This window comes from Sander lucioperca, chromosome 19 (assembly GCF_008315115.2).
Source record: "Sander lucioperca isolate FBNREF2018 chromosome 19, SLUC_FBN_1.2, whole genome shotgun sequence".
In the NCBI taxonomy this organism is placed as follows: Eukaryota; Metazoa; Chordata; class Actinopteri; order Perciformes; family Percidae; genus Sander; species Sander lucioperca.
The window spans coordinates 17,899,713-18,021,608 of NC_050191.1; the positions used below are offsets into that span (position 1 = coordinate 17,899,713).

The 121,896-nt window shown below is 40.0% G+C and overlaps 4 protein-coding genes and 2 long non-coding RNA genes across 8 annotated transcripts; 3 read left to right on the forward strand and 3 right to left on the reverse strand.

Annotated features, from left to right (window-relative positions):
* Positions 1-450: 450 nt before the first annotated feature.
* bmf2 (BCL2 modifying factor 2) lies at positions 451-12,149 on the reverse strand. The gene is made up of 4 exons (XM_031322057.2): positions 11,965-12,149; positions 8,939-9,184; positions 7,252-7,469; positions 451-4,355 (listed from the first exon to the last, which is right to left on the reverse strand). Exons 2-4 carry the CDS (start codon positions 9,159-9,161, stop codon positions 4,239-4,241), a joined length of 558 nt encoding a protein of 185 aa, XP_031177917.1. The 5' UTR covers positions 9,162-9,184; positions 11,965-12,149; the 3' UTR covers positions 451-4,238.
* Positions 12,150-43,673: 31,524 nt separating this feature from the next.
* ptk2bb (protein tyrosine kinase 2 beta, b) lies at positions 43,674-63,641 on the forward strand. 3 transcript variants are annotated; one of them, XM_031321858.2, is made up of 32 exons: positions 43,676-43,898; positions 45,919-46,013; positions 49,946-50,181; positions 50,753-50,931; positions 51,037-51,124; positions 52,211-52,290; positions 52,563-52,625; positions 52,886-52,940; positions 53,074-53,214; positions 53,334-53,408; positions 53,918-54,019; positions 54,187-54,304; positions 54,423-54,462; positions 54,692-54,723; positions 54,869-54,913; positions 55,005-55,102; positions 55,655-55,736; positions 55,825-55,925; positions 56,113-56,228; positions 56,663-56,763; positions 56,970-57,059; positions 57,886-58,090; positions 58,564-58,672; positions 58,780-58,839; positions 58,976-59,098; positions 59,289-59,441; positions 59,662-59,697; positions 60,373-60,397; positions 60,526-60,560; positions 60,812-60,946; positions 61,098-61,178; positions 62,101-63,641. In XM_031321858.2, the coding sequence occupies exons 3-32, from the start codon at positions 49,984-49,986 to the stop codon at positions 62,314-62,316; spliced, it is 2,982 nt and encodes a 993-aa protein (XP_031177718.1). In that variant the 5' UTR covers positions 43,676-43,898; positions 45,919-46,013; positions 49,946-49,983; the 3' UTR covers positions 62,317-63,641. The 3 variants fall into 3 exon arrangements, with proteins under 3 accessions (XP_031177717.1, XP_031177718.1, XP_031177720.1); XM_031321857.2 differs by lacking the exon at positions 45,919-46,013 and having other exon boundaries at positions 43,674-43,898; positions 62,101-62,316; XM_031321860.2 differs by lacking the exons at positions 43,676-43,898; positions 45,919-46,013 and adding an exon at positions 47,599-47,768 and having other exon boundaries at positions 62,101-62,316.
* Positions 63,642-63,780: 139 nt separating this feature from the next.
* On the reverse strand, positions 63,781-73,751 carry chrna2b (cholinergic receptor, nicotinic, alpha 2b (neuronal)). Its single transcript, XM_031321863.2, has 6 exons — positions 72,958-73,751; positions 69,086-69,237; positions 68,460-68,504; positions 68,156-68,265; positions 65,828-66,992; positions 63,781-65,167 (listed from the first exon to the last, which is right to left on the reverse strand). Exons 1-6 carry the CDS (start codon positions 73,025-73,027, stop codon positions 65,042-65,044), a joined length of 1,668 nt encoding a protein of 555 aa, XP_031177723.1. The 5' UTR covers positions 73,028-73,751; the 3' UTR covers positions 63,781-65,041.
* On the forward strand, positions 72,684-121,237 carry LOC116066079. Its single transcript, XR_004108894.2, has 4 exons — positions 72,684-72,814; positions 75,983-76,171; positions 77,594-77,763; positions 121,185-121,237. It is a non-coding gene; the product is annotated as an uncharacterized LOC116066079 (long non-coding RNA).
* LOC118493838 lies at positions 74,217-74,931 on the forward strand. Its single transcript, XR_004895867.1, has 2 exons — positions 74,217-74,388; positions 74,773-74,931. It is a non-coding gene; the product is annotated as an uncharacterized LOC118493838 (long non-coding RNA).
* si:ch211-142k18.1 lies at positions 75,233-85,175 on the reverse strand. The gene is made up of 3 exons (XM_031321864.2): positions 84,985-85,175; positions 77,227-77,747; positions 75,233-76,091 (listed from the first exon to the last, which is right to left on the reverse strand). The coding sequence occupies exons 2-3, from the start codon at positions 77,739-77,741 to the stop codon at positions 75,953-75,955; spliced, it is 654 nt and encodes a 217-aa protein (XP_031177724.1). The 5' UTR covers positions 77,742-77,747; positions 84,985-85,175; the 3' UTR covers positions 75,233-75,952.
* Positions 121,238-121,896: the final 659 nt, after the last annotated feature.

The window sequence follows — 121,896 nt, forward strand, 5'->3', positions numbered from 1 at the left end:
CTTCATCAGGTCAAAGTTTCAATGATTTGTTGACTCCTATCCCTCTCAGCTGTTGTTTGTGGTTCCTAGCATGCTAACACGCTAATCTAGGTTGTTTAGCATTTAGCTCAAAGCGTATGTATAGCCCCACAGACCTGCTAGCATGTCTTGTTACAGGATGTCTATATAACTATTTAACTTAGTTTAGAACTCACAGTGAGAGCTATTGACTTTTCAATATCCTGCTTCATTGATTATGTTGACATAACCCAGTATCCCAATTTGAAGTCGCACCCGGTTTTGATCATTTGGAATATGACGTTTACATGTAACATTGAGCAACCTTGTTATTTAGCTCCCTGTATACTGTACATGACGATAACAGTATCCTGGTTTCTGATGCTGTTTTACTGCAGTCATGTCTTTTACTCTTTCACGTGGTATTTTGTTGCAGAAATGAAGCACAGGCCATTTCAAATGTTCATAAAGTTTTAATGAAAAAGAAACAGCAATGTACCCATTTAACAACAGAAGAAATTAGGAGAAATTGTAAGATTTCGAGAGCCAAGCTCTTATGTACAGCATATTGCACTAGAAAAAGAATAACATCCCCCGTCATCCTCCGTTCCCTCCATTGCCTCATGTCCTGCGCTGTTTGTTTAAACAGTGCAGTAGACACAGAGCAGTCCCAAAGATAACACAGTCAATGCTTTAACAAAAACTGCTACATCTGGACTGGGTCTCACTTCATTAGGACACATGAATGTGAAATCCTTGAGACCACTCTGAACGTCAAGAAAGAAATGTGAAGACAATACAAACTCCCCGCGCACACAGCACAGGAGTCTGAAATAAGTTCCACTGTTCAGTTCATGTATTAAAAGAGACATCATGGTTTTCACTCCATTAAATTACATTCAAACCCTTAAGATACAGATTTTTCCAGGAATGTTGGACATGCATTTTTACTCCATTTACATATATCGGAAAAAAGCCCTTGAACTGAGAGTGACACAGCAGACTTGGCAATATCAAAAATTAAAAATGCCACATTGAAAAAAAAGCAATCATAGAAAAGCAAAAAAGTTGTGTTGTTGTAGTTCTTTCTTTGTCTTCTTACAAAAAGATATGGAATTTTTTTTTTGCTAAATGGTATTATAAAGATAGCAACAATAGCTGTGTCAAATTCATGTCAAATGTATAAAAAACACCAAATCACAGCACTTGACAGTAAAGATGCACTCTTTCTTGGATATTCAAAAAACTGATCGAAGGAATTTGATATTAAAGACACTGAAGGTTGAACGAATAACAAATGTTTCACTTGAGGCTGGGTTGCAACAGTGGTTGGTAACGACAACAGATCAACGCCACACCGAATGAGTGGCTGTTCAACCCATCTCACATACAAATAATACTGGGCACCATGGTGGCTCATTCCTCCTTCAAATGTAAACCCACAGCCCTACTAGATTGTAGATAATAAAGCACAAAAACCCAGGCGAGCTAGGCCGATCCAGCATATTACAGATCTTAAAGAGTTTCTAGAGGGGAAGTTCAGCACGGGAGTAGAAAGAGAGAAAGGCGCAAAATACAGTATACAGGTAAAAAATAGTTTTGTTTTTTTACAGTGCACATTGATTGCAAACAGTCGTTACTGATATTAAATAGGTTTTGCGTCGTGAAACTCGCTGTTCGTGCTGAGAGATGTCAAAGGTTGAGCCTGTGCCTCGTGAAACTGATTTTCTTTTTTTATGAAGGCACAAGAACACGCCGTACTCTTTGTGCCAACTCTATTGTATCAGAGCATGTTGTTTTCACAAAGCCCAAGTGAAACAAGAGCTGTGACCAGTGACTTTGGGTAATTATGCCAAGTGTTGATGATGATGTGGCAGGTCTGTTACTCACAAGGCACATTTTGTACATTTGATTGTCTGTTGTTCATGTGATTTGCGAGGACTCACAACATTCGTGTGAGAACGCACGAGGCACATGGCTTTAGTCCAACCTCCCCACACACAGGCATCAAACGCACAACTGAATGCGCATCAACAATGAGAAGAAAAGGACTGTACACACTGAGATAGCATCTGTACAGTAGCACTGAGCAAATATACACAAAATAAATAAGTATAAATTATTGAAAAGAAACCAAACAAACTGAAACTTGATCTCGATGAGGACAGGGAGTAGTTAAACGTGACAGCTGACGACAGAGGGTGAAGCTTTGGACTGAGGACCAGAGAGTGTGTCACAACTATCTGAATTGGCTCAGCGTTCAATGTTTGCAGGAAACTAACTTTTGGTTCAGCTACTCATGCCGTTACAGAACAAAATAAACTGTAACAAAATCTGTAACACACTTCCATGTTGATGTTGAGTGAATGTGCTTTGGAAAACATAAAAAAAGTCTAATGACATATCTTTGCTTGTGTGCAGCGTCGTCTAAGCTGCATGGAGTCCTCACTCAAAGGCAGATTATTTGCAAACACAACTCATAAGAAGCATCAGGTAATTAACATGGTTCTTAACTACTCCCTGAAGAAAACAAAAAGGAGGAAAAAAAACCATCAGTGTCTTCAAAAGTTCATATAATGAATCTACAACAGACTGAAATAATACATCAAATGAGGAATTTTTAACATCTTCTTTAAAGTCCTTAAAGACTTTTTCTTTGATAAACCTTACATTGAGAAACAGTGGCTTTGTCATTGCAAAATGCTAACATAGCAGTTGTCACGAAAGGGTGTATAAACCTCCTATACCCAAATGTGTCTGTGTGTTAGTAAAAATGTTTTTTTTTTTAAATGTACAGAAACTGTTCTTACTAAGTTCTCAGTGAAGCTGAATATACCACTGGCAGTTTGGTGAAAGAAAGCACTTGAATGAAAGGTTGATGCATACTGTACATGTATCAGCACATCGGGATTGAATCAGTGCTCAAGACATTTACACCTGGAGTGAAACAAAATAAAAATGCATCTCTGTAACGTTAAACCAAAATGTTCCTCTAACAAAGATATTTGTAGAGAGGTGTATTTAATTGAGAACACAGCCATACTTTGGGAAACGTCAGTTTGATTACAAATGCAACAGATCCCTAAGATTTTACTTCCTTCCACTGGCTTGAATATTGCTTGCCCCTAAAAATGCCGATAAATGTCATCTCTCCCACAGGCGACCCGCACGTTGCAGCAAAGGGCAAAATTGCGATTGTCAATCCAGCCGGAGAAAGAAATACTAAAAAGCTTTAGAAAATTATGAAATTTTTCCAAAACATTTTCAGCTGTGTGATTGTTCTCCACTTCCCTGATTGTGATCCCACAAAGGAGATTCGCTTGTGCTTATTTGGTTTCAAAATGACTGCAGATTTTGGAAACAGTAAGCACGCACTCCTACATACACATGATCACAAACTCAAAGAATAATCACGATTATGTCAGGTTTTGAAGTTACTCGACTAAAATATCTTCAGTACACCTACATTCAAGCATACATGTGTTTATCCTTTAAATCTACAGGATTGGACTCTACACAGTGGGTCTTATAACGGCATGAGTGGTACTGGTGATGGAGAGGCTGATGGATGACACAGGTTGATATAATGTCCCTGCATCTACAGTGGAAGCTGGTTAAACCTCTAAACTGACCGACAGTGCAACACCAGTGTGTAGCACCTCCACAACGTCATGACAACCATTTTCAAATTAGCCAGTGTGGAACAGTAAAGGATAAGTACAGGGCTTATTGTTTAACTCATAATAAATTAGAAATGTCCCCAGAGTCCTCAAGGTTCAGTAACTTCAGCACAAAAATGTCCACGTCCACAGTTTGTTGCCAAAACAAGTGGCCTAATCTTAAAATGATTCTTTTTTTTTATGATTTCCTTGATGCAAAAGAGGTGCACTGTGGCAGGAGAGAATAAGGCATTCCCTGGACTGATGGAGGTCCTTCAAGACTTATACCAAATAAAAAGAGTAGTTTACTGTACAAAATAGGTAATCTTACAAATATTTCGAAAATATCTCTTCAAACGCAATGGCTTCTTCTTGGAGAGGCGAAAAAACAAAAACAAAAAAATTAAGAAAAATTGTAATGGGCCTCCGTCCAGCGGTGACCAGTGTTTTCCTCATCTCATCTTCGTATTCAATTAGAAAACAAAATCCAAACCCGTGTTCCATCTTACAGTGCCATCTCTTAAAAGTCTTGTCCCTGTGGGGGGAAACAAGGGCTGAGGCGAGGGCCAACAGGAAGCCCCTTCATCTCTGATCTCCTCTCAGGCGGGGGAAGAGAGCCTCTCTTGGAAACAGAAGGCCAAACAGGGCCATCGTAAGGCGCATCCAGGCAGGCAGGTTTTGTCTCTGATGTCTTACGAACTGCAAGTAGATAGAAAAAAAAATACACATTAGGTTATTAGCATCAGGGAGGGCAGGTTAAATCATAAATGCTCATCAGACTTTCGTCCTAACAAAAAATTACGCCTCAGATTTCCTCGTAACAGGCTTTTGAGGTAAAGCCTTGTGAACTGTGGTAAACCCTGTGAGCTCAAACCATATGACGAGTAGACTGGATGTTTCCACAACATTAGCTTGTGTCTAGCAAACATGTCTGTCACACGCACATCCTGTGGAATATACAGTATCAGGTGCAGTGTCTCTCTGATTTCTAGAGACTCTCATTCCTAGACAGAAGTTAATCGTAATACTTCATTTAGTTGTTTGATGAAAGTAAAAGATTAAAATGACCAGGCGAACAACTGTAAAACAACCCTGAGGAGCTGTCACTCATCATCATAATATCACACTATCCTCTTCCCTCAGGTTTGAGACAGTGCCTCTTATAAAATGTTGCACTGTTGACTTCAAAATGAGAACCTCAAAGTGAAATGCTTTCAGAGAATGCGCTGCCTATTTCATCACAGCTCTCTTGTAATAGCGAAGTTAGCTGAATAATTATCAAAACAAAGCCAAAGGAAAATGAAACTGCCCCCCCGCTATGGAGCTGCCTTCTCCCAGCTCTGTCATTTGTGGCTGTGTGCAGCCCGCGTGGACTGCAGACAGATGAAGGGGTTCCTGCTGCAGCCTGCAATCTCCTCTCTCCCCCTTCTCATCTCTGATCCTGCACAGCTTCCACTGGCTTTCTGAACAGCCGCGCTCAGATATTGCAGCCTGTTGCATAAGCATTCTTGTTACGATCTCTCTCTCTGCTCTCTCTATCAAGGTCTCTACCAGCCTAGGAATCAGAGTCTGCCACAGGCTATTTAATGCAAAACTAGCAGACTGAACTGAATTGAACCAGCACCGCTAAATGTAACCCTAATTGTCCTTAATTGCCTTAATTCTACACTGCTGAGCTTATTTAAACAGTACCCTGGTTTGTTCCACGTGAGGCTCCTCTTTCTGCTGTCATTTGCGTAAGTAGTGGAGAATGGGGTGTATTTTGTTTGCCATTTTTAAGTGAATGCACCCCAAACGATTAAAAAAGACGTGCATGTTTGCACTTAATGTTAGAATGGATTTACCTTTTCCCTGAAATTTCCCTGACAGTATTAGCTTTTTTTGGCCACAAAAGTTGTCAAAACTAGTGTTTAAGACTCAAACCACAAATACAATCTACTTCACATAAAAAAAAAAAAAACACACATTAGCCCACACCGGTAACTTCTGCTTGGATAGGAAAAAGTCTAACAATAGCAGCAGACAGACACAATAGAGAAGAAGTGATTGGATATCATAAATAATCGTTTGTGATTATTCTCCCTTTGGAATATTCCTACAACAGCAGTATCAGATGCGGCCAAGGAGGACAGCAGACAAAAAAGACAGTTTTCTTTCTTATCTCTCTGTCAGAGTTTCACACGCAAACCAAAACACACACAAAGATGCACACACTGAGACAGTCAGCGGGACAACTGAGGTATTGTGGGTAGCCATGAGTCAGGTTCTATTTTTAGACGCCATACAAACAGTCACCCAAGTCTACCCAGACACAGACATGCTACTTACTCCTGTTCGTGACAGTCACATAGATCTCACCTGCTCTGCAAGAAATGCGATACCACTCCCTGTATATTTGTACTTATTAACTACGTTTAAAGTCATTTGACTTATGTGGACGCTTAATCAGAGCAGTAACTGCTAACACAAGTAACCCCCTGGACCTGTTATCAAACACACAGTGATACCAAACATTACCAAAGGAGAACAGAAAAGTGGGAGTGCAGATTAGAGGTGGAACATGTTGACATTGTGACAAGATTGTGACACAATTCCTGCCATGTTTCCATGTGGATTTTATTTCTTGACATGCACAATTAACTACATGTCACAAACTACACAAGGTATGTGTGCTGAACTATTTCCTCGGTAGCTTTGCAAACCGTGAGTCTCCACGCTCAGTTACCTTCATTAACTCTAGTCCCAAATTGTTTCACGCGTGATATGTGATATGTTCAGTATAAAGAAGTCCACTTTCTGGTCAAGGACACACGTATCTTTTAAATTACAGAGCGGAGACAAAGGGATAAAGGATATTGGTCAGAAGTGGGAGGGTGTCATTTAATCTGCTCTTTTTAAGAAAGCATTTAACAGATGGGGGGAATGGATTTCACTTATTTCTTTTATTTTATTTTGTCTTTGTAGACAAGGGAACATACATTCCCTGTCACAATGTATTCCTAGTAGCCAGTGACACGGACTGAATACATATCCGTTTTGTAGGTTTAATATCCAATATGAAGTTACTAAATCGTGCCTTATTAGTGATTTAGGTTTTTTCCCTTAGTGTGGCCAAGAAAGTGGTTAAATCACTGCTCAGGCTATTTTTATCCAGTGTGGGTTGTGGCCAATCCAGCTGGCAAAATGTTCTGCCCTTTTCTTACCAAGAGTGAGCCACAAATTGGCACACGGTAGCCTTGACTTGTGTCTCTAATCAAGTAAAAGCTGACACGCATAAATAGTTCACACGTTACATGCACTTTTTGTCTCAAGTCAACAAAATATAGCCTAGTTTAAATCCTAGCGACCCTTAAGACCCACTGTCACATGCTGCTGAATTGTCTCGGTGATATGCACAAGCAGCTGTTCAACGGGCAAATAGAACATTTAGTTATATAATATCCATTTCTTCTTTGAGGCAATGTTAGTCCACCTGTGTTCATATTGTTTACACTTTGACACTTTGTGCTTAAAAAGGCATACAGGCTCTGCAGCTGGTTGTTTTAAGTGGGAGGTCATTTAATGATCCACTTCACTGCTTGGGAGTGAGGCTTACCAGTTCAACGTGATCCTGGTGGAACTTGTCTCCGATCTCCCGAAGTTTACGACCAATTTGTGCCTCGACGCTCACCCCTGCCTGCTCCTCGGGCCTCTCTTCCATCCTGTCATCTTCCTCCCCTCTGCCCTCTTCCTCCTCCTCTTCAATCTGCCTCTCTCCCCGGTCCTCCATGGGCTCAAACTGAGCAGGGAAATGTGAGCGTAATCCAGCGTTGCCTAAAAGGAAAACATGCAAGCTTCTTAAAACTTGATGTTGTTGTTGGATCTTAAATACCAAGAGGCTGTTGTCAGTGTCAATGGTGCCAAGATGATTATAAGACTAAGAGATATAACTGATATCAGTTTAGTAAAACTTCTTATGTTTTACTTTTTAATTTTAGACTAGACAGTGAAAAACTTTACAAAACACTCTGCAGACAGTCTTAAAATAAGCCCAAGTATCTTGATTACTATTAAAGGCATCAAACACAGCTGTGTCTGACCTGCTAAGCAAATTAAACAGTATCTACTTTACACTGCTGCTACATTGCTTTCTGAAACACAAACAGGTTTTATTAGATCTTCTCAGATGGACAAATTACAAGGTATGCACTCAAAGTCAAACTGCAGAGTCCACAAACAAGAAAGAGGGAGAGTGTTGGTAGGTGGAAAACTCAAACACCTTATTAAATCAAAAACAGCCTCAGTGAACTGCTACCTTTCAGTTGTGTCACTGAGTTTACTCATTGTCTCAGGCATGCGCTTCTGCAGTCATGCCACTTTTTTATGTTATCATGTGTGCATAATGTCCTGCTATCCTGCCTCACAGAGGACCATAATACCTCTAAGAAACTGAGCACCCTGGACTTTGTTTGGGAGAAGACATGGCACCAGGCCAAGTGCATGACATCCATTACTGGGTAGATTACAATGAACGACAAGGTAATAACAGTGAGTGGTGTTTATGTATTGATGACTTTAAACCCAGAACAATATATACCTCTCACACTGACATTGAGTCAACAAACTCAACAAACATTCTACTTCAACATTTTTTCAATTCAATTAGGGTCATGTCACACTGATTTGATTAGAGATGGGAATACAATATTGGATTAAAAGCAGTGGACATATTAGTGTGGGTATGTGCCTTTATTTATGTGTGAAATTAGTGTGGTCTGTTTATATATTTTTTTTCAATAAATGTTAATTTTAAAAAAAATCCCCCAAATAACAAACTGGCTGGAATGTGATCATCATTTATCAGAGTTAGGTTCATAGTATATGTATGTATAGATTATTAGTATTAGTTAAGATGAATACAAATTTACACAGTAAACAAACCATTTCTTAGAATGGCATGTTTCTCATGTTCTCAGCATGTGTATAATAGGACATGGGGATCTCCCAGCTACAAGAGAAATGAATTACTAAGCTTGTTTGTTTTGCAGTAATATATCAAAATGGAATCTAGTACGTCTAATAGCCTGAAAACAAAGAAAGTACCAGCCCCCCGCTCTCATCCTATCTAATAATTCTCAAATCTAATTGACAGTTGTAATCAGTTGGGTCTTTGAGGACAGTTCCCAATGAGTAACCTGCTAGATGAAAGGAGTTACTAATAGAGAGGTTGCACTCGATGTAGTTTCTAAAACCATAAGCCCACATCACTTTCAGTAGGCTCACATGATCTCGCCCCTCCTTACCGTGAAAGGGTATGCGAGGCTGCCAGTGCAAGCTGCAGGGCAGCGTGTTAATGCCGATGCTGTTGTTGTTGTGGCTCTGCAACGTGGGCACGGCAGCAGTGACTGCAGCGAGGGCCTGTCCAGCCGCAATATGTGTGGCGCGGTCTTCGTATTTGACGTCCCTAAAGGGCGTTCCCCAGAGCTGCGAGATGGGCCGTGACATGTCCTCCTCCTCATCGTCCATCCGACGCCTCAGCGGTAAACTCCCTGGAGAGAAATAGGGGGCACAAGATGGAAACTTTAGAATGACATAACAAGTATGTGTGTTTGACAGTGTTTTGGTAGTGTAAATACCAATACCAATTTGTGGGACTGTGTTAGACTCATGCCTATGAGTTCATGATCTTTAGCTTGCAGGTCATTTGGGCATGATGTGTTTCAAGACCAAACAAAAAATGCCAAATATCATTCTGTTATCAGTGGAAACTTTGCCCTCTGACAGATAGAAAATGATCTCACCAGGTCTACATTAAATGAAAATAAATCATTAGTCATAATGCCCAGTAAGAGGTTCATGTTGTGTGAGGTAATATTGAAAACAAACAAGCAGGGATGGATAGTTTCAGAGGCACAGATATATCTGCCAATGTCAACATACATGATGTAGCTAAAGCGACAAGCTCTTATAATATAGTGATGACAAGTAGTAACAGGAGCCAAATGTATGGAAACACCTTGTGTAGGGGGAACCAGTGGGCAGCTAAAAATGCAGCAGATTTTGCCAAGCTGTTCCTGCCAAATTGTAATTAAGTGCCAAAAGATCCTCCAGAGAGGCTTTTTTTTCTCTTTTATCTGGATCTGTGTGCCACAAAGCAGTCACAGTCAGGAGATTAGCTTCCTCCTGCACAATTCTACAGCTCAACATTATTACCTATGCTTGTTGTTCCCTCTGTCTTTCTCAACCACACAATTGCTGGAAAGCTGCCTGTCTACACTGTAAATGCACGCACACAGCAGCGGATGGTGTGTGAGTAAACCTCAGTGAAACCAGAGACCTGGCTAGACGGTCATGTGCTGCGTGCAGCAGCCGTTTCATGAGGGAGATAACAAGTTTCACTCCATCCTCAACTGTGCCTGCTGAACGCAAACACTCTCTTCCTCCTTGGCCACATTCCACAATCTGAACTAGTGTTTCATCTTTTTGTCAAGCGTGTATGTCTTTTCCTTTTGTTGTATGAGTGGAGACAAATAGGTTGACTGGCAAATGCAGAAGTTGAAACTGGATGTACTGGAATTGTGTTTACTGAGCAAGGAGGCCCAGTCGCACATCTCTTTGTAAAAGTGTCCGTTTGCATGATGTCATATCATATAGTGTCAAAGGAGGAAACTACATTTTGATCTAGATCTTGGTCTAATTGTCCAGGCCTTATTATTATAGTGTATTGGGACTGTCATTTTTGTGTGTAAACAAAAATAGTACATTGTTCCATGGGCATTTAATAGTGAAATCAATTTTGTCACACGTTTAGTTGGGTATTACAATTTTCAAAACAGCCCTAATCACCCTAAAGTAGTACATTATTTATTGCTATGCAAGCAGTAAGAGCTTCTCTGCAACTTTACCACAAGTCTTACTGAGATCAAATGTGCACATGTGTTGTGTGTCAATGGCAATGCGAGCCCTGTCTTCAGTTTCCACTGCCAGTCAACAGAGGACTGGCAAGATTACCATAGTGTCAGACACATAAAAAAAAAACATAGACAGGAAGACACACAGAAAGATATTACACACAACACACACACACACACACACACACACAGATACACACACTGCCTGGGGCAGCAGGGAGGCCTGGAAGCCACCACAGTGCTGGTCAGAGGCTCAAAGCTGCAGCAGAGAGTGGCTCCCTCTGCTGCACCATCTGTGCACCGGGCTCTCCTCCATGAACTACTCTGGGTGGGGGTGCACTCAAGGTGAGCTCTGCTACTATTTATCCTACTACTGCCTTCATACAAATAGGAATACATATCCATTGTGTTAGTGACAGGCGCCAATAAAGTCATGGACACTAACGTTATTAATTCACTGGAAAAGGGCAAGAGCCAGTTAAATAATCTAATTAAATCCAGAAAGCTAAATGTTTTGTATTTGTATGGTGAATAATATTTTGTCGATGTAAGTTACCACTGCGATGCAAAAGTATTATCCACACAGCTAGAAAAAGTTACTTAATGCAATTTTTATTAAGGCGTTTCAAGTCGTCAATAAACAGGCTCCGGAGGACCACGGGTAATGTGCTGCATCTGTATCCGTGAAGAAACTGCCGAAACAGGATGCTGACACATGGTGCTAACCACAGCCGAAATTATGGATTCAAACTTGTTTTTTTTTTCTCGCTTAAAAAAAGCAGATACAACTTTAGCTAGTCTGTGAGTTGGTTAATTATTTACTCGTGACAGCGACAACAAACTATTTAAAAACATGTGCTATAACAGTGTTACTCGCATGGCTCCCATTATCCTCCGTAACACGCTCTCTTCCACTTCGCCTGACAACTCTTCTCCAGAACAAACAGCTCTGAGATAACAGAGTTCAGATAGCTTCACTCACTAAAAGCAGATAGTATGCGTGAAATATAAACAGGACACGTAATTTCACTGTGTGTAGTGTTTAACTAACCGTAATAGTGTGTAATGATAAAAAAAAAAAAACAGACGACTGTGTCTCAAAGACCGGGCAACAGCCGGGACGTTGAGAATCCACGCGCGAGAGGTGATGGATAGTTCCAGTCACTTCGTCATGTATTCACTTCGTTGAAACAAGAGAAGAAAGCCTCACTGATGTGAAGAACAGGACAGAGATGCATATATAAATGCTCTCTGTCTGCCATATGCCAACGCTCCGGTAAGTCCACTCACCCCGTCTCTGCCCGGGCATGCCCCAGCTGCCCGCACATTTGTTGACAAACTCCCACAAACAACGATGCACGCGACGGTGAAATGGCGATTTATCCCTTTAAATGTGAATACACGACAATTACACTCACCGCCAGCAAATGCTCTTTCCGTTGTGATTGGTGGTATCTTGACAACTCGCCGTTACCTTGTTTCCTACAGACTGTGTTGATGCGACTTGTATCCCTCTTCGCATTACAGCCACTCATACATGTTTGCTGACTAGAGCGGGGTTGTTTTTTTCCCTGTGTAAAAGCGGTCCGCCCCGATGACTGGGAACCGCCCCTTCTTAATAACGTGAAAGGAACAATCAGCGACACCGTGTTATGCAAATACAGCACAATCAAAGCATATAATGCAGTTATTGCTTTAAAAATCTATATCATTTAACAATTTATTTTTTTAGCAAATGGTCAGTGGTGAAGGAAGTATTCAGTTTGCTAAAGTAACAGTGATACCACACATTGTAAAAAATACTTGCATTGATAAATACCAAAAGTAACAGCACTCAGTGTATAAAATATGACCCCTGTGAGTCTCTTACATTGTGTAAGTAACATTTTACTGTTAAGGTGGTACTAATTTTAAGTATTGTATATACTGTTGGGTAAAATAACCAATATTTAACGCTGCTACATATGTTAATTGGTCTCTGCAGAACATTGAGCTCATGCTGTCTTGTTTTTGAGAGGTGATCAAATATTGTGTCTGGCCCTTTAAGAGAACAGTCCTTCTCGCGAACATAAGCTGGTGACACGCAGTGGACCAATCAGGTGGTTTGTTTTGGTCCCGCCTTCTGCTCCAAGTATCTTGACACGTGGAGGGGGAAAAACACAAACCCAGATAAGACATGTGACTGCTTTCAGCGCTCTGCTCAGCTGATTGGGAGCCGCTGCGAGATAGAGCGATTGTACCCACCCAATTACTGGTGTCTGTGTGATGATGAGTTGTGTACTGTCAAGGCAACGAATAGATTCACAAATTTCATTGTCACACATGCATGTCAGTGTTCCATTATGAAGCATGATATAGGCTACTATGTTTTTATGTCCATGCAAACATTACATCAAAAGACCTAACATAACATAACCAGTGGTTAAATGTAATAAAATGTAATTGCCCAACATCTTATAACATATATGTAGGCTACTATTTATAGTTAAAATGATCTCCACTTTTATCAACTATAAAATGCAAATGCTGTATTACAATTGTATCACTATGACATAACACTCTGGACCGGGGCTTCTGCATACTGAGTGCTTTTACTTTTGATACATTAATACATTTTGCAGATAGTACGGCTCTACTTTTATTCATCTCTTGTTTAAATGCAGGACCATTACTAGTAATGGAGTATTTTTACATTGTGGTGTTGCTATTTGTATTTAATTAAATAATCAGAATACTTGTCATTTCCCTTCAGCATAACATAACATATCAAACGTCCTTAAATGCAGCCTAGCTTGATAATGGCTTGACAACAAGGCATTGACCAGTCACTGGTATTGACATAAGCATAGAGCCATTTTCAGTTCAGCCCCTGAGGGCATCTATTGTTGAATATGGTGTCTGATGGATGCACTGTGACAGAGGAATAAACAGCAGCCGTGGCTGGTGACCCTCATTGCAGGGTGGGGGCATGCCATGGCAAAAGAGGAAGAAAAAAAGTACAGTGAAATCAAGCCTGCAAAAAGGGGTTACTGAGTGCAAAACAGCCAAGCAAGAAGAGTGAGACTATTTGATCCATCGTGTGAGTCACATTTTCCCCAGGAGACAATTTGTGGATGAAAGATGCTGTTGCCTTTGCGTGGCGCGTTGGTCAGCCCATGCAGGATGTTACATTTTCCCATGTCCCACTCCTTTATTGTACAGTTGGTAATGTGTGAAGTGTGATTTTCTCAACTTTTGACAACATTCCCATGCACAGTTTACTAGCAGACCAGCAAACAACCCCTGCTCAGTCTTGTTTAAGCTGCCGCTTGACGGCTCCCAACCCCCCATCCACACCAACCCCCCTCAAACTCCAATCCTGCAGCGAGAGGGACCCCACCCAAAATGTAGTTGTTTTTGCTAATCATTCAAGCATTGCATTTATAGGAATGCTGCAACATGAAGAGTCATGGAGGTGTCAAAAGAAAATATGTGCCAAATAATTTAGATAAACCCACGTTTTATGTTGCCAACAAATACTATACTATTTTATGTGTTTAGTATGATTTGAAGGATACGCCATGCTATGTGAATAATTGCTAATAAATACCTAATCATTGAAGCACCTTTTAAAGAATAAAAAGCTAAATAAAAAAAACAAAAAAAACACTGAAATGAAAACGTTTAAAACATAAATTTTGAATGTAGTATTCAGACATTTAAAGCTACTTTTCAAGGGCGGAACATTTCAAAAATGAATTAGTCCACTGTGTGCTGCATTTGAAAAACAAAGAAATGAAAAAAAATCTAATTGCCTATAAGCATTTTATCACCCCCTTTATCAATAACTAATTCATGTTCCCAAACAATAAGTTTCAATCACAGTCAGTTTTCCCATTGTCAATGGACTCTGGGGTATACACTAGTTTTTCATCAGTTAAACTGTGGTTTGGTGAAGTCTTGTTATCTCTTAATGCCCAGAGCTGTTAACCAAATTTGTGTTGCAAATCAGATTTTTTTCTCTCTGTTTTGGCAGAGAACATAACATGATGCGCTGTCAATGCAAGAGCTACAGAAACACAAACGTCATGCATTGTGCAATCTCATCCACTGTTTTAAGTCATTTGTATTCTTTTACTTTCAAGCGTGCTGCTTCAACCCCTTTGAAGAGGGAAAACAGCCTTTGTGTTGGCGCTGAACTCAGAACTTGTCATCTAAACTGAAACTTCCAGTACCTCTAATGTGTCAGGTGCAGTGGCAGACAATGTGTCCCAGCCCATTTTTATTCAAGCAAATTTCCCCAGTGAGGCAGTCAGAATGTATCCTCAGTGAGTTATTTCTGACTACGTGCTGCCAGCACAGGTGATAAGGCTATGGATGTTGACATATTTCAAAGTGCAGTGCATAATGATACAATTTGCTTTGTGACTTTTTCTGTAATGGTGCCTGACGTCCAGACGCTTTGTCTTGAATCTTCAATTCGTTCCGCACCCAAACAACTCCATCAGTGTTTGTGCTGTACTCAATGCACTTTCGCATCACAATTTTATGGTTTTGATCACCTTGCCTTTTAATTATCTACCTAAATCCCTGTTTTTAGGAAGCTGTTCTTCACATAAATTGATTGTGAAATTCCGTGACAGAGATGCCAAGTTTTCACAGGTTATTGGTAACGTCTGTCCGCCTCCACTCCCTCCTCCTCCTGTCTATTCTGTCAACAGCTCTTGATTTTAACCACAGGTACAGCAGGGGCTCAGCCAATGAACGTGACTCCCTTAGAGTTCATCCAAAGGTAACACATTTGAAGCACAGAACCACCCGGGGGAAACCCTTCCTTAACAAATTCCGTGAATGTAACCCAATACAGAAGTCATACTGGGCATGTTTTCGGTGAAGTGTTGGAGGTGTATGGAAATAAATGTGTTGCATTGTCTTTCAGTTTTATTTTCCAGCTGGGATGGCAAGTTGAAGTAAATGAACGCTTAATGATTACTGAGCAGCAGCAGCTCGGGTGGTAAACAAACTATTTGTCAGGCAGACTGGCAGCCTGATGACACTTGTGCAACATCCAAAACACTACATCCAATTTGCAGGTGTCCTTACGCTGGCGTATAGCCATATATTATTGGTGTTACATTGTTACAGTTTGATGTCGCTAGGCTATACCTTTTATTACTTTAAATATAGTCTATATCCTTCGCGTTCCACTGGTGTTCAAGACAGATAAACACTTGTCCAACAGGCTGCAATACGTTGTCAGTCAGAACTGATTGACTCACTACTCCTAGAAATCTTGTGAATTAGATGACTCTGATTCTTCATAGAAATATTCATAATTTCTGCTCATCCAAACTGCTCTACACAAGCCTTTAGGTTGGCCTTGCAGTTAAAAAGATAACCAGAACAGACAGCTTTTTAAATTACTAGTGAGTGACAAAGTTCTCTTCAACAAAACCACCAGACTCCAAAACTGTTCCAGGAGCACCTGTGCAATGACCTGTGCATAAATGTAAAAGTATATGGGAAACTATGGGAATTTAAAGGATAATTTGTGGTTTATTAAAACTTAGATCTTAGTAGCCAGTTTGGCCGTAGTTTCCTTATGAGCTTATGATAACACTTAAGTCACCAGTGTCACCACTGTCTGAAGGGGCAAAAATCCCAAGCAACCAGACAATTAGACAGGTTGTAAACAAACCAACAGATTTATCAGATTACCAAACCACCTTTGGACGTAAAACCGAAAGTTAGAAAACTTGTTAGTAATGTATTGTTGGTAATAATTGGACAAAGAAGTTGTTTTGTAAACTGTGATCGATGTTTACAGTTTGGGTTATAATTGTTTTCTTCCTTTCTTGTATCTTAGGAGTTACGTCCATATTGGAACGTATACAATTGGACGTCCATAAATTGTAATAAACCAGATTTATAACTGTAACAAGAAGATATAGAAACACAAATCCTGGTTGACTTTGTATCTATTTTAAATAAAAGAATTAGCTCTCAAAATAAGTACTGGAGTTTGTGACTTTGAGATATAAGTGAGCATGTCATTTTTAGGTCGCTCGACCCTTTCTTGTTGTGTTTTGAGGGAGAATGAAGTGGATGCACAGTGGTTGTCTGTCCACTCACTGCTCTCCTGTTTTAATTCTTGTAACTCAGTGTGCACTCAAGTGGCAATAATGGGATTTTGGGAAGCCCATGTCAGATGTGATGAACTGCCTCCCTCTGTTAACAGAGAGTTCAAGGGGGGTGGGGGAGGTAACATGTTGGTGAAAGATATGTTTGAGTTTGTTTTTAGGGTGGGGGAGACCAAGCTATTCTGCGAAACACAGACAGTCAATCTTGTTACCTCGCTATCTTGACATGTCTTGAGCTCTCACAGAGCTCAAAGTTGAGACAGCACTGCACAAGATGTACCTCAGCATGTGCTTCTGCACTTCTTCATCTCTGCTTATATACAGTTCATCTTCAGAGATGTCACACAATTTTCTGAATACTTCATTGGCTGCTAAAGTGTTGGTAGGTAGGCGCTGTGCAGTGGATTAAAAAAAGAAAGCAACGATAAATCATTGAAGGAAGGAGACATGGATGGAAATAGAGTTGGAGTTGCTCTTGTTTCTACGGTAACTGTCGACGGGGAGGTACCATGGATGAAAGTGGAGGGAAAACAAACCTCCCCGCTCCGATGGCAACAGCACAGCAATTGGTTCTCGTTTCCTGCGAGGACAGGAAGAAAAAAAAACATAACAAGGTCCCCTAGTAGCCCAGGAGACACAGTTCGATGTTGCATCAGAAAGCAAGAGGCAGGGCAACATGAACACGCACTTGCAAACATGCACACTCAACATGCACATACACACACACGCTCGCTCTCACACACGCACATACAATCACATGCTCCACTTCACCCTGCAGCCACCCCTCCCGCTCCTGCTCTCTCACTCTCCCGCCAAAACATCTACAGCACGTGAAACCTGCCTAGAAACGGAGGGGAAACTTCCGCTTTGCTCTGATTGGCTGAGTTCCCTAGCAACCGCGTATGCCCAACCAGCCAGTCAGGCGCGTTGTGAGAGGCACACTGACCCAATGAAACTGATTATTCAGAGGCGCGGGCAGGCGCTGTGACCTGGTAACAGTCAGGAGAAGAAGTCAGGGAGACTCTGGAGAGAGAGAAGGAAAGCTTTCTGTGATTGGCTCACAGGTTTCCTCTTTGTTCTGATTGGCTTGATGCTCTCCTCTTTGCAGTCATTCATATATTTCTCTGCCTGCCTCAGCACTAGCTCCTCTGTTTCCTCCACCCTAAGCCAGTTCGTTCAACTTCCACAGTGGCCACCCTGCCCTCAAGGAAATCCACTGCCCAAGGTCAAGGCAAAGTCTGCGTTGCTGAAATGGGATTGGTTTAGACAGGCAGGAGGAGAACAAGATCATAGTAACAAGTCTACCTCATCATGTCTGCGCGGGATTAAAGCATGTGATCAACAACTTGTTAAACAACAAAGTGCTCTTGCTGTTGTTGCTGCTGCTGATGAGCTTGTTATTGTGTTGCTTGTAATGGACACGGGTCAGTGAAAGGTGTAATTAGCTTTTCATTAAATAGTGCAGCATTTGACAGGCTTTCTCCAGGCAGGTTGCAAGACACAAATTAGAAAATGGTTAGTTTGTTTTGAAAAACGTATATGTTTTGAAGTCAGCCCAGGCGAAGTGTGTGGAGTCTTTTTAAACATTCCAAACTGCTTGCTCCAGTAGTGTGGGGAATTAATGTCAATACCCTGCAGGATCAGGAGTTCACATTGAATAGTTAATGAGTTCAGGGAGAAAAGGACTCTCATAATTCTGTGAATCGAGCATGCTATGCATACTGCCTAATTTAACATAACTGCAGGCAAAAACTCACTCAGGCAGGAACATTATACTGCTATGATTAGTAAAAACAACATTACCATCCAACACAGAAATTGCTCATAGCTAACAAATTAGTTTACTTGGGTTGGAAGATAAACTGAATCTATATTAGATAATTTATTTTTGCTTTTAACAATAAATGCTGCACTGCATTGTTAATTCTGCACACAATGTTTCATTTTGAATTGTGATTTGGAGCCAAGTGTTTTCAAGCTCATTATCAATGGTACAATACTGTGTACTCTATAGCAGATGTTTTTCATGTAATGATATGAAGGATCACTGACTACATGGGATGGACAAGATATGCACGAGTCAAACAAATTGCTGTCAAAATGTTTCTCCAGTTAGAGGTGATGCAAAAGGTTGTATTGCCCTCTAATGCACTCACTTGGCAGTTTATTTGGTACATCGAGCTAAAACTACAGTCTAGCACAACAGCCCTGCAATAAAACCTGCCTTAAGACTGGAGGGAAATAACAGAAAGGACTGGGGTCCCTGGTAAGATCTGAGATCAGTCAGAGGCTGAAGACACACACACACACACACACACACACACACACACACACACACACACGTGCTGTTGTTAGCTAGCTTACAGCTATCGTCTGTACAGTTGGTAAATTGGCAGTTTGGGGGCGAATAAACACAAACTGTCCAGCGGCCGAATTTGCAAAAATGATGCAACAATTCCCTTTGCTTGAAAATATCTTTACACGGCATTGATTTTAGCTAGGTGTATGTAATAAACTAGCATCTAAGAGTAATTTGAGACTTTTAAAGGAATAGTTCCGTACATTTTGGGAAATACACTTATTTTCTTTCCTGCTGAGACTTGGATGAGAAAGATGAAGCACCTCTGTAGCTCACTAATTAACACATTATATCTAGTTTGTTTAATGGAGTCTCTGCTGGTGGCCTGGCAAACTTGCTATGACAACAAGACTTCAGCAAGTTACTGCTCCCGGCCAAGAAATAGTTTGGCATATAACCACATTGTGTCGTTTTTTTTTAGGCTGCATTCAGATGAGATCAGGTATTTGGGGGATTTGCGTTGTGGGGTGTCACTTACAGTAAATGGTCCATTTGTGTGACTTCCTGTTGTTAACTTTAACCCCAAATGTAGCCCAAGTAGACTTTATATTACACAATTATTCGTTTCCATCAGAGTGTTTATGATCTAAACATTTCCAACTGCACTTGAAGTAGTGCTGGGCGGTATGACAAAAACTTGTATTACGTTTTTTTTAAAGATAGAATAAACATTTCAATGTCATCATGTTTACTAAAAGCTTTGTTTACTAAAGGGTTTGCTTGGCTCCACAACTTTATACAATAACGTTATATGAAGGAAACAGTTACAGAATCTAAACTATTATTATTGTGCAAACTGCAAATTAGTAAAATAAACTTAAATCAAATAAATACACATACCAACCACTTTAACATTGCTTACTTTTCAAAACAAAATAGTTAGATAATTGTATAAACACTACCTTGCCCACAGGTAACGTTAGGTTGTTGTAGAAAAGTGGGCGACTGAATGTTAGCTTTGCGTTAAGTTGGCGGAAGTGTTTCCGCGAGGCAAGACATTTTAAATCCAGTGTTTTAATCATTGCTCTGAACCTGTCTTTCTCGACGGCCTGTAGCGGGACAGTAGGTGGATTGTTATTGCATTCATAATATTGCTCCGCTGCATGCTTGAGGTGACATGTCTTTAACGTTAGCCCAACCGAGTAATGTTAGCGCGATCGAGTAACGTTAGTGCGACTGGCAACAGTGGCTAAATTGTCAGACTTTAAAAAAACTTCGGAACAGCAGACGGCTCCTCTCTTGAGCACACGTTGTTCTGGTGTATCTCCGGTCTTTCTTCATCCTCTATCTTTCTTCTCTGTTCTTGAATGTGCAGTAGCGACCGGAGCCTCTCCCACCTTAACAGACTGTTACCTGGCTAGCTAGCAGCTATAATGTTACCCAGCATGTTACAAATTGTTTATGTCACAAATTGGTGTGTGTTATTGTATTATATCCTGTTAAAGAGAGTTAGTTGTGGGTAATTAATTATTTTGTTATAAAGTTACTATCATGAGTGTAAAGGGTACGCAGTTAACAGGGGTTCCGTTCTCAATTCACTTGCAGATTACTTCGGCTGTAGCCCTCTCCGTGGCAATGCACCGGTATTTAGGTCTATGAAAAATTCATATCTTGCAGGAAATTAATATCGGTATAAGCCGCTATGCTGCTAACTTGAAGGCAGCTTCATTTCACAGCAGCTAGACAGAGAAAGAAAGAACGGAGGGTCTGTGCTTTGAGCTGTTGCTTGTTGCAGTAAATTCTGAGCACAAACTCCTGGGTAATCGGTGGTAAGTGCATGTTTCGTTTTTTACCCTTATAGTTTTAGCCCCCGTCCCATGGCAGCACTAGAGGCAGGGATGTTTTCTGTAACGTTACTCTCTCACCGCCTCAATACGAACTGACAGTCTGATCGCCAGTTACATGATTGGCCACCGTAATGTCAGGTTGCAGGTTTAAAATGTAATCTGTTTTAACTTTTTCGGCACAGCCTAAACCCATTACCACCATTTAAATGAATGGGAGGACTGGGGTTTTTGCCGCTACGCCTGATCATGTTTGAACTTTGTTTTTTTTGCAAATTAAACAAACATGTTAAACTAAGATATAACATGTTAATTAGTGCACATTGGAGGTAGGTTCATTTTGTTACCTTTGGGCTGAGCAAGTCTAGCTGTTTTATCCTGATTCCAGTCTTTATATTAAGCTAAGCTAAAAAGCTGTTGGCCGTATGCGTCTTATTGAACAGACATGAGAGTAAAGAGTTTTAACAGTCCCCCGATAAGACTTTTTTGTTGTTAGCCTTGCCTCTTTGCGTTTTTGTGTGTGTGCTGGTTTGCATATTTGCATTTGAGCTAGTCAGCATGCTCTGTTGTATATAATGGAAGCTGACTTTGTTCCCCAAATGAATTGCTATTAGTCCCCTGGGTCCTTGGTAGCCTGAGGAGCCATGAGATAAGGATCACACTGCATTTAGCTGTCATCACAGGAGGATTTCTCATAGGGAAATGTACTTTTGTGAAATCTTAGATGTGAGTTTCTACCATATACTTAGTGAAGCTAAGCACTAAGCACAGTCTACATGTACAGTTGAGATAAAAGAAACCCTAGCAAGCTCTTTATCATAAAACAAATCAGACATCAGAAGGTTTGATCTTCAAAGTTAACTTGTCAGCACTTCAAGACATTTTGCAAACCTTGCTGTAACAGGGTCAGCGCTAAACTCTTTTATTTTCTGCACAGACCTTTATCTAACTTGTAAAAGGTCAGCGATCTTAGTTTCTCTCTTTGCCAAGGCCTCATTAATGTCAGAGGGGATGACTTCAAGACAAACAACCCTTGAGGGCCTTTCCAAATGGCATCTGATGACTCACCTAATTTAAAGTTGCATTTTAGGGGGCCATAAATCCTCCCTTACAATACTCCGTCTTTCACCAGTCTAGGCTTTTCTCAGAATCCAATATGTGTCATGATTTTGAAGATTTTATGTTTTGCATTACGTCATCCCTACAAGCTATAGGGATTTACATATCCTTGGGTTTCTGGGGGGGATCAGCCGTACGCTGTGCTCATCCGTGAAATGACCTATTCAACTTTTTTTCCTTTTTGTTTGGCCTGTAGAGGATCGCCTCTGCTGTCTGTGTGAAGGTAATTGGATACAGCAGAGCATCAAGCCAGGCTTCACAGCCAGGAGGAATAATTCCAGGAAATAAAGCATAAAGGTATTGTCTCCATGAAAACAGTGCACGTTCAGCATTTTAAGCACATCACTGTCACCGGAAAGGACTGGCAGAGAAAGCATAAAAAATGTAAGACAGATCTGTGAATAGACAGCAAAATCCTCTCTCTTCCTAAACACTGACACACAGTTCCGTTTAGTTTGGATTCCACAGGATGTAGTATTATCATGCAAATAATTACTTTAGCAGGAAATGCCAACAAAGGGATTAACATATGCAATATTCATTTATAAATATAAAAAAGTCAATAATGTTTAGCTATAAATCTTCCAAATACTGCTTAGCCTTGTTCTTATCATCTTGACACACTAGCTGCATGGTTGTTATTTTGGTTTAATTAAAAACTGAATGTACTTGTGGAAAGAGAATTTGAAATTATACAAATGTTGGGAACTTAGTAGCTTTAATTGCTTCTTGTTAAAAGTATTCAGCTCTGACCTACATAGCAACTTTTCCAAAAGAAAATCATTTATCAACCAAATCAATTATCCCGTCTTGGATTAGTAGACATAAAAGGCCCACTAGAATTTCACAACATCACCTCTCTGACATGGTTTAGAGATACAGCAACCAAAATCAATTGAGCAGCTGCTCCTTTCTTTGAAATCTCCTACACTTGTGCAGCTTCCTGGGCAGCCCCGGTGTATCTCAGGGGGGTCAGCAGCTCTGAAGGATCTTCACCGTGTTGCTGAAGATTGCCTGGAGGTGTGACAGCCGCCCTCTGATCTACCAGCGCCTCTGAAGATCTGAGAACAGACTTTTGCCTATTTCGTTAGTCTCAAGCGCGCGTCACATTAAAGTGGTGGCACTTGAGCGAGCCAAGCAGGCACACAGCGTGAGCCTTAACTTCCACTGTCTTCCTGGAAATAAAGAGCTAATATCTCGGGAATATCGGAGAGGAAGGCAGATACTAATACTGTAACCAAGTCAGTCCTGGGCATGTTTTGAATAATTTTAAGGTTGTCTTAATTAGAGCGCCATTATCCAGTATCTCAGTCAGTGCACACTAGAGTGGTGGTACAAAGCATGTTAACACCCACCATGCTTCACACCTCAAATGTTAGAATGCAATTTTGTCCCCTTCAGCAGCGGCTTTGCTGAATTGTCTGTTAAGAAATTATCCAGTTAACCACTGAGGAATTTTATGCTTTAAAATTCTATTTTCTGCATGACTGAGCTGCAAATTAATTTGACTGTCTTTACCGTCTCTGGCGCCCTTCCTCTTTTCCCAGGGGCTTTGCTTTTTGGGTGACTGAGCCTTACACAGCTTTCTGTCACTGCTGATATACAGCACATGGGCAGCAGATGTTAGCAGTCTGTGTGCCAGGGTGGTATTGGTTCCCTTGTACCGTTTTGACAGATGTGGCTCCATTTCAGGCAGAGAGTTTGACAAACACACCTGTGGCCAGGACCACCTGCTTTAGACGACCAGCACATTCCTGCAGCTCGCAGTCAGTGGAATTATTGGGTTGTTCTGAATTCACTGTGTGGGAGGAATGGTTATACCACACTCCAAATATTGCTTTGACAAATATTGATACATGAATACATGAAAAAGAGAGGTCTACAGCCAAGTTGGGGGCTCTGCGAGGCTGTAAGTAGGCAGCAGTATTTTGAGTAAAATGGTAATGCCTGCATGCTAACATGCTTAAAATGAAACATGCTAACATGCTAATGTTTAGTACGACTCCAGAAACAAAAAAAGTCAACCCCGGAGGGGAGAAAGAGAGTCCGGGGGAGACAGAAAGCCACTGGGGACCAGGGAACAGAGAGTCACTGGGGCACAGGGAACAGAGAGTGGGGCCACTCTGGGGAACACAGAGAGGGGCCACTCGGGACTGAGAGAGAGCTCGGCAACAGGGGGCAGAGAGGCCGCGGCAACAGAGGACTGAGAGCAGAAACCTTCAGGCGGCCTGCGACGAAGGCAGAACCCTTCTGGCCACCGGCGACAAAGGCAGAAGCCCCCTGGCGGCCGACGACGAAGACAGAACCCTTCTGGCCACCGGTGACGAAGGCAGAATCTCTCTGGTGGCCGTACTGGACGTCGAGGGCACTCAGGCGACCAGGCAGGACGTCGAGGGCAGCGCCCCTCCGGGGACCGAGCAGGTTGGCCAAGGCGGAGCCCCTTGGGAGGCTGCGTAGGTGAAGGGGCAGCTGGGCTGGAGTCAGGTGGCCAGGCAACCGGGGCAGAGGTTGACTGGGGTGCCAACAGGACATGGGGGCCAGGAGTCGGCCTGACCGCCGACAGGACACGGGGGGCAGGAGTCGGCCTGACTGCCGACAGGACACGAGGAGCAGGAGTGGGTCTGACCGAAAACAAGGGCAAAGTCACTGGGGTGGTCTCAAGGGCGGTCCCACGGACAGTCTCAGGGGCGCTGGGGACCGGCAAGGCCTTAGGCTGCACGTCAGCAGAGATTCTGGAAGGCTGCACGTCAGCGGAGATTCTGGAAGGCTGCACGTCAGCAGAGATTCTGGAAGGCTGCACGTCAGCGGAGATTCAGAGTGGCTGCTAGCAGGCCGAGGTTCTGGAGGGCTGCTAACCAGCCGGGGATCAAGGGAGCTGCTAGCCAGCCAGGGATCTGTGAGGCTGCTAGCCAGCCGGGAATCAGGGATGCTGCTAACCAGCTGGGGATCTAAGAGGCTGCTAGCCAGCCGAAGCTCAGGGCGGCTGCTAGCCAGCCGGGATTCTGGGATCAAGGACAACCTGGGGACACGAGGGAACTCAGGAACACTAGGAAGCTTGGGGAAGCTAGGAAGCTCGGGGAAGCTGGGCAGTGCTGGGACACTGGGCAGCTTGGGGACACTAGGAAGCGCGGGGAAACTGGGCAGTGCTGGGACACTGGGCAGCTTGGGGACACTAGGAAGCCTGGGGACACTAGGAAGCTCAGGAACACTAGGAAGCTTGGGGAAGCTAGGAAGCTTGGGGAAGCTGGGCAGTGCTGGGACACTGGGCAGCTTGGGGACACTAGGAAGGCTGCTAGCAAGCCTGGGATCTGGGAGAGTGCTAACTAGCCTGGACTCAGGAGGGCTGCTAGCTAGCTTGGGCCAAGGGGGCTGCTAGCCAGCCGGGGCTCAAGAAGGCAGCTAGCTAGCCTGGATTCAGAAGAGCTGCTAACTAGCCTGGGCTCAGGAAGGTTGCTAGCTAGCTTGAATTCAGGAGGGCTGCTAGCTAGCTTGGGCTCAAGGGGGCTGCTAGCTAGCCTGGATTCAGAAGAGCTGCTAACTAGCCTGGGCTCAGGAAGGCTACTAGCTAGCCGGGGCTCAGAGAGGCTGCTAGCTAGCCTTGTTTCAGGGGGGTTGCTAGCTAGCCTGAATTTAGGGGGCCTGCTAGCTAGCCTGGGCTCAGGAAGGCTACTAGCTAGCCGTGACTCAAGAAAGTTGCTAGCTAGCCTGGATTCAGGGGGTTTGCTAGCTAGCCTGGATTTAGGAAGGTTGCTAGCTAGCCGGGGCTCAGGGAGGTTGCTAGCTAGCTTGAATTCAGGAGAGCTGCACGTCAGCCCGGAGTCAGGAGAGCTACACGTCAGCCCGGAGTCAGGAGAGCTGCACGTCAGCCTGGAGTCAGGAGAGCTGCACGCCAGCTCAGGAGAGCTGCACGTCCGCCCGGGATCAGGAGAGCTGCACGTCAACCCAGGGTCAGGAGAGCTGCACGCCAGCCCGGGAACAGAAGGGTTGCACGTCAGCTCGGGAACAGAAGGGTTGCACGTCAGCTCAGGCTCAGATACACAGGTTAGCTCAGGCTCAGGTACACAGGTTAGCTCAGGCTCAGGTACACAGGTTAGCTCAGGCTCAGGTACACAGGTTAGCTCAGGCTCTGGTACACAGGTTAGCGCAGGCTCTGGTACACAGTCGGCTGAGGCTCAGGACAAAAAACAGGCAAGGAGACGGGGAGGCGAAACTCCTGTGCTGTGGCCTGCCAACGCACCTCCATAAGGTGCCTAGCGAAGGCGGGGTCCTCCTCATGAAGGGAGCGGTAAAACTCAATCAACAGTTCTCCATCCGAGTCCAGTGGGTGAATAACTGGCTTGAATGCCATAGCTGCTGGGTCCATATCGGGTCGGATCATTCTGTCATGGTTAAGTGAGGAATAGCGGACCCAAATGCAGGGAGAGGCAGGCAGGCAGGAGATGGCTTGAGTTCAGGAATTTACAATGAAAAAACGGCAGCACCGAGGCTGGAAACACTATGAAGAGCTCAGAGGAAAAACTTACAAAATAAAGCAGGGAGGAATCCAAAACAATGGTACAGGCTACGACGTGCTGACAGGACAGGAACACAACCAGACACAAAACAATGATCCGACAAAAGGCAAGGGGAAGACAAAGACTAAATACACAGGGTAACGAGGAGACAAGAGGCAGGTGACACAAGGGCTGGGAAACAGGTGGAAAACATCAGGTAATCACAAGAGCGGGAAAACATATAGTAAAACAAGACAGAGAACAGATTATCAAAATAAAACAGGAAACTAAGTAAAATACAGAACAGAAACAGACTACCAAAATAAGATACAACACCAACCCATGACATCAACAGTGTTCATAAAATCTAGATTCAACATCAAATCTCATCAAATCAGAATAATTTAAAAATCCTTCAAATCTATTATTTTAATTTTGCTTTTAACACATTTAAGCAACAAAAGCCATGAATAACTTATTATTTACATCATCTTAGTTCAGAGTGTTAGCATGCTAACATTTACTTATCAGCACTAAACTCAAAGTACAGCTGAGGCTGATAGGAATGCATTTGTTTTGCAAATGTACAAATTTAAGACAAGTGTTAAGCAATTTGACTGGCTACACTGAAAACATTCCAGGTGGGTGCCGTCTTGAATCCAAATTGTCATTTTTTAAGGAGAACACAGGATATGTGATTTACACAGCAGATATGTATTTAATTTCACTTGGACTTCAAGGGATCACCAAAGTGAATACAACTGCTCCTGAGAGGGGCATGAATAACTGTACTAAACTTCACAACAATCCATTTAATAGTTGTTCTCGCTTTGCCAGACCCTCCTCCAAAGCACGCTGAAGGAGGATCTGGCTACGCCGCATAGCATTCGGGAATGGTAGGCAAACATGCTCTGGTTTAATAGCATTTCTTTAAACCACTCAGAATCTTCATGGGTGGTGCTAAACTCCGCACAGAACCGCTGCAAAATAGTCGTGCGAGAGAAAACTCAGATTGGACAGATAGTCCAGCTAGCTGTCTGAATTTACCCTGCAGAGATCTGAGTAGCAGTCTTCATAAATATGTACATCACCTCAGGCCATCTGAGAGACACAGAGTGGAGGGATAAACATTAATAAAAAATAAAGATCAACGTAGTTAAAGGGATATTTCACCACTGAAAAGATGAATATGTATTTAAATTGGGTCATTTATGTAGTAGAAATGTGAATTTTTTTAGAAATTGGTGCCTTCTAGACCGAGAAAAGCCAGAAAATGTGTCCCAGAATGCACTTGCTTAGCTTCCCTACGAGGCCACTCCCAAGCCACGCCTACCGGTTACAGAGGACAGTCAAGTCAAGTGGGTTTTATTGTCATTTTAACCATATACACTGTATATAGTGAAATGAAACAACGTTTCACCATGGCTTTACACATTTAAAATATATAAAACCGACATTTTATAAAAACAACATTATATAAAAATGACATACGAGACATTTAGTGCACACACATTATAGAATATAGACCGATAATCGGCCGTCGGACAGTCTGGCGAGGTCAGTGACTCGAGTCTGTTCGGTGTGTTCCGTGCCGTCGTCCTTCATTTTGACCGATTTGACATGTATAATCAGCGCGCCTGACACTGCCGGCAGTCGGACTCAAATGACCCATCTGATTGGTAGAGTGCTAACCTGGAAACGGGGAGCGGAATGAGCGTGACTAGAGTATCTCAAAATCTGATGAAAATCTTTTAAACTGACCTTTGTTGATCTGAAATGAAGACAGATTCAGCAACCGCATGGCCTATTTCAGAAACATGTTTTGGTGAACTATTTTAGTACAATACGAGATCTTATTCTGAACAAGCCGCCATGACAGTCTGTCTTTGAATTTCCAGAGAAACAAGACCCACGTGACGGGTTTGTCCAATCAGCTGCCGGTTTTCATTTTTGGGCGACAATACAGATTAGCGCCGCCTGCTGTTATGGAGACGTATTAGGTCTCGTCTCTTCGGTGTGTTGTGAGGCATTTGTTTGACAAACTCGGGGAGACTGATCAGTCCAACTGCCTTTTCTGTAACGCTGTTGCTTTACAAGGAACAGACATAATTTGGCCCGTTTCCATGTAGTTACATAGTGACTAATATGATCATAACCACTACAGTGCTCAATTACCTATTTTTGAGGGGGGAATAAACTTCAAAATTTCACCACGAAAGCATGAACTATCCTCTGGAGGACATCCACCAGACCAGCGGGTGCCCGTGGATTGTTGTCGGCCGTGGCAGGCGGGGAAGGTGGGGAGGAAGTAGAAGGATGCCGGTCGGGCCTGCTAGCCCGGCTAACACAACTAATACACGGTTCGCCACTGCCGAGACTCCTATATTCACCAACGCCAGATGGATCGCACACAAAATGGATATATATGCTACATATACACAGGGAACGGCTGCTTGATGATTATTACCGAAGCCGGGCTGAACACACTCACTCATCCCAGACGGCAGCTATCAGCTAACAGGGTAGGTGAATTTAAACAATGTCTGAGTTAAAAACGCATCTTGTTGTTATGTAAGGGCCCTGTTCATGTTGCACCGACATTTTAATTGCATTTTGTGTCTGTTAAGAGGCACAAAGGCACTCTTTATGTTATGCCCCCAAAACTGCCGTTTTAGGGAGCTCCCGGCATTAGCTGCAGCAGCTCCGTGTTGCTACCACCGATTCGGCTCGTTTTTTTTTTGTTATCGACAGTACTCACATACTAGCGATCAAGATTAACGTAAAAATTGCCCGGAGTTCTCCTTTAATGCTAATCGGTGAAGTATCCCTGTTAAGTCAAGAGATGCTGCCAGTTGAAGCCTGAGCATAAAATATGATGATTTCATGAGCTGTCTTAGGATTTTCAAGAAATTGCATTAAATATTCATGAAGATGTTTCCACGGCAGATATATTTTAATTGTAAGAGATTTCTCCTCTGCCTAGTTAATAATAGAATATACCAGGTAGGCACCTAACTAGCAGTAATGGCTGGAGACCTTCTCTTGCGCCCAGAGCATTTCTGTGCGGATCAAACGATCATCATACAGGAGCTCTCACACACTCAGACAGCATTGTGACAGCTATGCCTTAAATTCAGGAGTTCACAAAGGCGAATGTGTCTCTGCCTACTAGAGAGAGGATGAGTGGATTTTGGCATAGTGGATATGAGCTGCAGCTGACTGGTCCTCCATAGCCAGCAGTCACAGACAGTCAGCCTCCTCATCTTCCCCCAGTCACCGTCCCAGGGGAAGCAGGAATTGACGTGCCATTAAAGAGGCTTTGAAGAGAGGCAACTGTCAGCATGGCTGCCTCCGCTTTTTTAGCAGTGAAGAAATGGAAGTACAGATCTGGGTGCATTAAGGACACAGTGAACAGCTTTGGAGATACATTTCACCGTATCTTGTGTGCTACAACGAGTGGGAGATAGGTAGATCTGTCACTGAAGTAAAAACTGTGATGGAGAATTTCATTTTTTTTCCACAGACAAAAGATAACAAGAAAAATATGAGTCACAAATGGAAAAATAGGTAGTTTCCTGTGATTGTTTTACAGACTTTTTGAATTAAACACGAACACACATCTGTAAATAAACTGTGTAATTATATAGTAGTTACAGGAGCATCAATAAGGCATCATATATCATAATTTAGAATATATTAAAGTAATAACATATTGAAGTGTTTTTGTCCTGTATTTCAGTTTTCCATGACCTTAGTGACATCACAAAGACCTAATTATCTCAAACACACAAACACACACACACACACATACACTGCAGGGGAGCCAAGTGTAACCAAAGCCACAATGATGTCATGTGTTCAGTAGCCGGTAAAGTGACTCGGCAGAGGAGATGACCTCATTTCCTGTGTGATTGCCATTCAAAAAAAGGAATTTTGGGGACTTTCTATGTCCCTCAAAGTTGTCATTAAGATTAAAATTACACAAAAACAACATGATGTATGGTTGCTGTTATCTCAGACACTGAGACATTGTGCAAAAGTAAAGAAACAGTGAGAGTGTGTGAACTGTTAAACGGCCTTTCTACCCATGCAAGATGAATTGTACTGTATGTTCCTATGATGACTGTATCTAAAGAAAATTGTCTGCAAAAAGGAATTTATGCATATGTCAGAGCTCTAGCCTACAGAACATAACATCATTAGATTGGATGTCATGAACACATTTTATGCATGTCACAAAAAACATACCCAAGAGCCATCTTGTCTAATAAGCAATGGTTTTTAAAATCATTATCCACACCAAGCCAGTTCATGCCACATGGCATGTGCACTGAATAAAAAATGTACATTCGCGCAGCAACCTTCATGCCTCATTTTGCATACTGTTCCGTGAAGGATTTTGTTCATTGTTTGTCTGCTGAGTCTCTCTCAAAAAGCATGTGCCCCACCCCTCCCTACAAGCGCCTCCGCCATGTCTGGTAGCACAACTGGTGTGGGATCAAAAGGAGTTGTGTAAACAACCCTTGAAAACGGTTATGTTACGGATGACACCATCACTTTATTACAGTGTCTTTTACACAAAGCCGAATCTTGCTTGTTGCCATGAAGGGATAATGCAGCCAATGGTTTCAAATGATGCCTGCTGTTACTGAGCTGCATTAAAAAAAAGTAAAACCAGTCAAATGTTTCATAGAGAATTAAACAGACATGGGTCCCCATTGTAATAAGTAGCTCATCACGAAACCTCTGACTCAATATAAGAACCTGCCATCCATTTAGCCTCCTTTGATGCCCATAAGTCCACAATTTAAGTCACAAGTATGGTTTAAATACTGAAGGGGGATTTGGAGCCGTGATGTCACACATGCATTATATTACCTTTGGCCTTGTTTGTGTGACTGCCCCCCATGGCACTGGATGAGGTCAGAAACCTTGGGCCCCATCTAGTTTCTCACAAATCTGCACAAAAACTGAACACAACAAACAACTTTTAAATTCCTAAGAGCTGTTTCTTACTCACTCATACTGACCAAACGTAAGCAAAAGCATACACCGCCATAATTTCTCTCTTTAGCAAGTCATCAGCAGATGACAGTAAATGACAAGCTATTATCTTTACATTTCCATCACACATTTTTCTGAGGAAGTGAAAAAAGTGTGTATCTACTCTTACACTTTCAGAGGTTAATTACAGTATTTGCTGTAAATGCCTCATTGAAACAGGTTATTTTTTGCCTTTATCTTTAACCAACAAGTCAGCTTTTCTTGTCGTGTTAATTAGCAACCCCCATAAATAGTTGGTCTTTTAGTCATAATCCTTCTCATTTTTTGTATATAATTTCAAAGTGATTTTGTGGTTTTATATTTAGTTTTGGTTTTATATTTTTAGTCCTACAGCTCTTACAGCCCAGCTAAATTCCCTGAAGTGAACCTCATCTGACCAGACTGTACATAAAAGATAGCCACAACATCCACAGCTGACTTCTTTTTCCTGGGAAGCCCTACAGGTTGTCAGACTGGGATTTTTTTTTGAGCAATTGCTTTGAAGGTCTCGCCCTGATTTAGCACGGGAAGTGATGTTTGCTCAGTAGAAAGTCAAGGGAGAGGCATGCGGGTGGACAGAAATAGCTGCAAAAACTTTCGCCCTTCTTTTAGGTAGGCGGATAGGACTTTGGGGCAGCAGCGGAGGCAAGCAATGACATCAGGATCACCTCCCATGCACACACACGCACACACACACACACAGTACACAGCCACGGCTCCTGTGGTGATTTAGGCGTCAACACGTCAGGATTAAGTGATGTCATCCCCTAAGCAGTTCTTCTGTGGTCTCCCTCTGGGGCCTCTGTTACCCCTCAGAAGCCACCTGCAGTTCATTACCCTTGTGCACGTATCAGGGGGGTTCACAGGAAAGGCCACAGCTCAGATGGCCATCAATGGGTGTCAGAGAAGCAAAGGGCCTAAACCAATGCACCACAGCATTCCTGTTGCGTGATGTCAACCTGATCAGGGGAAATCCACCTCAGAAATAAGTATGATGACAGCCTAGTAATATGCTGGCTGTGCAATGTTGTTAGTTTTACACTATTTTGATTAAATTGATAAACTTCATCAACACAGACTCTAATTAAATTTTAACTAAAACTAAGCCATTAATCTCTTACCAATCAGAGTATACCAGGAATGTTAAATCAAAAACAGTTACTAAAATTGAGTGTGGAAGTTCATTCTTGAACTTGGTAAAAGTAGTTTGACAAAATAGTCTCCAGTCATCTAGGTTTTGAATAGGGATGCACCGAACCCAGAGTTCGGGTTCGGGTTCGGCCGAACTTTGGGCTTTTTGACGGAGTTCGGGTACTGTTGAACTTTAGAATTTTTTTCCACCGAACCGAACGCTACCAAAGAGAAGTAACAAGAGGCGAAACTCAAGAAAAAGAGGCGAACGTTGTGTTGAGTTTCTGCTCTTGTCAAAGAGTATAGAAGTAAGAAGAGGCGGAACTCAATAGAACGTTCCATTGCAACAAACCGAGCTGCAGCTCCGCCATCTTGGGGGCTGTCAGCTGTTCACTTGGCAAATGAGTCTCCCTACAGTGGGAGCAGAGCGGAGCGGAGCGACTGCTGCTCATTAGCTAACACTAGCTTTCTAATTTCACCCACACAACATGCCTTCATCATACACTGGTTAGCGAAAATTTGCCAAACAAAATTGCCACTCAGCTGGCGATAGCAATGTGCTTTCCTATGATGTGAAAAGAACGTGTGAATTCAACATTAAGTTGTTACATTTAACTATTTTAAGGCTGTGGACGTTGCTTACTTAATTAATGTGTTTACTGTGTTAATGGACTGAGGATCAGAATCAGAATCAGAAAAGCTTTATTGCCAAGTACGTTTTTAACACATACAAGGAATTTGTTTTGGTGTTGTTGGTGCATGTCACACATTCTCTAAATAGAATATAAACAATATAAGTAAAGTATAAGTATATGTACACAGTATACAGTATGTATTAAATTAAAAAGAAAATATTAAAAATAAAATAAAAGATAAAAGATAGGAGTAGAGGATGGGAGTAGCGTTCAGTTCGGTTAACAGAATCCACCTATCAGCGCCTCGCTAATTAACACTGTTGTAAAGTTTAGTGAAGTGTTATGTGCGAGACTATTTCTTGGCCGGGATCAGTGACTTCGTGGAACCTCCGCTGGTGACGACAAAACTCCAGGAAGTTACAGCCAAGAAATAAAAATACTTTAAACCTATAAACAGCAGTCACTCTGGCAATAACGGGCCAATGGTAAATGATAAAACATAGTGTAACAGTAGCACAAGTAGAGAAGAGTCATACAGGCAACATGCTAAGCCAGTAATGTCAGTTACACAGCCAAAATTAGCTCCGCCAATTCATAAAAACAACAATTGGTGGTGTCTGGTGGTATGCTGTAACCAACCTTTTTTGCATGTCATCCCTCCTCTCTCTCCCCTCTTTTACTGTCATCTTGTCAACGCCATTATAAAAAAAGGCACAAATGCCCTTAAAACTACTTGAAAAAAAGTGTTTGGGTTGCCAGGTTATAAAAATCCATTTGGTAGATGGATATGTTCCTCGTGCACAACTAGCTTTATAAATTTAACTCTTTAATGTATCTGGCCTGCGTCCTGCATCAATGAACTGAATGTTTGACCACTTGCGGAGCTGCAAAGCAAATTCAACCTTTTACAATGTAATTATTAACATTTCATTTAATTATTGACAGTACAAAAATGTTCACTACAGGCCTGATGGCTTATTATACAGTGAGAAACTCACGACCCTTTATTACTGTAATGACCACCTTACTTTCTCATAAGCCATCAAGTCTGCAGTTAATAACGTAAACAATGTTGTGGCTTTCTCACTTTCTAATAAGTCATCAATGTGAACTAAAGGGCCAAAGGAAAAAGAGGAGGAGGAGACACCACTTACACTGTGTGTTATGAATGTCTTACTACTGATCTAAAAAACATGAGAAATTATTTAACAATCATTAATAAAGCCTACAGTTATTAGAGAGCTGTACCATTTTTTTTCTTCTGTTCACTGACTTGAATTACCTAGAAAATTTCCCCAGCAGCTCTGTACCTGAGCTACAACTTATTAACGAAGAACTAAGTACAAGAACCCTGAGAGCTTTTAGTATTGGGTACCTCAGTGACTCCTCAGGTGCGGGACAATATTTCTACATCTTAATTAGTGTTTCTTAATATTCATCCAGGGAAGGGAAACTGTGTCACAAACAGCCCAGGGGTGATAGAAACAAGCCCACTCCTGTACAGACATTGATGCGTGTCTAATGAGTCCATCAGACTGACAGTATAGCATCCTGGGGGACCCTCAGTTCATGATTACCAGTGTATCATAGATGAATGTTCCTGGATTGAGAATGCCATCTGTCATTACATCCGAGTGGATGTTTACCAAACAGGGGTGTGTGGTAATTCATGTGCAAGTGCACCTGTTTGTTGTTTTGGCAAATTAAAACAACTTCCCATCACATGGCACATCTCTTTCATTTCCTCCATATTCTCCACAAGTCAAATGTGTGTGTGTGTGTGTGTGTGTGTGTGTGTGTGTGTGTGTGTGTGTGTGTGTGTGTGTGTGTGTGTGTGTGTGTGTGTGTGTGTGTGATAGGGCCCATAAAGTGTAGGTCTGTATATATCAAAAGCCACCAAGAATGATCGATGAATGATTTACCAGCCATACCTCAAGAACACATGCAGTAGGCTATATTAAGGTTTCAATAATTGATGCTTCATTCCGTTGGTCCCCAACACAATTTTCACACATCAGGTGAGGCAGTCAAACTGAAAATGATGTATATCAAATTAACTTTGCATTGCAGGGTTGGAAAGGGTCCCCAGGGAGACACAGTGAAATGGAAGTACTCACATAATGTAAAAGGCTGCTGCATGCTACACACCAGCACGACTTCACTCATAGCTCTTCATGCTGAAAGGTTTTAAACCTCACATTCTGTCAACATTTGGAAAAAATCAACTTCCTTTCAATCAGACAAAGTAAATATTTTCACTGTGTCTTTTTTGCTATGAATCCTCAGCCTGAAGATTGAAAGCTTTTTATCAGTCGACATGACTGCAGCTAGCATGTAAACATCACATGGCATGTCATCTTTTGGTAATTTACTTACATGTACAGGTGCAACGCTCTTTATAATGCTGTGAAATCTTAAAAACCAGGTCGAATGAGATGAGAAAAATAACGCATGTATGAGAGTGGGTGTGTTTTATTTGCCAAACATGATTTAGCCAAGTACACTTGAGCTCTTTGACACCTCACATAAGCATGTATCCATTAAAAACTCTTTGATGAAAAGCTAAGATTCTCACTGAAAGGATCTCTGAAATCCTTCCACAGTACCCTACTAGTCTTTATTAATGACTTCATTATCACTCATGATGCTGATGGTTCCTGAGTGGAGCTTGGTGGTAAGGAACACAGGAACCTTTGTTTTGTTTTTTTCTGTCACCTTGCCATGTTCTGCATTTGATATACTGACTTTGCAACTCAATAAAAAGGTTTTAAAAAATTAATAAAAAGCTCTTTGGAAATAAGACTGTTCCAAAGAAAGCTAACCCTGCAGCCTTGTTACACAATCTGTCATTGGCTGAAACCCAATATCACTATATCACTGTTATGTTATGTATTATGTAATATTATATTTTGCAACACTTTTTCTTTAAAATGCATTTCTAAAGCGTCACATGCATGTTCCCAAAGATATTCCATATTAAATCAAATGTTCACTGTAACTTTAATTAAAAACTTGCTGATGTAGAATGTAGGTTACTGTATCCAGTCTCAAATCGGTACACCTACAAGGAATAATAACTACAGAATGAAAAAACATTGCTACATCCTGAATTTTCAGTCACAGTGTGTGTGTTGTAAGGAGTGAATAACAGTGTGCCATGTGTTACATTTCCGCAGTGTTTAGCTGCCATGCTGCCTCCTTGTTATTGCTCATGTTTAAATTCTGCACACATTCGTGGACAGTTGTTCTTTCGACGGTTGTACAATGTGCTCTGGTTTCTGGTTGACTTCCTCTAGGTGCGAAGGGAAGCCTTCTGTGCCTTGTGATTCAAGTGTGTGACTTATGAAAAGCAATCATATGATAAGACAGATGCGTATGGTTTCAGAAAGCTCTTTTTGCCCAGATACAGCCTGTGTGTGTGAGTGTGTGTGTGTGTGTGTGTGTGTGTGTGGCAGTGTGGGTGGGGGGTGGGAACTTGTTTACAGCTCACACACGCTGCTTTGAGTCCTCTCGACAGGGGAAGAAAGACAGCGTACCAGAACTTGGCAGAGTGAAAGTGCAGCACACTAGCGGTGAGTTTACAGGGATAAAAATACTGCCGGTGAGCAGCCTCGAGCTCAGCGGTAAGACTAGAGGTACAGCAGCCTTTGGGCTTTGAAGCATCACTATCTGTGGCAATAAGCCCAGTGTGCTGAAGTAGGTTAAACCAAATCTCCATAATATGCAAATGCCCGGTAAGTCTTTGGATTAAACTTTCTGGAAAGTAAGGTTGCCTTTATATGCTATGTAATAGTCATGTGTTTTTGTTGAAGGTGTATTATATGTTTTTTCCGAATCCTCTTCGAATAAAATGACCCCACAGCATGCACAATTTCACAGCCAGCATAAGGCTGTGAAGCGGATAAAAACATTTAAGCCTTAACCGCTGACTATAATACATAATATAATATATTTCTGGAAAGAAATAGGGTTTGTGTGAAGTCAGGGAAACCTTGAATGAGCAGATCCTCAGGGTGAGGAGCTCAGCGAGGGACTCAGTGCCAACCAGCCCTGCAGCCTGGCAGCTCTCTGCTTGATTGGTCTCAGTAGGCAACTGAGATGGAGGGCAGAAACCTAGTCTACATACACATGCATGCACATGAGCGCGCATAAAGTGATGTACAAAAATGCTTTAACAACATAAAAATGGCAGTTAAAAAACAGTGGCGAAAGAAAGCACAGCCATGCCCGAAACGCACTTACACCCACATATTAAAACACATAACACCCACATTCAGACCCATGACACCCATCACACCCACACACATTTAAGAGTCTCACACATCACAGCTATGAGCACAGCACTGGGGGGCTGGGTTCACATTGCCTGAATGTTCAGTGCCTATTCAAAAGCTAATTCTTCTGCGTTGTGATTCAAAGAGCCTGGCCAGCCACCTGCACTGAAGATGAGGAGATGGGGGAGGGAGGAAGGGGAGGTAGCAGTGGAAGAATGACATCACCTTCCCTGAAATGTCACCATTATCTCAAGCCTCGGCTTAGCTGTCTACAGAGGTGACATCATCCTCTCTTTGCCCCTCCCCCCTCTGTTCTCTGCAAGGTTGAATGTGGTGAGGGAGTGTGTTTGTTTGTGTGCATGTGCGTGCAGGCGTGAGTGAGTGTGTGCAGGAAATCATTTTTCAAAGGAAGCATGAGTGGATGTTTGTCTGCGCTGTCTTTCATGCCTTTAAACTGACATAAAGTAAAGTCTACATTAATGACACCTAAATTGTATTTGCCTCATTTATTGTGGATACAATCAGTGTTTTTTGCTGGCAGAACATTCAGTTTAATGTTGCTTTGCATGTTGATCTGCACATATAATCTTAGAATCTTTAATCCATGTATATTACATATGAAGTCACACCATGAAGTAATTAAACCAAATTTTAAAGAGTCCATTCATCCAAATTATGAAAAACATATTTTATCTCTAGCCCTTTCTTTCATATAGGACAGGAGACAATGCACATTGACATTTAAAAACATATACAGTATAACAATATAAATGTTCTATACATTTATTTTTTTTTAATCAATGTGCCAGGGTTAGCTCAACGACAATATTGCTGCATGTGTATAGTATTTAGCCATGCAGATAGTTTTGGTTTGAGATATCAGTCTCTAAGAGTGATATCTCCACCACGATAGAGGTCACTGAAGTTTTGTTTGTGCTTAAACTACTGAAAAAAAATAGATTTGGAAAATTCAGTTGAAACATCTCAGTCAATATACAGTATCACTGTTACTCTGGGTAATTCACAAGCACAGATATCCTGTAGAAACAAGGTCCCTAGTAAATTCTAATTTTTAATTTGAAAGAACTGACCTTTTAATGTAATTTTTGTGTCTGCCACACAGTGCTATGTCAACACAACCTGCCCATATTCATGCAACATGCAGTGACTGGATCAAAAACAAACATCTAAGCAAACAAACATTTTTGTTCAAATAAAATATAAAAAAAATAAATTAAAAAATTACTTTTCTGGGGTGCCCTGCTGGGATATGGGTCAGGGTGCTGACTATGAGCCAGGGATCTTGGTTAAATGTAACACCCTGTTTCTCTCTTCCCTCATTTCCTGTCATCTCTCTACTGCTGGCTATCTAATAAAGGCAAAATATATTATACTTTTCACCCTTTATGGTATGTTAAAAAGGCCATAAGAGAGTGCCTTATAATAATGTCTCACAAACCTTATTTACAAATGACGGCCATGCACAGATGCACACAAACCACCTCACAAATTTCCCCCAGCCATTAGGCCACTGCTCCTCCTCTTCATCACCATGTGTGTCTGACCTCTGTCATGTTATTACACCATCTGATGCCATCGGCAGCTGACGCTCATGAAACCCACCGATGCATGCCAGCCATGCCATCACTGCCCTTTGTACGTGTCCCAACACTCCCCGAATATACTCACACTGGACGACATCCCACAAATGCCGCATTAAGATAGTCTTAAAGGAAAATGGGGGTGACAGGTAAATGTGTCATCTCAAGTGTAATTGAAAGCAAATAGGTTGTTTCTGTGTCCCAGTATAGTTCTGTTACAGTCCAGGAACTTGAATCAGTCTACTACAAATCTGAGAGAAACCACTGACCTTGTGGTGCCACTGGAAAGTAAAATAAAGATCTGAAAAGGGTGGTGACTTTGTGTAACCAAGTTTTAAGTTACCACACCAAAAATAACTTCATATTCAGGCATTTATAACAGGTGCTTGACCTGGAATTTAAACCTCATTTGAGTGCGAGCCATCCCACAAAAATCTTAGGGTCAACAAAATCAACGCCCCATTTACATCATGTCTACAGAGCAGCGCCATGTTTTAGATCTCACTGACAGCAATGCTTAGTGTACAGTTTCTAACTTAAAGCTGCTACAATCAAAATTGTTATAATAACAATGGATCAAATGAGTGTGTGCAATGTAAAAGGTGTTGCTTGTAGTGACAAACAGACAGAGAATTATCGGCCAACTCTGCAGGTCCACTCTTCTTTTGGCTTTTCTTCTTCTTCTTCTTCTTCTTCTTCTTCTTCTTCTTCTCACTTCATTTGACTATAGTAGAAATTGTTAAAAATATTATAGTCGATGGTGCAATAAATCAAATCTCTGGAAGAGTCCCTTCAGAGTGCCTTGCCTTATATATCATCAGGCAAACAAAACAACAACAGTTGCTGACATCATGACAAGGTTGATTCCCTCAATCATTCATTTATCATCTATCTCTCAGTTGACTGTCTCTGACTTTTATCTAACAACGCACAACTTAAACACATAGTAACTCTAAACTGTGCATCTGTGTTTATTATTTTAAATGTCCCTGCATGGGACCAATAAAGTTTATCTTATGTCATTTTATCCTAATATTTATCATGAGGCTTTATGTTTTACTAAAAAATCTGATCAAGATCAGAACTTTTCTGTTTCCTTGTGTAATTTTGAAGTCAAAAAACAACTGAGACACTTTAACGTTAGCATTTCACCTATTCAACAATAGAACCAGCAATGCAAAGTCAAAAAGCCTTATCATTTAACACATTTCCACAACATTTGCAAGTCTGTGTGAAAATTTAAATAGCCTTTTGTGAAGTTATCAACCTTATCTAACCTGTGTTGTTTACCAGTCTAACCTGTCTTTAACGACCTGCTGTTTTTTGATGCTTTTACTACTATTTAACAACCCCTGTGACCTTTATTCTTTCCTCCAGGAGGCTTAATTGTATATCATTTTAAACAACGGCTCCCTATTCAAATTCCCTCTTTAAGGAGATTCTTGTGCATTTTGTCTTGTTTGTTGAGCTGTAATGTTGGGCCCCTGCTGCTTCTCACCTCTATTGTAATGCAAGCCAGGTTTATAATCCACTCCTGGCCCGGGCCACTTCACACCTCGGTGAACACTGTGGACTCCCGCTGAGTTTGGATGGGATTCAATGACCAACCCTTTTACAGGACACACACATATAAACACTAGAGACCTAACACACCTGCTACACAAACCAAATAACTCCTCCAGCGTTCTGGTGCCACATCTCTTTGTGTCGCAGGTGTACGTTCCACGAGTCAAAAGGTTAGCAAATAGAGAAGCAGGGACAAGTCATAGCTAACCATTACTCAGAGAAGGGTTGTCAACAAAGTTTTGACCTCAGAGGTCACCGCTGGAAGAATGTGGACTAATGACCATCAGGGGAAAGATAAATATTCCAGACATCATTAAACAGACAGAAGGTGGGGCAAAGATTTCTATAATGTGACGGTAGGAGGTGGGGGGAGCAGACGTATAAGATCAAAGCATGCCATGTCAACCAGGGTGTGGGCACTTATGGTCATTATTAGGGTGGGATGCTTGGACAGGGAGTCATCAGAGCTTTAATACCAGTTCATCCCTCATAAAAAGGGCAAGGGCCTCTAAAAATAAATCAAAATGATTCAACCAATATTTGCTCTTTATGGCAAAAATGTCACACTGGTAGAATATAGATATTCATTAAGGTTTTTGAACATGACATACCATATTTTATGCATCAACAGATAAGTTGTGTTATGAATCCTCTTGTGGACAGAGACAGAACTGCAGCCAGTTACAACATAAAAATGCTGCTTAATTATTTGCTTAAGTCAATGATAATTTGTGTACTTTTACTTTACTTTTTACCAGTACTTTTGCTTGTAATGCTCTTACATTATCAATATAGGATCCAAGTACTTTCTCCACCACTGCACTACATTAATACACCCATGTGTTTAGTTTAAGTTTATTGTTACTGTCATTCCAGCTATCAAAAATAAAGCTAAAATAAAGTTTCTCTCAGGACCATGGGTATAAAATCAATAAAGCATCAGTCAAAGCATAATTGCAGTTTGATATGGCTTGAATATTTTTCATTCTATCATCACATTATACACCCACGATGACAGAATGGCTAGAATATCAATAACAGTGAATCATATTATTAGCTCCTTTGCTGCCATACCATATCTCATACTTCTCCTTCAACGCCTCAGACTCCCTGGAGAAGAGACATTCTGCATGCCACAGAGCCACCTGTGTGCCCCAAGTTTATGTTTCTAAATACTGGCACAGCTCAATGCAGGGAGGTGGCACCCAGCGAGGGCACAAGTGAAGGAGGAAGGTGTGATGGTGAGGATTTTAGGAGTTTCAGGGCAGTAGGGGTCTCAAAAAGTCAGTGTTAATGATCACATCAAGCCCAGTGAACAGTGAAACCATTGTAACTGCTAAAGCGTGCCATTGCAGAACCCATGCCTGCTACTGTCTTAATGCACACAAATCCGAGCTTGACGGGCACCTGTTGTGGATTCTTGGCCTTGACACTGCCCTGGTCTGCTGGGTGTTGTTTGGTCTTGTTCTGACCCAGACTTGAACTCCCTCACAGCTGTCACCGCTCCACACAGCTATTCAAATCTGCTCTGGCATAGAAAGCAGTACTGGATGCTACGACACGGGAAAGGGAAGACTGAGTGAATAAAAGATGCCACTGAGAAGATGGCTCACTGATGACTCTTATTTAATAATACGTTTCTTCCTATATGCTGCTGAAAGCATACACGCTGCATTTTTATTCAAATATATGTTGTATTCAAAGCTACAAATAACTCTTTTGGGCCAGTTTATACCATCCATTGAACAAAGTACATTTACTCGAGTACTTGTACTTTACTTCAGTGTTTCCATTTTACGGTACTTTCTTTGTTTTAACATCTGTATCTGACAGCTGTAGTTACTCTGCAAACCAAAACATATGATCAGTTAATAAAATATGATGCATTACTACAGGTTAAACTACCCAACGGTATATAAAATGGTTAAATTAGCTCCACCTCAACCAGCTACAACATGCAATTGCTGTTGCACATGCAATCCAAAAATATGATATATGATAATATATAATATAAGTACATTTTGGTAATGATAATAATGTTACTTTTACTTTAAAACGATTTCAAATGCAAGACTTTTACTTGTAATACTTTTGCACTATTATAGGAAGGATAATTTGAAAGACTGTTATATCTATAATATACATTGTCAATCTGTATTCATACGAGAATATATTCGCAGAACAAAAACCAAACTTCACTGTATTCAACACCATCTCTTTGGAACTTAGTCCGAATTGCTTGGCCATAAAAACTGTGTATGGATGTGAAAGACTGACATCATATAAGTTTCTATTCTTCTATCTCTTTATTTAATAGGTCATTTTTTTTGCTTTAATGTATGCATTGATTGGATAGTTTATATCTTCCTTTCACTATATGCTTGCTGTAAATTCTGTTCTCTGAATAAAGTTAGTGAATATTTGTGAATATTTGTGAAACACACACACACACACACACACACACACACACACACACACACACACACACACACACACACGCACACACACACAAACACACACACACACACAAACATTCGTTATTTTTTTTATACATCCCTTCAGTTATTTATGATCTACCTGTAAAGTATAAACAAGGTTGGGCCTTTAAAGTCCGTTTACAAGTCCAGGTTTATTTATTTCATTTAGCTTGCATCGCCATCTGCTGTTCAGGCGGTGTAATTACACCAGTATAAAGCCAATAACAGACAACTGAAAACGGGAAGTAGGCATGAAAGAGCTCAATATAAACAAAAAGTACACAAAGTGTCATATTCCAGGACTTCATTTGTTTGTAAAGTTTCTATTCTGTATATTAAAGTCGTTATTTAAAAAAAAAAAATAAAATAGATTGAGCGTTTTGCAACTAGCACAAGGTTTTGAAATGTACCATAACATTTAAAAATCACTCGTGCGTCAGAAAAAGACCACAACTCTGGCATGACTCAGCAGTAACACACAAGAAACAGACATACACTTTACTTTAAAATCTTGGCGGGGAAAGTAAGAGGTAGTCCGCCATATTCCCAGTTTATGAGGAAAATTCGGGAAATAAGGAAGTCCATGGGGCCCACCTTCCAGCAGAGTCTCATATAGGTGAGGGAGTGGCCACCTGCCACCTCTTGCTCGATAACAGTGTGACAGAACTGAAGAACCTTCAGGCCGGACTCTCCGCGAGGAGTTACACTTTCTGTCAAGTTTTTACTCTGAGAGGAATTAAATCAGAATCAGGTAAGACACAAGATTAATAGATCGCGAATGTGTATTTTAGCATAGGGATTTACAACTTCTGTTGAGGTGAGTCATTACAACTGATACAAGTGCTTGCAATAGGCCCACATTTATAGAGGTTCACGAAATAAATGGATCTATTTTAAACCATTACATGAGCTTAAAAGTAAAGATTTTTTTGTTTGACTGGTAAACAATATGTTATGTTTCTCTTTAAAAGATACATTTTTTTTGGTGGGACCAAGCAAAATGTAAAACTTGGCTTTGAAGCTTGAATAATTGCATTTTCTTCGAGGTAATGATATTGATTATAATGGCACAATGTGAAGTAGCATACTAGCTGCCATTTTCTCCCAGAGTGAGAGAACTTTGTTCTTTATCAAAGCAAGTCTGTGCAGGTGAAGAAGCAGCCAACCACATTCCAGTTCTTGCCTGGGGTCATGACGGTGCAGCATGCAGACCCTCGCAGCACACCACTGTTACAGAGCTAGGCCTGGCTGAATACCTGCCTGTGTTACATGAACCTAACAGGAAAAGAGCTATAACTACGGCACTCACTCACTCACTCACTTATTAACTCAGATTTCTAATTGATACACAAGTTATACAAGCATCAGATTTTTTAAATCATAAAAACATCCTTTTCTCAAATTATCTTTAAAGAAAATCTGAAGTCTGATTAAAGGCCACTTCAGTTGGATAAATAGCCTACTGTAGCATGGGTGGGTGTATTGAGATTTCTGAGAGTTTGATGCTGACAGTTTTCCTATAATGCACCTTCTGAGGACACTTCTTGATGGAATGGATAATGCAGTCACAATTGCATGTCATGACACATTCCGGCAAAAGCAGTGTGTCTTCCATTGCACCACTGTAACCTAACTGCAGTTAGAGAGACTGCAGAGAGACAGTCATAGATTGAACCTGAAGCACGACCCATATACTGGCTTTTTGAGATATTTAAAAAGTCCAATAACTATATAGCTGCCCACAGTGTAATAAACACCACCTAAACAATCAATCTTTGGATTTAGATCCCTTAGATTTGTTTGTTTTTTGTTAAAAGATTGTGAACAATATACACACTGAGCAGACCATTTCACAGTTGAAAAGTCAACTTGACATTGTGGACAAACTATGTAAAGGTAATGGTGACACTGTCTCTAATTTACCTCAAACCTGGTTTGATTATTTTCTCGTTTAATTGTCTTTAAAATGTCAAAAAATAGTGAAAAATCTCTTACTACAGAACTATGGAATGCTTGTAATATTTTGCTTTAAAAAAATACTTAAACAATCAGTTGACTAGGAAAATAGTTGTTGATTATTTTTCTTCTGATCCACTATTATTGGACTGATCATTGCAGCTCTGGAAATATAGCCTAGCCGTGTTTTTAAACCAAGGACCCTTTAACTGAACGAGAGACGGAGCAGGGAGCCCCTACTACTAATATTTAGGGCTGCCACCTCTTAGTCGATTAGTCGACTAATCGGTCGTTTTGGTCTTAGTCGACTAAGATTTCTTTAGTTGATGAGTCATTTTTTATGCTTATTCATGCTTAATTACTCATTTCCAAGAAACTTATGAGCACATTTCTGGTAAGCACAAGATTTAAAGTGGTGCTTTTGCAGGATTAATTGTGGAGAAACTCAGTTTTACAGATGGTTCATTAACTACATTTATATTGTGCTTTTCTAGTCTTAATCACCTCTCAAAGAGCACAGCTCTGTTGATTACATCAACTAATCGATTAATCGACAAAATCATATAAGTGTTAGTCGACTAAGAATTTCTTTAGTCGAGGACAGCCCTACTAATATTGTATAAAATGAAGTAGCAAGTTAACCTGGGCCTACAATAACTTGTAGGGCAGCCTAAAGCCTTTACATACCAAAATAATTTATCGGTCTCCTCTCTCTCAAGAGCAGCCTTGTTGAAGTTTGTAGTTTCTCCGCCAGCTGCTGTGGAATTTCAATCTCATCTGTCACCCTGAATCAGTCCCTGTCTTTCTCCTCCTAGATACTGTACATTTCTAACAAAACACTGGAGTCCAGAGAGGGTAGACTGGCAGCAGTAATATGAGGGAATAACTCCTAATCTGGACAGATGTTTGGGTACTAAATAATATTGCTGCTGCTGCAGCGTTTGTTGTGTCTGAGTGTTGCAAGAGTTAGTTTACTCCACCTTGCTTTCAGTTTGTGATAAAAATCTCCCTCGGGAATAGTTGTTACCATAACAACTGATCCCGAGGGAGATTTTGCCAGCATGACAGTGTTTAAGAGAGTCAACAACACTGTGTGCCTGGAAAGTGTCGTTTTTGTTTTGTTGTTTGTTAGAAAAACGCAGAAGAAAAGACTTCATGGCTGTGAGTGATTTTAATTAGTGGCTTTTATTGTTTAGATTAGTAGTTCTCAAACTTTTTCAATAATATACCCTTTTGAAATTTTTTTTCAGCCATGTACCCCCTGACCTTTTTGGTAGAAAAAAAAAATCTTTATAAAGTACAATACAGATCTGTGCTACAGTGTCTGCGTTAATAAATAACAACGTTGTAACTGAAAAACATTTAAATACTACATTTCAAATGTTTAGAATCACTAAATTCATTCATTATGAAATCAAATCAAATGACCACATTAAAAACAGCAGAGCACTGGGCCTGGGATCATTTCAACATTTTTGCTACTTGTGCTATAATACGATATTAGTTTTGGCACAATACGAAAAACATGCCTTTCTCAATACCTTACTTTGACAAATACAAACATATTTTTTTTATATTCAGCAAAATAAGCCAAACGTGGTTAAATGTTGTCTAAAATACAAGCGGCTGTCCAAGAACTTACAAAACACAGTATAAAATTGGTAAGATTATGATTTGAATCCATAAATATCTGAAAAAAAAGAACAAGTCACCAAGACCGTGAGTCTGACTGGGCATTTGATGGCAACTTTCAATGCCATACCATGATCTGTATTTATCAGACTTCTAAGAATTACACTTAATAAAAAGAGCCAATTTAGGAGTAAAAAAGTTCTTTGCTGAGTGTGAGCAAATGTAATCTCATCAAATTCTAAACAATATGTTTTAGTTTATTCATGTGAAATCTGTAATATATCCAGTAGCAAATAACGTGAACAATCTAATATATTTATGATATAAAAATGTATACATGTGAATGTAAACTATTAACAGTCTTTCTTTATGCCCCATTGTTCTGGGTTTAAGTTTTTAAGTGTTCATCAGTGACACAGAAAACATGTCCAAAGCTTCACCACAACCAGTGCTATTTATTGTGTCATTCATCATTCAGGCTAAACTTTTTCTTAATTTCTTCCAGATTTCTTTCTTTGATTTAGTTTTTTTTTTTTGTTTTTTTTTACATAGCTGACAAATATCTTGACACATCAGATGTTGCAATTCTTTCTGAGCATTTGTTGACTCATTGTTTGTTCCATGTGAGCCAAAGAGTGTATTTGTATCCACCACAGCCCCACATACTTAAAACCCTCCGCCTCCTCAATCCCCTCTTGTTTGGCCTCCCACACCCAGGTGATGGTGCAACATGCCAGCCATGCTGCAAACTCATCTTCTCTCTCTTTCCCCTTTTCTCTTTTTTCAATGTACACACACACACACACACACACACACACACACACACACACACACTTACACATAAACACACCGCACGGCCCTGCTGGGGAATTCATGGCCTCAGGCTAACAAAACACAACCCTGTCCAACAGCGGCAGCGGAAAGCCCTGAGAGAAACTAACACAACTCAGCTCCCTCGCAGCAGGCTAACAACATGGAGCTTCATTTATGAGAAAACACATTATGACTCTTTTCTGACGGACACTCTTGAGAGGTGGGTAACTGGCTGCCATGTCTACCTCACAGCTAGGAGGTTTGTTGTTAAGGTTGTTTCAAAGTATTTACTCTGTGTGCTGAGTCAACGTGCCCTCAGTTGTTTGATTGACAGGGCAGACTATTAATGTGCGGAGTTATGGTTGGGTGCTTAAGGTGAAAGAGTATTTTCCTAATTTGTTTTATTTAATGCGTCAGTTGGTTGCTGTAACCTGAAAGTTCAAATAAAGTATGTGCAGGCTTTCAGCTTTTTCACCCAATGAAAAGATAATGGTTGACTGTTTGGAGGCGTGCAGTTGCAGTTGGCTGCGATTGTGGCTGTGTGCTAAAGTTTTTACGACCTTCAGTAACCGTCACCATGTTTGTTTAAAACTAAGTGGTTGGAGCAGGATCTGTTGCAGGGATGTATTTTTTATGAGGCATTCATTTCTTAAAGGAGTGGTTAGACATTTTGGGAAATATTTTTATACACAAGAGTTTGATGAGAAGATCGATACCACTCTCATTTCTGTACAGATAATAAGTAGCTGGAGCTAGCAGCCGGTTAGCATAGCTTAGCACAAAGACTGGAAACAAGGGGAAACAGCTAGCCTGGCTCTGTCCCAAAGTGACAAAATCCACCTACTACCCCCGCACTGCACTTAGCATAGAAATACTCTGGTACATACCCCCCTTTAAAACCGCACAAATTGTCATTTTTACTTTTCGTTTTTTTTGTACGTATTAAAGGGGTTGTACTCGATATGCAGTCTGGGATTGTCTCCACACGGCTCTCGCAGACCGTTCCCCAACTTGTCAAATACTGGCGCTTTGTCACGGCCCTCAGCATCAGATATCGACGCACAAGGCACTCACATGCTCTAAGATGCACACGCGGCTGGACCAAAACAAAGAACAGAGAAGCTTGGATTACAACACACACAGAGGGAGTGTGACTTTATTCTCTGCTAAGAACGCCATTACCCCACTATATCTTTACTTAGGTAATAGTTTTTTTTTTTAAAGATTATTTTTTGGGCATTTTTAGGCCTTTATTGACAGGACAGCTGAAGAAATGAAAGGGGAGAGAGAGGGGGAATGACATGCAGCAAAGGGCCACAGGTCGGAGTCGAACCCAGGCCCGCTGCGTTGAGGAGGAAACCTCTATATATGGGCGCCCACTCTACCAACTGAGCTATCCGGGCGCCCAGGTAATAGTTGTTTACTGCTATATTTGTGTTCTAAATATCATGTAAAGCCCCTTTAAACAAACAAGATACATCGTGCTAAATAGTGATCTTTAGAGGTGCTGGTGGGTAGATATTTTTACCCTCAGACAGAGCCAGGCTTGCAGTTTCCCCTGTTTCGGGTCCATATGCTAAGCTAAGCTAACCATCTTGTGGTCAGACTCTCTCCGTGAAAGTGGTATCAATTGTCTCATCTTACTCTTGGCAAAAAAGCGTGTGAGAGTATTTCCCAAAATGTCAAATGATTCCTTTAAAAAGGACAGAAGAGCTGCTTCCCTGCTAAATTAGGAGTTGTTTCCACCTCAGATTCTTGCATGTAGGACAAATCAACACAGGTTGCATAACAGCCCGCAGCGAAGAAGCTACTACACAAGTTACTCAATCATCACTGTAGTTTGGTTTCGGACAGATTTAGGTGTTGTTTCAGTTTACGGCATTTTGTTGTCCCTGTCAGCCAGGTAGTTTCCCCTTTAACACTGCAAATGCTATGAGATGTAAGTTATGTTTGCATTCAGTAAGAAGAACGAATTTCAAGGAGTTTTCCCTCATTGATGTCTCCACACTGTCACAATTTGACTTCCTGAATCACACATGCCCTCACTTGCAGTAACTGTTAGGAAGGAATGTAATCAGTGGCTCTCTGAATCAAATAATGAGTCACAGACACCTCATGGCACAAGATCATGAATGTGAAGCGTAGTATGACTGTAGTACTATGATGAAGCAAGTCACAGAACAGTGTGTACTCTCGTGTTAAAGACACATTGTCACTACAGTTAAATCTTTGGATTACCTGGACTTTATTATATGAAACAGGCTTTCCTCTTCCTCTTATTTCTTCTATCTAATTTGTCATCTTTAGGATTGAAGATTGCAACCAGTTTAGGACCCCCAACGCTTTACTACTCATTTTAAAATCTTAATGAATCTTTTTCCTTTTGTCTGTTGAAAGGATGACGTGGATATGATGGTGCTTAATCAGCCTTGAAAATGTATGAGGTGATGTCCGGTGACACCCTGTCCTGGAAGGTGCTGACTTCAAGCCAAAGCAGCACAGAGTCCACCCCCGAATCGCACTTTACTGGGGACGGAGGGCCTACCAAGATCCTCAAAGTGTGCTTCTGCACCAACAACACCTTGGGCAAGAACTTCAAACTGGTTAAATGTGACAGCTCTTGGCAAATTAGGGTAAGAGAAATCTAAAATAAATCTGGGGAAGGGAGGTGATGTGTCAGAAGACTGTGATTAAGAGAGTAATCTTGTTTATCTGATGGAGTAGTTTCGATTACAAATCGAAAAAAACTTGTGTGTTTTGTATTTGAGCCAGACATCTGTTTTATTTAGCCTCCTTAAAGGTGCTCTAAGCGATGTCACGCGTTTTTTAGTCTACATTTTTTGTCACATACAGCAAACATCTCCTTACTATCTGCGAGCTGCCTGTCCCTTAACACACTGTAAAAAAACGCAGTCTCTGTAAACAGCCCAGGCTCCACAAACGGCAACAAAAACAAACTGCACCTTTAACATGCAGGAAAGGCAATCAATCCTTTATCGGTGTACAGCAACAGAAATGATGAGAGGAAGCATTTTTAAAGGTTTCAGTGCTTCTTTCAGTGATTTCTTTTACAGCTAATGTGTTAGCCCTTACATGTAAATTTGAAGCAAGTATCATCCACAAAGTCCAATAAATAGAAGGGTAAATAAAAGTTCATAATATTTAAAAAAAAAAATCAAAGATTGCTCATTTTGTCTCCTTTAGGCTATCATTCGTTCGATTCTGATCAGTGGTCGATTGGGGCCGAACATTGAACACACAGGATGCTACGGCCTCCTGCTGAAGCACCTGAAGTCAGATGAACTTCACTGGCTGCATCCAGATCTGACTGTCAGCGAGGTGGAGCAACGCTACGAGAGCCATCATGTTGAAGCTGAGTGGAGGTACTGATAGATTGCAAGGACGTTTGTGTCTAATTTGAACTTGTAAAGTGAGAGTATGGCATTTGATAAACTTGCATGGTGTGTCTGTTTTCTCTCCGAATGCAGGTATGACCTTCGTGTCAGATATGTTCCTGTCGATTTCGTGGAAAAATTCAAAGATGACCGATCTACGTTAGTGTATTTTTACCAACAGGTAACAAGCTGCAGTGTATTATATTGTTAAGTTGTTTGGCTGGTATAGGATTCATTGTTTAGACAATGAATTTTTGGCAATAAAAGGCGTTGTTTTCACACCACATAAGAGAGCAGCTGTCAATGTGTTTCCTTGGCTAGTTTTGTGTTGATAAAGTTGAATTAAAATTTAGGTGGCACTCCTTTAGTTTGGAACAACTCTACATTAGGGCTGCACGATATGAGGAAAATATCTAATTGTGATTATTTTGACTGATATTGCGATTGCGATATGATTCACGATATTGGAGGTAATGATAATTTTTTGCATTGTGATTCTCATTTTCATTGAAAAATAGTAAAACAATTTTTTTTAAATGAATATAGTGTGATTTTTGTGAGGATCTGGTCTGTAGGATACCATTTGTAGACCGGCACGTCTCTGCAGCGCCACAATACTACATTCAGAATGGTTTGACACATATTTTGCCTTTAACAAATATTGCGCCCCCCTCCTGCAATTTGGATATTACACAAGTCCATATTGCGATTTCTATAAAATTGCAGTTAATTGTGCAGCCCTACTCTACATATAACAGTGTAAAACCTTTAGTACCATATGACAGGGCCACAAAATGTTTGCTACCGGCCCGCTGGAAACCATTCAATTCTGCAGAGAAGCTGAATAATAATTATGAGCAGTACATTAAATCTGTGCTGTGTGGGTGGGTTGGCTCAGTGTGGCTGGGTTGGATCAGTGGGTAGAGCAGGCGCACCTATACTTGGAGGTTTATGCCTCGACGCAGAGGTCCAGGGTTAGAATCCGACTTGTGACGATTTCCTGCATGTCTTCCCCCTCTCTCTCCCCTTTCTCACCTAGCTGTCCTGTCAAATAAAGGCGGAAAAGCCCAAAAAATAATCTTAAAAAAAAAAAAAAACATCTGTGCTATTGGCCAGTATTGTCAATATAAAAACTGTCTGTGAGTGGAAATGGGAAAATAAATCTATATGAATCTTTATTTTGTCACCATATCAAATTATTTTTTACAATAGTGTAATAGTCCAGCTAACTGTAGTATTCATGTGTTTGTGTTTCATTTTATGATAGGTGCGTAGTGATTACATGCAGTATCATGCCTCTAAGGTCAGTGATGGGATGGCGCTGCAGCTGGGCTGTTTGGAGATAAGGTGAGTCACTGCAGTCCTCTCGCTCTTTTGCTCTCAAAGTCTTAATTAAATTCGTTTTATTGAGTGCAGTGAGTGCAAGGTTACTTGATGGAGTTGGTTAAAGTTATACTGGCAGGTTTTCCATGTGTTATACAGAATATACTCTGGTATGTTTCATGGGTTTATTATAGATGTAGAAGAGTAGGTCATAAAGTGACTTATTGTTTAGTTCTTTATGAAGAACATTTGGTTGTATAAAATTCATTAGTTGCTGAGATGTTTTCTTTTCATAGGAGGTTCTACAAAGACATGAATGCAAAAGGTCTCGAGAAGAAGTCCAACTTTGAGCTGCTAGAGTAAGTTTTTATTTTCCATTAATCTTGTAACTTTGGTGACATAACTTCACTCATTACTCTGTGTGGGTTGATGGTGAGCATTGAGTTACCCTTTAAAAGCCCTACTGGATAATGTTGCCGATAATCCTTGTAGCAGCTTGACTACCATTTTTGTAGTCAATTAAAAGATAACATTTAGAACATGATGTTTTAATCTGGTAGCAATATACATATATTTTAAAATTCCTACTATTTTTCTGAATGTTCCTTTACAAATGAAGAAAAGACGTGGGCCTGGACCTCTTCTTTCCTAAACAGCTGATTAACAGCATGAAGGTAAACTATGCTAACCATGCTTTTCTTAATGACTACCACATTTATTTTCCATATTTACTACTGGGTGGTCAATCAGACCTTCATCAGAATGTACATAAAAATAATGTTTTAAATGTCCCTGCTTGTGATCCAGCCAAAGCCGCTACGGAAGTTGATCCAGCAAACGTTTCAACAGTACGCAACACTCAAGGAGGACGACTGCATTATCAAGTTTTTTGAGACCCTCAAAGACTTCATCAACTACGATGAAGAGGTTTTCCCATGTGAACTAGTGGTGAGTAGCCCCCTAAATCCTATGGTAGTCATGGTTCTAAACATCAGGAGCTCCAAATCCAAATCTGCTCTTGTTCACATTAATATTACAAACATTTTCCCACGCTCACTTGCCAACAGCAAGGTTGGAGTCTTGCAGTGGAGCTGGTCATTGGTGGGAGGGGGATTCGCCAACGCACACACAAGAATTCAGCGGTAAGCATGGTTAAGATTTAGGTATTACTAGAGAGGGCTTTGACCTTTCATCATATATTACATTGTGTTGTGTTATATAGCTAATCTATCTAGCCTAGTTTCAGGATTTGTGTTAAAGAAATAGTTGACCATTTTGGGAAATGTGCTTATTCACTTCCTTGCTGAGAGTTAGAGAGAGAAGATTGATTGTCATAAAAGCGGAATTAATCTTCTCATCTAACTCTCGGCAAATAAGCACATTTCCCAACATGTAATTCTATTTCAATACAATAATAACTATTCCTTTGTAGTAACCCTATATACTTCTAAAAATACTACTGCTTTATTTATTCTGAAAGTTGTATTTATCAACTCCTTTCTGGATTTTTTTAAATCTAGACATATTTTTCAAAGAAACTGGTGCCTTGCCATCACTGGATGCTACATCATTATAGATCTAACACCGCTTATTAAATGTAATCAGTCTCATCATAATTACATTTATTGCATTCCTCTTTTATGTGCCTCAGCCTGTTTTTCTAGCCGACTTCAAACAGATCAAGAAAATACAATGCTTATCTCAGAGCGACGGCAAGGCTCTCATAGACCTCAACATAGAGGGGGCCAGACAAGTAAGTACCATGACACTATCTACCTAGTTATACAATATTACTTTGTACAGCGTTAAGAAGCAGAATAGCTAAAATAAGTCGATAGATATACTATAGAGAGCGTCTGCACAGGAATTGTGAGCCGGTACATGTGCTTACATTGTGGCCTTTTTTCTTCTTCCTGATAGCGTCTATCAATCAATGTGGCCACAGTCCCTATGGCAGAGAACATGATGGACCTTATTGATGGCTACTGCCGCTTGGAAACTGACACAGATGATACTGTCATCTACCGACCAAATAGAGGTGTGTACCACTCAGCCACTTCCCCTGCTGCAACATTACCGTGGTTAAAGCTTACAATACTTTTTAAAATGTATTATTTAATCTTAACTGGAATTATCATAACTAATTTCTATCCTAGATGCCAATGCACGGAATTCCCTACCTGAGATTCCTACAGAGTGAGTGGCTGTTTTTAAAACTTTGAATGATGTGTGCCCTCCCTCAGCATCAGCGTAGCTGCAGAGTCCAAGCTGTTATAATGTTCTTTGGTTGTAGGATGAAATGAAAAGTTTGAGTTATAAATGAGAAAGGCTGTTTTATTGAATCATTCTGTCAGCGCTCTGAGGAGCCATAAATTGAACATTTATAAGCGTGGCTTTCTCTCATTCTGCCTTTTCTGTGGAGCAGCAGAGACACCAGCTCGGTCAGACACAGCATGGGTGAGCTGACTGTTTTCACAGTTTTACATAACCTCCATGTACAGTATAATGCTATACATAGCATCTTCAAAGCCAAACACTTATGTCATTATCTTAAAAAGTAAAATAAAGTAAAAGCAAATTGATCTTTCTTTCGTATTTTCAGGGTCAGAAATCTATTGTGAGATTCTCGATGAAAGGCCCAAATCAGGTTCGTCGAAAGTTTGTATTCATGTCTTTTGCAGAATAATAGCTGTGGAACTCACTTTTGAACTATCGTCAATTTAAATCTTTTTCTGTAGTTATTAAGTACGGGATCAACCGAAGTGACATTGTTCTCGGCCGAATCCTTGGTGAGGGTTTTTTCGGGGAAGTCTACGATGGAGTTTACAAAAAGGGTGTAAGTGCATCCCCCTAGTTGAATTATATCAATACTACCAGCAAAAAAGGATACAACTATCTATAAACTGACTACAGACTAGAATTGTGGGAAGCTTGTTGGAGGAATATAAATTAATACAATATTTATGTTACCAGGAGTGACAATTGCTGCATAAAATATGTAGCTATAGAATATAAGATCGTATTGACTTGAATTACACATGTAGTAGAGCTGCAACTGACATTTATTTAAAACTGCTTTTCAGAATGATCTAAAGCCTAAATGAAGATCTTCAGATTACAAGTTTTGTCTGACCAACAGTCCCAAACGCTAAATCTACCAGTTTACTGTCACATGAGACCAATGAAAGCAGAAAATCGGCACGATTGAGAAGCTGTAACCAAAGAATGTTCGGTTTTTGTTTGAAAAATGTATACATTTATTGAAAAATTATCAAAATAGTTGTAGATTAATGTTCTGTCCGCTACAGTCTGTCTGTAAATGCTTTCACTAGTTTCCATTCAAATGTTCATAGCATCACGGTGTCTTTTTCCGTGGTTGATTTAACAGAATGGCGAGAAGATTAACGTGGCAGTGAAGACCTGCAAAGACTGTTCACCTGATGTGATGGAGAAGTTCATGAGTGAAGCAGGTAATTAGTAAAATGTGTAGAATATAATGAAGCAAATGTGATAACAATAACTGTGACAATAACTATGGGGACTTTGTGTGCTTGCCAGTAATTATGAAGAACCTCAATCATCAGAACATTGTCAAACTGATTGGAATCATAGAGGACGACCCTGTGTGGATCGTCATGGAGCTTTATCAGTATGGAGAGGTTAGTGCCAATCTTAATTCCATGATTTCAGTTTTAATCTAATCGTACTCTGGAGTTGAACTGAAATCTTGCACAGTTCTGTCATGAGTCATTGTGTTGCAGCTTGATTCATGCATCTCAGCAAGACAGAAAATCTGTGCAGATGAAGAATAAGTGATTCCTGTCTTATTTAAATGTGACATTGCAGCTCGGGAACTACCTAACTCAGAACCAGAACAAGCTGACAAATATAACTCTGGTGCTGTTCAGCCTGCAGATCTGCAAAGCTCTTGTCTACCTTGAAGGGGTCAACATGGTGCACAGGTGAGAGGCTCCTATAAGGCAGTGACAATAGAGCATTCATTTTTCATTTAAATGAAGCATTTATACTGAGACACAGCATTACAGAAAGTTGATGTGAGATGACAGAGAAACATGTCACGCTCAGTTGTTTCTGCAGAATGTTATCAACACGTTTCTGACAGCAAAGCAGCTGTTTTGGATTTAATATCCTGTGAAGAAAAAAAACACAGACGAAGGAAGTTACTTTCTGCTTCTGTGGAAAATTCAAAGATTCCTTTTGTATCCTTTTTTTGCTGCAATCGTGGCAGCACCGCAGTGATCAAGAGGGAAATTCAGGTCAATCAGAAAGGGCTTAGGGCCATTTCAGAAACTCTGCCTGTATTATCTAGATATTTACCATCTCCATCTGTAAATACATATATGTTTCTTTCTGTCTTATTCGTGTTTTGTTACAGAGACATTGCGGTTCGGAATGTGTTAGTCGCCAGTCCAGACTGTGTGAAGCTCGGAGACTTTGGTCTGTCGAGATACATTGAGCATGAAGAATATTACAAAGGTAAAGAGAGGCACTAAGGAGAATAAAGCTGGTCTGATTGGTCACCTAATTGTCTAAATTGTAATGCATACACACACATATCCCTGACTTAAAATATAACACAACATAATATAGTTGCCACATTTTGAAAATGTACATCTTTTTGTCCCTGTCCAAAAATGAAAAATGTTGATCACAAAATACCAACTTCACCTATTTCTTTACAGCATCTGTTACTCGCTTGCCAATCAAGTGGATGGCTCCGGAATCCATCAACTTCAGACGTTTCACCACAGCCAGTGATGTCTGGATGTTTGGTGAGCTTGTGATCCACTAAAATACAGTACATCAGCTCAGTGTAAAGACCTTTAGTGGGTTCGGGGAATGAGACAGGAAACCACACTCACTCACACGTGGCAAAATACAGGTGGCTGGTTAATCTTCACCCAAAAAAAGTACTGGATGATTTTTATGACAAAATGACTTCAACTGATATTATATCCAGTACTATAGGCACACAGTATTATCTCCTTTGGGGAATTCAGGGATGATGGATTAGAAACCATGTTATATACGTTTGTATAGAGCATGTACAAGATCTACTAATTACATGATTCAATAATCAAGTGACAGTATAATCTGTTATCTCCTGTGATCTGCAGAATTTCATACCAATAGCCTAATTACAATCAAATGGATCACAGGAAACATCTCAGATCTTGTGTATTTACTTCAACTTCTCTAAGGTGTCAGACCCAAAAATGGAAACATTGGCATACTCTGACCTTTAATGATTTGTTTAGACACCCTCGTCTTTTTGCCTAAGAGATAGAGCCAAAGCAAACAAGGCATAAGAACCTTAATGCTCCTCATTATTTATATGCCCGCCGCAATAATACTGGTTTGTGTCCTCCCCTAAAGCTGCACATTTTCTGGAACATAACCAAACTATCTATTATTTATGTTTTCAAGGCAAAGAAAAAGTGAACCACTCTGTGCGTTTGAAAGGAAACGAGAAATGAAAAAGAGCCAGCAGCTTGGTTTTGGGGCCATGAGACAAACCAGTATTATTGCAATGGGCATATAAAGCATGGTAGGTTCGAACCTTACGTCTAAGCATTTCTTTGTTTCTCTTCTCGATAGCTGTATGTATGTGGGAGATAATGAGTGTTGGACAGCAGCCGTTTTTCTGGCTTGAGAACAGAGATGTGATCAACCAACTGGAGCAGGGAATCAGGCTACCCAAGCCGGACAACTGTCCTCCTGCCCTCTATTCACTCATGACGCGCTGCTGGTCCTACGACCCCAGAGAGAGACCCAACTTCACCGAGCTGGTGGTCAAGATCAGGTACTTCTCTATTTGATATAAGATGTATTCAATAACAAGCTCTGAGTGAATATGAATAAATACCCTTAAACTAAGGTGGGATATAGGGTGATGACCTTTCTCTAATGATTATTACTTATACTCCTTTTCTCATGAGTCAATGGTTTGTAACTCTCAATTGGCAATTTCCGTTGACTCATGAAGAACAATGACAAAGGTTACTGTTGTTTTATTTTAGCCTCTGCAAAGATGCAAAAAGTGTCTTGATTTAATGTATCAATTCAACTCTCTTCCCAGAGTAAATTTAATATAGAAGGAGTTCGGTCAATGGATCGCTGGTTAGTTTAAACTTGTAAACGATTAAGATGGTAGATCAGCGGTGCACTGAAATGATTTAGTGCAGTATATAGTTACCTGCAATAACAGCCATTTAGGTGTATTTTTAGACCTCTCTTACTAAGACATGATATAACTTGTTGTCTAAAATCTGTCAGTGATGTCCACAAGATGGAGAAGGAGCAGGAAGCGGAGAGAGAGAGGGACAGAGCGCGCACCACAAAATTATTTGACACCAAGTTCAACTTCAACGAGCCTCCTCCCAAGGTACGGGTCAAATTCAGCCAGTTACATGTTACACAACATCACATTATATAAATGTAATGTTTTAATTTGGTGTATATTTTAATACAGCTTTTTAATATTTACTGCAGCCTTCAAGAACGCAACCTGGGCGCTTTGGGAACATGCTCAGTATTGGTCTACACAATCAGGTACAGTAGCGTACCCAAGTACCCTCTAACCTGTTTTCTCCAAGATGACAGGCTTTACTTAAAAAATATATTCATGTAAGTCGTGTGTGTGTGTGTGTGTGTGTGTGTGTGTGTGTGTGTGTGTGTGTCTGTGCAGCTGAACGAGGCTTTGTGTGCCAGCTCACCTGACCTGGCCAGCCCATGTGATTACCAGTCCCCCGCCGACTCCATGAGCAGTCTCACGTTGCCATCCTTCTCCTCTCGACCTCGAAGCATGGCGGTAAGTAAGACTCAGCACTTTGTCTAAAGGTCTAATCTTGTCTGTATGTTTGTCACTTTCCTTACATTTGAAGTCATGTGTTAAAATGTTGCTAGGTCTGGAATTAAAAAAGAATGCATTTAGAAAATAAACAAAACAGCTTTGTGTGTTGTTAACGGTCATTCTTCTGTTACATTTCAACCGATTTTAGGAGGGCGACTTTCTTCGAGTGGAACCGAAAAGCAGGGAGGACGCCACGGTCCTGTGGCAGAGGGAGAGACAGCACATGCAGAACACTCTCCGCCAGCAGAAAGAAGACATGATGGAGGATAAAAAGTGGCTGAAAGAGGAGGAGAGACTCCTGGTGGGAAACAGAGCATTAACTCTTGTCAGCCCCCTCTCTGTGATTCTGTCCCCCCCCCCCTCAATTTAATGATGCCCTGGAGGCTCAGTGGAATTAGACATCGTTAAACAATATCAACCTACTCATTTACTCTCGACGCCCCACTAGTTCCCCTGATAACAGTTCCAAATAGGGGTCCATGTCCATATTCTATAAAATAAACTTGCCTGTTCTTTTTCAGGACCCCATGGGACCAGAGGACGCTGCCGGCCCAGCGGTAGGTGTCTGCCTACAGAAACTGTAATTTCAGTCACATTAAAAGAAAAATCTACTTTAAATAATGTTAATGCTTAATGCTTTTGGCGACGTAGCTTACATTTCTGAGCCCAGCATGATGCCACACAACATGTAGTAGTTTGCGTAGTGTAGTGAAAACTGTTTTCAGCTACCTAAAACTTCTGTAGCAGCAGTAAAGTAAGTATGGTTATTTAAATTGGAAATCAAAGCAATTAAAGTGCAACGATGACATTTTGTGATCATAGGAGAACTAAAAACAGAAAATAGACGTTTCCAAAATGCCAAAAAGGAATTAAAAAAAAGGACATTTTTGTCTTTCTTCTTCAGTGATCAGGAACACAAGATCTAATGCACTGAAATGTATTACAACATAACCATTATCTACTTGCAGAAGTTCATACATTGTTTTATAGGGTATGAACATTAAGAGAAGCATTATTGGAATTGTAGGAAACCAACAGAATTACTGGAGGCACGCTTTAGTGAAAGTAGAACAGAAACACTAAAAATGATAAGTGAGATTTAAGGGAATTGAGTGATTGTCACAGATTTATATAATTATTTGTCTGCAAATAGTCCTGCTATTTACAAGTATAGACAACATTGTTTTATTTTCCAATCCTCATGAAATTCATACTTTTCCAATTCATTTTAGTCCCCTGAAGCTGACGCACAGAATGGTAAGCGCTCAAAAGAAATGAGTGAATTCCCTTTTATTTCAAGTCATTCTGAAAGCTATCATTGCTCTCTAAACCCTCCTGTTTTTCTTTTCTTTCTCGTTCATATTGTTAATCTTTCTGCACTGCAGCACCTCCAGAAAAGCCCCCACGGCTCACAGCACAGGTAATTATATTGATTAATTTTTTTTAAATGTAATATTTGTTTAGCCCCCTGACAAGACCATTTAGTTGTATTAGCTTTGATTTTTAGATTTTAAATTTATAATGAACTCAGTCATCTCAAGAAAGTAAAATGACCTTTCAATTGAAAGGGAATTGCCAACATGCATTTAAAATAGTGCCCAGTGATCCTTTGTGTAAATTAATGAGGATGAGTATTTTAATTATTAAAACACATTATTTCCTCTTACTTAGCCTGCACCCACAGCTGAGCTGGACCGCTCTGACGACAAAGTGTACCAATATGTCATGGAACTGGTCAAAGTTGTTGTCCAACTCAAGAATGACATCACTGATTCACCCCCGGAAAAATATATCACCGTTGTCAAGGTACACAGAGACACAAATCTGTATTTTACTTCATTTTTACAGTTTGCTGCTGCTGCTTTAGAGGCAAATTAAAGGTGTGTGAATTGTAATGGAAAACAAACCTCTTGAGTCATACAGCTGATTTATTATCTGCATTGATCTCTGCCCACAGTCTGTTGGGATGGCTTTACGAGATCTGATTCGCAGCGTGGATGACATACTGCCCACCTTACACAAGTCTGTCAGGACTGAGGTATAGTATATTGTCTGCAGCCTGTTGGCTGTGTTTTCTCCTCTCCTGACTCTTTCTTTATTGATTTTTGGTTCCTGCTGTTTGTCACTGAAACAGAACATTGCATAACATTTCTTCAAACACAAAGAAGCACAGAGGAAATGACCATTTCACGTTTACTGTTCTGGCTGAGTACACCCAAAATCCAAAGCTCGTATATTAGAGCAGTTTCTACAAAGCCATATTTATCATTATCTTACTTAAAACAAGAACATCTGATGCACACGGGGGCTCAACAAAATGTACCTAAAGGGCCATATATGTGCTGTACATGAAAAACAGTCAAACAGTTGACATTAATAAGTTTAAAAAAATTACTGTAGTCTATTTATTTGGATTACACAATATTGTACATGTGCGTTTTATAGGCCTTTTTCACAGGAGACATTTTGTTATAGTAGGAAAAGTGTGTTACTAATAACATAAACAATGGCTCTGTTGAATTCAAATGTCCCAGTAAGTCATGGCAGTGTTGACAGTGAGTCAGCATGCATACCAAGACCCTAACACTGAAGAAGGTAAATGTAATTCAGTCATCATTCATTTTATTATTTACACCTGTGCTTTTCCTACTATGACATTTCAAAATGTCTTCCATGAAAAAAGGGCCGACAGTGCCCATCAATGGACCTTTTTCACAGCAGACATTTACTTGTCGTAGTAGGAAAAGCACAGCTGAAATTGATAACCTTAACAATGGCTCAATTCCATCAAGGTCCCAGTAAGCTATTTCAGTGAGTCAGCATGCACAATACCAGGGCCTCTCCTAAGTGTAATGCAGCCATCATTAATGGTTTTGAATACGCATGTGCTTTTCCTACTATGACATGTCAACATGTCTGCCATGAAAAAGGTCTATTAAGTTTGCTAACCATCCCTACAGATCGAGGGCACCCAGAAGCTGCTGAACCATGACATGGCGGAGCTGATCAACAAAATGCGGATGGCCCAGCAGAATTCCATCACCTCGTTGAAGGAGGAGTGTCAGAAACAGATGCTGGCTGCAGCACACACTCTGGCTATGGACAGCAAGAACATGTTGGATGCTGTGGACCAAGCCAGAGTTAGGGCCAATTTAGCCAAGCCAGTGGTCCTCTAGTGGACTATAAGCCCTCTTATTCAGTTTAGACATCAAGCTGATGATTCACAACTACTGAGCATTAACATTTGCACAGTTAAGCATTTTTGTTTTGATCAAACTGCTTAAAATATATTATACCTGTAAATGTGTTTTAAAGCTGGGGTAGGCATTTTTCTGAAAAAGGCAAAAAAACCGCCAGAATATGAAAATACGGGCTCTCAGTCCTAAGCCCCTCCCACCAGACAGGCACGGGCATACACACGCACTTAATACAGTAACCTGTACGAGTACTAGTCATTAATTTCAATCATCCCAATCTGATCCTGATCCCAGTAGCGTTATACGGTTGTAAACTTGTGGGCTTGTAAAGCCCTTTGAGATGACATACTGTGATTAGAGGCGCTAGACAGATACATAAACATGAACTTCTATCAGCCTATATATAGCTGTGAGCCTTTAGCAACAGTTAGCAGAAGGCTAAACTGTTAGCAACATTTTCTCTCCATCTCAGAAGTGCTTCACCAATATTGACCGTTTATTGTCATTGACTCTCTTTTACAGAAGTCTGTCATCTTTTTTTGGGTTGCTTTGCAGCGTAGGCAGTTGTTGCCAATGCTTAAATAGCAACTTTTTCTGCAGGTTTTTCGCCATTGAATCAGGCTTTTACCATCTAAAGGGACGTGCACATGCATCTGCATTTGTAGAATAGCCAATAGGAACGGCCTCATTCTGAAATGACCTATGATTGACCAAAGTCTCCCGTCACCGGCTCAACCCAAAAATAAGTGCATGAGTCTAGTTTTCTGTCAGACTACTTCAATTACAATATGCTGAAAGTTTATTATGGAATTTTTATACATTTTTATAAATTTAAATATGATGCTATTGGCATCATATTTACGATGCCGTCATTTTAGACAAATTTCCACTACATTTAATGTAAACTTCTCTTTTGTGATAGGTGAGATATTGACGTAAATATCTGCTCAGAAATTGATTTATCCTTGTAAATATAAAATGTGTCTTTGGGCAAGAACAATTGCCGAGAAAAAGAAAAAGAAATAATGCAAATTAAAACAAGTAAATGATTTACTCTTTCAAACCTGTCAACAGTGAAATGCCAATTTAAAAAAACAAATACAGTATATATCTCAAGTTTGACTATGATGCATTATATTGAAATTATTAGATGAAGACTACAATGGTATGTATAATGGATTGTCAGATATGTGTCAGGTACTCTTAAAAGAAAGATTTTTGTATTATGTCTATTATTATAAAATATGAAATTCTAGCACGTAGATCAAGTGATATAAAAATAAATATCATGATGTATACTACTATACATGCATGTTCATTGTTGCTGTTGAATATTTAAATATAGATATTCTGCGAAGGACGACTGCAGGAATGACAACCTGTTGCTGCTCTTAGGTCATTTTCACACCACTCAATAAATGCTATATAGACAGATTTTAGAGGTTTCATGAGGGTATTTATTACATAGTATGATCATTCAAAAATAATTGTAATTATATGGCAGCATGGCTAGAAAGAAAAACCCGAAACAAGTAAGAAATGATTCCCAAACCAGCACAAAATGACCCCAATTAGTGTGTCTAATACATTATAGACTCCCGGTACAGCATGCCACTGATGGTCAAAAACAAAGAAAGTTAAACAAAACAAAGAAACATATATCACTGTCAGTCCAACATTTGAATGACATTGACAACTTGGATGGGTTGCCATGGTTCATTAATATTCCCCAGATGATGATTCATAATGACTTTGGTTATACCGTTACTATTCTCAACAAAAAACACCAAGTTTCCACTTGACATTTCAGGTCATGACTGGATACCTCTAAGTACTGAGTGAATTCCTGTCAGCATCAGTTGTATGCTTACACCTGCTGACCAACGTGGGCAAGTTACTTGGAAAATGTAATGAAAGTGATTTCTTATTGGTAATTGAAAAAAAGTCACATTACTTTACTAGTGACCAAACACTAGCATTAAGTTAGTTATATTTCTTGTGCCTAGACACACTCGCACACTTTGTGGAGCAGCCAGTCGAGCCATTGCAGCCATTTAGCTACTGTCCATTAACAGCTAGACCCATAGCGTTACTGATCCCAGCGTTACTAGTAAATGTAATTAGGTTACTGAATATAAAATTGTAATTCCTCAAACAACAGAAGTGATAACATTACTGTAACACCATTCCCAACACTGATGCTGGTGCCATGCTATTTAACTAACGTGTTACGATAACTAACATGCTAAAGAGACAATATACTAAACATTGGCACGTTAACATACTAACATTAGTATGCTAACATGCCAAATCTTACATTGTGCTAAGCATTAGCATGTAACAATTTCCAACCCTGGGCTTGTTAACATGCTAATGTTAGCATTCAGGTCAAACCTGACACATTACAGCTGAGGCAGGGGAAGTTCACCTGAGGCTGACAAAGTTTAGACAGATGAAAGTTGAGCAAAGTGACGAGCTAAGTCTGAGATGGCCAAAATGGCCACACTAGTTTTTATAAGGATCTAAAATTAGCAAACTTTTTGGTGGTGTGTAAAGAGCAACATAGCCTCATGAGGCCATTAACGCAGCAATATTACATAAACTTGTTACATTCAGAGTCCTGAAGTAGAGTTTAGCTACATGGTGAATGTCAGACTTCACTAACTAGTGGTGGTTATGGACTTTTCACACCTTCTCACAAGAGCTAGATCATGCCAGCTAGCCAAGGGGGTAGGAAGAGGCCAATGGTCCCAAGCAAGCACACAATAATGAACATCCACAGGAAGATGCGGTCAATCACCATGGCAACATACTTCCAATCCTCTTTCACCTGTGTAGAGTTAAAAACAAGAGAAACGGACAGTGAGAAAACAAAAAATAAAAAGTTCCACATGAAATTCTTTTTATGAGGTCTGTAGTTTGTTAGCAATTCTCTGTAGGTTTTATCACCAAAAGTGACCCCTTTTACAATGTTTTCACATCGTTGATTTTGGATTTGATTCAACTGAAGAAAAAGAAAATTATTCTTCAGATTAATCTAAAATGAAAATAATTATTAGTTATGACCGTAGTTAGTGTTTTTCCGCTTTCTTTGTTTGTTTATGATTTGACCTTTGGTTTAAGGAAGACCCTAAGCCCACCTAGCTTTCAGCCCACCCCTGTGCACCTTTAGTAAAGCAAGTAAAGCAATAACTCTAACTATACTTTCCTTTTAGTTAGGCTCTCTCAATTCAGGTATGTTATTTCAGTATACGGTAAAGTTAAAGTTTTCGCATCCTGGCGTAAATGTACAACAACAGTACAGGTGCATGTGTTTTTTTTAGTGTTGGTAAGCTGTGGAGTAGCTGTGGAGTAGCACATTTTTGGCATACAGTATATTCACTTTAGCATATAATCCATATACTGTGAGGCTGTTTTACAGGCCAACAGTGATACAAATAGCAAGTGCCTTTAAGTGCCATCTTGATAATAGTAGATGTGGCATACTCACGCTGAAATCCGCATCCTCTGCCCTCAGATGGTCTGCAATGTAGTGCACCCCTTCCAGAGCACGTAAAACATTTGGTGAAAGCAGGATTGTTGAGTCTGATACTGTATTATCAATTTTAGTTGGCCTCTGAGTGGGATTGACTCGGGCCCCTGTTAAATGTCTGTTGGTCAATGCAGCCCCCTCCTGTCGGTTCTGGCTGTTCTGTGGGGTTTTCTGTTGTGGTGGGGGAGTCGACCCGGGCGGTCTGGGCGAAGGAGGGCGGAAGGAAAAATATGACGTCAGTGTTCCCAGCTCTAAATCCTCAAAAGAGCTTCTCAGAGGGTCTTCTGTCGTGGTCCCATCTCTTAACCAGTTCACCGAGGTGCTGAGGCACTTGCCAGATTTGTACCCGGCAATCCTGCCGTGGCGCCGCTCCACCGCTGCTTCCTGCTGCAGCAGCAACAGCCTGTGATGCCGGCCATCTGGCGCAGGCCGTCGCATGAACAGCCAGCGTGGGATCAGGTCCAGGAACACGAAGTGGACCCAGCGGGGCATCTTGTGAGTGCTTGGAGAGCGATGGTGCACGTTGAGCACAAAGACAGTGATGACGATGGAGAGGGTGACGAAAATCATAGTGAAGAGGAGGTACTCGCCTATGAGCGGGATGACGAGGGATGTGGACGGTATGATCTCAGTGATGAGGAGAAGGAAAACAGTGAGGGACAGCAGCACAGAGATGCACAGGGTGATCTTCTCGCCACAGTCTGAGGGTAGATAGAAAACCAAAACAGTGAGGCAAGAGATCAACAAACAGGGGATGATGAGGTTGATGGTGTAAAACAAGGGAAGCCTTCGAATGATGAAAAAATAGGTGATGTCTGGGTAGATCTCATGGCAGCAGTCGTATTTCTTTGTATTGTATGTCCCCACCGCGTTGATGATGGCCCATTCGCCGCTCTCCCAGTAGTTGTTCAGGTCCACGTTTTCAGTTCGCTCCAGGTCGATCTTGGCCTTGTCGTACGTCCAGGAGCCAAATTTCATTTTACAGTTCTGTTGATCAAAGGGGAAGAAGGTGACGTCGATGCTGCAGGAGCTCTTGTAAATGGCAGGAGGGACCCAGCGGACTTTACCATTGTGGAATAGGTGAGCTTTCGTCATATGGGTCACAGCAAACTCACCGTCAGCGCTGGAAAAGCAGAAGTGGTCATATGAGTGATGGTGACATACAGTACGCAACATCAGTTTTAAATATCAAAAGGCTAAAATAGACAGATAAACAATCATATCCTGCTTCTACTACCCCTTGTGCTGAGAAAATCCTTTTCTTACTTGAGAAGCTATGCAGTGAAAAAGCATTTTCCAATAATAATCTCCTCCAGTAATCTCCCTCCATTCATCGCTTTAGTGGTGATAATAGCTTCTCCTGAAAATCTAATGATGAGTCGTTATCATTTCATCAGTTTCACACCTTTTTTAATTTCACTCACAGATTGTGATTACACTGGCTCGACGGAGTAGAACTCCATCATCAACTCTCTCAGTTTAATCTCCATGAGGTGGATTTAGGAGGAGGGAGAGGTTTCTTAAAATCTATTTCACACTGAAGCAATACAAGCATGGAGGTTGTCTTCATTTTCTATTAAATAAACTGTGTCAATATACATTTACAGAGATGCACAATACAAATGCAGTTAATAGAAATGTTTGGCAACGTACAATTTGAGACAGGAAGAACTGTTCAAGTTATGTCATAATTTTAATTAAAGCTCTTTGACTTAATGCCAATGTGAAGGTATAGAAAGGAGTAGCATGTTTTATTATCACTAGATGGCGCCATTTTTATACTATACACCATCCAGTAAAGAGGCATCGATCTGAACCAACTTATCATATCATTCTTACGTTTGTGTGCAACTCTGCTACAAGTAACCACTGTGGCATGTTATGAAAAGAAACATTGTAGTATTACAGTGCAGTAGAGAGACATAGTTTTATAGGCTTTACCTGATCACCAATTAAATAACATGCCTATGTTATGAAGAGCTGAATAGATTTGTCAATCTGAATAATCAATTTATCATTTAGAGCAATGTAAAGCTTCTCAGATATAAATATTTAATGCTTTTCTTTGTCCTTTATGATGGTAAACTCTGGATTTTGAACTGTTGGTTGGAAAAAACAAGCAATTTGAACAGGCCGTCTTCAACTCTGGGAGATTGTATTTGCCATTGTTCACTATTTTCTGACATGTTATAAACTAAACAATAAATCGGTTAATTTAATTTAATTGCAGGCCTAATGTTAAGGTTCTTTTTTTTTACCGTTATGTTAGTCTCATATCACACTTACTTGTTGTAGAGGACAATGTCTGGTACCCATATGAGCTCTGACGGTACTCTTATGGACGTTACATTATCATAGTCGGATGGTTTCCAGCGAAGTTTGTAGTCATTCCACTCCTGGGAGATAAACAAAATGTTTTGGGGGGCTATGATCCTTAACTGTCAAATAAATCATTCCTTTCCTCATGAACTTTTTCAAATGAGCACAGTAGAAGAAAGTTTTCATATCCTTACCATTTTATATCACCAGAACTCCTCTGAGAAGAAAAACATCTTAATAATAAATTAACACAGACACACATTTTTCTGACCTGTTTAAGCCACACATTGGTTGTCATCATTTGGTTCTTCTCATCCTAGAAGAGAGAGAGAGAGAGAGAGAGAGAGAGAGAGAGAGAGACAGACAGACAGACAGACAGACAGACAGACAGAGAGACAGACTGAGTTAAGGCTGTCAACTCAGGCCAGAGGAATATGAGAGAGAGGTTCTTGGAGGTTTGTCAAAGCAGACCCAAATATAGCCTGCAGCAACTTTACTTCAATAACTTGATGGAAGTGTTCTGTAGTAGTTTGTTCTGTGGAGGGGGTGCATACCGTAATCTCTTTTTTCTAAATTTGTTTTTGCTACTGTATATAAAAATGCCAAAAACATTCTGTTGAAAAAACATATAGAGTGTAAACTGACAGGGTACATTTTTAATGAGTTGCTATGCCTTAACCTTTGTTAGTATATGGAGGACTAATCATACTAATTAAAGCTCTAGGGACACATTATTGACAGAAATGATATAATCCCATTATGAAATCTTGGTTCACATTAAAAGCAGCATCTTCCAAGTCACAGAAAAAAATAGCTTGTGTTTAAATATCACCTCTATTAATGTCATTATTAATGTACTAATTTATATGAATTGGACACACATGTGTGATGACTCACCACATCAATGAGCTGTGCTATGGACAGTCCGAACTTGACAATGACCACGTCAGAGATGTTTGGCACGGGTCTCGACCACTTGTTGTAACCAGCGAACAGCGTCTTGAAGAGCTCGTCCTCAGCGTGCGAGTGGGTCTTTTCATGACAAAGAACTGCAGATACATTATTGCTTTTTAATTGAAGTGTTAAATGTTAAACATTTATAGAGCTACTGATAGAATATGACAATAATGGGATTTATAAATTGGACACATTTGTTCAACACTGTACAAATGATATTCCAGATTAAATTAAATTTCACTCATATGCATTTAATAGAGCCATTAAATATTTGAAACTGTTAAAACTAAAGTAACCAATGTTGTGCAACGTGCAAATGTCCTTCTGACATCACGCTAATGTAGCCAGTTTGAACTCCTGACTTTGTTTTGTTGGTATTAAGCAGTATTAATATTTGTTGGTATTATAACAAACGCGTGTGAAGTGAGTACTGAAGAAGAGGACAGGAGTAAGTTTCACAGTATATAGGGATCATATCTATGTTCTCTCACCCGTGTCTCCTCTAATCCTTACTTGACAAACTAGTTAATCAGCCTGGCCTCATATTGGCTTTTGGGAGTGAAGATGAGTGTTGTGAACATCTCATGTTTCAGCATAAATGCCTGCTCTAAACAACTAAAACCTTTCCTGGTAAAGTCTTATTGACTTTTCCACATCTCAGCAAATCTTTTGATCTCTTGATCTGAGCCCCCCATGTGGCTCGTCTGCTAAAACCTCTCGAGGTGAGCAGGTGGAGACTGGAGCAACACCGATTCAGCTGCAACCTCTTTTTATCTATCTAATGTTATTTTTATGCATGTGTTGCTTCACAATGAGAGGTGGCTTAATGAAACTGATTTTGAATATGAAGTCTAGACAGATTTGCGTACAAGCTCAGACTGACTCAGTGTATTTTATTTTTCATTTTCTGCAGAATGAATAACATGGAAATAAACAGCAAATCCCGCCCCTTGGGGATTACCGCTTCCACCTTCATCAATGTAGTCAGAGTCAATTACACACATCATTGCTTGCTTGTGTTAAGTGGAGGTGAGCTAATTTCTCACGAGTGAAGGGTGTTTATTGTCGAGCTGTCTGTCACTCTGTGTTACAGCTGATGCGTGAAACAATTAACTTAGTTTTCACTTTAAGCAGGGGGTGCTGACGATAGCACGTTTGCATTTTTGTCTACAGTATCCTGACCAATACAAGAGTTTTGCGACCCATATTGGATATTTAAGAGTTAAAAAATAAATAATATGATATGAATATGAATAAATATGATAATAATCATATAGGGCCAATAAATGTAATTATTGTTTTTCTAAACAATTGTGACCAAGATAGGAACACCTTACATTTAACTAAACTAAGTAATGGTTTCCCTGTTTATAAACTACCCCAAACATATCACTGACTTTACTGTAATGGAATTTCTTATCCCCTATAGACCGACTCGCAATACCACGGATAACTGCAATAAGCCAATATCTGCCAATTTATTGGTCCTGCTCTAGTGTATAGAGTATGTTTGAACCTGCATTAGTCATTCATTCTCCTGTTCGTAATCATATTTTTACTACTGTTTAATGTACAGAGAGAACTTATCTTATGACCAAATATCTCATGGCAGCTTCTCTCTATAGATGTATATAAGGAAATAAGTCACAAGGCATCACAACCAACAAAGCCAAACCTCAAGAATCAATATTATTTTTTATTTTGTTTTTATTAAAAAAAATATTTTTTTAAATGAGACGCCATTGGGTTTGCATGCTATTAACACTCACTCCCTCTGCATCTCTGTTTTACAGTGTAAGGGTGTAATGCAACCGAGTAAAGTGTGCTTCCATCAAAGATCCTAAAAATGACACCTTGGGCCACCTGAATTTGGCAGCAGTCGCAAAGGCCACATCATTACCTGACCATGGGTAAGTTGTAGTTCTGACGACCACATTGACAACCCATAACTGTAGCACAGTCCATTGGAGGATACCCACATGAAGGGCTTAAATGTTGCATGGAGATGACCTGAGGGATACATGCAAATCTGTTGAAATGATTTATTGCCTATGCTAATTCCTTGGCTTGAGGGTCTTTAACAGTGAAAACATGGATAAATATGCAGATGAAGTCTCTGTGTAACACAGCTGTCTTACAAATGGGATCAGTGGCTATCATGTGAAGTAGCAATTTAGGCAAAACGTAATTATTTTAGCAATAGTTTGGAAAAAAGAAAGAAAAAAGGAGGCATTAGACGTGGTAAATAGTGTGAATTCAGAGTTAATTTGCCCATGGCGCACTGGGGCACATCTCCTGCCATCATGGACTAATTTCATTCTGGCAAAACAAGCATGCACCAGAGACTTCTTATCTGCTCTCTTGACAGTCAGGGCGGTGCACGTTCATCTGTCCGTGCATCTGGGAAGAACCAGATGTGGGGCTTACAAAAAAAAGGTGGCATAGATCAAAGGCTCCTGCCAGCGGAGACTTGAAATGAGATGACATGACACCTCCAACATCCAGCACACTGAGCCTTGCATGCTGGACCGTAGCCAAGCCCCCTGGCGAGATGTATGAAACACTGACCAGTTTAGATGATCGAGTCAGCAGCTTCCCAAGACAGAGGCGCTCTCGTGAAATTAGGCTGTCAAATTATCTAAGAGTAAAAAGTTTACTAAAAAAACAACATGCAACAATTTTTCACGAGTTGACTAAAATTGCAGGATTCGAGTCAGAAAGCTGAACTCTGTCAGTTACATTATGAGATATAGATTGGCAGAGAAGCACCTGTACATCTGATTGCTGTAGCATGTCAACACGTAGAACAGAGGGGACAAAAACTCTCACGTATGCCACAAGAAGACATGTTATCTTATACCTTTTAGTGCTGGTTTGTGCATACAAAGAGAACCCATTAATGCCCCTGCAGAAGCTCCTGAATTGATAAATAGAGCTGCCCTGAGTTCCACTGTCAAGCTTGATGGATTTAAAAAGTTAAACTGAATTTAACTTGTATTATCTTAGACACAAATATGCCCACAAAAAGGTCTTGAAAATAGGGCATAATGGATACAGCAGTGAGAATTAAAGTTGCAGCTCAACTTAAAAATAATTACTCTGTGGTTGAACAGTGAAACCTTCTCCGAATTCTGACTACAAACATGCATATTTGTCTTGTCCATTGCTGTTTTTGAGAAACAAATGTGTGACCATTAACACCCACTGAAAATATTGTGGAGAATATTTTCTCACACTCTGTGGATTTGTACATTTTTTGTTAAGTTCTCTCTGACAACTTCTAAATTTTCATGGTTAAGGATACCAAACTCTCAGATGATAACAGAGAAGCTAGCTAGTTAATTCATCTTTTGTAGCTTTGTTATACGTGTTATTAAAACTAAAAGTGCTGCAGAAGTAAAAGATGGAGGACTCCCTAAATCAACATGCAGTGGTGAAACTGGTCTCTTCCAGAATTAATTTCTGGCTGTCACATATCAAAAACAAATGAAAGAAATACACACTGTATCGCAGTATGTATGAGTTGAAATAACTTGATTAGGCTTTAGCTTTAGCAGACTGGCGCGAGACGATGATTTAACTTGAGAAAAGCATTGTGGGAGTTTTGGGTAAAAGTGCGCAGGTGTTGAGATTGAAAGGGAAGGTCTGGCATTAAGAGACTACGTTAAGGTAATTCGAAGTTTATCACTATCGTGCAAATAATGTTTAGTAGCCTTCTGAGTGTCAAAGTTAGCGTATAAGTTGCACGTATCTACTTCTCCGTTTGTGGAAGGCACGTTGAGGTCACGATAAAATGTTTAAAAAGTGCTTACCTGACTGACACAAGAGTAGCGAGCAGAGAATAACCGTCCTCACAGAGAACAGGTGGTTGTTTTGTCCCATTTTCGACTCTGCTTAAAATAAGTCCAACTTCACTGGAGAGCACGGAAGTGTTTACGTCCGCTGTCAAAACGTTACCTTGAAATCGTGATTTGTGAGCAAAATCTGTCATCTTCGCAGTTGGGAGTCATATCAGGACAACTTCACCATACTGTAGGCTATAGCCCGTTTACATCTGTGGGCGGGTCCGCGGGGACGATACTCTGTGTGAATTACTGTCTTTTTCCTACAACCCTGCAACCATGTGTATGTGTGTCACTTTTCACACTTTAGCCCTGCTTAGACCGAATGAGAGCGAGTAATTATGCACCTCTTGTTTCCGCGCTCCAAAAGCCTGTCCGCGCACTGAGTCCGTGGGCCATCCGGTGCTGAAACGGGCAGCGGCACTGGACACCGTACCTTACCTCTGGTGTATTTGCAGATTAAAGTGCCAGTTTAATACTGCCTATATACAAATCAGGTATCAAGAAATTAATTTACGGAAAATAGTCCGGTTTGTTGCAGTGTATATTATCCAAACAAATTCCACCCTTTTACGCACGGTGCAATAATTTACGCGTTCTTTTGTGACCTAATCTAAGACTTCGATAACCATTTAAATTGTTAAATTAGCTCTATTCCATGATTAGAAGCATTTTTAGTGACCACTTTGGTCTATTAGGTCCGCAAAACCGCATCATCCACTGTGAGAAGACAGGATACATCTGAGTACTTCGCGTCTTTCATCTGGTACCTATAACAGTCCCTCCTCCTTTCTCTCTCCTGCTCACTCTTACACACGCACACATACACGCACAGGATTCACCGTTAAAGTGGTTACTTGTGTGTATGGAAAATGATAGACCATTAACTCAAATTACATCCCGTTCGCTCCAAAAGAGTAAAGACTAATCGTTTATTTGTTTTGTAGAACATTTAAAGCATGTGTTAATAAGTGACACATGCAACTGAAACGTCGGTGAGATGTTTCTGTGGGAGACGACTAGAGGGCAGACTAGGTGAGTGAATATGCCTTGTGACGTTTTGGTCCCCCTAAAATATTGATATGAATAGAAGATGTGATAGCATGGCAATGAACATATTCAGAAAACAGACAATGGCTGATTTATTGTTTGTTGCTGTTAATTGGATAAAGCATACTTCATATCATACATTGTACAAATTCATATTATTATATATGTAATGATTTCAAACATGAAAGCATTCTTTCTCACAAGTCCTGGCAGGGTCAAAGAGAGAATAGCACAATGGTGCTGGATACACAACAAAAGCCTGTAGTTTTTCTTTTCTGATCCTAAAGTTTACATTCTGTGTGAAATCTCAAAAACATTCATTTACACAATGTGCAGATTCAGAGGTGCTATGTTTTAAAGGTGCTCTAAGCGATGTCACGCGTTTTTTAGGCTACATTTTTTGTCACATACAGCAAACATCTCCTCACTATCCACGAGCTGCCTGTCCCTTAACACACTGTAAAGAAACGCAGTCTCTGTAGACAGCCCAGGCTCCACAAATGCCAACAAAAACAAACTGCGCCAACCTGCACCACGAAACATAACAGTCTTCCAGCATCCCAGCCAATAACCGACAAGAAGGATTTGGGGGTGGGGGTTGGGGGGTTAGTGTGCGGAAGCACGGAAGGGAGGGAGAGGGGATGGGATGAGGAGGAGGGAGGGGCGAGCTAGCCTCGTTTTGTTTGAAAATACTTCGAACGTCAACAAGAACTGCCGTCACCCAACATTGCTTAGAGCACCTTTTAAGAGCTTTATCAACTTTTCTTATGGTATGTTTCCTGCTTATTTCTTTCTAATCACAGGAATTGCTTAAAGTACTCATATTATCCTTTTTGGCTTTTTCCCTTTCCTTTATTGTGTTATATAGCCTACCTTTTTGTGCACGTTATAGGTTTACAAAGTGAAAAAGCCCAAAGTCCACCCCAAAGGGACTTACCATCTTCCAGAGAAATCACAAACTGCTCCAAACAGCTCTGTTGTAGTCCAGCCTTTACTTTTGTGACAAATGTGTTGTGACTGGCTAGTAGTCCTTACCTAGCTACTGCGCATGTGCGACTCCCAACAAAGATGGAACAGAAGTGTGATGTCTCACTCTGTAGCTAAAACAGAGAGTCTAACACACAGGGTGAAAAGAGGAGCTGCAGCAATGTGCAGTACAACAAAAATATGGTGTTTTTTGAAAATTAAACCACATAAATTTATTCTGGTACAATCTCTAAATACAATGATGAACCTGAAAATCAGCATAATATGAGCACTTTAAACAATATCTTGTCCCTCATACACAGGTTATTGCATAGTTGTTTTTTTTTCCAAACAAGAGAAAACAATGGTTTGTATTGCAGACCCATTTGCAGTCTCCTCTTTTTTTTTGTTGCAAAAATAAAAATGTCAGTTGGAACACACTAGCGTATCCTGGCCTCCATCCTCACCCTGGAACCAGATGGCTGATCCATAGCTTCCCCTTGAGAAGACTAACAGAGCCATTATGTTTGGTCTCTGAAGGCCAATCTAGTTTGATCCATTAACACTCAACTTGGCTTAAACCTGCACCACATACTGTTACCACATTTGACCTCACCCAATTCCACGAATAATGCCTGAATGGAAAATAATATCTTATTTTATGGGGTTATAACTTGGGTGAAGGGAAACATTTTTTTTTAACCAGCAATGATTTTTTGCTTTGTTCTCTTAACTTTCCTGTCATCTTTTAACAACGTTGATTCCTACAGTTGATATAATGGCAGACCTAGTCACATTTTGTATCTTAGTGATCTGAGCATATATAGATAAATTAATAAAAAATATCAAATGGCAGGAAGGTTTATTTCCCTTATTTTGGGTCTCACACAGGATACCATACATCAAGTTGGAGGATGACATGAGGGCAGCCAGTCTTTTCAACACTTCCTTAGCGATGAATTTTGGCCATGTCTTTCAGCTGCTTGGTGAAAGAAGCATGCAGAGACTGCGATGAGATCTCCAGCCTGTTGGCGATGTCCACTGCAGCACGACGCATGTCTTCAAAGGCCAAGGACTCTTCTCTGATTCTGCTCCGGAAACACAAACGATCCAGGTCACAGAGTGAAGGGAAGGAAGAAACAGGGGCAGATGTGGAGAGAGACGGTAAGTGAACGAGTAGCTGAGGACATTAAATACATTTTAAGGCGGTCATACATATGGTTGCTGTTAAAGCTGGTTATATAATAGGAAAGACTGTGTAAAGGGGAAGACGTATAATGCAAAGCATGACAGAGACAACAAAAGGCCATTTTGAAAACGCATTTAAAAATAGTCAGTTTAGTGCTGCACCATACCATATGTATAATATCTGTATGTGTAGACACAGTGAATGCTCTTTAGTCTGACACTTTGTGCTCAGCATTTACAAAATAATTTGTATGCGTTAGTTACCTCAACTTTAAAGAATTTCCTGCTGCATATCAGGTGAATTACTGGATTCAGATGTATTCACTTACAGAGCTTATTTTCATTAACAATTGATCTGTTAATTGCTTTTCAGTTAAGTGTTTGTTTATGTAACGCCATAAAATAACTTCTCAGAGGCCAGGGTTAATTCTTCAATTTGTTTGTTTTGTCCAACGAACACTCCAAAACCTAGAGATATTTTGCAATGACCTACACATGGAGAAAGCAGCAAATCCTCACATTTGAGAGGTGGGAACCAGCGATTGTGTGACAATTTTGCTTGATAAATATCTTAAACAATTAAAACAGGTTTTTGTTTCTGATTACTTTGAATTGTGACCACACATACCATATGTTACCCACACATATCTGTACACTGTAAGAAGAGTAGTAAACAGAAATCTCGACACCAATGTAGACTGCAAGCAGAGACACAATGCAGTAGCCTTGCATCATTATATTAATACTTTTGCTAATTTCTTTTGATTGACATGTGCATTATGACAGACAGGTTGAAACAGCAGTCATCAATGCAGTCGCCTATGCTCTAATAAAAGGCATGCCTGTCTCTGCCATCACATCTTTGCTCACAATTCCTCCCATTTCCGTTATCATTAATTTGTTTATGTCTTCAGTACGCTAACAAACAAGAACTGATCTTTTTTTAGCTGCTCTCTTCATATTTTAACCTTGACCTTTTATTAAGCTTAGCAGACACATTCTTCCTGACATCTTAAAACAGATTATTGCACTCACTTCTTCATCCCAGCGCCCAACACTTCCCCCTCCAGCTGCTTTTCCATGTCTTCTTCAGCTTTCTCCACCACCTCATGGCAACTCTTATGGTCCTCTTGGATGCCAATGACATTTTCCTTAATCACATCTTCATAGTTCTGATCTCCCAACTCTGCCCCCACAAACTGCACCAAGTTCTCCATCACTGCCTTGTTTTCATGCTGGATGGCCTGCAGATAGGCCAGCTCCTCTTTCTGGGCCTTCAGCCTTCGAGCCGAAGCAGTGTTAGTGCTGAAGTGGACTGAGCACTTGTCCGGTTGAGGCTCATGCTGCAGCATAGGTGAAGCTGCTGATGTGACCCAGTCTTGATTGTTTCTTATCCTCACAGGCTCATCACCAACTGCCTGCAACGTGTCATTGGTGGCCATTCTCGCAGAATAAATGTCAAAGCCTGAACCCCAATCTCCACTTTGGCAGAGTGTTGGGGTTGCCATGGATACCCAGGCCAAGATGAAGGGCATCCAACAATGCCACATAGTAACCTGAAAAGAGAAGGAGGTAAGTGACTGTTAATAACTTCTGAGAACTCCAACAGGTGTGGAAGCACTTTGAAGGAGACATTTTGGGACATTTATTTGCTCTCTTGTTGAGCGTGAGATGGAACGATTAATACCACTCTCATGTCTTCATGATAAATGCAAGGCTACAGCCAGTAGCAGCTAATCTAAGCTTAGCATGAAGACTGGAAACAGAGGGAAACAGCTAGCAGGCTTCGTCCAAAGATATAGAAGAAAAAATCCGCCTACCAGCACCTTTTAAGCTCAATAACTTTTACTGCTCCCAGACAAGAAATAGTGCAACACAAAACCCCTTATGAAACCACAATGTGTCGTTTTTACACTTTATTAAACAAACAAACAACATATAATGTGTTAGTTAATTAGCTTCAGAGCCCTGGTAGGTGGATTTTGTTATCTTCTGACAGATCCAGGCTACCTGTTTCCCGTCTTTATGCTAAGCTAACCTTAACTTGATGATGGCTGTAGCTTAATATTTTACGGATATGAGAGTAATATCAGTCCTCTTATCTAACTCTCTGCAAAAAGGTTTTTTTTTCTCCAAAATGTCAAATTATTGCTTTAAGTGAAATGCACATTTTAGGGTGCTGGTTTAGCCCAGATAGTGTACATGTTACACTTTAAACATTATTTTTATTCAAACAGCATGCAAGTCTGTAACCTTTTTTGTTTGTTTTTGTAGTTAATGAACTCATTCACATAATGTCTCCAGTGGTTATTACCAAAAAAGTAATGTCGCTAAGATAAATAAATGTAAATTCATGTTTAAAGACATCTTTAAAGTCAATATCTCTGCAGATCTTTGGAGCATTGAGAGAATATTAAGTGTGGACCCTCATTTGTTCACTATCACCTTTTGAAATCAACCCTCAGTAGTCCCAGATAAACAGGGATAATAGCTGTGAATCCAAAGAACCACAGTCTGTTTATTAGGTACATTCCCACAGCTTAAATTCTAATCTGAAGGTTTTATATTGTACTTTCTGCATCTCCATGTTTTAAACAGCTTTATTTAAATCACACAAACATTGGGGATAGTTATTATGCCAAAACAAAGGTGCTCTGGTGACCTCAAAGGCTAGACCTAAATCTGATTCATGACCTTTAGACATTTATTGTATGTCTGTATCTGTCAGTAATATATAAATGGCTTCTATTTAATCTTTAATATTGTAGTGGCTCAAAAATGTGACACTGTGAATGTCACACTGCATATTTTAGCCGTGATCATTTCATACCGTTGTGTAGTTTGTCAGCTAACATTTCCTTTTCCTCTTGAACTTTTGTAATATGTCACTGACACCTTATATAACAATGATATATATGTCTTTCTTTTATCAAGACCCACATTACCAGAGATGGAATATAAATGCTTTTATAATTTAAATTTTAGCAACTGAACACCTATTTAAGAAATGTTGAAGTTAAGAAATAACTTAATGTTGACATTTACTGTAAATTCCACTGAATGTATAGCATTGAAAAGTTATTTTTGTAAACCATCACTACCTGAAATTAGAAGGGCACTTGAGAGCGCAGACCTCTGCCAAGGCATGCTATATGTTAACACAGTGTGCATTTTGAGATTATTCAGACACCACATGAATGCAGCACAAATGCCCTATCTCACAATGTTAATGAAAGTGAAAAATTATTTAAAAACTTGATTTTACATTAAGTATCTTTTAAGGGTTAAGAAATTTAATTTTAAAAGATTTAAAAAAGTATTTACATTTTTTTTCCAACTGTTAAAATACAACCAGTTAAGTTAAGATTCAAAACAGGTTTATCAAATTGGGTTGTTGACATTTAGACACCAAAATTGAAGATGAAAAATTCAAATTTATTTTTTGATCAGCGGTTTTTTCAATAGGTGAGGCGTGCCTCCCATGGGGGGCGCCAAAGAGCCACAGGGGAGGCACGACACACGAAGAAAAAATAACTCTGTATGCAGCTCTATTGATATCGGTAATTGTGCGTGCATGTATTAGCTTTAAAATGCATTGTTTCCTTGTCCCAAGTCAACAGAAGTCAGCATTAAGGGAGGAGACAGGACCCAGCAAAAACGTAGGAAATATGATCCTGAGTTAAAGTTAGGTTTCACCTGGTCGGGGTCCGAGGCTGCACCTCTGCCGCAGTGAGCGAGTTCCCCCAGATCTCCACTAAGGCTATGAAAGTCCTAATGCTCTTCACCTCTACCTACTTGTGTGAGTGTGGGTTTTCCGCACTAACCCTGATTAAAAATAAATACAGATCAAGGCTGCAGGTGGAGGACGACTTGCGTTTATTTCTCTGCAGTGCAGCCCCGCATCGAACACCTCTGCGCATCAAAAGTGCGGCCTCACCTCACGTTTGTGCTCTGTGTATTTCTGCAGTAGTTTCGGTTTTCCACCTCCGATGTAGAGCAGCGTACAGGCACTTCCCTAAACTTTGTCTCATTCAGAGACTAGAGTCTCAAACGGGGCTCTGTGTCTGTCAGAAGGTCTGAGATCTACCGTATCAGCAGAGCAATCACGTATTGCACAGCAGACTATGGTACAGGTATTATTTTCTGAAATATAGTGACTTTATTCTTGTAATAGGCTATTATAACTTTATTTTTCACAAAATATCAGGACTGCTCCAAACCTCAGAGAACACAGATGGGATGAGTTATATTTTGAATGTGCACAAAGTTTTGGACATGAGCAGAAATCTCACTCAAACATCTGAAATATTACAGTCCAGGGGTTTATTAATAAATTATAATGAATAATGTATAATTGAGGTGAATAATTGTCATATGCACATTTAAGGAGGTTACTTCCCCAACAAAAGATGCAAAAGAGAAGGGAAGAGTAAATTATGCCTAAGCTACATGTGTGCTGACTCAGATATAATTAGAAAAGTCAATCCAAAGGAGAATAAATAGTTGAAAGCGATACAGAATGCCTGAGAGCCTTACTGCAATATATTCCATTATGTTTTTATATTTGGATTGTAATCTGTTTCCCTTTACATAAAGATATTTCCAGCATATTGATTCAGAAAAAGGTAGAAATAGGTGCATAAAAATTCACCAGAATGCAGTAAGTTTTCGGGGGGTGGACCCCCAGACCCTCCACATCGTAAGTCACCACACAAATCTGGAAACAAAACCTTGGCCTTTGGGTTGCCAGGCCAGTTATGATTAGGCCAAATGTTAGTGCCATCTAACTTGCCAATTACACATGTTAAGCATGTTTTGTTGACTTGTGGATAGGCCTACTGATGTTCATTGATTTTAAAAGTAGCCTCAATTAGGCCTGCATGAAGTTGGAAATGATTTGCTGTTGCAAAGAATCGTTTATGAATGCACTTTTTAAAAAGTTGTGGAAATAAAATGTCTTCAAATACAATATTAAAAAATATTTACATTTTATCAGTTGTTATTGAAACTCATCAAAAACACAAAAGATGGCATTTACTGCAGAGGCGTGTGTTGGTTAGGGCAGGTGGACGGGATTTTGGGGAAGGGGGGGCTCGGCTGTCCTTACCTACTCTAAGGGGAGACTCACATTCACCCAATTTGAAAACCCCTGCTGTAGATTATCCAGCCTACCAAAGATCCATCAAACCTCAGTCCTATCAAGTTAGGCCTGCATGTGTTACAGTCAAACAACAAGTGTCACTTTATCATTTTGTGGACTGCCATTCATTTTTCTCTCTGTGCATTTGGAAATATATTTAAAGACCCAAACCAGGCCTGTGAGGTAGAGGCATTGCAGAGCTCTTTCTGCTGTTAGAGCACATTTCGTTTCAGCTGCAGTTTACTTTTACAGCAGCCTTGAAACTATCTCAACTTCTCATTGGTCTGTTGGTTGACTTGTTTTGCAGAGAAAAGCAAAATGAATGCCCAGTCATGCTTGCTAGAATGGACACCGTAAAAATTATTTATTTTAAGATGAGTTGTGGTGTGACCCAAACCCATAAAACAACCAACTGTTGGCCTCCCTCTCCATGCCTCCCTCTGTTTCTGATTACTTTAAATGGTGACCTCACATATGTTACAGCAGCTGTTAGAAGAGTTGTAAACAGAAACCTTCAAACCAATCCAAACTGCAAGCAGAGACACAATCCAGGAACTTTGAATCGTGACGTCAGAGTAATAAACGTGCTCATTTCAGGTTGAATATTTCAGATATTGTTTACGTCATGAGCATTTACAAACATCTTTGTACTATTATAGATATCTGCTGGTTCACTGTGACAAGTCATTCTTTGTCCTTCAACCCACCATAGCGTTTACCCTCAAGTGTGCAAATATTTGGAAAAACATTTTTAGTAAGTGTACGTTTTGTGTTGAACTTTGAAATGGGCTAGTAAGATTCAGAAAGCACACTTGTAGACGAGTTTACTGTGAAACTTGTCATAAGGTGAGGCAAAAAAACACTCTAATGCTGAATGGCATCTCCATCTTCTAATTGGAGAGCTGCAGAACAGCATGTCCAAAACTTTTTATTGCTCTGAACTTTTACTGCACTTGTTTGGATGTATATAAATCAAAATCTTATGGCATAGAGTGACAACACTTTCAGCCTAATGAGAGAATGCAGCCAAATGGAAATATAATTCATCTTAAACTATAACTTTATTGTCTCTGTGTTCTATTAGCATCACAGCGGTAAAAGGCACAAGTCAAAGGACATTTAGTGACATTATTTCAGTCTCTAAAAGGCCTGCTAACTAGAAGCACACATACTCCTCTCTGTGTCACAGATTGGCAGGAGCAGTTTTCTTTGTCTTTGGAAAATGTCTGCACAATTTCCACGCTGGCATTTTATGATTTAGTTGAAACTGTTTGTGTTAGACTCTCTGTGGCCTGTAGTGACCTTTTTTGGCTTCGCTGTGAAGGATCTGTCATTGTAAAGTGGCTTTTATAGGCTGACTTTTCTTTTGGCTTAAAATAGCAGAAGCTCGCCTGCAGAGGGAAAGGAGTTCCCAGCCAATAGCTCAGAACACCATTAGGATATTTCAGTTCTTGTTTCTGACCTAGGGGTGTCCCCAACTAAGAATTTACATATTCGAATCACAATTGTCATGTCTAAGAGCTTCTTTCTTTTCACATTTTTATTTACGCCAATATGTTGATATTTATATTTGGCTGTATATTAACTTATTGGGAGAAAACAGGTAGTTTTATGTAAAATCCGACATTGAACACCCCCATATAGCCAAAATGGCATGATCCTCGTTTCATAACTATAGAAATAAAAGGATCCATAATACATTTTATTTCTATGTTAAAAACTGTTAACTGGTAGAGTTTAGGACTGAACGAGCACCCAATGGTTAAAGAAATCAGGTTTCATTTTCCCACCTTGATTGAATAAATGAATCAGGATTACTTTCTCAATTAATTGATTAATCATTTGGTCCAAAACATTTCAGAAAAAATAAAAAAAATGCTTATCAAAATTTCCTAAAGCTTAAGGGGGCGTCTTCAAATCACTTGTTTTCAGTGTTAGGAGTAACGTGTTACAAAAATAACGCAATTACAGTAATGTATTGCTTTTTTCTGTAACGCATAACGCATTACTAATACAATCTCGGTAATATTAGACCTGTTGCAATCTCAGTAACGTGAGTTACAACGCATTTTAACCCAAAATTAAGTGTTTTGTTTTTTTAAGAATTCACCAACACCGCGAATTATTTCGGCACCAGAGGAAAAAAATCGGTGAGTAAAGAGTAATGTTATTTCCTGTTGCTGGAATTCGATGGTTGAGATGACTGCAGAGACTGATACTACATTTGCGAGATGGACATACTTCCATTATTTTCAGGAGTTATTATTATTATTGTCCCGTCAGGTAACGGTACGTCAGCGAGGACAGCAGTGTCTCCGAGCAGCTGGCAGATATAAACATTACGGTAATTAACGTGACTTCAATACAATTGTAAGGTTTTAATTTCCATTTTCTCCTACTTTATACTTCTACTCCACTACGATTCAGTCAAGTAGGTCTGTGGTAGGTTTTACTTCACTAATTATTTTATAACTTTAGTAACTTTGCAGATTCAAATTAATAAGACAAAATATTATGAATAAAAATAAATTAGCTGATGAGACTTTGTTGATCATGTGGTGAAATTCACAAGCTAACTGCCAAGTCATAAATCCGTGGTTATTTTGGTGAAAGTAAGTCAACGCAAAAGTAGTGTAAAGCATTACAATTCAGAGACAGTAATATTGTAATATAACAAATTACTCTCAAATGACAGTAACTAGTAATATATATAATGTATTACATTTTGGAAGTAAGTTACCCAACAATGCTTTTTTTGTACGACCAACTAACCAAAACTAAAAGCTATTGAATTCATGATCAGAAGCCGCAAATCTTTCAACAATTCAGAAGCTGGAACAAGAGGATGTTTGGCATAATTGCCTTTAGAATGACTTAAGCGATTCTTTGATTATCAAAATAGTTTTTTTAAATAGTTAGTATTTGTTGTGATATATTTAAAACAGAGTACTTGAAAGGGCGTGTAGTTCTCACTTCATGACTAGTGCATGGTTGTGATATATTTACCAATGACATCTCTGTTTTCCAGCCTTTTTAGTTGTCAAAGTGCACCTTTGATTTGATACAGTACTTATCCCTGGCAACATCCTTAGCTGTGGGTCAGAGCTAATCTGATCTGCAGCTCAACCCTGTGGCCCCTCTTGTCAAAGCCTGAACAGGTGTGTTTCACAGGTGTCACAACACGCTCACTTGAATGTTGTTATGACAACAAGGTCTTTGGCAATAAGCCAGTACGGCATAGAGAGGCCTCGCAGGTTCAGTGTTAATACCATATACAGGAATGACAGGTAATCATGTAAACTGGAGACATACTTGGCAGCATAATAATCCAAGAGCTAGATAGAGATATGTTTGCAAACACACACCTACTGTATACATATACACACATATTATATCAACATGTACTGGCTGCACATACCATAGAAAAAGGTAACTTCTCTATTTCCCTCACATACATTTCAGCTCTAAAGCAACCACATCAGTAAGAGTATTCTAAAACCAAACAATAATTACATTATCTGTATATTATACATATAAATGCCATACAAATGTAACAGTAGGCTGTTTGTAAGTTATGAAGTGCCAGGTGAAAAAACCTAGCTTTCCAATATACTTTATAAGTTAAGTTTTATAAATCCAAAAACCAAACTTACCAAACTCCAGTAATTTTTCACGGCTAAATTCTGCCACCTTCACTTTTTCAGTCAAGCAAACAATTCAAAAGGCTCAGCACTACCAGACACAGGCTCAGAGAACAAATACTCACTCGGTTTCCTTCTTCATGTCAGGAAAAAAATGCAGACACACGCACACACAATTAGGGATTGGCTGGAGAGTGTGGTCATATGTGAGCCCCTGTCTGCTGTTGGGAGGGGAAGGTAGGGGAGGGGGATGTTAGCAGAAAAGGCTGAAACTGAATGATTTCTTTCTTTGCAGTGGAAAGAGGGGCTGGCAAAAGGAGGTGTATAGGGGGAGTAATCTACTTCACATCTGTAGGCTCTGGTGGGGGACAGAGGAAGCATGAGGGTTAGTATAGGGGGAATGTCTTTTTATTACCACGTTGGATATACATTTCCTATTTATTCTAGGAATGGTCCCATTAAAATATGTCTGAAGTATGTACTGTACTTAAGTAATGTATGTGAAAAAACCAGTAGATATTATGACTTCCATACCAAGACAGTGTACAGTAGTGACGGATTAAGAATGCACTGTAAAGTTGAGTTGGCTCTGATAATGTGGTTTAATTGTATTTGATTTTAAGAAATGCATTCTTAAAAACAGAGTACTTGAAAGGGTGTGTAGTTTTCACTTCATACTGTATCTAACTCTGAATAGTGAAACTTAATTTAGAACATTTAGTTTTTACTTGCAGCTAAATGAAAAATTACTAGTAAATAAATACTGATTCTTTAAACTTTATTATTTTTTCATTTTAACTCCTAAACCAATCCGTCAATTATGACCATCTGCCAAGGTATCCAGGTGGCTTATTTGAAGTTACACAATCAGTGTTTTAGGGTTGAAGCAAGAAGGCCAACAAGCTTTTATCACATTTACAGTACACCGGGTATTAAAGGATGTGGAAATGTGTGCCTTAAAAAACAACAAGGGTGTCTTATCTCAGCCAAGTATTGCTATAAATTGTGCCCACATAGAACGATTCTGTAGCGCACAATTTACATCTGAAGTAGGAAGTAGCGTGCACTTCATGTAGCGAGGTGAAAAGTAACATGTCTGACTTTCATGCAGGAGACCAGAGTTTGTGTCCTGATAACAGACCTGCAATTAATATGCATCTTTTATTAACCAAGTGCAAGGGCTGGGCGATATGGAGAAAATCAAATATCACGATATTTTTGCCCAAATACCTCGATATCGATACTGCAATGATATTGTATTTTTGACTATTGGTGCTTTCACAAAATATTTACACAATGAGATTTTTGATAAATAATCATCAGTAATGTGGCTATAATGACTAAGTGGGTAAAGGCAAATAATAGAACAGTAACAACAGTCTGGTAAGTTCAGAAAATGACATCACTTTACTGTAATGCAGCCTTTAAAACCAGGAAAAGACAACACTTATGCCATATTACGATAATACGATATCCAAAATCTAAGACGATATCTAGTCTCATATCACGATATCGCTATAATATCGATATATTGCCCAGCTCTACCAAGTGCTTTACCATAGTTGTCATAACCATGATCTGTTGCTGACTGTAATCGTACCATAGTTAAAATGTGCATGAATTAAATAACTTTGGTATTGGAAAAAAAAAAACATACTCGTGAGTTTTTCAAAATCATCCACAACCTTCTTCTTGTGATATGGTTGCTGATCTTGTGTTTGTAAAATTGATTACGTTTGTCTTTTACTAGCTTCATCAGTTATTGTTGCATGCTATCTTCCACGTTGAAGGAGCCACAGGTCACAGCAGCTGCACAGCGCAGTTGGATAAAATGACCATGATTTTAGAAAAGCTACAAATGTTCACCATTTACAATAAAATAGAGTTGAAACCGTTTCTCATCCAATGACCAAGCAGTGTTTGTTTTGTTGGCAATGCTACATCCACAGAGTGCTTTTTAACACCAGGGATACATTGGGTCTTTTTCATTTCCTCTCCCCCTCCCTGCACAGATGTCCTTGTCTCTTAAATGTAGAATAATAGACAGCAAAACAATCTAAAAAAGATCATGCACATGTTCCTGGAATAGTGCCACAGGCAGGTGGGTTCACTGACAAGAAAACATTTTTTTAATTCTTAATCTCGGAGGTACAAATCTACTGCTGATGGCATCCAGTTATCCAGATCAGCAATAATTTGAATTGATTTTTGATACCTACTGCAGAAAAGTGTTTAACCAGAGGTTGAAAGGCATGGAAGAGATCTATGATTTTTATCAAACTCTAATAGACAACCGAGACATTACAACATTGATAGGTATCTGGCACATTTAACTTATCTAAGAAGAGGATTAAACACATTTTAAATCATGGATAATCTGATATAGGTATGTGTCATCACAGTGTCTGTCTGTTGTGGTGAAAGGACACACTTTAATAATCACATAAATCACCCAACTTTGAATTAGGATATGCTATTAAATAACTTTTTGTTTATATCATCTTCGCTTCATGTTGCATTTAGGTTTATTTATTTACATGAGCATTTGAGTCCAACATGTAAATGTGCCAGATTTAGCCATACAGGCTAATTTTAATCTGCAGTCCCTGGCAGGTTGATGACATTAAAAGAAAACATACAAGCAGATCAGAGCACATACACACATAAGCACAGCCAAAAGCACATAAGCACAGATACATAAGCACATAGACACAAACAAATAGTAAAACAATTACATAACTATCATCAGATTATGACAGCATGTTTGATAGTCCAGAAACCAAGTAAGAGTTGAGAGATGTAATGTTTCTTAGTTCTGTGGGTATAGTGTTCCAGGTAATGTATGTGCTGCTCGATAGGAGAAAGCTGACTGCCCAAAGGTACTTTTCCTATGTGGTAGTTTACAATTCCCTCTGGAGCTTTCTCTGGTTCGTACGTTTTGATTTAGTTCAATGAATTTATTGTGCGAAGGTCACTTTCACATCTGTAGTTTGGTTCATTTGGTCCAGATAAAAATGTTGCATTGTAGCCTTTTACTTCTGTTTTTTTTATTTTTTTTATTATTATTATTTTTGTTTAACTAAAGAACCAACAGGGGTAAACATGATTCATATGGACTGACATGTTGACAATTTATTTGGACAATTTTGGCCTTTGTCATCCTGCATCCTTAGCGTTGTTTGGACCCATGTGGTGCAAGCTCAAATATCTAGAGATCTAGTTTACGAAACCACAACTAGTGTTTTTATAAGCCCTCTAATAACCTAAACAGAATAACCCATTTCATTGAAAAGCAATACTTTACAGCATCTACAATCTTTTTACATAATTTCCTATTTGTATTGTATTATTTGCATATCTTACTCTAACATTTCAAAGAATCTTGAAAAAGACTTGACAATAACACTTGAGTCATGTGTTACCGTCATATTGCAGCAGACCAGATGGTTGTGTCAAACATCACAGTGTTAAAAGCCCTCCACCATGTTTAGACATATGGCATGTCCAAGATGCTCCAGTTTACCCAGTAAAAAAGGCACCATATGGCAGCATTTTTTTCTTTCTCAATGTAAACCATGTCACATAACTGACCACGAATTCCTTGACTTCTGCAATGAATGTTACCTGAAATGCAGCAGCTTCCATTATGTGGGTAGGAGAAAATCTTTTAAAGATAGCTGTTTGAATTCTACAACAGGTAGAAAATCCAGTCATTTATAACTACATATGGATTTTTTTATGGAGGGGAAATGGATTATTGAACTAAATGTCCTTTAAAGCCTCAAAGTGATTTGCTTGGCAGATACATACCATAACAGTGATTTGCTGGTTGTGATGCAGAGGAATTGTCTTATGTGACACATTCTGATGATTAAAGCTGAATAATCATCACCTTTTAACATTTCAGTATGCAAGACATACATTATTTTATGCTATTTTTCAAAATATGTCTGATATTCAGGAAATGAATGTTTTGTCTTGCTCAATATATGCAATAGAATTCGTCCATATTTGTAACAACACTGTCTACTATATCGTCTTTAAATCCAAATGAAAGCAAAATATGATTTCACATAACATTTACAAAATACATAGTAGCTTAGACTGTGACCATGAATATATTGACCAAGAAACTGTTTCAGCGTTTTCTAATTGACCAGCACCTTGTGTACCCTGAGGGCTGTTATTGACCAAGGCCAAGGACTCAGTGCTCTCTGCAGCCACTTATCCACAGCAGTGCGTAAGCAATGAGTGCCGCAGTGTGCTGGTGCTGATAAACTCTGCTAATCCACTCTGGGAGACTAACACAGTTCAGGCTTCTCTTAGTCCTCGGAACCAGTGTGCTCTGCCACTTTATTCATGTTCCCTTTCACAGCTCAGATTGGGGAGCTTTGGGAGTAACAGGCAGGGATTTGTGATAACATTCAATTTTTAAATCTATAACATGTCAAATTGTGTGCAACAATTAATAAATCTGTCACGTGAAATGTTCTGTGAAGTGTAGGGCTGTTGCCAATGGATATTCTGTAACAGTGACATATTATCTTTCTTAGGGCCCTGACACACCAGACTTACCTCAAATAACAAGCACCAACAAAGGCCCACTAATGAAGTTGCACTCGAACGCAGCACAAAGCAGTCGATGGCCAGCCGACACACATTTACATTGTCATGCCATGCACACTCTGCATGAGAGGAAATACAGTATGCAACTTAGCAAAAGTTGAAACCAAACATCAACTGTGAACAAAAAAAACTGTCCTACAACAGTACACTGTCTGGTGAAAAGTTGCAGCTGGTAGTGTTAAAGTCAGCTAAACGGCTGACGATTTTTGACATGAAAATGGTTTCAATGTGTGCTCAGTGTGGTATGGACTATGTTTCAGGTCAGCAAGTGAATCAGTAAAGTACTGTTGACCCAAAAAAAGGAATTTAAAATTATATTTAGCTACTAATTATAGTTCCTTTAAAAAAAAAAAAAAAAAATTCACATCTTCTTTCACTCTGATTATACATTATTCAGTCAGTGGACATATCTAGATTGACAGCCAGCAAAATACAATTTTACACCCAACAATGTGAAATGTGCCAGTAAATCAGATTACACTCTAGATTGTTTTGTAATTCTTATTGGCATCTGTCCACAACAGATGTATGCTTTATGAAGACCCTCAGTAGATTGACTCCCTAAAGCCACACTGTTCCACTGTCTTGCCTCGATTAAATCTTGTGCAGCCAGCATCAGGATGTTGTAAGATAACCAAACCAACTTTTGTGCGTTTGTATTTTACACAGTTTCTGCTGTGCAGCTGTTGGAGGTAATGATATCCTCTAGGTGCACTGAAACTGGCTAATATTGTGGATTATTGTGCACATTTGTGACTGGCCTTAGAAAAAGACACTTTGACATGTGGTATGTTTTCTTTTATTATTATATATTTACATTTGTGCTGCTGTATGATGACATTGCACTTCCTGGAAAAAAAATATGAGTTTGCTCTTTAAAAAAGTTGGACGGGACTCTGCTGATGCTGCATTACCGAATTGTCAGTATGTTATGGTAGCAAGAGCAGTGCTTTCAAAGGAACAAGATTAGCTGTGATTGGCTATGATTGATTTAAGCCCCTAACACACCCACTGCTACTGTGTGATACTGGTCTCTTCTAATCCCACCCCATTATCAAGAGGGCCACAGGTCACAAAGATACCAAAAGTGCCATCATGCCCTCTGCAAACTGCACACTTGGCCGCACTTAGCGCTGCAAATCTTGTTGGTGGAAACTGAAAGGCTATAAGTTGCATCCCTGGTGCAGCCAAAGGGCGCTTGGTTCTGCACAAGCTGTCTGGGTTTTGTTAAGTGTTTCACAGCAGATGCCACCTAGAAAAAGAAAACGCAGACCTCCATCCAGACCTCATTATATATGTCAAGCAGCAGGAAATGAGACAGCCTGAGGATATTGCGAACACCAATCAATCAGAATGACACTGATTTGGACCAATGGAAATACAACTGTCTGCACATATCAAAGACAGTGTTCTTTTACATCCTAGTTCTCTTAGCTTAGGTTTAATATAATTAAATATCCCTGGATAAATATAAGATAACTGGTTAGAAGGCAAGACAAAATGTAATCAGGCAAACATAATTATCCAGTTTGTATGCTTCCTAGAGACCATGAGGACAGAATAAATGACTACATAATGGAAGCTGACTGTCATCTTACAGTTATGTCACCACTTACCCGAAAGGCTACAAAACAATATTAAATGTAAATTCAATGGTAGATATGAATATTGGGCTTTTTATGCATTATTTATTAGATAGTGCTGATACACATGCAAATGTGTAAATGGGAGAGAGAGGATACGACATGAAGCAAAGTGTCACTGGAAGACATGAAGCTTGTAAGATTTTAGCACATACAGTAGAAGGAATTCCTTTATTATTATATATATTTTCCATTTTGCCTGATGTGTTTGTCTCCATATGGAACATACACATATATTTGGAAGTAATGTAAAACTTCAAACTGTGAAATTGTGCTCTAAATCCATACGACTTCGCGTATTTTTGAAGTGCCGTTGACTATTTAACTGCAATATCATTAAAAGCTTGGACGTCTTCCACAGTTCCGCTCACTGATTGTTAAATTCAAGGGTGATATTGCACTGTTGACTCCTTGCTCATAGTTTTCCCTGTGATTATTTGATTGATTTATGTGGCTTGGACGATACAGTACTTGTTTTTCCAGCAGCAGGGAAATACACTGCTGTAGAGAAGCCAGAAGAAACTTTTGTCACCTCCACAAGACCGAGTGGTTTAAAGTAAATGAGGTGTCGAATGTTACAGATTACTCATTTCAGAAGAACTAGTTTTTAATGTCAGTAATTCATAAGTGGGTCTATCACTGAGTATAAGGTGTGGTTTAGTGTTTAGTCCGCATTATTGTGGTCTTAGTCTTACCTGTTCTCAGACTAAGGAGGTACTGTCTTGGAGCCGAAGGATTCTCTGACTGCTGTTTTTAAAATGACCATATTAAAGATTAGTTAGATTTCAGCCTTATTAAAATGTACTAAATGGAAATGTAGAAGACTTGCAGGGCAGTATAATTCATCCTATGTTCCTTCAGTAATTACCATAATTGCTTGAAAAAATAAACGTAATTTGTTAAACCTAGAAATATTGTATTTACATTTTAAATAAAACATGCATGTACAGCAGTGATGTTTTGTTTACACAAAGAACATTGAGTATTAGTTACCCATTCCAAATTCATACAAAATACTTTTTTATTATTTTTATTTTTCAGCTTGAAAAGTGATTATATTCGTCATTCTGTTCTGCTGTGGAGAAATGCAGGCGAACGGGGTCCAGTTAGCTAATATTAATGTTTTGATGTTCAGTAACAGCATTATCCAATCCAATCCAATCCAAGCCAATCCAACTTTATTTGTAAATCGCATTTAAAACAACCAGGTTGACCAAAGTGCTGGACAATGACATGATTTCGAACAGATTCTAAACACACAAGTAACAAAAACGAACATTTAAAACAAGTAACAAACTGGAAAATGAAAATGAAGAATACAGCTCTCAAGCAAGTTTAAAGGCCAATGAATGAAAGTGAGTTTTAAGTCGTGATTTAAAAATGTGAAGGCTGGGGGCCAATTTGACATGCAGAGGCAATTCATTCCACAGCCTTGGGGCCACGACTGAAAACGCTCAATCTCCCCTATTTTTGAGCCGCGTTCTAGGGACAACAAAGAGTAGCTGGTCAGCAGACCTTATGTATTGTACTCCTGTAACACAAACAGGAGTACAATACATTTGTAATGCAGTATGGAAATATGGCCTGAAAAATTACCATATAGTTTGGACAGCACTCACAAAGACACAATTTCAGCAAAGATTAATCATCACAAAGGCAGCATTGTATTGGATTGCCTCTGACTATACAGATGTTCATGCTGTCCACCTCATGCACATTATGTGATGCCTTTATGTGCCTATTACTGGTGCTTTTAGTTGGACTTCCTGCCGTGGAATTAGCCTTTAGCTGTGCATGTGATTGCATACCTTGCATGGTTTGCCAATTTAAAGTAGCTTTGACAGCAATCATTAGGAACGGTGACAAAAGCGGTTTCTCTGCTGGAATATTTATTTGTCTGGAAATGAAAGTATTGAAAGCTGGCACCTGATGGTTTTAGTACCCAGTAGTATAGATGTGATTCATTCATATACATATAACTTTGTATAGTAGAATACAAAGTAGTAGAATAGTAGATATAAATATAGTAGAATAGAATATACTTTATACTTTATAAGGACAATGCACATCAACATTTCTGTAACTGTGTCAGTATTAGCCAGCATGCCAATTGTCAACTGCAGTACTTTGGCAAAATGTTCAAAAACTAATAAAGTCATAGGTTAAGAAATACAAAACATAAGACAATAAAATGCCAAAATGACAGCAAAAGCAACAGAATGCACAAGACATGCACAAAACATGTAGTGTAACAGGAAGAAACAAAACATTGATGCAACAATACAATGACAACATCCACTATTTAGTACATGCATCCATGCGAAGCATTACAAAGCAACATAACACAAACAAGCAATACTATTATTAACCACATTTTGCACAGCATTATTGCTTTATAGCAATAAGACAAAATATAACAAAATATTAGCTTGAATGTTGTATGCAAGCTACATTTCAGCTGAACTCAATTAGTTGTGCTCTGCCACTGTTAGAAGTTTCGGCCTGGTTTTACTAGCTTCGACCAGTTTAACAGTGAAAGATGAGATTTTTTACTGAAAACCTTGTTTTCTTCCTTGTAAACACCCTCTGTCCCCCCCACTGGCATAGGTCTAGTGCACAGTCCTACTGTCTGACCCACTCTTGTTGTTTGTTTGATGTGATAGTGTCAGTAATACAGGCCTCTGGCCACTTAGCTTGCTGTTGTCCTTGTAGTAAAAAGGAGAAATCAAAGCAGGATAGGAAATAACTTTAAAGAAAACAACATTTAAGAATTCTTGGTGTTCATTCGCCACGGTCAAGCTGAACAAATCTCAAATAGCAGAGTAAAACTCTTCAGCGGGCAGCACATCTTAAAGTTGTTTTCACTTTTGCAGTGTTTTTTTTTCTTTTTTCTTTCTTTCTTTCTTAAGTCTCCTGCAGTCTCCTACACGCTAATCCCTTTTTTTAGTCCTATTTTTTTTTTTTTATCATCGTCTTCCCCTTTTCTTGCAAATATCCATGAAGTTAAGAATATTGTTAGAAAAGTGATAAGAGACCTTTAGGCAACAATGTACTCGCTATAGCAAGAACTAAGTCTGTTATACCATGTAAGTCACAGTTGGAGATTCCCTTGCTGAGGTTTGATTAAGGTTGGACACATTAATCTTTTTTTACGATTTTAATACATTTGATCTTATCCATACATCTACTGTGCATGAATAGGATTTGAGGAGCTGTACTGTATCAGAGAGGAGGGCATGGACATGTTTGATTTCATCGACTGTAGGAAAAAAGTCAACTCTCAAGACTTTTTTTTTTATTACAAAGGTGCAGGTCAATGCATCATGCTATGTTTGTTATGAGCAGTTTTCCCTATCAGATTGTTTTATTTAAAGTATTTTAGAGGCGAGAAGAGGTGAGAGTATCTAGTATTTGACAAGAAAAAGATTTACATAATTTTTTTCTGTCATATTCCTTTCATCATCATTAAAAAAAATCTCCATCTCATCAAGTACAGTGATAAAGCTGTTTCCAGCAGACTGGTTTCAAGAATGTAATGTAATGTAATTAGTGTCTTGAAACTTTTATTATCAATTCTTATCTGAAATAAATTGATTTACATGGAATGAAAATGGTTTGTAATCTACGAGAGGTTTCTAAAACCACAACAAGACGGATAACAGGAAATAGTGTTGCTCCACTATCCACTGCATCCTCTATCCCTCTGGGCCTCTCTGGTTGGTAATGGAGGGAGGTCAGCAGAAGGAAAGTGAGAATCAAGACCCCAGCTGTGTCCTTATCCAAGCAGGGACTCTTAATCAAAACCAGGCAGCCAAAAGAAGCACGTCGAGAAATAGCAAGGGTCAGGGTCACAAATATCAAACCAGTCTTGTGTGCCAAATTGAACACTGGGATTCCAGGGATGCAGAGGGTCTTTGGGTGCTGAGCCATCTGAATGAAGACAAAGAATATAAATAATCTATTTTATTTTTCTCCTATAGCTCAATAAGATTTGGCTTCAAGTTTCAGCAAAAAGAAGTAATCAAAGTTTGAGATTACCTTTTTTTCTCTACCAGTGTTGGGTTTGTCTTTTCAACATGACATTTGGTTAGAAAGACCAGACATAATAATCACACTCAATTCAACCCTTCATTTATCCTTTCTTGATGTTGGTTTTCAAATGGGCATGCTGCTCTGCTACCTGCCATTGGCATTCAGATCACACCAGTGCCGTATGCACTAGCTCTGAGGGAATCGGGCTGTCCTTCAGGCTCTCATCAGTCTGCCTATATTAAAGGGATTTACACACATTACATACAAACTCACTGGGTGCTAATGTGGGAGAATAATATTTCCAGGGAAAGGTGCACTCGAGTTCAAATTGAATTTACGTTACATTGACTTTAAAAAGGGGCTGTGACATGTGTATTGCTCAGGAAATACAGTAATAGTCTGCTTCACTGAGCAGCCAAGCACCGAGCAGAGGATTAAATGGTGCTGCTGCTCTGGATTTACCACACACTGGGACACTCGTAGTACAGTTCAAACATTAACACTGATTTTAGCTTACTGTAAATAAGTTGTGGTGCTGCTATCCAGAAGCACGCTGGGTCTGGAATTTCTGGTGTTTTGGCTTCTTGCTCCTCCTGTCCTTTGTGTTTCCTGCTCTCTCCCCTTTGCACAAATGCACACACTAGCACACACACACAAATACACTCGCACAATCATTAGTGACACAATATTTCATGAAATTTGACAACAGCTGAATTTGCTTAGTGATCGCATTAACACATGGACATTACCTGTCTAAAAAGCTCTGTCTAATTCATCACACAAATGCATTTCATAAAATCCATCTGTTGCATTTAAATGAAATGCTTGATCTCTCAAGGTGGAAGGACGTATTCCCAGGATTGTTGAATGTGAAATGAATCAGCATTTGATAAAGCATTGTCTAAACAAATATACGTGAGCAATTTCTTGATGCAGCCTTTTATGTGTATTGTATTGTTTCGTGATGAGGGACTGTGTCACTCTTGCATCTTTAATTTCTTACTTGTGGATTCCACTGCAGCTTTCCTGCAAGAATCCTAAATGTTGCTGTATACATGAGCAGATGGGCTGGTGGTGCTGTGTCCAGACACCTCTACCTGCTCTTTGTTTGGGGAGAAAACCCCACTGAGGTGATTTAGTTGTTTATTAGCTGGTTGCCTTCCAAATTCAAAAGGCAAAGAAGACAAGAGGAGGAAATAGGAGACAAACAGACATCTAGTTTGTCAACTAAAATATGTTTTATGGGTGACACCGAAAGAGAATTTATATGTTGATAATGTAAGTACTGTGTGCGGGTGTGTTTGTATCCTGAACTGCTGAGTGATCACTCTGCAGCCCATTGCTGGATTATAAAACACAGTCACTGCCGGTAATAGTTTTGACTCTGCTAAAAGTAACTGTACTGGCTTTTCCACATCAGTACATTTTATTGTGGTCATATTGTAAATACGCACTTTGACTTTAGCAATGAAATGTCATTTTCTCAGAATGTGCTGAAATAAAGTTTGTAGCAGGTGAGTCAATCACAATTCATGGTGGACACAGAATATTTTGACGCAGATGTAGTGTCAGACTTTTTTCCCACAAATATTATTGTCATTCTCATCTCGGAAAATTGTCTTGAATGGCAATGTTATAGTTATGTTGCGTTAGGAAGTATTTTACATTGTGAATGTGTTGTTTTGTGTTACAACCAACAATGCAAACCAATGGAACAAGGCTGGCCATAAAAGTTGGCACATTTTGTGGGGATAGTCATGCTCCCCAAAGGATGATTCTATTCATTTTGCTGACCACCTTTCCTTTGGCACCACTGTCAGGCCAAATGTCCATGTGCACACAAGATATGTCATAAGGAGGATTGTAGCTAAATTTTCTGATGACATTCATGCATTGCAACTGCATGGCCTCCTAGTACCTGTAGCGCCACCCTCAGGACAAATTTGATTTTAGTTCTAATACTGCTTTAACGTTTAACTTTCATGGTTATGTTGTTTGACAAAAATATATTCACACAAACAAGTTGGGCCTTTTTGCCGAGAATTTTGATAATTGTCATAATTTATTTTTGTCAAACTGTTTTCAAGGTTAAGAATGAACCCTCCAGCTCAACATGATTGTGGTGAATGTTTATTCCCTTCAAGACTATTGTATTGACTGTTGTGAAAATTGCAGCCTCTATGTGCTGCTAGCACGGCTTTAGACAATTGGGTACATCAGATTTTAGTAGCACCAGTGTAGCTTTTATAGCTGTCAGATACGTTAAGTGTTTATTTGTTTGTCAATGCTGCAGTGAAGCAAGCAGTTAGCATCGGAAGCTGCTACTATCAAGGCAATCATTGAGAACCCGATGCAAAGTTCACTGTGGCATGTGCAAAATGTGAATAAGAAGTGATTCATACAAATAACTGTTTATCATATTTATTTATTCATGTTTTGCTGTTATATGAAGCCTCAGCTGCAGCTCAACACCGCACAGAAGTGTTTGCTTTGAAACCGTCTCGTTGAATCACGGTCAGTCTTCCTCCCAAGGTTAATAGCCTCCCTTTGGCCTAGTGTAAAACCATCTTTAAAGATTTGCATTTTATGGTATCTGTAAGTGTTAAGTTGAAGCAATGCAAGACATACGCTTAATGGAACACATGATATACTGTATCATTGTAAAGCTACGTGGTCTGCTGCGAAAAGTGAACAAAAATGGCAGAAACTTTACAGGTCAGCCTTGTCACTTTCACTCTTGCTGCCTAGATGTTTCTCTATGTTGCTGGCATTCTGCACAAAAAAAATGTCTGTTAAAAGAAGCTTTTTTACAAATGTTTTTCTTATATCCAAGGACTCCCCTTCCTCTGCATTATCCTTTTCACTTACCAACTACGGCCCTCCTCAATACCCTTGTCCATTGATGGCAGTTATACAACACCTTTCCTAAACAGTATAGTCAACAGCAGATTTTTCTGTGTGTACTGTTCTGGGTCAAGGGCTCAGTTCAGGACAATGCTGTCTTGCTCCTCTCACATTACTGTTCTTAGTTACAAAACAAGCTGATGGTATGGCTTCAGTCAGGGTCAAACACTGTCGTCCATCTCTGTATATCAAATTCATTTAGCTCTCATTATGGCTCAATGCTGGTGGACAATACATGCACAAGACAAGGCACTGATACATAACTGCATAACAGTCTGTCCTTCTGCCAGAAAGATGGATATTGTGAGACTGCTGGGTTCACTTTTCACAGATAATGGAAAATAAAGGACAAGTCAGTGTGTCAACATCGGGCCTCAGTATTTTTTATTTTGTGTAATGTAGACGTGCTCCATGGTATGGTGAGAGTTATGTTTGGTTGTTGTCAGGACTTGCTTACATTCCCCACACTGGCAGATTGTAGCCACTAATGGCTCTGGATGCTCTGTGCCTGAGACCCACTTCTCTATTAGAGTGATTATTGGGTCTCATGGTACTGGCAGGCTTTGGTGTGGTAAATAGTATATCACATTTCATAAGCTATATTTGGTCAATTTAGAAATTATTCCCATTTTCAAAAACTCTACAAAACCGTCTTAAGTAACTCTGTCAGTGGTGTTTTTATGCTATGTTGTGGGCGGATAACTGTTAATACTGTTAACTCAAAGGGAGGTAGTCTACAAAATGTTGCTGCATTTTAGCCACATTAGCGACGTGGTTCTAGGGATGTCAGTCTGTCAGGAGGTTATATAGGTCCAGACTGAAATATCTCAAAAATATTGGATGGATTGCATTGCCATGACATTTTGTACAGACATTCATGATTTAACATTTGACATAAATGCCTGTGTCAGATAGCAGCACATATTCTATAATAGAAATTAAAAGGCACAAACACCGTATAGATATAGTAAAAGGACATTGATGAGTAAATGAGCTCTAACAAGGATATATCTTTTGGCAAGAGTTGTTTAAATTCACGGCTGATTGGTGCTAAACATGGCAAGGTTACCATACTTTGTTTCAGTGTCATTTTTGTTTACAATTATTTGTATTGCTTTGAGCCCTAACTGGAAGTCACAGAAAACGTTCCAATTATGTAAATAAGACACACACTTATAGTTTTGAAGGGTATGAACTGGGTTTGTTTATACAATGTCAAATACACAAACGAAAAAAGAGGACCATAAGATTGTTAGCAATTATCTTTAAAAACTAAAATGACTCAATACTGGTTGGAAATGTATTAACCTTACCAGTGTCTACCGTTTCATTCACTACGGATTGAAAATGCATTCAAATGGATGTTGAGGAATGATGACCACAGGAAAGAGGCGAGTGAGGTCTGCTACAGAGAAGATAAGATTTCTGCCTTACTGCTAAATGTTGTTTTTTTTTAGGTGGAGGAGCATCTCCCCAAATTCTCAAGTGGTGTGGTCTTTCTCAGAGTTTAAAAAAACCTACAAACTTTCTGACTACTTCTATCTACAAACACTATAAATGATCACAGAACACCAGGAACATTAAAGATAAAGACAAACATATTGTTAGAATCAAATTAGAACTGAAATGATTTGTCAATTAATTGGTTAGTGGATCAACAGAAAATTAATCTGTAACAATTTGGATAATATATTATTATTTAACTTTAAGCAAAAATGGTTCCAGCTTCTCAAATGTATGAATTTACAGATTTGTATGGTCTTCTATGAAAGTAAACTAATTACAGTATCTTGCTTTAGTCAATTGGTTGGATGAAACAGACATTTGGAGACAATAATGTTAGGCTTTAGACAATTGTGATGATACATTAAAATGATCAGTAGATTAGTCAACAATTACATGATATTGCAATATATTAAACTCAACTGATCATAGATAAATAACGGACTTGTTTTCCAAAATGTGAGCAGCAGAAGTATATGGTACTGGGTGGTGACAGTTCTGATTTTGTATTTTTTAATTGTTATACTGTACTTTTGCTTTGTCAACCAGTGACTGTCTTGAAGGTAAGAAACAGATTCATTCATCTAAAAAGCTATGCTCAAATACACAAACCTGTTGGTAAGTTCCTTTACCATAATACTAATTTAATACTTCTTCTGGCTTTGCAGATTTATATGGGGGCTTTAAAGATCCTGTACTTCTTCTATGCTGTTCTTAGTCACACTTTATAGAGGACTTTCAGGGACCACTCGGCAGCTCCGTGCAATTCCCTAATTCATTCTCATCACAGTAAGTGAAAGTGAGTGGACATTTGAGTCCCTTAAAGGGAAAGTCAATTAAGGAATCTAGGATGATTTATTGTTTGCTACAAATACATTTTCTACCTCCCATTTGACACCAATTTTACAACTTATTTGTCTAAGTCTAAAGGTTTTATCATAAGTGATCCTGTCAGTCTCACTTTATTTTTTTATGACACCATAAAACAGAGATTTATTATACCTTTTCAGTATTTGAATTAAATATAAACCATCAATCTCATTTACCTTTATATTTCTAAAATATGTCTGAGTCAATTTAACAAATTAACTTAAAACAAAGTAGGAGGCTTGTTGAATGTAGAACAAATAATTACTGCTGTTGTATGCAGATGATTGATGCTCTTCCAGTTAAAGTTTCAGATATTATTCTACATACACTAATAGACATTGTACTGTAAATTCAGTAATTGTACAAAGACAAATTATTATTTCTTAGTAACTACTGAAGAAACAAGTATGTGCTTGGAGTTTACACTGGGCAGGGTTTATGCATAATGAGTCAAATTGTAAAAAGTCCAGGTAACAATAGCAAAGCGCTGTGATACAGTAGCTGTGGAATTAAAAAAACCATGGAGCAAAATATTTAAATCATATCTTGACTACTAGTTAAAAAAAATCCTCCTGTTAGGTGAATGTACAGTGCACAAGCCTAAAGATTTTGAGGCTTGGTTGACATCTACTGAACTGCCTGCAGTATGAATAAAGTATAAAGAGGCCCTTCAGCAATTTAGTAGAGACAAATAAGAAAAAGGACTGGTTAAAATATAAGAAGCAGAAGCCAAGATATATTGAGTTTTAGCCCCTAGAACTCCATAAGCACTGGATACTATCATTAGAGGCTATTTTCTTAATGTTTGTTCACACTGAATGCACGACCGTCACCAGTGGTTTGTTTTTGCAGTTCGTGTTTATTCACCCCAAAAAGCCAAAATACCAACTGCAGTGTGACGTGTGTCTTGTGTGTTGTCAGCTCAGCCTCAGACTTGAGCTCAAAACATACCAGGAAGTCCAGTTCATTCTGGTGTTTTCCTGCAGACCCCGCTCCTTTTTTGCATGTCTCCAAACAGTCATGTAGTAGAAGCATAAAGCCTTGGAGTGAACCTTTAACAGTTCATACTGTACGTAACTCTCCTAAACTCCTAAACAAGTTTATCCAGTGACAAATGCATGACCAGACAAATGCAAAAATGACACACACCATAATGTTATTTTAAAATAAATATGCTAGTTGGAGATTGAAACAGTGATCAATATATCAAATCTCAGAATAAATGTAAACCACAAAGAACCAACTGCTATTTTGAATCACATTAATCACAGTCTATCAAGGGTCTCCATGCTTCTGTAGTGTGACAAATGGACCTATTACATGCTAATTAGGCCTAGATTAAAGTGATGGAAAGCATTGACAGAGTGAAGGATGTACTTTCACTGTGAGGAGGCACAGGGGCCATGACTAATAATGTTTTAGCTCTTAAGTCTCGCTTGTGACTGACAGTTTTGATAGCCTCCAGTGTTCATCATCAATAGAGACGTTTCCCAACACCCCAGAGAGGTAACTTCTCCCACGACTGAGAAATGAATAAACTTAGGGCCCCATAACAGTGTAACAAAAAACCCTTTTTCTGTCTATTGGTTGTGTGATATGTTTCACAAATTGAATAACTGAGCAGGCTTCTGGAGCCTCAGTCTTATCTGTAATGGGAGGCTGACGACAGATCTCAGACTGACAAACTGAGGCACTAGTGTATACTTATTGTGGTGTTCTGTGGCCTCAATGTTTACTGGCAGTGATGTAGGGCATTTGCATATTTTTGTTAGCTTATACTCTGCATAACGCATCACATCCTAGTTCCTGTTTTCTACAACAGCATGGCAAAAGGTATTTTTAGCCACGCTAGCTGCCATGACATTTTGTACAGACAAGTATGGTGCCCAGAGGAAGAATCCTAATGACTTTGTTGATCTCATGATGTTAATATATTTGGGTTTTAGTGATATTTCTAGACAAATTTTGTCATGAAATTTGCTTCAAACATTCATGGTGACCTGCGGAGTAATCTGACTTTGGTGATCCTTTGACTTTTCATCTAGCACCACGATGAGGTTGACAGTTGTGGCTTTGTATGTCTCGACAGGTAACGGAGAGCTTAAAGTTCTCAGGCATGAATTCAGGCATTGTGCAGTTTTACATTTATATAATACGTAATTCAATACATAGTACACATTTCCTCCCGGGCAGCATTTCAGGCTCACAAATGTTTCTTGCTTCAACCCCTGCTAATGGATGGATTGCCATGACATTTGGTACAACATTCATGTTCCCCTCAGGATGAACTGTAATAAGTTTGATGGTCCCCTGATTATGTTATCTAGTGCCATTATCTGGTCCAATAAACATTGTATTATATTATATACTACCAGCTCAACATCAGCATGCTAGCATTGTCATTGTAAGGATGTTAGCAGATGTTAACATTTAGCTCAAAGCACCTCTGTGTCTAAGTACAGCCTCACAGAGCCGCTAGCCTAGCTGTAGTTGTTTTTCATAGCCTACATTATGTACATAGTCTGCATTATGTGCTACTCAATTTCAGAGTATAATGTATTTATCATCTCTATTCTGATTGGTGTTTCACTGAACCATGTACTATCACCAGTTGTGACTGAAAAGAGATGAGTGTACATAATAAGAATAAACAATGAATATTCAATAATTGAACAGAACATTTTCCTTAATATGTTTGACCTTTTTACTCTAACTTAGGTTTGCTCTGACAAGATGACTCTGAACTCTTTTTGTAGTGTGGTAAAATGATCTTTTCTATAGTACCCGGCCAAATGAGCCTATTTAGAAATATTTCTGCTGCTGAAGTACTGCAGCTGTGCAGTGTGGTGAAGCGGTGCTCCCTTCATTGAGCCTGCCTGCAGAAATTAATTATCTTGAAAGCAAGCGTGGCAAAGACCATGGGCAGGTGGTATGGGCAATTTCACATTTCTCCTGTGACCTGTGAGTGAAGATGCCACTTTATATTACCTCTCTGTAGTGGAAGAGCACATTGGTGTGGTCTGTCCAACTGTCAGTACATATGAAAAGAGCCAGAGTTGATAGCCAGCTGATTAGAAGAGGAGCATTAGTCCACTGCAGTAATCTATCTTCACTTTCTAACTGCAACTCAGATTGGAACTCAGTACCAGCAAATACTTTTCTGATTGGGTTTCATAAGTGATAGCATAACAGCTATTGTCATATGGTCAAGATTGAAACACTGGTTACAAACCCAGTAAGTTGTTTTGTTGAGCTTGTGAAGCGATTTATGATAAAATCTCTCAGTTTGTAATCTCACACTGAAATCCCAACAGAGAGAACCTGTTTGGAGTCATGTGGAGTGATGTGAGCCATATTGATCTTATCGCCCAGCACATTGAGAGACATAATATATGGGGGTCATTGCACATTAGCCAGCCATTAAGCTCTACCAGTGCATAGTAGGTGTACTGTTGCAATAGAAAGAGAAACTCTGGAGCTCTGGACAGTGCACAGTGACATAGATGTAGTGGTGTTAAAAAGTCTGTTGGAATAGTCAGTGCTCAAGATTCATCTCTAACATCTGAAGCCACATGTCATCATTATTTGAAGCTGTATCACAGGAGGCACATCTTTCAAAATTCCCAGTTTGTACAGTAGTACACTCATATTTGTTGAAGCTTAGGGTGGAAGTAGTGCAAGAATGCTGATGTAGTTTCGCCTGATACACAGTTTGTGTTTTCAGAGGGCTTGCAAAACATTTCTAACATGTCTCAAATGTGTCATGAACTGCCTCACCAGAGCCACTGTAAACATGCCCCCTATTTTGATCTTGCTATATTTGGCTCTACACACAATGGATCTCACAACAAAGATGTTATCATAGATTTCCACAGTTATCTTAAAAGCTGTTTCCTGAACAGCATGACATGACATTTGCTCTTACCTCAGGTACACATAGGAGAGACACACAGTTCATCTCAGGTTGGGATTTATTTGCTGACTTTCATTATCAACAACACTCACATACACAAACACACACTGTGCCCTCTCTCCTGCCGATTCAGCGTTGGCACTATTAAAAACCGCTTTGCTGTGGACACTACTGCTTTCCATTGTTTATATTGGAGAAGCAGAGTGATTGTGCTAATAAGGTGTGGTATACTCCCTCAACACCAAAACTGTCTCTGCTGCTGAGGAGTCAACGAAGAGATTAGAGGATACTTCCCAGCTCCCATTGCTTGCTATGAATGGGATTACAATTTAATTTCAGAAAAAATGCATTATTTATATTGTCTCTTTTACACAAACATCAATACAAAGCCTTTGCGTTGCAGTGTGTAGCAATGTTTTTAGCAAAATTTATTACTGATGGTGCAATAAATGTTAATGTTCTGTGTACAGCATTTTCATCATCTATTTGCAGCTCATATATCTTGTAGATGCAAAACAAGGGTGAATAAATGTAATGCTTATGAAACACTGAAATGACCAGCCTGCTCATGCAGTATGCATGAGGCAGCAATCTTAGCTCAAAACTACCCAAATACACTGGCAAGTTAATTTAGGGGTAGGTGTTGTGATTATTTATGGAATGATATTAATGCATGTCTCAATATAATAATGAATAAAAAAATTCCAGAAAAGGATGACACACAGGTCAGTGATAACGAAGTAATGATTTTGGTGAAAAAAAAATAGAATTGGAAAGAAAAGGAAAGTCACACAATGTATGTTATGTCTAGTAATACTCAGCCAATCTAAACCTGGCCTGAAGCAGTGGAGATAGAGAATGGCAAGCACAGTTTTTCACAAAAAATAAAATAATAATAATCAGAAGCTGAAATTAAAATATGTTTTCTCAGTATCATATCTCTGTTTGCCAGTGCACCATGGTGTAATAATGCAAACCATAAATTAAATACATTTGAGGCTGGCCAAGGGTCACAATCTCATCAACTGTGTCCTAGTTTAGGATTACATTATTCTGTAACAAAACATATTTCAGGGGGGAAAAAGTGATATGAATTACATTTGGAATAAATGACTTTGTCCAAGGACAAACATCAACGTATGTATTTATTTTCTAAGCAAGCTAACGATATAGTAACTTTAACACTTGAACCAAATGTTCTATTTCGTATAGGCTTCGCACGGGCCTCTCTTACGTCCGCAGGTACTGTATATTACAATGGCGCGACCAGAGATCTGCTCCCATTTTTTCTTCAGCGACAAGCAGTTTGAAGACTTCGAAGAACAGTGGTGTCCGCCGTGTACCGACCACCGACCGGCTACATCCTGCCGCCGGCCCGCTGGCACCCCGCCGGCCACTGGCAGTTCTGCGGTCACTTACCGGCGGAGGAACTGAAGCAGCAGCCGATGGCAGCCGAGCGGACAGTCGAGTAAGGTAAGGTTACCGCCTGCGCTGGCACCCAGCCGCCCGGGAAGGGGACCTCTTTGGCGGACTACGAGTCCCATTACGGCGACTGTCTCCGCCCCAGGCGGCTTTCTCCTCTTTCTCTCCTCCGCAGCGGGCGGGCTCCCTGCCCACCGCTAAGGTTCTTGTTCTTGACCTGTGCGAATGCCTAGTAGCATTCCCCTAACCCGGGAGATTGACGGCGGTCCCGCCACGGCGGCAGAGCCTGGCCTCCATACCACTTCTGACGGCCCCCTTTTTCGGCCGACGGAAGCCCACACTGCCATCTCCCCGAAACCAGGTCAATGCTCGCTTCACTGACCGCGCGTACCAGTGTACCACCTAGGTGGCCGCGGCGCTGAACAATATCGTTTTTTGCTAGCATGACCGCTAGCTCTGCTGTCTTCGCCATGACCGCTAAGCTTGGCTGAGGTTGGGGGCAGCCACGGGCTGTAGGTAGTGGAGGGGATGCGGTAACACACCTCCTAGAGAGCGGCGCTTCGGCCACAACGGCGGCACCGAGGTGTCGGCTCAAGGAGACGGTGCCCCGCGTGCTGCGGTCTGCGCCTCTCCAAGCCCCGGCTCCAGCTCCACCTACGGCGTCGCGGCCATCAGGCCCGGCTGGCAGCACCCACCTCGCCGTTCCGCAAACGTCGGCAGCAGTGACGGTGACGGGGTACCGGGAACGCATGTCTCACTGCAGCTAGAGTTGGAAACATAACTGCGTTTTTTAAGGGACACAGGCGCACAGTTCCCTTAAAAAGCAGGTTTTTACCTCTCAGTCAGTCCGCCTTGTCCCCCCTGGGCATCTTGCGACCGCTGGACCCCACGTTTCACCTCACACACTCGCAGACAGGCTCGCCACCACGCCCAGTATCCCAGTATCCAGTCTGCGGTCAGAGCCAGCCACACCGTCAGAATTGACAGGCTCACACACACCCACTCAGAGTGCGTGTTTATAGCCTACTTTTTTCTCCACCTCCCAGCTGATTACTCGGAATGGTGAGAGTATTGAGAGAACGACTTGTGAGAATCGAACTACCGCCTTTTCGCAACGCTGGGGGGGGGGGGGCGATACTCACTGCTGTGTCAACAGCCGACACACGCTCTATCACGGTCACGCTCTACCATGGGCTGTGATGACTGGGCACTCGCTCCTCAGCGCAGGAAGGCTTAGCGCTCTCTGTTGCTATGGCAACAAACAACACACGGCTATACGCCTCAACTCGCCAGCTTTCCCCTGGCTCTTACCGCCATGGTAAAAGCTATCATGCTATCTCGAGTTCAGATAAGGGCTCTGACGCCTTGCACACAAGGCACTGGCAGTGCAAGGCACTCAGTATGTGCGTGCTACACAGTCACTCCTCCATCCGACCGTCTAGTGGGACGGGGAGAACTCTGACTCGATGACTGCCCCGCCATGCATCCTCAGCATAGCGGCACGCTCTCTGTTGCTATGGCAACATACACCACACGGATGTACGCGCACCCGCCCTCAGAGCGGGGCGCAGTGTGGGAAAACTTGCCACCCAGGAATGTATGGCTGTCAAAGCTTATCACAAAAAGGCTATACACCCCAGTTTACCAGCCCTCCACCTCCTTTTTCGACGGTGTGTTGGAAACAGCCGCGTCATCTCAGGGGAGATAACCGCTCTGACGTCAGAGCTGGCAGAGCTGCGGGCAAAGGATGCCTTTTTTTCCCGTGTCCCTCCAGGAGAAGAGAACGACGTATTTTTTTATTCCCGTTACTTCTCACACCAGGAAAGACGGGCGGAATGAAACCCTGTTTCAATTCGACCGGTGCATTATGAAGCGCCCATTCCACATGCTGACAATCAGACACGTGTTGGAATGTGTGCGCCACCACGAATGGTTCACTTCCGTAGATCTGAGAGATGCATATTTTCCATGTTCTCCAAATGCATGGAGACAGCGTTACAGCCATTACGCAGAAAAGGGATCAAAGTCCTTTTTATTTGGACGATTTAATCATTATGGCTCCTTCCCAGGAGAGGGCTGCGCCCCACACAATGGAGTTTGCGCAGCACTTACAGTCACTGAGCTTTGCCATACACTGGCAGAGCTCGCTGGTCCCCTCACAGACAACCAGTATGGGAGCCAAACTGTCAGCGCCAAGGCTGGACGCACTAAGCTCTCTGTTGTCACGCATCACGTCTCACACGACAGTGTCAGCACTGTCTGTGATGCGCCTCCTAGGCATGATGTCTGCAAGTCAGGTAATGGTTCCTCTGGGTCTCCTCCACATGAGAAAGATTCAGAGATGGTCCGGTTGAATGCACCTAGACCCGATACAGTCGGAGTCTACAGTCGGACCTGGCATATTGGGAGAACCCCCGGACCCTGTTATTCGGTTTTCCCCTGGGGAGAGTGACGTCACACACATTACGGTGTACACAGAGGCGTCTCTCACCAGCAGGGGAGGCATGTGCGAATCGCAGATGGTAGGGGGGAAATGGCCAGTTTCCCCTCTTCCCCACATAAACTGCCTGGAGCTGTCCACGGTGCTGAAAGTGTTGCAACGTTTCGCCCAAGTGGTGGCAGAGAGGCATGTAATCGTCGGAACAGACAACATGACTGCGGCAACGTACATAAACCGTCAGGGTGGCGTGCGCTCGGCCCGGCTGTTGGAGAATAGCCAGGAGCCTTCTACTGTGGGCAAACAGTCACCTGCTGTCACTCAGAGCGGTGTACATCCTGGGGGTTTTTGAACCAGCACAGCTTCCCACAGCTAATGGAAATTTAATCCACTCTTGTGCAGAGGCTATGGAGCAGGTTCAGGAGAGCGAAGGTGGATATATTCGCCTCACGAGAAAATACACAGTGCACACTGTGTTTTTTTCTATGAACACACAGGATAACCCACCTCTCGGGGTCGACGTCCTTTCTCATCGACCATGGCCCAGGGCTCTCCTATACACTTTCCCCCCGGTCCCTCTGATTCCTCGCCTCCTGGCACGCATCCAGGAGGAGAGCCTATCGGTCAGTATAGTGGCACCGGAATGCGCAAGCGCATCCTGGTTCAACTTCTGGCGGCCCCCATGGCATCTGCTGTGGCAAGGGGACGCACTGTTGCAGCTGATCGGTGCGATATTCCACCCCCACGTTTTTGAAGGGAGTCAGACGACAGAAACCTGCTGTGCGCTCTCTCACACCTCAATGGGTTTTAGCCCTGGTGCTGCGAGCTCTGGGGAACCCTCCTTTTCGAGCCTCTGGCACAAGCACCTCTCAGGACGCTGTCACTGACAACAGCGCTCCTCCTCGGCTTTGACGTTGGCTAAGAGGGGGAGTGATTAATGCACGCTGGCAGTTTCATCGTCCTGCCTCTCCATTAGAGGGGACGGGAGCGCGGCCACTTTAGAAAGTCTTAACAACCCCTTCAGGCAAGGGAGTTTTTTCCCTCTGCCTCATAACAACGGTGGAGGCGTCTCACCGACTTGCCCGGTGCGCACGTTATTCCAGTATGTTTTACGCTCGACAGACATCAGACGAACACAGCGGCTGTTCGTTAACTACAGAGAACGCACACAAGGTGCGGCTCTTTCAGAGCAGCGTCTGTCTCATTGACTGTGTGAAGCTATCACCCAGGTCTATAGCGTGGAGGGAGTGGAACCCCCCCCCTCAGAACATTTGGGCGCACTCCACGAGACCGCTGCCAGCGTTCACGGCCTCCTCATAGGCGTGACGTGGCCGACGTTGTGCTGTGGCTTCCTGGGCGTCCCCGTGCCCATTCGTCCGTTTTTATCTGCACGGTGCGTCTGAGTCCCCCATGACTCACACAGTTTTACCCGCACTTGACGGCAGATGATGTGGTGTCAGGTTTGGTTTTGCTGCTGTCTCCATCCTCCTGCACTTGAGTGGCTTGGAGGAATGCGGGGTTTTTTTGCAGTTATTAATTGTGATATTAGTTTTTTGTCACCATAAAACATTTTCACAATCCACATGACATGGGCCTCACGATCAGTAGGCCTATTCATGATGATGACAGGGGTTTCTCATCAAAATAGTATGTGTTTTGATTCATTAATCCTTGTTCAGTGGGATTAGGAAGACAATTAGTCTATGTTCTGCTTGTGGACTTTGTGTCGCAGGTGGCATTGACTACATCAGCTTCGCCCTAACCCAATAGCGACAGCCCTTAGAGGGTGAAGCCTATACGAAATAGAACGATAGTTATGTATTGTAACTCCAGATTCTATGAGTATAGGCGTAGCCCTCTAAGGTTCGGGGCACCTGTCCCACTAACATTGGCTGAAGAAAAATGCTGATGTTGGGAGCAGATCTCTGGTCGCGCCACTGTAATATACAGTATCTGCGGACGTAAGAGAGGCCCGTGCGGGGCACAGGGCGCGAAAGAAATCTTCACGACTGCGCATGCCCGAAGGGATAAACCCAATAGCGACAGCCCTTAGAGGGCTACGCCTATACTCATAGAATCTGGAGTTACAATATGTAACTATCGTTTCTTCACCGTACATATCACACTGCAAAGGCTGGTAAACAGACTTCACAAAGTGATTTTCAAAGACAGTAATACTTTGAAATGCATTGCCATCTTAAAATCCAATACAACATGCTGGGAAACACATTTGTAGCCTTTAAAACCTGAGTCCATGTTTTACTTTGATTAGTGGACCTCATCTGTGAAGCCTACGCATCCTTAAATGACACAAGCTCTTTGGTTCTTGGCGGATCAATGATAACCATCATTGAAAAGCAATAGTAGTTATACCTAACCCCATAAGAAAAACGATGATGTGTTGAATTAAATTGATAGTAATTGGGTGTTGAGGTTCTGCAAAGGATGAAACAAGCAGAAGGTCTTACATGAGTGACAGTAATTACTGTATAGTGTCAAGATCTGTACTATGAGTCCAGTATAGGGCTGGGTGATATAGCCAAAATCTTCTATCCCGATATAGTTAATTGCATATCTCGATATATATATATATATATATATATATATATATATATATATATACGGTGGCCGACAGGGGCAAACGCCCTGCAACTTAAGAAAACACACGCAAATAGACAAATCACAAGCAAATTAAGAAAACAACTTAATTAATTTGACAACGTATGTGCAGCATTCAGCAAACGCACTGCAAATACCATAACACAACCAAATACATAAACGCACTGCAAATAAAAAACGATGCAAAAAGAAAAGCACGCAAACCCCGAAAAAAGAAGCGATGCAAAAAGAAAAACAACTTCATTAATTTGACAACACATGCGCAGCATTCAGCAAACGCACTGCAAAGACACACAACGCAACCAAATACATAAACGCTATATATATATATATATATATATATATATATATCACAATATGGAATGTTTTCTGGTAATTCAATTAATACAGTGTCTATATGAAATAACCACATGGTTAGCCTATTTAAGGACCAGAACATAAAGCGTTGTCCTAATGACGTAAATATTGCCATAACGCAGTTGTATTACGATAAACATTTTTGACGATAGACATTTTTAAATCGTTTGAAGGATATATATTGACATATTGCCCAGCCCTAGTCCAGTATACATTAAGTATATTAAACATGAGGCAACTGTGGATCTGCGCCAGGAGAGCTCATGACTTTTTACATTAATGGCAGGTGATGAATAACAATTTACCATATTGTGCACTATAGAGTCTGTATTGTCCACCATTTTATTTTAGGGTGATTGTTTCTTGAACTACAGATCAGATTTGTATGACACTATACAATATTATATATTATGTCACATAATGTGAGACTCTTAAGTATTGTTAAATGGAATCTCAATTTTTTTCGGATTTGTAATCAATATCATCGAATTTGTTGTCCAATGCTATTTCTGCAGTTTCACAATGGCTTCCAGCAAAGACTTCAAAGGCCAACTGCTGTCATCAAGCTTTATTGGAAGTGTGTGTAGGATCCACAGTGAGGGCAAAAGGAAAACAGTGTTGTAGTCTTTATTTAAATATCAACCACTAATAGTCTACTTGTGACACCAGTAAGCATTGACTGAGGTTGTGCTGACAGTTAATACTGTCTACCTTTTATTTGAGAAGTACAAATGACCTAAGGCTAATTTGACTTTATCCTGATTGAGGTCTTCATGCAAATCTGCTCTTAATTATCAAAGTAATTTGTCTGAAATAGATCCAATTAAAACTTGTCTGTTCTCTCTTCCTTGTAATATTCAGAGCTATTAAAAAGGTCATATTTTCCAGTCATACGGCCAAATGATATTTCCCAATTGATTTTTATGGCTCCAGTCAACACTGAGGAGTTTTGCCATTATTCTGAATGCCATATTTGTCGAGCATGAAAGTTATAATAGCTTTTTTTAAATGGACTTTGCGCTTTAAACAGAGCACAAAACGTTAGCTTGCACACATACATCTTGTACTGTTAATCAATAACTGATTTATTTTGCATCTCAAACAAGGACAGAATGTCAGCGGATGTTTACTTGCCAAAAACTACTCATCAAATTAAAATCACTGTACTGTTGGGATTGCAGAGGACACGCTCATATAATATAATATCATATAATGAAACACATCTGTGAGCATTGTTAATGACAGAGCAAGAGGTCAAAGGATTCATGGAGTTGTTGCTTGAATTCTTGTTGCTTATGAACCCCAAGTTTTCCATCAACTTGAAGGTTGTCGAATTAACATTACAGAGGTGACCTGAAATGGCATTAAAGAGTAATAGACAGACACGAGCAAGTTAGCTCCTTCTGAAACACTTTGTACCTTCTGTGGGTGCACTGCATCCTCTCAGGGACAACATAGCACATTCACTGCTTTCACATGTTCATAGCAATGGCAAATATGTTTTATTCTCTCTGGACTGTAAAGCCTCGAGAGGAAGGCTGTCTCCTGCAAAGTAAGTGCATGATGGCAAACCTGTAAACGTCTGTGAATCACTGCATTATAAATCTCTACTTCAGAGGGTAGGAGGAGGATGAGGTCCTATCTCATGAGTGACATGTCAATTATTCCTTCCTCCCACCTCTACACATTTTATATGTGGCTACTTTCCGTAAACACCACCAGCCAACAGCTATCTCAGACATCTTGAATCACCGGACAGACACGTGATTGATGTACAGTCCACCTTCCTTGTCACCTGGGGCCAGGATTACTCTTGATCTGAATAATTCATCCAACCTGTTTCTAATCTTCATCACTTTAGCTTTGAGGCTCGGGCCTGTTAAATTGGAAAACCTTGAGTCGCTGGCCACTCCTTTCTTCCCTCTGACATGCAGACAGCTGTGATTACAATTAAATGTATTTGCATCTTTTAAAAAAAGGATGTCCAGGCTGTCGATATTAACATCAGGGAGACATCACAGTCAGTCAGTGAGGTGACTTGTGTCATAGCAATACACCACATCAAAACTGCCCCCGTCTAAGGGCTGTTAAAAAGAAAAATGCTGCTGTTTGCAGTTTGCTGAAGGTATGTGAGATGCTTAGCTGTCATTTTGTTTGGAATGCTGACACAGGGAATGAAATTCACCAAGGGGAAATTTAGACTTAATACTTCACCCGCTCAACCTTGCCAAACAAAACTTGTTTTATTCATCTGTGATGGAGTAACGACATAAATTCAAGCAGTTCAGTCAGAGCTATTCAGGAGCAGTTGATTTTGAACATTTTTTATAATGTGTCACTTCCAATAAAGAGTTGTTGTTAGGTGGAAAGTAAATTCTTCAACAAGACTTTTTTCACCAATGTAACAATATTTCTCTTGATAACACTCATTTGGCTCAATATTAATCACCCCTGAAGCAGCTGTTTGCTGTTATTGATCAGCAGTGTGACATTGTATAATGTCCTGTGGCTGTGATATGACTTACTGCTTGAATAGAAGGAGGGCCATTTGGAATGAAGTATAATTAATATTTTGTCCCTCAACACACATTTCTGCTGAGACAGTAATCAATGGCTTAACCCAGAGGAGTCATATCTTACAGGACAATCAATGTATTTGTACCCAGATTCTGTATCACTATCACAGATAAATAGTGCAGAGATAGCTACACAAACATGCAAACCACTGTGCCTTTTATGAAATCTATAGAACAAGATTCCTAATGTTGCTTACCTGTCTTTCTTTCTCTCCCCTCTAGAAACAGATTATATGATAGATAGTATGCATGACTAACATTCATGTGCTGTCAAGGCCCCTGAGCACCAACAACAGCTAATACTAACTATAGCTCCTAATCTGTCATTCACCTAACAGATGAAACAGTGTCCAGCCCAATATCCTCAATAGCCAGGCGCAGCTATAGTCAGTATTAATCACAGGCTCAGGTTGACAAAGAGAGAAGAAGTCATCTGTATTCTCAACTGCCTTTTCAAGAGCATCACCCAATATGTAATTTAACACTGGAGTACCTATAACCTTGCCAAAGAGATAGGAATATGTCATTAATATTGACAGGAAGTTTCTTAAAGTCTGTCAAATACAATCTGCGGATATAGGAGAATTCTTATGCTGAATAAAAACAGACATACAATCCTATTAACTTGGACACCACTTGGGAGGAAGATCCACTTTTTTTTAGATTGTTTTGGTGTGATATATTTAATGAAAGGATGTCTTTGTGATATTTAAATTCTGTTATATATGTATGTATTTAATGTGGATAGAAGACAGAAAGAATCTCTAGGTCTAGAAAACAAAAAGCTGGCAGCACAAAATACTTTTATTTTTATTATATGGCTGGAACGGGTCAAAGCATTCCAGGTTGAAAAATAGGTGTCACAACCTGTCTTTACACATCACACACACCAACAACCCATCACATCGGTAATGCTACGGTGACATGTACAGAAGAGTGCTGCTTAGCTCCAAGGCCAGGCCTCAGCCTTGAGTCACCTCTGCAGACCCCCAAGCTAACACTTATAATTCTTCTGCCAGGGGCCACGATTTAAGACCAAACTGTCACTGCAATTCAGAAAAGTGCCAGGAATAGTTATGACCGCGATAGATGCTGAACCAATGTCTGTAGTCTTAGGTGCCTTAAAGAAAAAAGGTGCAAAATTTCACAGAACAAAAATAAGTGACAACTAAACAAAACAGTAATAGCAGTTGGAATGTTTCAGGATATTTGTGCCTGTCTTAGTGCTGACCTGAGCTGAGATAATGACGATGAAAATGGCTTGTGTGTGAGTGTGCATGTCTGACGTCGTCTACGAAGATAAATTAGCAACCTTGTAACCCTGACACCAGCCAGTCATCATCTGTTAGTGTGAAGCTCATCCCTCTCTCTGTACATCTGTGGATCATATGAAATATTCTACTGAAAGTCCCTCTCTGAGCATCAGCCCATTGGACATAATGGTCAGCATACTGTATATCCTCCCTTACAAAAGCTGTAATCAGATGATCAACAAATGTGGAAAAAACTGCGGTATTTAGTCTAAATGTCTGCAATCAAAAAAAGTTTGTTTAAATTAATTTTAAATTACTGCAATTCAAACAGTCTGTTTGAAAAACTGACATATAGGATGGATGGGCACAGACTAAGTGCCGATCGGGCCGCATTTTTCTGTCCGAGCCTGGCCTGCGTCCGACAGAGCAGTAACCGAAACTGGCCCGAGCCCGACAGGCATTAAGATATTTATGTCCAAGCCCGACCTGAGCCCGACACGGTTAAAATCTCGGGGTTTTTTTTGTTATACTAATGACACATACGTTTGTTTGTGTGGAAAGCCCGCTTTTATTAAGCAACTGTAGGAAGGCATTCGGAAATGTCAACAGATGAGCACATCAGCGCACACGGGGCAACAAGCACACGTTAACACAGGCGTGCACCTACATAATAAGCTTTTTTAAATTTAAAATGTTCAATGCCTTATCACGCTGATGTGACCAAGCCCGACCCGAACCCGAACATCATTTCTAAATATCTGTCCGATCCCGGGTATCCATCCTTGCACAGACATCCATGCAAGGCAGACAATAACGCTGCAATGTGTTTATTTGATGCCATCTGCATTTGAAATGTGAATAACTGAACTACAGTGGACTAAACCATTCACATTTCGTGGTGGTGCAAATTTCCAATGTTCCTTCTCCCATGCCAATTTATTTTTCAGCCATGGCCATCTTTCTTTGGCCACTTGGGAGCAGCAGAAATAAGCTGTAAACACAACACTTGACATATTATCACCTTGTAATTTGATAAGGCAAACTTGTTAGCCTATTTACCCATCGATAGCATTTGTTTGTGGTTGTGTTTGTGTCCACCCATGGGCATGAGAAGCATTTAAAATGTGGGCGGGACAATCCTAACGGGGGTGTGAAGGTCCTCCCCCAGAACATTTTTAACAGAGTAGATGTAATTTCCTGTATTTCGGTGCATTTTAACAGGTGGTTTGATACTTTTATTATACTAACATGAGAAAAAGGATCGGTACATTTTGTAATTTCACCCAGAGGAAGTGATTGGTCCCAGATCACAAGATGAAGATATTAAAAGCTAAAAGTACAGAAACTGATTTGATGACTAATTCAGAGCCATCTTTAAAAATAAGCACTCTTTGCTTATTGCAATTTGAGTTCAGTTTTGAGATCAAGTTGTCAGTAAGTTTGAGTTTTTTCTCTGTGACACATTTTTACACACAAAAAACTGCTGTAGGGCAAGTTTAGTTTACAATATCACAGGTTTGAGCAGCTCAAAAAGTGACAAAGCAACATTCCAAATAAGTTACTAATAACTTACAGAAATATTGCGTGCAATAGTCCACCTTCCTAGACTGGGTAAACCCAGCCCGAGCTGCCGGCGATTTGATTTCGCCCTGCAGCTCAGGCTGGAAACCTGTAAATTTTTTCTATCCTGCTTCCGTTCCAAATTTGCGGAAACCAATCACAAACTGGCTTATCCACCTGGCACGCTATTGGCGGGTTTAATGCAATAATGATAGAGAAGCAACCAAGCAGCTTTTTGTTTACATTCAACATGGCGGCCACCGAAGCGCAGCACTCCATGGCAGCAACCCGTTGATGCCGCTGTCGCTGCTACGTCACCCGGATCGTTGGTCTGATTGTTTGAAGGACTATCCAATTGCGTACAGAGTCATTTCAACTATGCCCGTTGATCACGCCTCTTGTGCAGTAGAAAATACAGAGCAGACTCCCCAGACTAAAGTTCAATCTAAAAAGATTGCGCTTGGTCTGGTGATAGCCAGACTACCACCTCCTACTTTCTCTTCCCCTCTCTGTCTCCATGTTTTAGTAGGGACATTCAGAGGAATACCCAACTGAAAAATATTGGCAGTAAATATTTTGCACATATGCTCAAAAAAAACCAACAATCTGGGCAACAATATGTTTCTCACAAAACATATGTTGCCAATGCAAAAAGTTGCAGGAGGATGCAAAAAAACAATTTCAACTTTATTGTAAATTCTAAACCTTGTTTCTCTCTTACTATAACATTAGAGGGCTCTCTGTGTTTGTCTGAATTTATTGACAGACTCTTAATTTGTCATCTCCAATCACTGATTACTGAGTGTGATCAATGATTACCATTAGCTACAGTAGCTTCTTAACAGACTGAGTGCACCTGAATAGCCTTTTGTCAAGGCTCTACATCAATACCTATTGATTTACTGTTTTTCCTTTCTCTTTATGAGTGCATATTCTTTTCACTCTAATAACCTCCCCCTCACACACACACACACACACACACTTACTTTACTTAAGCATTAGCCACCATGCTGAGTCATTTGACATGGCAGTCGTTCCTAAAGTCTATTAGGACTGCCAAGTCGACAATGTCAAATAGGGGAAGAAGAAGTTCCTGGAGTGTTGCACTTATTTAATCATATTATATATTAACAGTTTCACATTCAGCTATTTTTGCTTGTTGCTGAAGAGTCTGTTCACTGTATTGTAGAAAGTCTGTGTGCTGCTAACAAATGTACTATTAATAAATACAAAATTATGAACGGCATACTGAGATATTTTATATTTACATTTGAATTAAGAAATGTAAGGGTAGTTTATTCATAGTTCTAGTAATAAAGGTCTAACCCTAACCCTTTTTTCTCACTTTTTTCCACTGCTATATAAATAAATGGCATATGAATTAACTGTAGACTGTAACCAGAATAGAGTGGGTGAAATAAGGATTCACGTATAGCAAAGTTCAGTATGAGGGAGGAAAACAATTTAATCAGCCGGAATATGGTATTCATCCACTGCCATGGTTACTGTTAGTGTTGGTTTCTATAGCAGTATAACATTTTGTAAATTGTATTGGAATACCTCACTTTTGTTGTTTAAAGTTAAAAGATGTTTGAATAGAATAATTGGAACAATAAGGATAATAATCAATGGGTATGCAAGGTACTTATACATAAAAGAGCATTATTTATCTTATTTATCAAAGAATATACATCCTTTATTCCACTCAGAACTCTAATCATTAGTTATGCTTAATGATACTGTACATCAAATGAGAAACAACCTCTCATGTGTGCTGACAGCTGTTCAATACCAACATCCACAGCAATGACAAGACGATAAAGCATCAATGTTATTAATGGACAGTACCAACATGGTTGTGGTCGTGAAAGGCCTGGATTTCAAGTGTCGGCCAGTACACTGTCATAGTGAGAAGCTTGGTTCACAAATGAAATGCTCTGATGGGGATCCTTCTGCATTACAACCTCAGTCTCCGAGAAATCTGTTGCATGACCAAACCCATAAGCAGCACGCAGTGTAGGAAGAAGGGGACAGTTGTGTGTCTGATAATATGGATAACTTAAGTTTTGCACATCACATTGAGGTTGTGGTTGCTTATACTGTATGTATGAACAGATTTACACATCCGTCAGTGCACCATGCACACTCAAAATGACTCCCTGTTTTTAAGTGAACTGCTTGTTCGCTGCTTGTCTTCACCATCCTATATTTTATAGTATGTGGCCACCATTTTCCAAATCATTCAATGCATTTGATATGACTGTGAACATATGTTTTTCTCAGTGATTAAATAGATAAATAAGAAAACAAACAAACAAAAACATCCCCCTTGTTTAGTCTTTGTCAGGAGAGAACATCAGAAAATGTAGGCAGAAAGGGGCGTGATAATTACCATATAAAAACAGTAAATACAGACAATAGTGGCATGCTTACACTCCTTGTAAGTAGAAGTAAACACAGGATCCTCCATATTATACAGAATAGTGTAACATGCTTATGTGTTTAATATATAATATTGGCCATTATATTGGTATCAGATTGTTTAACTTGAAAATATTGATCAGTACCGGCCTCTAAAATCGAGTATTGGTAGGGCTATACTACTTAGTGTCTTTTTGTACAAAATAAGGTTTCTGTAATAGTAGAAACAAAAACTTTCACAAAGTTGAATTATTTTACACACCAATTGTGCAATTGATAAGGAGCAGCAGAGAAAGCCCAGTGCATGCAGCCACAACACTTATTCTTGACGGTTCATTCCCATTCTGACTCCCAACTTATTTGTACAGGAGAATCACTTTGAACCAGCTGTCTTCATGTTCCAGCAGACCCTCCTGAAATGAGAATAAATAAACTAATATATTCAAAGTGACAACCTGCTTGCCCGTCTCTGAATGCAGCGACTATACTTGGATTGAATGGGTGACTGGCAAATGAGACTTGCGCTCAAATAGCAGAGCCCCTGATTGGATGACAGATTGGAACCAAACCTTATTTATTTTTTATTTTCCCCTCTTCTTGCTTCCCAACCTGACGCCACAGAGTATAACCCTCCTCCACTATTTACTATTCAAATAGAATAGACTAAAAATGGAATGAAATCTTCAGCAGTGATTATACACATCATTAGAGGAACATGCAATTAAAAAAAATCCGTCATTCAAACCCATTTTGCCTTATCCTGTATGTCCTCTACAACATATTACTAAAAATAGCTAGAACTTGGCATGTGTCACTCTGTTTCTGAAGGTAATCTATGTATTGATCTCTGTGCTACTTGATGAATGCTGTAAGCCAATACATTGGAGTTGAAGGTCAATAATGATATTCCACTGAATGACTACTTCATGCTGCAGACTTTACAATGTTTCATTCATCTACTGATTCATTTGTTAAAACTGGAACAGGATTGATCATGTTATCATTGTTTCTGTGCTGTATGACGACAGCTGTGAACTGAGCTACAAGATGAATCGCAAATAGAGGTTTTTTGCTTATCTCAACAAGGGAAATAAATGTAACAAGAAGTTGTTATCTTGGACGATCTCTCTGAGAATGACACTGTATTATCATTTTTATGCTTGATCTAATTTCCACAACTATATTTTTTAAAACTTAGAATATAAGAAATGTTTGCAGAAGGGTATACATGCAATGTGGAGTAACAGATTTGTGAAAAGGACTCACGACTTACTCGATTCCCTGAACATAAAAATTAAATTAAATTCCTGTGAGTCTTCTGGGACAAAGAAATAGTTTGCTCCCAGTTTTGGCTTTATTATTTTTTGACAGCCTCAAAAGAAAATATTACTGTTCACACTTCAAAGCCACTGAGTTGTTAAGCAGATAGCGTATGCCAATTTCCCAAACAAATTATGTGATATCATCCTTCCCCTGAATTAGGTAATAACACCATTTGAATTAAATTACCTCAATTGAATTAGAATACTATCCAAAGGATGATATAGCTTTTACTGTTGTTGAATAAAAATTGTTCTGCGAAGCAAAAGCAAAGCCTGCTGAGCTGTAAATAATCATGGAGTGCACACTCATAAAATATGCTGCTGCTGCAGTATTAAAGAAATTAATTTGACCAGGCTGCTCAGTACTGTTTTCAAGCAATATTTCACTGAGACAGAACATGTAAAATATGCAATTTACTGTAGCACATATACTAATTACAGTTGATGAGGAATTATGTTACTTTCAGACTTGATATCACAACTTTATTTTAATAGTTTTGTATTGTGTTGGACCTAAGTGTTTAAACCCTAAATTTGCATGTGTAAATAGAGGTCTTTAAGTACTGGAAATTATGGAGTTTTATTTTTTAACTGTTTTTTTTTATTACTAATTTTTTCTGATGTTTTATTTTATTTACATGTTCAAAATAAAAGATATCAATCAATCAAATAATCATTGTGGAATTATATTCTTAAATCTGTTATTGGCATCCCCCACTTTCACAACACATCTTTGTTTTTTTACTTTTTCCAGAAACAACCCTCTTCCTTACTAAGACTGGGAAGCCATTTATTAAGAAAAGACGAGTCATATTGATATGATTATAGAAGTATAATTAGTTAAAATTGTGTCATAGCTGTTCATTAGCTTTGCAAGTCTGCCTTTCAAAGCTAATGAAAAATTAAATTTTCAGCAAAAACAATAATGCATCATTTTGAACTGAGATTTCATTAGGGACACAACATTTGTATTAGCGGCAAAGGTACAGTAATGTGATGACAGAAGAGACTTTGCATGGTTAAACATGACTTATCCTTTCACCTCTTGATTGACGGTGTGTTTATGAGAGTTGATTGTTTCAGATACCGCTTGATACAAGTGCAATGAAAAAGACTTCACAACTACATTCAGCACTTCTCAAATTGCACAGCTGAGCCACCCATCCTCCATGGTTATCAAAGTGTGCCGGAAGCATTGGCTACAGTTGGAATTCACTCTTATTCCCATTTTGCAGCTATTTTTTAGGGAATTGGGTCACTGGAGCTGTTGCTTAAATGTGTTGTTCCTTTGGTGGCAAAAATGCTGTCATCATTGTCTTTTCTAGCCTGCAAAGCCTGGATTTAAAAAAAATATATATTATTATAGAATAAAAAGGGGTGTGACACATGAACATATATTTAGCTTCATACAACTACAAGTACAAACGTGTAGTTATAATGGAAAGACTATGTCAATAAAACAGTCT

Excerpts from the sequence above, each read along its gene's own strand:
- chrna2b (XM_031321863.2), bottom strand. The coding sequence starts at position 73,027 with ATGGGACAAAACAACCACCTGTTCTCTGTGAGGACGGTTATTCTCTGC. Across the intron at positions 68,505-69,085 it reads TAGCACAGCTCATTGATGTG|GATGAGAAGAACCAAATGAT; the intron begins GTGAGTCATCAC and ends TCTCTCTTCTAG. Across the intron at positions 68,266-68,459 it reads CCAATGTGTGGCTTAAACAG|GAGTGGAATGACTACAAACT; the intron begins GTCAGAAAAATG and ends TTTATCTCCCAG.
- ptk2bb (XM_031321857.2), top strand. The coding sequence starts at position 49,984 with ATGTATGAGGTGATGTCCGGTGACACCCTGTCCTGGAAGGTGCTGACT. Across the intron at positions 58,840-58,975 it reads GTATTGGTCTACACAATCAG|CTGAACGAGGCTTTGTGTGC; the intron begins GTACAGTAGCGT and ends GTGTCTGTGCAG. Across the intron at positions 60,398-60,525 it reads TGAAGCTGACGCACAGAATG|CACCTCCAGAAAAGCCCCCA; the intron begins GTAAGCGCTCAA and ends TCTGCACTGCAG.
- si:ch211-142k18.1 (XM_031321864.2), bottom strand. The coding sequence starts at position 77,741 with ATGTGGCATTGTTGGATGCCCTTCATCTTGGCCTGGGTATCCATGGCA. Across the intron at positions 76,092-77,226 it reads TTGGGCGCTGGGATGAAGAA|AATCAGAGAAGAGTCCTTGG; the intron begins GTGAGTGCAATA and ends TTTCCGGAGCAG.
- bmf2 (XM_031322057.2), bottom strand. The coding sequence starts at position 9,161 with ATGGACGATGAGGAGGAGGACATGTCACGGCCCATCTCGCAGCTCTGG. Across the intron at positions 7,470-8,938 it reads GCCTCGCATACCCTTTCACG|GCAACGCTGGATTACGCTCA; the intron begins GTAAGGAGGGGC and ends TTTTCCTTTTAG. Across the intron at positions 4,356-7,251 it reads ACCAGGATCACGTTGAACTG|TTCGTAAGACATCAGAGACA; the intron begins GTAAGCCTCACT and ends ATCTACTTGCAG.